This window comes from Macaca fascicularis, chromosome 2 (assembly GCF_037993035.2).
Source record: "Macaca fascicularis isolate 582-1 chromosome 2, T2T-MFA8v1.1".
NCBI classification, from domain to species: Eukaryota; Metazoa; Chordata; class Mammalia; order Primates; family Cercopithecidae; genus Macaca; species Macaca fascicularis.
The window spans coordinates 124,499,791-124,643,969 of record NC_088376.1 but is presented as its reverse complement, the minus strand read 5'-3'; the positions used below and the strand labels follow the sequence as shown (position 1 = coordinate 124,643,969).

The following is a 144,179-nucleotide window of genomic DNA, read 5'->3' as shown; positions in this document are numbered from 1 at the left end:
GAAGAATGGCATGAACCCAGGAGGTGGAGCTTGCAGTGAGCCGATATCACATCACTGCACTCCAGCCTGGGCAACAGCAAGACTCCATCTCAAAAAAAAAAAAAAGTACAATTCAGTGGCTTTTAGTATATTCACAGAATTGTGCATCCCTCAGCAGTATTTAATTTCAGAAGATTTTCATCACCCTCAGAAGAAACTCTACCCATTAATCATTCACTCCTCTTTGTCCCCTTCCCTAACCCTGGGCGACCCTCATTCTGCTTTCTGTCCTATAGATTTGCCAATTCTGGATATTTTCTATAAATGAAATTATACAATATATGATATTTGTGTATTTGTGGGTTTCACATACTATATATGCAATCTCAAAAAACAAAACTCTTTCAATTTAACAAAACAATTTACTGTTGTGATGTAAGTCGAGGAATAAGTACTGGAACAATTAACAGGAACCTCTGTGATAATATAATTATGTAATTTATATTTTTACTACTTGTGAAATAAAAGAGATCTTACATATTTATTCTGTGCAATCTTCCCTCATTATAACACTGAGAAATTACTGTACTTTCTTCTAAACTGTCACACTACTTGCTTGGACCTATAAATACTAGTTAGTATTCTTACAGTCTTAAGTGACAGAAATACAACTCAAATTGGCTTAAACAGGAAATGGGACTTTAAAATCATCAACAAAGCATGGGCAAATTGAGTCCATGATATATAACAAGAGCAGTACACCATGACAAAGTATGGTTGACCCCAGCAATATAAAATAAATCAGTCAATATATTCCATCATAATAACAGACTAAAGAAAACTACATGATCATATCAATTAAAGCAGAAAAGGTATGTGACAAAATTCAACATTCATTCTGATAAAAACTCTCAGTTAACTAGGAAGAGAGGAGGTTCCTTAACATAGTAAATGACATCTATTAAAAAAAAAACTCATAGCTAAACTCATACAAGTCTGAACTGTTTGCTTTCAAAACTGGAAACAAGACAAGGATATTCATTTTCACCACTGTTTTCTTTTTGTGCCCCTCACTCAAGGTAAATAATACATTCTCAGCACTCTTATTCAACATTATTCTGGAAATCCTAGCCAGTACAGTAAGACAACAAAACAAACAAAAAAACTATATATATTAGAAAGCAAGAAATAAAACTGCCCCTATACAGATGACATGATTGTCTACATGGTTCCCAGTGAGTTTGGCAAGGTTATAGAATGCAAGGTCAACTTACAAAAATTACTTTTGTGTCTATAAATGAGCAGCAAAATATTGAAAACTGAAATTCAGGGCTGGGCACGGTGGCTCAAGCCTGTAATCCGAGCACTTTGGGAGGCCGAGACGGGCAGATCACGAGGTCAGGAGATCCAGACCAGCCTGGCTAACACAGTGAAACCCCGTCTCTACTAAAAAAATACAAAAAACTAGCCAGGCGAGGTGGCGGGTGCCTGTAGTCCCAGCTACTTGGGAGGCTGAGGCAGGAGAATGGCGTAAACCCAGGAGGTGGAGCTTGCAGTGAGCTGAGATCCGGCCACCGCACTCCAGCCTGGGCGACAGAGCGAGACTCTGTCTCAAAAAAAAAGAAAAGAAAAGAAAACTGAAATTCAAAGAAACTCCCCAAAACTGAAATACTTTAGTATAAACCTAGCACCATATGTGTAGGATTAGTATATAGAAAACTATAAGCTGCTCATGAAATAAGTCAAATAAAAACTAATTAAATGAGAGATATACCATATTCATGGATTGGATGACATTATAGTCAAATATACATTTTCAGTAAATCTATACATTTGTGCATTTCCAATCAAAATTTCATCAGGACTTTTTGTAGATATAGACAAGCTGATACTAAATTTATATAGAAAAGCAAAGGAACTAGACTAGCCAAGCAATTATGAAAAAGAAGAAAGAAGCCTCACATTACTTGATTGTAAGACTTACTATAAAGCTTCATTAATCAAGCCAATATGGCATTGGTGGAGTTATAGATACGTGAAATAATGAAATAAAATAGAGAACCCACAAATAGGCCCACATAATATTGCCAATTGATTTTTACAAAGATGCAAAGGCAATTTAATATAGTAAGGATAGTTTTTTTTCAACAACACATATCAGAACAATTGGACATCCATATGCAAAAAAAAAAAAAAAAAATCCTCAGCCTATACCTCACATATTATGGCAAAATTAACAAAAATAGAATATAAGTTTAAATGTAAAACCTAAAACTACAAAAAATTTATAAGTCATAGGAGAAAATCTTTATGTCCTTGAGTTAGCAAAGAGTTCTCCAATAAGACACCAAAAGCACAATCCATAAAAGAAAAAATATGATAAATATGACTTCGTCAAAATAGGCTGAGTGTGGGGGCTCACACCTGTAATCCCAGCACTTTGGGAGGCTGAGGCAGATGGACCACTTGAGCTCAGAAGTTCGAGACCAGCCTGACCAACATGGTGGAATCCTGCCGTCTCTACTAAAAATACAAACTTCAGCTGGATGTGGTGGCATACACCTGTAATCTCAGCTACTCAAGAGGTTAAGGCACAAGAATCACTTGAACCTGGGAGGCAAAGGTTGCAGTGAGCTGAGATGGTGTCACTGACCTCCAGCCTGGGTAACAGAGTGAGACTTCGTCTCAAAAAGAGAGAGAGAAAAAAAAAAAACAAAAAACTCTAAAAGAGCACAAATTGACAAACAAATGTCACAACTCAAGGAACTAGAGAAAAAAGAACAAACCAAATCCAAAGCCAGCAGAAAAGAAATAACAAACATCAGAGCAGAACTAAATGAAATTGAAGCAAACAAAAATACAAAAGATAAATAAAAAGCTGGTTCTTTGAAAAGATAAACAAAAATGATAGACCATTAGCAAGATTAACTTAAAAAACAAGAGAGAAGATCCAAATAAGCTCAATTAGAAATGAAACTGGCCTGGGCATGGTGGCTCACGCCTGTAATTCCAGCACTTTGGGAAGCCGAGGCGGGTGGACCACCTGAGGTCAGCAGTTCAAGACTAGCTTGGCCAATATGGTGAAACACCGTCTCTATTAAAAATGCAAAAATTAGCCGTACTCACTGCAACCTCTGCCTCCCAGGTTCAAGTGGTGGCTCATGGCTGTAATCCTAGCTAGTTGGGAGGCTGAGAGAGGAGAATCGCGTGAACCTGGGAGGCAGAAGTGGCAGTGAGCCAAGATTGCGCCATTGCACTCCAGCCTGGGCAACAAGAGCAAAACTCCATCTTAAATAAATAAGTAAATAAATGAAACTGGAGATATTGCCAACAATACCACAGAAATACAAAAGATCATTCAAGGATACTATGTCCACCTTTACATGCACAAACTAGAAAATCTAAAGAAGGATAAATTCCTGGTAACATACAACCCTCCTAGATTAAATCAAGAGGAAATAGAAACTTTGTACAGAGCAATAACAAGCAATGAAATTGAATCAGTAATAAACAAATTGCCAACAAAAAAAGTCCAGGAACAGATGGATTCACAGCTGAATTCCTTCAGATATTCAAAGAAGAATTGGTACCAATCATACTGAAACTATTTCAAAAGGTAGAGAAAGAGGAAATTCTCCCTAAATCATGAAGTCTATGAAGGCTCCCGAAATCTATGAAGCCACTCATCACCCTAATACCAAGATGAGGAAAGGACATTTAAAAAAAAAAAAGAAAAGAAAACTTCTGACCCATGTCCCTGATGAACATACATGCAAAAATCCTCAACAAAAGTCTAGCTAACTGAATCCAACAGTACATCAGAAAAATAATACATTATGATTGAGCAGGTTTCATCCCAGAGATGCAGGGGTTGTTTAATGTATGCAAATCAACAAACATGATATATCACATAAACAGAATTAAAAGCAAAAACCATATGATCATCTCAATAGACAACAGAAAAAGCATTTGATAAAATCCAGCATCCCTTTATGATAAAAAACCCTCAACAAAATAGGCACAGAAGGGACTTACCTCAAAGTAATAAAAGCCATATTTGACAAACCCATAGCCAACATACTGAATGAGGAAAAGTTGAAAGCATTCCCCATGAGAACTGGGACAAGACAAGGATGCCGACTTTCACCACTTCTATTCAACATAGTACTGGAAGTCTTAGCCAGAGCAATCAGGCCAAAGAAAGAAATAAAGGGAATCCAAATTGGAAAAGAGGAAGTCAAACTGTCACTGTTCACTGATGATATGATCACATACCTAGAAAACTCTAAAGACTCATCCTAAAGGTTCCTAAAGTCAAGTCTCAGGGTACAAAATCAATGTACATACATCAGTAGCACTGCTACACACCAACAATGACCAAGTTGAGAATCAACTTAAGAACTCAATCCCTTTTGTAACAGCTGCAGAAAAGTAAAAATAAAATACCTAGGAATATATTTAACCAAGGAGGTGAAAGTTCTCTAGAAGGGAAACTACAAAACACTGCTGAAAGAAATTACAGATGACACAAACAAATGGAAATAGAGTCCATGCTCATGGATGGGAAGAATCAATATTGTGAAAATGACCATACTGCTCAAAGCAGTCTACAGATTCAATGCAATTCCCATGAAAATACCATCATCATTTTTCACAGAACTAGAAAAAAAAATCCTAAAATTAATACGAAACCAAAAAAGAGCCCACATAGCCAAAGCAATACTAAGCAAAAAGAACAAATCTGGAGGTATGACATTATTGGACTTCAAATTATACTACAAGGCTATAGTTACCAAAACAGCATAGTACTGGTATAAAAATAGGCACACCAATCAAACAGAATAGGGAATGCAGAAATAAAACCCAATACTTAGAGCCAACTGATCTTCCACAAAGCATACAAAAACATAAATTGGTGAAAGGATGCCCTATTCAATAAATGATACTAAGAAAACTGGTAAGCCACATGTAGAAGAATGAAACCGGATCCTCATCTCTCACCTTATACAAAAATCAACTTAAGATGGATTAAATACTTGAATCTAAGACCTGAAACCATAAAAATTCTAGAATATAACACTGGAAAAACTCTTCTGGACACTGACTTAGGCAAAGACTTTATGACTAAGAACCCAAAAAACAGGCCGGGCACAGTGGCTCACACCTGTAATCCCAACACTTTGGAACCGAGGCAGGCGGATCAGGAGGTCAGGAGTTCGAGACCAGCCTAGCCAACATGGTGAAACCCCGTCTCTACGAAAAATACAAAAATTAGCTGGGCATAATGGCACGCGTCTGTAATCTCAGCTACTCGGGAGGCTGAGGCAGGAGAATCGCTTGAACCCAGAAGGCAGAGGTTGCAGTCAGCCAACATCACGCCATTGCACTCCAGCCTGGGCAACAAAGCAAGACTCTACCTCAAAAAAAAAAAACAAAAAAAACAAAAAAAAAACAAATGCAACACAACCAAAAATAAATGAATAAGACCTAATTAAACTAACTAAAAAGTTTCTGTACAACAAAATAAAGAATCAGCAGAATAAACAGACAACCCATAGAGTGGAAGAAAATATTGGCAAACTATGCTTCTGACAAAGGACTAGTGTCCAGAATCACAAGGAACCTAAACAAATCAGCAAGAAAAGTAAATAAATAAATAATCCCATCAAAAAGTGGGCAAAGGACATGAAAAGACATTTCGCAAAAGATATACAAACAGCCAACAAATGTGAAAAAATGATCAACTAATCATCAGGGTAAAACCACAATGAGATACCACCCTACTCTTGCAAGAATGGCCATCATTATTAATTTTAAAAAGTTTACTTTTTATTTGGAGACAGAGTCTCACTCTATCCCCCAGGCTGGAGTGCAGTGCAGTGGCGCGATCTCAGCTCACTGCAACCTCTGCCCCCCAGGTTCAAGCAATTCTTCTCTCTGAGCCTCCCAAGTAGCTGGGACTACAGGTACATGCCCCCATGTCCGGCTAATTTTTTGTATTTTTAGTACAGACGGGGTTTCGCCATGTTGGCCAGGCTGGTCTCACACTCAACCCGCCCACCTTGGCCTCCCAAAGTGCTAGAATTACAGGCATAAGCCACCGCGCCCGACTAAGAATAGCCTTAATTAAAAAGTCAAAAAACCATAAATGATGGCATGGATATGGTGAAAAGGGAACACATTTACACTGCTGGTGGGAATGTAAATTAGCACAACCACTATGGAAAACACTATGGAGATTCCTTTAAAAACTAAAGGTAAATCTATCATTTGATCCAGCAATCCCGTTACTGGGTATCTACCCAAAGGAAAATAAGTCAGTATATGAAAAAGACACATGCACACGCATGTTTGTAGCAGCACAATTTGCAATTGCAAGGATATGGAACCAATCTAAGTGCCCACTGACCAACACGTAGAAAAAGAACATATGGTATATATACGCCATAGAATACTACCCAGCCATAAAAATGAATGAAGTAACATCTTTTGCAGCAACTTAGATGGAACTGGAGGCCGTTATTCCAAGTGAAGTAACTCGGAAATGGAAAACCAAATATCGTATGTTCCCACTTATAAGTGGGAGCTAAGCTATGAGGACACAAAAACATACAAAGCAATATAATGAAATGTGGGGACTCAGAGGGAAGTTAGGAGGTAGGTGAGGGATAAAAGAAAATGTATGGCGTGCAGTGTACACTGCCCAGGTGATAGCTGCACTAAAATCTCAGAATTCACCATTAAAGAACTCATCCTTGTAACAAAAAAACACCTGTACCTCAAAAACTATTGGAATAAAAAAATAATTGGCCAGAAGTTTTTTTTAAAAAAAAAAAAAAAGGAAAAAGAAAATATCGGCCATGCACAGTGGCTCACATTTGTAATTGCCTCATTTTGTGAGGCCAAGGTGGGAGGGTTGCTTGAAGCTAGGAGTTCAGGACCAGCCTGGTCAACAGAGCAAGACCCTGTCTCTACAAAATAAAAAATAAAAAAAATTAGCCACGCATGGTGGCATGTGGCTATAGTCCTAGCTACTCAGGAGGCTGAGATGAGAGGATCACTTGAGCTCAGTAGTTCGAGGATGTGGTGAGCTGTGAGCTGTGATCACTCACTACACTCCAACCTGGGTGAAAAAGTGAGACCCCACCTCTAAAAATAATAATAAAGAACTCTCAGAAATCCACAGTAAGGAAACAATCAAAAATGGGCAAAATATAGGAACAGATACTTTACCAAAGAGAATATACGGATGACAAATATGCACATAAAAAGTTGCTCAATATTGGCCGGGCACGATGGCTCACACCTGTAATCCCAGCACTTTGGGAGGCCGAGGCGGGCAGATCACGTGGTCAGGAGATGGAGACCATCCTGGCTAACACGGCGAAACCCTGTCTCTACTAAAAATACAAAAAATTAGCCGGGCGTGGTGGTGAGCGTCTGTAGTCCCAGCTACTTGGGAGGCTGAGGCAGGAGAATGGCATGAGTAAACCCGGGAGGCCCAGCTTGCAGTGAGCCGAGATCACGCCACTACACTCCAGCCTGGGCAACAGAGTGAGACTCCGTCTCAAAAAAAAAAAAAAAAGTTGCTCAGTATCATAATCCATTATGGAAATGCAAGTTAAAATCAGTAAGATATCACTACACAGCCATTAAAATAGATTAAGAAAAGAATGGCAATACCAAGTATTGGCTGGAATGCACAGCAAAGAGAAATCTTATTAATTGCTGGTGGGAATATAATATGGTATAGCCATTCTAGTAAACATTTTGGCAGGTTCCTATGAAGTCAAACATATACTTACCATATGATTTAGCAATCCCGTTTTTAGGTATTTACCCAAGAGAAATGAAAATCTATGTTCACACAAAAGCCTATGCAAATATTTACAGCAGCTCTCTTTGTAATCACCTCAAACTGGAAACAACCCAAATGCCCTTCAAAGAGAGAATGGATAAACTGTGGTACATTTAAACAATGAACTATTAATCACCAATACAAAGGTACAAACGGGACGGGTGCGGTGGCTCATGCATGTAATCCTAGCACTTTGGGAGGCCAAGGCGAGTGGATTGCTTGAGCTCAGAAGTTCAAGACCAGCCTGTGCAACATTATGATACCCCGACTCTACAAAAAATACAAAAATTATCAAGGCATGGTGGTGGGCACCTGTAGCCCCAGCTACTCAGGAGGCTGAAATGGGAAGATCACCTGAGCCAGGGAGGTCAAGGCTGCAGTGAGCCACGACCTCCCATGCAGCCTTGACCTCTCAGGCTCAGGAGGTCTTATTCTGTCACTCCAGCCTGGGTGACACAGTGAGACCTTGTCTCAGTAAAAAGGTAAAAAAAAAAAAAAAAAAAAAAAGGTATAAATGACTCATACATGCAACAACTTGGATGAATTTCAAAGGTATTATCCTAAGTGAAAGAAGCCAGTCTCAAAAAATTACATTCATATGCTTCCATTTGTGTAACATTCTGGAAAAGATAAAATTATAGAGATAGAGAACAGATCAGTAGTTGCTAGTGGTTAGGGGTATAGAAAGGGTTTGATCATAGAGTCATCATGATGAAGGGCGTTTTTTTGTTTCTGTTTTTTAAGAGACAGGATCTTGCTCTGTCATCTAGGCTGGAGTGCAGTGGCACGATCATAACTCATTGCAACCCCAAGTTCGAGGGCTCAAGCAATCATCCTGCCTCAGTCTCCCAAGTAGCTAGGATTAAAGGCGTGCAACACCATGCCCAACTTGTATGTGGTATGTGATGTGTGTGTGTGTGTGTGTGTGTGTGTGTGTGTGTGCAGAAGACAAAGGTCTCACTATGTTGCCTAGTCTGGTCTTGAAGTCCTGGGCTCAAGGAATCCTCCTATCTAGACCTCCCAAAGCACTGGGATTACAAGAGTGAGCAACTGCCCCTGATAGGAGGGAGATTTTTGAGGCGATAGGATTGTTCTTTATCTTAGTTATAGTGGTAAGTACACCACTATAATCAAATATATGTATGTACTACAACTCATGGAATTGTGCACCAAGAAATGTCAGTTTTACTGTATGTAAACTTAAAAATAATTTTTTTTTCAATAGGACACTGCCGTCAGGAATGGTTAAATCCAGGGCTTAAACAATGTCAGCAAGAGTTATTCTCTCTGCAATTCTTGTCTCTCTTACTCTAGGCTGGATTTATTCTCAGATAGGCCTTCTTTCTCTTTGATGGGGCTGACTCTTCTTGGATCCACATGGGTCATGTGTCCATCCTGGAATCCTGAAATACACCAGCCTGTGGCCAGAGGAATGGAATAAGTTGGTTGGCTGGGCCTGGATATGTGCCCGGTCCTAGTGGCATGAGGATAAGTGAGGGTCAAACTGATCCAATCCACCTAGACTGATGAAGGAGAGTGGTTCCCACAAAAAAAATCAAGTTGCTGTTACTACAATAAAGAGAAGACATACTAGACAGGCAGAAACTATAGATGTCTCTGGCTTCCACTTGGTATTTCTTTAATTCTGGATTATATTATACTCTGTTGACTGTGTGACATCTTACCTATAAACTACAAACTCTATGAAACTGAGGATTCTGCCTTCTTTTTCCTTTTGGTTTCCAATACCATACACGTTTCCTTCTACAAAGTAGGTGCACAAGAGTACCATGCATGATAGATAACTAAATATTTACTGGTATGTTTATAAAACTGTACATTTGTAGTACATCAAAAGCCTCTGAAGCTACATTATTTCATGTTTCTCCACAATCACATTAATAGCCACGTTTCCGTTCAATCTTGCTTCTCTCTACTGAGGTTTTAACATGTACAGCTCCATTTTCCAACAATGGCAAATCAATCATTACATCATCATCCATCATGTCTGAGTTCTTAGTAATGAAGGTGTCTTTCTTTCCACATTAGCAATTTGGGTGGGCGAAAGAGCCATAAAGATGTATGACAGAAGGCTGAAGAATTGGATTAAACAAGGTTAAATAAGATTCCATTTCCTGGGTCCCTCTTGGCTGCAGGAATTTTTGTTGATCCATAGGATGAAGGGGGCAATTGTATAGAAGTTCTTTCCTTCAAGATCTCCAAAGAAAATTGTACTGAAATCATTTTTTGGTCTGCTATTGGAATTGCAGAGAGAACTGGGAATAGCAACCATAAATGGATTTATTTTAAAGTCTTCAAAGGAAATAACTTATCCATCTAAAATTATAAATTGTAGCAGCTATAGGAGCCAGGTTAATAGCTCTAAAGTAACACAATTAGGTGGACTCATTGCCACAGCCAACATGGCCTCAAGTGATTCAGTTGGCACCTCTAACGCCCTCATCACCTTCTACTCCTCCCAGAACTCAGAATGTTCCCTCCACATCAGCCTGCCTGCTGTTTTTCAGACTTAACAACTATCATAACTCCCATTTCAGGGTCTCTGCAGTTGTCCATTTCCCTTGCTCAGGGTTTCTTACGTTTGGCACTATTGACATTTGGGACCAGATAATTTTTTGTTGTGGAGGGGCTGGCCTGTGCACTGTAATACCTTGAGCAGCATCACTGGCCTCTACCCACTAGATGCCAGTAGCAACCCCTCCCCTAAGATGTGACAACCCAAAATATCTTCTACACATTGCCAAATTCCCAGCTGCGACCACTATTTTAGCTGGAGTTATTTTCCTTAACGTTTGGCTGTGCCATTTTCCTCATTTCTCAGCTTGACTTCACAGAGGCTGTCCCTGACCACCCTATCCAACTGGTCATTTTTTAAAAATTAATTTATTTATTTGTTGAGATGTGGTCTCACTCTTTCGCCCAGACTGGAGTGCAGTGGCACAATGTCCACAGTCTCCGCTCACTGCAACCTCCGCCTCTCCCGTTCAAGCGATTCTCCTGCCTCAGCCTCCTGAGTAGCTGGGTTTACAGGCGCAAGCCACCATGCCCAGCTAAATTTTGTATATTTTAGTAGAGACAGTGTTTTGCCATGTTGGCCAGGCTGGTCTCAAATTCTTGACCTCAAGTGATCCGCCCGCCTCCCAAAGTGCTGGGATTACAGTGGGCACCATGCCCAGCCTTTTTCATTTCTTTCTTTCTTTCTCTTTCTTTCTTTCTTTCTCTTTCTTTCTTTCTTTCTTTCTTTCTTTCTTTCTTTCTTTCTTTCTTTCTTTCTTTCTTTCTTTCTTTCTTTCTTTCTTTCTTTTTCTTTCCTTCCTTCCTTCCTTCCTTCCTTCCTTCCTTCTTTTCTTTCTCTCTCTCTCTCTCTCTCTCTCTCTTTTCTTGAAATGGAGTTTAATTCTGTCACCCAGGCTGGAGTGCTGTGGCACGATATCGTCTCACTGCAACCTCCACCTTGACTCCTGGGTTCAAGTGGTTCTCCCACCTCAGCCTCCCAGGTAGCTGGGATTACAGGCGCCCACCACCACAACTGGCTAATTTATTGTATTTTTAGTAGAGATGAGGGTTTCACTCTATTGGCCAAGCTGGTCTCAAACTCCTGACCTCAAGTGATCCATCCGCCTCGGCCTCTCAAAGTACTAAGATTACAGATGTGAGCCACCACACCCGGCCCCAGCTGGTCACTTTTTGTTTGTTTGTTTGTTTTTTGAGACGGAGTCTCGCTCTGTTACAGCCCAGGCTGGAGTGCAGTGGTGCTATCTCGGCTCACTGCAAGCTCCACCTCCTGGGTTCTCCTGCCTCAGCCTCCCGAGTAGCTGGAACTACAGGCGCCCGCCACCATGCCCAGCTAATTTTTTGTATTTTTAGTAGAGACGGGGTTTCACCGTGTTAGCCAGATGGTCTCAATCTCCTGACCTCGTGATCCGCCCACCTCAGCCTCCCAAAGTGCTGGGATTACAGGCGTGAGCCACTGCGCCAGGCCGAGATTGAGTCTTTTTTTTTTTAAGGTGGTGTCTCGCTCTGTCACCCAGGCTGGAGTGCAGGGGCGCGATTTCAGCTCGCTGCAATATCTGCCTCTTGAGTTCAAGCGATTCTCCTGCCTCAGCCTCCGGAGTAGCTGGGATTACAGGCACACACACCACCACACCTGGATTACAGGCACACACCACCACGCCTTGTACTTTTAGTAGAGATGGGGTTTCACCACGTTGGTCAGTCTGGTCTTGAACTCCTGACGTCAAGTGATCCGTCCACCTCAGCCTCCCAAAGTGCTGGGATCGCAGGCGTGAGCCACCCCCCTCTACTCTCCCCGCCCCCCACCCCCCTCCCTGCCCGGCTCAACTGGTCACTTTCTATCACAGCACGCTCTTCCCTTCCCAATCAATTATCACATCGGGTGTGTGGATGATCTTCCTGGTTTACTTAATTATTGCCTTTCCCCAGGGGAGTAGGCGCCTCATACAGACAGGAGGCTCATATATCCTCATTCTTCTGGCCCTCAGAACCTGGAACAGAGCCTCCACAAAATTAGGGCCCAGTACATACAATTAAATATGTTGACTTAGTGAACAAGAGAAGATGGCTTTGCCACCAGGACTTTCACCAGCTTAGTTACTGGCATTTCTACTGCAGAGTGTTTCTGCTTCTTAAGCTGTCTCTCAAAATTTTTCAGTGTTTCTATCCTGGACTAGGTAGGAGCTGCAAATACACGAATTATTTCTCAGATTAGTCCTGCCATACCTGCCTCCACTCTGCTCCTCATAGCATCTCTTGAGCCTTCGTTTTTACTCGACAGAAGTCTTACCAGGTTTGAAGACTTAAATTTCACTTCCCTCAACAGGCTCTGAATGCCTGGAGCACAGGCACCATTTTTTTTTTTTACTTCTTCTTATTTTTTTGTAGAGATAGGGGTCTCGCTTTATGCCCAGGCTGGTCTCAAGCTCCTGGCCTCAAGCAATCCTCCTGCCTTGACCTCCCAAAGTGCTGAGATTACTAGTGTCAGCTACCAGGCCCCGCCTATTTTGTAGCTCTAAGGTCAACTCACTCCCAAGTTAGCCTCTCTTTCTCTCTCTCTTTCTCCTCCCTCCCTTCCTTTCATTTATTCATCAAACACCTTCGTATACCAGGCTCTGCTTAGACCATAGAGATATGAGAAAACGTTTCTGACCTCAGAGTTGTTATAGCCCTCCCAAAGAGACAAACAGTAGGCAACTAATGATAACACAATGGAAAGTGTTTGCATTTTGAACAGAGTGTACAAGGACAATTGGACCTGGGAAGGCTTTGAGAAACATCATTTTTTCTTTTTTTTGAGATGGGGTCTTGCTCTGCTGCCCAGGCTGGAGTGCAGTGGTGCAACCAAGGCTCACTGCAGTCTCAACCTCCCAGGCTCAAGTGATCCTCCCACCTCAGCCTCTCAAATAGCTGGGACCACAGGTGCATCCCTCCACACTTGGCTAATTTTTGTACTTTTTGTAGAGATGGGGGTCTCACTATGTTGCCAGGGCTGGTTGTAAACTCCTGGGCTCAAGTGATCTGTCAAGTGCTGGTATTACAGGCGTGAGCCACAGCGCCCAGCTAGACATTTTCACATGTGCTTACATTATAGGTGCTCATATATGTAGATTTGTCTCTCTTTCTAGGTTTTCAGGTCTTTGGAGACAAAGATTTTATATTCTCATTACTTTCATCTCTGTTGGTTCCTTCCCTAACACTCAGCATGGCGTTTTTCACAAACCAAACACCCAATAATTGCTTATTGAATCAGTTAATACATAGCTCACTTTAAAAATACTGATATGGAGAAGCTGTATCTTTTTTCCTTCTCTAATTTGAATAGAAAACACATTTTCAGTCACTTTACTTAGCATAAAGGCATCTCTACAGGGAAACAAATAAAAAGTCTTTTAATTTATTTGATCCCTCGAAAGACACAATGGGAACTTGAAATTGAGAGGGAGTCAGGTGCCTGAATGAGGAGTGCATGGAAGAAACAAATATTAAAAGTAATTCAGAGAGGAGAGGGCTGTTGAACTGGAAAACTATTAATGGTGTTAATCAGTTTCCACTGTGAACTGTTAACACTCAGAATAATGCTGAAAGCACCCGGAAGGCACATCTGTGAAGTCAAGAAGCCACGGCAAACTTTTTTGTCTGTCAACCTTAGAAAACAGAATAAAATATAAAGTTCTTTTTAATGTGAAAAGGAGGTAGTTTTGGTTTGGTTTACACAGTCATGTGATTTATAGCCTTCCAAATTATTCCATATGGCTAAAAATAGAGGATCTGAACTTGTAGTTCATAAGTTACGTTAACAGGAGAGTTTCTTTTCTCAACCTCACAATAGATGAACTCCTCTTGGTGTTTGTTCCGAGCACTGAAAGGGCATCAAAAACCTGCTGAGATTCAGACATGAGGGTAAGCTAGGCAGATGGTGAGAAAAGAGGGGTTTTATTTCAACATAGTCATAGAAACACGCGGTGCTGGCTGTGATTTACGACATAAAGACAATTAATCCAGAGCACCAGGAGAAGCAAAGTGGGTGGGAAAGGGATCAGAGGTAATGAGGACGAGAGGCGAGGAGACAGAGCACATCATGAATCACCTCAAATTCTGCTTTGCCAACCAAAAAATCTGGCACCATGCAGAGGAGTAGTGACGCTGGCCTCAGAATACGTATTTAAATCCTTTGAGCTGGCTGGGCACGGTGGCTCATGCCTGTAATCTCAGCACTTTGGGAGGCTGAGGCGGGCGTTTCACTTGAAGTCAGAAGTTTGAGACCAGCCTGGCCAACATGGTGAAACCCTGTTTCTACAAAAATACAAAAATTAGCCAGGTGTGGTGGCGGGTGCCTGTAATCCCAGTTACTAGGGAGGCTGAGGCAGGAGAATTGTTTGAACCCGGGAGGCGGAGGTTGCAGTGAGCCATGATTACGCCATTGCACTTCAGCCTGGGCAACAAGAGCAAGAGTTCATCTCAAAAAACAAACAAACAAACAAACTCTTGATCTGTCCTTTTTAACAAAGCGTCTGCTAGAAAGCCAAACAAACTTCTTGGAAATGATCTAGCATCGATGGGTGAAGGTCTTAGAGAAACTCCACATCCAACTAGTCTCCCTATGCTATTCACATCAGGCAATGATAGGGCGGTGGGATGGGGTAAAGGTAGGCATTCTTTTTTTTTTTTTTTGAGATGGAGTATCGCTCTGCCGCCCAGCCTGGAGTGCAGAGGTGCAATCTCAGCTCACTGCAAGCTCCGCTTCCCGGATTCACTCCATTCTCCTGCCTCAGCCTCCTGAGTAGCTGGGACTACAGGCGCCCACCACCATGCCCAGCTAATTTTTTTTATTTTTAGTAGAGATGGGGTTTTGCCGTGTTAGCCAGGATGGTCTCGATCTCCCGACTTTGTGATCTGCCCGCCTCAGCCTCCCAAAGTGCTGGGATTACAGGCGTGAGCCACCGCACCCGGCCAAGGTAAGGTAGGCATTCTTATTTTGACTAGTTTGTGGGTAAGGAAAAAGACTCCAAGGAGTGAAGTGACTTGCTGAAAGCCGTACAAGCCAGTAAATTGCAAAAGCAGAATTAAAAGGCAGTTCTTTCTAGCGCTGTAGTGCATATTATCCCTCAACACCCTTGATGCTCAAATTGTTGTCCCAGCAACACCAGTGTTACCTGGAAGTGCAACAAAATGATGAACCTGGGACTTAACCCAGACCTGCAGAATCAGAATCTGCATTTTAACAAGATGCCCAGATGATTTATGTAAATTCAAGAAGTACTGTCCTAGATGTCAATCCCTGCTATAACTGAAAATCACCAGGGAGCCTTTAAAACCAAACACACTGGGGCCCACTCCAGAACAATTCTATCAGATTCTCTGGGGAAAACTGTGGGTGTCGGTATTTTTTTAAGCTCCCCAGGTGACTCTTCATTCTTAGCATGACACTGTCTCTGAGGCTCCTTTGCAAAGTTAATTCTAAAATGAAAAATATATTTTTTTTCTACAAGTAAGACTTGCAAGTGTGTTCTAGGCTTTGCTCTGGGAGCATTTCAGTGACTTCTCTTCCTGTTGGAATAAGTGGGAGGAGGAGAACAAGACAGGAGATGGAATAGTCAGAGTGATAAGAAGGTGGAGAAGACCTGCTTTGAAGCCTTTAGGGAAAACGTACCTTGTTTCAAGCCACAGTTTGTCTAATTCAGTGGTTCTCCACCCTCGCTGCACACCAGAACCACCCAGAAGATTTTAAAAATCCTGTTGTGCACAACATACCCCATACCAATTACATCAGAAGCTCTAGGGGAGGAACCCAGGCATCTGTAATTTCTTTTCTTTCTTTCTTTCTTTCTTTCTTTCTTTCTTTCTTTCTTTCTTTCTTTCTTTCTTTCTTTTCTTTTTTTCTTTCTTTTTTTTTTTTTTTAACACGAAGCCTTGCTCTGTTGCCCAAGTTGTGGTGCAGTGGCACAATCATGGCTCACCATGGCCTTGGCTTCCCGGGTCAAGCAATCCTCTCACTTCAGCCTCCCGAGTAGCTGGGACTCAGGTGTGTGCCACCATGCTTGGCTATTTTTATTTATCTATAGAGATGGAAGGCTCCTTATGTTTCCCAGGCTGCTCTCAAACTCCTGGCCTTAAGCCATCCTCCTGCCTCGGTCTCCCAGAGGGCCAAGATTATAGGAATGAGCCACAATGCATGGCCCATCAATAATTTTTAAAGCTCCCAAGTGTTTCCCATGGGGATCCAGGGTTTAAACCCCTACTTTAATCAGGATCTCTGTGACTCTGAATCTCATCAATTCTCCAGCAATAAATGCCAATTTGCAGGAAATATGGGGAATATAAGAACAAGTGAAACAGCACCATAGGGAAGCAATCAGCTAAATCAAGAAGAAGGGACAATTCACCCAAAATAATTGTTTCTTTAACAACCACATCAATGGCATGAAAGGAAGGGAAGAGGTCTCATATTCTATTTTCTCTTCTCTGTGTACAGATATTCGCATTTTTAATAATAAAAAGTTTTGGGGCAGGTGCATTGGCTCACACCTGTAATCCCCATACTTTGGGATACCAAGGCAGGCAGATCACTTGAGGCCAAGAGTTTGAGACCAGCCTGGCCAACATGGCAAAACCCCATCTCTGCTAAAAATACAAAAAAATTAGCTGAGGATGGTGGCGGGCAACTGTAATCTCAGCTACTTGGGAGGCTGAGGCACAACAATCGCTTGAACCAGGAGATTGAGGTTGCAGCAAGCTGAGATTGTGCCACTGGACTCCAGCCTGGATGAGGCTCTGTCTCAAAAAACAAACAAACAAAACAAAACAAACCAACAAACAAAAAACAAGGCTGGGTGAGGTGGCTCATGCCTGTAATCCCAGCACTTTGAGAGGCCAAGGCTGGTGGATCAAGAGATCAGGAGTTCAAGACCACCCTGGCCAAAATGGTGAAACCCCGTGTCTACTGAAAAAAATACAGAAATTAGCCGGGCATGGTGGCGGGCACCTGTAATTCCAGCTACTCGGGAGGCTGAGGCAGAGAATTGCTTGAACCCGGGAGGTGGAGGTTGCAGTGAGCCGAGATCACGCCACTGCACTCCAGCCTGAGCAACAGAGCGAGAAAAAGTTTGGGATTAAAAAATATGTATCTGGGGGTAAAGCCCAGGAATCTACAATTTAACCCTGTCCTCAGGGGATCCTGTTGAAGAATTAAACATTGAGGACTCTGGCTCAGTGGCACAGAATTCATTACGGCCCTGGGTTTTCTTGGATCTCACCCAAGTGGATTTTGGTCCTAAAAGCACAGTTATTCTTAGCTTGCCAATGGCATTTGGACGATGCTAAATTTTTGTAAAGGTTGTCTAGACCAGCACATCCAGTGTGGAAGCCACCATCAACATGTGGCTATTGAAATGTGTCTAGTTCAAATTGAGATCTTTTGTGAGTGTAAAATACACACGTACACACTGGATTTTAAGACTTAGTATGGAAAAAAGACTTAGTATGGAAAATATTTTTTTATTGATTATATGGTAAATATATAGCATTTTGGATTTTAATATAATATTTTAGATATAGTGCATTACATAAAATATATTTACTTTTCCTCGTTTCTTTTTTGTGAGGTAGTTGCTAGAAAATTTTTCATTATATATGTGGCTCACACAATATTTCTATTTAACAGCATAGTTCTGAGCCTTGCTAATCAAAATGTGGTTCACTGACCAGCACCAACACCATCCTGTAGGACCTTGTTAGAAATGCAGATTCCTGCCCCCTTGTTAGAACTGGAATCTGCTTTTTACCAAGATCTCTGTGCTTCTGCCCACTTCTCAGGCTCTAAATCTAAAATCCAGAGACTCACGAGGCCCAACAGACTCATTGAGTCCTTTCTCCTGCCCTAGGCAGCATTGCATTCAAACTTTCTAAGCACATCATCATCATCATCATCATCATCATCAAGTTAACCACGTTTCTGCTCAGAGCCAGGAAATGGAAAACTTCCTCCTCTTTTAACCTCTTTCCTACAATTTAAATCTTTGGTTTTCAGCTCTGTTCTCACTACGGCAGCGCCAATGACTATTTTTCCTTTCCTTAATATTTCCTTTTCCAGGCCATCTTTAGATTTTGTTTTTCCTTTTCTAAGTTAATTCTAACTCATTGCATAGGTCTCATTTCCCATCCCATCTAATCATGGTTTATCCCTTTTCAAAGGCATGCTGTCCCACTCAAACAAATTCACTAAACGCTGGGGTGTCACCAGCCTGTTCTTTATGTAAAATCTGAAAATGGCTCGTGCTTGGGCAGAGCACTTAGAGGACTTTGATAAATATTCCTGTCTTTGGAAGGTCAGACCAAAGAAAAAGGAATAGGGAGGAGCTGAACTCCCTCGGAGAGCAAACAGGAAATGGTAAAGTGAAGGGCTTCTGCTTGGAATGAACTGGGTTCAGTGGAGCAAGGAGAGTGGGAGGAACTTAGGGATTCTAATTTTGGCTCGTTCAGTAGCTTCCATTACAAACTCAGGAAAAGTCAGTCACCAAGCCCGACTGTCCTGATTTCCTTCAGTGAATGGAGATGATGTCACTCTTCTACCCCATGGGAGATTTTTTAAAGTTATGATAAAGAAATAAATAAAAATTAACACTTAACAAATAAAGACAAGCAAGTATCCTTATTACTTCAACATGAGCCATGACAGTTTATCCCCCATTGGGAATTTCTCTTCTTTTTTTTTTTTTCAGACAGAGTCTCGCTCTGTCGCCAAGACTGGAGTGCAATGGAGAGATAATAGCTCACTGTAGCCTCGACCTCCCGGGCTTAAGTGATCCTTCCACCTCCTGAATACCTGGGATTACAGGCACACCACCACACCCAGCTAATTTTTGTATTGTTTGTAGAGATGGGGTTTTGCCATGTTGCCCAGGCTAGTCTTGAACCCCTGAGCTCAAGTGATCCTCCCTCGTCAGCCTCCCAAAGTGTGGGGATTATAGGTGTCAGCCACCATGCCCAGCTACTGCTGGGGATTTCTATGTGAACTTTCCTGGTTAAATGGATAATACTTCCATTTTGAAAAGTCAAATAGTTCTTTAAGCAAGTCATTATTCTAGAACACCTCACTGATATAAACCAGCTCATAACATTTATTACATTGATTTGGTGACTTAGGGACCCTCACTTCCACAAGTGAAATGAGCAATTTAACACTCAACAGAGAGCCCCTTAGTGACAAAGAGAAAACTTGAGTGCTATTATGACCATATTTAAAGTAGAGATATTCAATAGTCGAAATGTTGGGGAACTGGAAACAAATTCATTTTACTAAAGGGATTTCAGAGAAAAAGCAGTCTTATAAAAGTCCTGCGTGTGTGTGTGTGTGTGTGTGTGTGTGTGTGTGTGTGTACTCCAATTTTTAAAAACTTGCCTCCTCTCCCAAGGCTCTTCTTAGATCTACTCAAAATGAACCCAGGTCTCTGAAAGATAATCATCACCACTACCGTCTAATGTTTTCCTGCAAAAAAGGATTAAAACAGTTACATTCCCTCTACAATGAACTTAACATTTATGTTTTACCCTTTAAAAAGTAACCATATTCTGCATTTCCAAAACACTCTACTTCCACTAATTAATATCACAGTTGGGAAAGTGACTATTTATTCTTTTCTCTAGGCAAACAAGCTGAGAGTGTAAGTGATTTACCCTTCCTGAAAGAGGAGGTCATGAACAGAATTCCAGGATTTGGACCCGTACAAATGCCATTAAGGCAATTTTTCAGGGACTTAACAAATATCCACCTGGTGATGTTAAACTACCTTTGAAGAAAGCAGCTGTTGGCCCAAATTGTGGCCTACAAAGAACCCCTTGGATTTTAAGGGTAAGAAAGATCTGTATGAGGTGGACTGACTTCTCTCCCTCCCAGGAGGCAGCCATATGGAAGGCATGTGGCCCAGTGACAACAATAATTGACATTTACTGAGCGTTGACAATGAATGTGCACAGGACTTGCATAATCTCATTATCTCTCCAATACTTAGGTGCATGTCTAATTATCACCATTTTGCAAATTAAAAAAGAAAAAGCCTAGAGAGATGTAATAACTTGTCTAAGGTCAAAGACTAAAATTTGAACCAAGAATCTGAAGCTAAAAACCCATGTTCCAACCAATACCCTCTCGGTGTAAATCCTGTGTTTATAACTGCAGAAGTCATTCACCTTCTTAAACCAAATTGCCACACCACTCACTCGGCCTCAATTACAGAAAGTCAGTCGAATGGTTTATTTATTTATATTTTTAGAGACAGGGTCTCACTCTGTCACCTACGCTGGAGTGCAGTGCCACAGTCATACCCACTGCAGCCACAAACTTCTGTGCTCAAACCTCCTGAGTAGCTGGGACTACAGGTGTATATCACTACACCTTATTTCAAAAAATTGTTTTGAGGAGATGGGGTCTTGCTATGTTGCCCAGGTTACCATATGATTTCTAATTTAAATCTGAAAGCCTGGTAGATTAAATCTTACTGACTTCAACCTTTATTTATTTTTTTTTTTTTGAGATGGAGACTTGCTCTGTCACCCAGGCTGGAGTGCAGTGGTGTGATCTCGGCTCATTGCAGCCTCTTCCTCCCAGGTTCAAGTGATTGAACTTGTGCCTCAGCCTCCCGAGTAGCTGGGACTACAGGCCTGTACCACCACGCCTGGCTATTTTTTTTTTTTTTTTTTTATTTTTAGTAGAGACAGGGTTTCACCATGATGGCCACGCTGGTCTCAGACTTCTGACTTCAGCTGATCCATCTGCCTTGGCCTCCCAAGGTGCTGGGATTATAGGCGTGAGCCACCATGCCCGGCCTAACATTTACATTTTTAAAGAAAGAGATGTGGCATCACCATTTCTTTTTTTCTTTTCTTTTTTTTTTTTGAGACGGAGTCTCGCTCTGCCGCCCAGGCTGGAGTGCAGTGGCCGGATCTCAGCTCACTGCAAGCTCCGCCTCCCGGGTTCCCGCCATTCTCCTGCCTCAGCCTCCCGAGTAGCTGGGACTACAGGCGCCCGCCACCGCGCCCGGCTAGTTTTTTGTATTTTTTAGTAGAGACGGGGTTTCACGGTGTTAGCCAGGATGGTCTCGATCTCCTGACCTCGTGATCCGCCCGTCTCGGCCTCCCAAAGTGCTGGGATTACAGGCTTGAGCCACTGCGCCCGGCCTGGCATCACCATTTCTAGTTCTTAATTGTAAACTGCAGAACTTATAACACAATAAATAATTTGGGAGAAAAACAAATGATCAATTAAGAATATTACTAGCTCTTGCCTGGATGCCGTGGCTCATGCCTGTAATCTTAGCACTTTAGGAAGCTGAGGCAGGTGGATTGCCTGAACTCAGGAGTTCAAGACCAGCCTGGGCAACATGGTGAAACCCTGTCGCTACTAAATTAAAAAAAAATTAGCCGGGTGTGGTGGTGCACACCTGTAGTCCCAGCTATCTGGGTGGCTAAGGCACAAGAATTGCTTGAACCTGGGAAGTGGATGTTGCAGTGAGCTGAGATCGTGCCACTACACTCCAGCCGGGGTGACACAATGAGACTCTGTCTCAAAAAAAAAAAAAAAAGAAAGAAAAAAAAATTACAAGCTCTTATTTTTAAGTCACCAAATGCAACAAGTGGGGTCTGTTTCTACCTGTCTACATTTTACATACCATAAATATTTTATTTTCTGTGAGGGGAAAGGGCAGAAAATTATCTAGGGTATTGCATACTTGATTGTAAATTCATTTTATTTAAATGCAGACTGTCCCATTTCTTCCACAACATCATTTTGTCCTACTCTTATTTTCCAGAGATTTTTGTTTAATCTTTAAAAAAAATCATCAACCTCATTTTAAGATAGAAAAATTAATCAGTATCACTAAGATAACAGCAGAGCTTTTATCTAAACTTTTATCTAAGCTTTAATTATTTTATGTGAATATTTTTGTCTATTGCTTGAATTAGGCCCACCAAATTTTTTCCTCATAGTGTTTTATAAACATTTGAAGTAGTTGCTAACATTAAAATCCTGGAAATTTTACATACATGCATATATTTCCACCTTCTCTTGAAAAATCAGAAAGTCTGGAAATACTGAGCAGCCCATATTCCTACACAGAACTTGACAGTGAATGCCTTTCTTAGGAAGGTACTCACCGTTTCACCATGGTCCTCACTATTCCATATCTTGACACTTGGTAACTCCTTTCAGTTGCACTTGAATTTGTTGTTAATTAGCTGTCTCCTCCATCCTGCTCAATCCTAACTTCCCCTGCTTTGCTCAGAGCTGTATTGCTAACACCTGCAGCAAGGTCTAGCACATAGTAAGTGCTTGACAAATATTTACTGTAAGAATATGGAAAGGAGAGAATAAATTCCATTTGATATGCAAAAATGAGCATCAAGTAAGTGCCTTGTGGAGGTCTTAAAATATGTCCACAAATTATTTGGCATTTCACCCTATAAAAGGTGGAGACTAATTTCCCTCCCCTTGAGTGTGGGACAAACTTAATCACTCACTGTAAATGAATGTGGCCATGATGATATGTGTGATTCTTGAGATTGTATTGTAAGACTTTTTTTTTTTTTTTTTTGAGACGGAGTCTTGCTCTGTCACCCAGGCTGGAGTGCAGCGGCATGATCTCAGCTTACTGCAACCTCCACCTCCTGGGCTCAAGTGATTCTCCTGCCTCAGGCTCCCAAGTAGTTGGGATTACAGGTGTGCGCCACCATGTCCAGCTAATTTTTGTATTTTTAGTAGAGATGTAGAGACAGGGTTTCACTATGTTGGCCAGGCTGGTCTTGAACTCCTGACCTCAAGTGATCTGCCCACCTCAGCCTCCCAAAGTGCTAGGATTATAGGCATGAGCCACTGCGCCCAACTGTATTGTAAGACATATTGACACCTTCACCTAACCATGTTTGGATCAGTCACTCTGGGAGAAAGCCAGTTTCAATATCCTGAAGATACTCAACCAGTCCTACGGAGAGATTCGTGGCAAGGAACTAAAGCTCCTGTCACTAGCCAGCACCATCTTGCAGAGCACATAAGTGATGCACCTGGGGAGCTGATCCACCGGCCCCAGTCAAGCCTTCAGACGGCTGCACCCCTGACCCACATCTTGACTACAACCTCATGAAAGACCCTGAGCCAGACCAGCCATGGATCATGTCTGAATTCCTGATCCATGGAAACCGTGAGATAATAAATGCTTATTGTTTCAAGCCATTAAGTTTTGGGGTTATTACAAAGCAATAGATAACTAATACACGCCTCAAATTAACCTAAGTAAATTTGGTTGTTCCTAATTCATGTGTTCTTTTTGATGGATATTAGTACCCTCTAAGAGTTAGGGTAGGTGAGGGCTCTAGTTCTTCTTCCTGACAATATCACTGAATGAAAACAATGAGGCAAGTTTCAGATTTAATTCTGGTAAGCAAACAAGCAGACACAAAGTGATCACAGATCTTGTCTTGTAAATTCCCAAAAGTCACTATTCTCTGTCATTTTAGGCACTTTGATAACACTTTGCATGAGTGGTTTGTCCTGAGACAAATGCGATCATGTGGTGATGGCAGGATCCCCCACTTTCGAGTCACCTTGACTACACCTTCAGGTGAAGGTAACTTCACCTGAAGTGACTTCGCCTTCAGGTGAAGGATTCTTCAGTAAGTAAGTTGAGATGACACATAAGTGAACTGAGTTATAAACTTTAGGCACCACCCAGGAGGCATTAGGCTTCTGGGCTCACCAGATAATTAGACCTTATCCATGTCAGAGTGAGCATGCCTGTACAAATTTTCCTGCCAGCTTCACATTTCATACATGAAAACTTATTTTTAACATCTCTTATGCTAATTATTAAAACTTCTCATGCTGATTCAATAGGGATATTTGAAGCTCTTGGGGGAGGGGGCTTCTCTGGTGTATGGATTCCTGATTAGGATCCTTCAGATGCTGACCAAGTGTGGATTCTTGATCAGGGCACTTTGAAAGTTAATTCACTACACTTAGGATGCTAGAGAAATGTTAACTTGCACATCTATTACATGTATCTACTTATATATTTTAGAACATGTTATAGACAAGAATAAGAGATATTGTATGGCAAATTTCCCTGGTGGAATGATAGCTCCAAACACACTACCAGGCAAGATAACTAAGAGGTCAGTTAACTGAAAGTCTCACAAACCAAATTAAGATGTTCAAATTGTATGGTTCATTGAAGCAATTTAAAACTCCCAGTGTGAAGCAACAGGGGAGAGATGGGATAGGTTAACACACTGAATATAGGATGTCAATGGGGTGAAAAGTTCACACTGAGTTCAGGGGATGTTTACATTCCCTCTCTCCCTCCTCCCCTCTCTTCCCCTCTTTTCCTCCTCCCCTTCTCCTCCCTCCTCAATATCTCTTTTCTGGCATCAGTCTTCACAGTGATGGTCTGGTATCTTTAGGAGGACCAGAAGTGAGGTTTGAGCAAGGCACCCAACAAACAAAAGGTACCTGGGACCATAATACATAAGTGCTCTATCAGAAACACACTTGCAAGTATTCCTGGCTGACATCTGCAGCCTGCCCAAAAGCTGTTAAGAAGCCATAGGTGTTTCTTGGGCAGATACTTTGGGTATCAGGATGGATGTCATCATTAGGAGACAATTTAAGACCTCATAGATTGAATATTAAATGCTTCACGCACTTGCAGGCAACCATTGCCTTAAAGTGATTTTCTGCACAACCTGACTTTAAAAAATCTTGTCTCTAACTTGTGCAGCATGGCTATTTGGAGTTTCTCGGTCCTTCCATCTCTTTCTATGTTTAGTACATGCATTGCTCTGCTTACCTTACCTATGTCTAATGTGTCTCATAAGCTACTTACTTCTTCTATGTTAGTTTCATCTCTTTTCCTTATTTGCTTCTCTTATTTTCCATTGCAGAATTGAACAATCTTAAATAATACAGCAAACACATATTACAAGAGATTATCCCAGAATTAAGAGATTAAAAAAATTTTTTTTTTAGAAATGATGATGGAACCTATTACACAAAATTCATTTAGCTTATCTATCTTTGGAAATAGCCAAGGGAAAAGTCCTTTTGTTGGTGGTTTGTTTATCTAGGGATTTTACCTGTAAAAAGACAGGGCTGTGAGGAAAGCAGACACTGCAGAATTAAACTCTAAGTTGGTTTGTGCAAATGAAAATTGGAGACGGGCTAATTCAATTAATTTCTATTCATGACATCAGTAAGACAGGAATTCAGAACATCAGTTCAGATGCAGGAAATAGAGTGTAGTAGGATGCATGAAACCAAATGTCTTTCCCAGAATTTCAGCTCCAACAACCACAAGAATACTCTTGGTTGACTGTGTTGATCAGCTCAGTACCGAGACCTGTGTGGTTCATTTAAGAGGCCCATACCTGCCATAGAAGACATTCCACAAGGGGGAGCCGATTTGCCTAAATGAATGAGTTATTTCACTTCACGTATCACTTTGCTGGAGATTTACCTGTTTTTCTGGAAATTCAGACCTCTTCCAGCTTTTTGTGACAATTCTGTATTGAATATAAAAACAGGCTCTCTTGGTGTGGAAGATACAGTAAAAGGAAAAAGCAGTTACATATAAGTTTTATTAGTGCAGAGTCTGATAAATGAGTCCCCATTAGGAGATGCAACTGAGCTGTTTTTTATTAGGTTGGTGCCAAAGTAATTGCGGATTTGTCATTAAAAGTAGTGGCAAAAGCTGCCATTACTTTTGCATCAACCTAATAAAATGCACATTTCTGGGCCTCACCTCAGACCTAATCTCACGTCCAGGAATCTGCATTTTAAACAAGCTGTCAGGAGAGTTCTTCTGCATACTGAAGTTTAATCAACAGATCTAAGGAATTATTTTACTAACATAAAGCTGGAGTAATTTTGTTTGGATTTGTGTAGAAGGTAAAGGCCTTTCTTGTACAGTTGACCCTTTACACTTGGCACCACAAATGGGTGCAGCTGAAACACAATGAATATTTTTCTATCTTTATTAATAAGACATTGGACCAATTAAAAAAACCTCATCAGATGACAGCTGTGATATGTTTGGGTTCTGGTAACTCTTTTTGGTTAAGTTTAAATGACAGAAGAAAGGCCAGGTGTGGTGGCTCACCCTTGTAATCTCAGCACTTTGGGAGGCCAAGGCGGGGCAGATCGCTTCAGGTCAGGAGTTCGAGACCAACCTGGCCAACATGGTGAAACCCAATCTCTAGTAAAACTACAAAAATTAGCTGGGTGTGGTGATGCATGCCTGTAATCCCAGTTACTTGAGAGGCTGAGGCAGGAGAATTACTTGAACCCGGGAGGCAGAGGTTGCAGTGAGCTGAGATCACACCACTGCACTCCAGCCTGGGTGACAGAGCGAGACTCCGTCTCAAAATTAAATAAATAAATAATAAATAAATAAATAAATAAAATTACAGAAGAAGCTGGAACGTAAACAGGCACCACCATGCTTGGCTATTTACTTTTTGTAGAGAGGGAGTCTCCCTATGCTACCCAGGCTGGTCTTGGACTCCTGAGCTCAAGCAGTTCTCCTGCTTTGGCTTCCCTAAGTGCTGAGATTACAGGCTAAGCCACCACTGGGCCAGATTTTTTTTTTTTTTTAAGATAAAATAATAAATAAGAACAAGGACCCTTTCAATTATCCATTTGTTTCAAGAAGTTAATTTGCACTCAAGCAATTTGCCCATCCAGGTGACAACTACTTTAGAGGCTCTCCATTAAAACAAGAACTGTGGCCGGGGGCAGTGGCTCACACCTGTAATCCCAGCACTGTGGGAGGCCGAGGTGGGCAGATCACGAGGTCAAGAGATCAAGACCATCCTGGCCAACATGGTGAAACCACGACTCTACTAAAAATACAACAATTGGCTGGGTGTGGTGGCTCACGCTTGTAATCCTAGCACTTTGGGAGGCTGAGGTGGGTGGATCACAAGGTCAGGAGTTCGAGACCAGTCTGGCCAACACAGTGAAACTCCGTCTCTACTAAAAATACAAAAAGTAGCTGGATGTGGTGGTGGGCACCTATAATCCCATACTACTCGGTAAGCTGAGGCAGGAGAATCACTTGAACCTGGGAGGTGGAGGTGGCAGTGAGCCAAGATCGTGCCACTACACTCCAGCCTGGGTGACAGAACTAGACTCCACCTCAAAACAAACAAACAAACAAAAAACAACAATTAGCTGAGCATGGTGGCGCGCACCTGTAGTTCCAGCTACTCGGGAGGCTGAGGCAGGAGAATCACTTGAACCCAGGAGATGGAGGTTGCAGTGAGCCAAGATTGCACCACTGCACTCCAGCCTGGCAACAGAGTGAGACTCTGTCTCAAAAAAAACAAAAAACAAACAAACAAAAAAAACAGGAACTGCTTGCAGGGTAGGGTTTTCCAAACTTCCTGGATTCGATGATTTGGGTATGGAGGAAGAGGGTGCAGGTATCCATATTTTTAATGCAATTCCTCAGGTGAGTCCTAAGACATGTCCATTGAGAGTGTTGCCAGAGGACATTGCTGTCCCTTACTAATCAAAAATTATTTTTCCTCGTAAAAACATCCAGCTGTTTTCTTCTGAGACAAACTGGCTTGGATGGAACGGGGCAGCCAGGGGACTGACTTTTTTATTTGACTGTGACCCTTTCTTATGACTTCCTGCTGGGGTCCATTTCCTGAGCGTAGGCATTTAATGATAGAAGTGCATATGATTATAACAAGTGTTTTTTGAGCATTCATTGGAGGTTTCTCAGAGAAGGTGCTCAAGAAGTGCTCTTCTGGTTCAGATTTGACCAGCCAGCCTTGACCTGTGGATTCTCCTAGATCCCAGAATTACGGCACATTCTGTAAAGTTGGGGTTGGCTGAGGGAGTCGTCTCCACCCACTGTGCTTGCTGTCACCTCCAGTATCTCAGCTCACTGCTTGATGTTAATAATGGCCTGTTGGTAAACCACATGCCAGAGCTTGTCTGGAATTTTTCTCATGTTCTTTGATATTAGATGACCTTGGTGAAACTATTCACGGAGCCAGACATGTCTTCTGCGCCACGTCCCAGGTTTGTTTGGCAGGTGGCAGCACTGGGCAGCCTTCCCACCGACGCTCCCTCTCCGACTCAGCCTCAGTGACTCCACATTGCCCACTGGGCATTCCAAAGAACACACTGACCTCTCCCAAACCTATGTTGGGGGGACGGGGGGGAGACAGAGAGAGCACTTGGGCGTGGATGGTCAGATCTGGATTCCAGGAACACTTCCGTGATCTTGCGTGTCTGGCGCAGATGTTTCTAGGCCTCTGTGTCCTCATTTGTGAAAGAGAGAGAGTCATGTCTCCCTCACAAGTTCTTAAGATTGAATAAGATAAGGTGTACAAAGCACCTGGAAGACTGTCCAGTAGATAGCAGACAATAACATTTTAGTTGTTCTTACTATTACCAGTTTTATCAATTTCGACACACCTATCTTTTCATGTGTTAGTCTCTTCCAAAATGAGAGTGCATCTTACAAATGGTGGCATGGCACCGTTTAATTGGCAGCACTTTTTCTTAGGAGTACATTAAAAGTGGCATGTTTCACAAATGATGTTGTCTTAGGTTGGGTGAGAAATGGCAGCAGCCATAACTGTCATAATAGAACTGAGATTTGTGTCCTGTGGGTTCATATGTATTTTCTGATGGAACCATTTAGCTCTGAGTAGGTAATTTTTTCATTTTCTGGAATGCTGACTTACCAAGGAACTTGGTGTCTCTTTGACTTACCTGATCAATCTGCAGAATGACTCGGGATTCCAAATTCTGGGTGCCTTTTTCCAGAGAATGCCATCCACATACTGGAGTTCTTCTGTTCCTCTCCAAAGGAAGCAGACTGCTCTCTCTGGCTGCAGGGACCTTTCTTCTGGCTCAGGACTGAAGTATGACACCTGATCCCTTGTTGTTCCCTCCAGCCAGAGGCATAAAATCAGTGAATAAAACAGGAGTGGTTACGGACCCCTGTGGCAGAAGGAGGAAACAGGTAATGGTTGCGGCACGCACTGCCCGCTGTTGTGCTCACCTGGAAAACCAACGTGCCCCTGAGGCCTATGAGCTGCTCATGTCAATCCTGCCGAGGAGCCTCCTTGGAGCTGAGTTACACATCTTGACATTCTTAGTCCTGCAGTTAGTAAGAGTCTACCTTTATTATGTACCTGCTTATCTCATCTACATCTACAGGCTCACATTAAGCATCTACATTTTCTCACTTATTTGTTCAAAAGGAGTTCATCTGGTTCTGATTTGGACAGCCAGCCTTGTCTCCCTACAGCCATGAAAGGCAGGCGGCTGTAACATGTAATGAGCATTATATAGAACAGTCATAACGACTTGGGTTCAAATCCCAGCTTCCACCCTTACTAGCTGTGTAACTTTGGGTAAATTACTTCACCTTTCTAGGTCTCAGATTGCTATCTTTACAACAGAGGTAGGCTGGGCTTGTTGGCTCACACCTGTAATCTCAGTGCTTTGGAAGGGTGAGGTGGGAGGATCTCTTGAGCCCAGGACTTTGAGACCAGCCTGACAACACAGTGAGACCCCATCTCTACAAAAAATTAAAAAATTAGCCAGGCGTTTTGGCACAGCCTGTAGTCCCAGGTACTCAAGAGGCAGAGGCAGAGGCAGAGGCAGAGGCAGAAGGATTGCTCGAGCCCAGGAGTTGGAGGCTGCAGTGAGCTGTGATAGTACCACTGCACTTCAGCCTCGGTCACAGAGCAAGACCATGTCTCTGAAACAAAACAAACAAAAAAACAGATGTAAAAGATAATACTTGTCTCTGAGACTTGATGCAAGGGTTGAACATCGTTATCCCTGTGGGCTACTAGGCATAGTCTGGGTGCATTGTCAACACTCAATAGCGGTTTCCCAAAAATGATTACTGCTTTTTCCACCCCTCATGCTGCTTGGCACACAGTAGGTATTCAATAAAAATCTCTTTAGAGAGAGACAGAGAACTAAGAACTAAGCTCAGTAGTTGATCAGTAAGAAGTATCTTCTCTAAGCTTAATCCTGTCCTGGGAACGGCAGAGGTCCAGATGAACAACAATAATAAGTTGTACTTATGTAGATTCAACAGTTTACAAAGCACTTTAATGTTTTTCACTTAAAACTCCCAACAAATATGAGACAGAAAGGGTATTCTTCTTAGTATCTCTTGATGTATCTGAGGCCCAGAGAGGTTAGGGAGCAGTAGGGCCCTGTATGTGCCTGTGACAAATGGAGGAGAATGAGGACAGAGCAGAGGTCAAGGGGTTTAGCAATAAAGAGACCCTTGGTGACCTTCCAGAACACATGTTTGTTAGAGTGCTGGGGACAGACGCCAGAACTCAGGGAAATGAGGAAGGTGTGGGCGGGGAGGAAATAAGAATCAACCTCTTGGCAGCAAAGCAAACGATAGAAATGGGACTGGAGCAGAACCAAATGATAGCTTTTTCAAAATCAGGATGACCTGTGCATGGTTATCCACTGGAAATTATGTTTTGGCTGATTCGTGATAACCCAAACTTAGAAAGGGATAAATCATGGCAGCTGAAGGATCACGTTGAAAAATGACTCTCTGCTTTGCAAAAGAATTCTCAATAGAACCCAAGTGGCCAGTAAACAGGAAAATATACCCAGCCTCCACAAAAAATAAATACCAGTTAAAATAAGAATGAGATGCATTTTCCCTTTTTTTTCTTTTTTTCTTTTTTTTTTGAGACAGGGTCTCACTCTGTCACCTAGGATGGAGTGCAGTGGTGTAATCACGGCCCACTGCAGCCTCGACTCCCTGGGCTCGAGCAATCCTCCCACCTCAGCCTCCCAAGTGGCTTGGACCACAGGCATGCACCACCACACCTGACTAATATTTTTAAAATTTTTATAGAAACAGGAGTCTTGCCGGGCGCGGTGGCTCACGCCTGTAATCCCAGCACTTTGGGAGGTTGAGGCAGGCGGATCACCTGAGGTTGGGAGTTCGAGACCAGCCTGACCAACATGGAGAAACCCTGTCTCTACTAAAAATACAAAATTAGCCGGGCGTGGTGGCGCATGCCTGTAATACCAGCTATTCGGGAGGATGAGGCAGGAGACTCGCTTGAACCCGGGAGATGGAGGCTGCGGTGAGCCAAGATTGCGCCACTGCACTCCAGCCTGGGTGACAAGAGTAAAACTCTGTCTCAAAACAAACAAACAAACAAACAAACAGGAGTCTCCCTGTGTTGCCCAGGCTGGTCTCAAAATCCTGGCCTGAAGTGATCCTCCCACCTTGGCCTCCCAAAGTACTGGGATTGCAGGCGTGAGCCACCATGCTCAGCTGAGATACCATTTTCATTGATAAGACTGACCAAGGTGAAGCATGTGATGATATAGAGAGGGGATGAAGAAGTGAGAATATAGGGAATGTCATACACTGTTGCTGGGATTGGAAGTTGGTATACTTTTTTGGAGAATATCCTTTGAGAATGCCTGCCAAATTTGACATGCACATACTCTTACCCAGCAATTTTACTCCTGGGAAATTATTCTATAGGCATTCTATATATTATCCTATGGACATATACATTTACATATATATTTATTTATATATGTTATTGTATATTATTTATATATGATATATACATATAATAACACAATTATATAAATGTATATTTCTAAGGATATATATTTACCAGGATGGGGTGTGTGTGTCTGTGTGTGTGTGGGTGACAGAGAGAGAGAAAGAGACAGAGAAGAAGTCACCTAAATTTCTGTAAGTAGAGGAATAGTTACATAGACCATAGATATTATGTATCATGGTACATCCATTCTGCAATTGCAAGAATGAGGGGGCTCTCTATTTCCTAATGGGTGGTGTCTATAATGCTTTGATAGGGAAAAAAATAACAAACAGGTTTTATAAAATCATCAAGGAATGTGCAATGAAAATGGCTGGGAAACAAGTAAGGGTTAAGTTGATTACGTGGGAGGAGTTGGAAGGAGGAGAAGTGACAATTACATCTTATTGCTTTTTTCTCTATTATGTGTGAATTATTTTTTTAACCCCAAGCATGTATTACATTTAAAATAAAGCACTGGTTAGAAAAATGCCCCTCAAGAACCCTTTAAATCTCTAAGGCTGTTCGTATACTTAAAAAAATTCCATTTATAAAAATTTGATTTATTCACTCTTTTTTCTGGAACGCATCTACTGCATTAAGGTACACCAATATGGTTAAATGACCCATCACCAATGGGTTTCTATAAGGACTTTCTTCTCCACTGGCCATTTCCTCTGTTATGGAGACTAACAAATTGCCAGGGAGTTAAAGAGTCTTACAACCTATCATTAGAAACCTTTCAACAGTCTCCATGCAGTCAGGCTCATTTGATATGAGTTTTATGATTACAAAAGATTGTTTGAGGACTCTGTCCCATTCTGGATGAGCAGATGAAATCTCCCAGATCTGTTTGATCAGTATAAATAATCCCAGAGGATTTTTTTTTTTTTTTAAGATGACTCCTTTATCATCAATCCCTGGTTTTGACTTGGTAAGTCAAGGTCAGAATCTTTTTTTTTTTTTTCTCTTTTAAGTTCTCAAGGCGATTCTAATACAGAGCGAGGTAAGGGAACTCCTGTCTTGCACCGATTGAAATTTCTCTCTTTTATTTCTTAGAAATTACTATGCAATGGTGCAAGTCATTCTCTCTAGAGAAGGAGTTTCTATTTACTGGCTCAGCAACAGAAACATGTTTACAGTTGCCAGAAATCCATTGACATGGAGAGGGAATGCACTAGTGAGGACAGTGTTTCTTAAGGTTCTCCCGTAGTGTTTCAGCCATAGAGAAAGCCTTCTAAAAGCTCACAGCTATGACATCCGCTGCACTATGATTGCAGGAGGCAGGGCTGATGAGTGTTTTAAAAAGCAGCACTTTCCAGTGATCTAATGACCTTCAGAGCTTGTCAAGGCAGTTTAGGGGGAAGTAGGCATTCTTGCTAAAATAATTTCCCCTAATATCTACCTTTGTCAGAGCCTTGCTTATGGTTCACTTGATAGAGATGGACATCAGTCTTGGAGAATATTCAGTTTGGTCTTCGATGTGGATACCTTCCCCCTCCTCCACAGTGTGTCATTAACACATTAGCCAGCAGTTGGACCAAACTAGGCTTGGCAACAAGAGAACTGCCTTTTATTGTTTTTGGTTTGTTTGTTTTTGTTTTTTTTATTTTGGGGCTCCTGGTAGAGACTTAATCTGCTTTTCTTTGCTTCACACTAATTTAAGACGAAACTTGTGCTTTCATACTGAAAGAAAGCATATTTGCTGGCCCTGCCTGTCTCTCCACATTAATCTCCCACCGTCCCCACTGTTTTTGTCCCCTAAGCTCTGACCCTTCTGAACTGCTTACAGTTCGCTGAACGCTCCAAGCTGCCTCTAACCTGTGCCTTTGTTCTTTCTGGTCTTTCTAGCTTGGCTAACACCTACCCTTCAACTCTACAGTCAGCCCACAGGGGAGGCCTTTTCTAGCTGTCACACCAAGGTAGGTCTCCTCCTCCGACTTCATCTCAGTAATTATCATTTTACTCTGTAAAAATTCCATTTATTTACTTATATTTGCATAGAATACTTCTGGACAGAAATATTAGAAATAACAACTGTCTGTGTGGTTGGCTAGAAAATGTGGGAGACGTTTTGTTGTACATATACTTTTTGCTTCTTTTGAACTTTTGTACTTCATATACTTATTCCAATAAATATAATTCAAATATAAAAACAATAACAAATCTCAGCTGTAGAAGCAATTCTATTTTATACTATTCGCAGATTAACATATGTTAGGCAGATTTCCATATATACTTTAAAAAAAATCTTTACTTTTAATTTCACAATATGTAAATTTTCTCTATTATAAATGCCAGTGCAAATTAGTCTTTCTGCTACCAGACTTTTCTGACATAATACTCATGTAATTTCCATTCTGGTCTTAAATGTGTTTTAAATTGAGCATATTAAAAAAGTTTTTTCTGGAGTGTATTACAAATCTGAAGAGAGACAACTATTTACAAAATGTGGACTTATGGTGTTTTTAAACTAGTAAACGTAGAGTTTTGTTGGAAGAGGTAATTGTCTCACTTTTCCTGGAACTAAAAGGGGAGGCTAGACTTTCAGTGCTAAAACTGGGGAAGTCCCATGCAAACAGGGATACGGTTGTCAGCCCAGACATTCAGCCAATCAGAACAAGGGGCCTGACCAGTCAGAATGAACCCTGGCCCAAAGAGAAGAGATGTTTGATATAAAACCCCACACTGGGTACTGATGCATAGCAACTGATTACAAGTCCTGGTTTCACAGCTCTTTCTTCATCTTTCTAGAGTTGATTGCTCATCAACTCTATGACATTTAAAAAAAAAAACCACCTTAATTCTACGTTAAACTTCATTATAAAATACGTGGCATAAAAAAGGAATTTCCCTGACATTTGATGCTGTTATGTTCTTAACTGAAGCTCGAAGATTTATCACCTTTAATGGTGCATGCAAAGTAAATCTTATTTTTAACTTTAGACTCCTCTAAAAAAAAAAAAAAAAAAAAAAAAAAAAAAAAAACCATTCCGACAGTTTTTTTTTTCTTTCTGAAATAGTCCAAGGTTTACTAAGAACCACTGAATACTATTGGGGCAGTATGGCAGAGATAAATAATTAAAAAGTAAATTAGCAGCTGAAAATAATGAGTTTGTGAGTGGGAGGAGCAGAAAGGCCCATAAAAAGTATTCAAGCTGAGAAGAAAGTGAAGATGATTAATTTGTTAGAAGTTGATCGAGAAAATTTATTGCATTTTCAGCCGAATACTGAAATGCACACTGAATATGGCTGTTCTAGACTTCATTAACCAGTAATCCATGTACATAAGAGTGACACTAAGCAAATAAATGTGGCAGACCAAAATAAATAAGTTTTCCAAAATGAATGTCTTTTAACAGTGGTTGGCTAATTAGTTAAAACAACGGAAGTCCAAAAAGCAGCTCTATGAAGAATTTTTCTTCTTTGATGTTTTCTTCTCTGTTCACAATTTGATTTCCTCATTTCAGGAACCTACCAAGAAAGGGAGCAATTTTATATATTCTATGGTTCTTTTCAAAAAGATGAAAGCTAGAGACTTTGTCTACACACGGGTTAATCAGATCCCATGGAACATTTTAAACCTGTTTACTCTGGCCATTTCTACTAGTTTTGGGGGACACAGAATAGGAATTCTTTACCTGGAAACCTTTCTGGAGGCACAAAATCATTAGAAATTATCTGCAACATTTTGCGTTTATGTATCTATGTGTTTTCCTGCAGAAGACGTCTTCAGCTTTCTTTAAACTCTCAAAGGGTTCTGTTCCCCCAAAATATTTAGTAAAAATTGAAGTGCTAGCTGGGCATAGATATGGGGTTTCACCATGTTGGCCAGACTGGTCTTAATTGCAGTGGTGCAATCATGACTCACTGCAGCCCTGACCTCCCAATCCTCTCACCTTAGCCTCCTGAAGCTCATGATTGTGAGGAAGGCTCACGCCTGTAATCCCAGCACTTTGGGAGGCTGAGGTGGGCGGATCACAAGGTCAGGAGATCGAGACCATCCCGGCTAACATGGTGAAACCCTGTCTCTACGAAAAATACAAAAAAAATTAGCCGGGTGTGGTGGCACAGGCCTGTAATTACAGCTACTCAGGAAGCTGAAGCAGGAGAATTGCTTCAACCTGTGAGGCAGAAGTTGCAGTCAGCTGAGATCGTACCATTGCACTACAGCCTGGGAGACAGAGCAAGACTGGGTTGCAAAAGAGAAAAAAAAAAAAAAATGAAGTGCTACACAAAAGTGTTCCAGGGTCTGCATGCTCTCGTGAGTTCTCCATCTCTCTCCTTGCTTTTTGTGTGTGTGTGTGTGACAGTCTTACTCTGTCGCCCAGGCTGGAGTGCAGTGGCATGATCTCGGCTCACTGCAACCTCTACCTCCTGGGTTCAAGTGATTCTCCTGCCTCAGCCTCCCGAGTAGCTGGGATTAAGGGTGGGCACCACTACATCTGGTCAATTTTTGTATTTTTAGTAGAGACAGGGTTTCACCATGTTGGCCAGGCTGGTCTTGAACTCCTGACCTCAGGTAATCCACCCGCCTTGGCTTCCCAAAGTGCTGGGATTACAGGCATGAGCCATTGCGCCCGGCCTCTCTCTTTCTTTATACCCTCCTTCCCCAATCTTTTGGTGAAATCGTTTCGTAGGACTTTCTATTTGCTTTACTTGTGAAGGGCTGAGAATCCAGCTCTGCAGGCAGAGTGAATGATACTTCTTTCTTACCCATTGTTGCATACAAAAATACATGCTTGATATGGTTTGGCTCTGTGCCCCCACCCAAATCTCATCTTGTAGCTCCCATAATTCCTACATGTGGCAGGGACCCGGTAGGAGATAACTGAATCTTGGGGGTGGGTCTTTCCCGTGCTGTTCTCATATTGGTGAATAAGTCTCACGAGATCTGATGGTTTTAAAAAAATGGGAGTTTCCCTGTATAAGCTCTCTCTCTTTGCCTGCCGCCATCCGCCCAAGATGTGACTTGCTCCTCATTGGCTTCCAGTATGATTGTGAGACTTCCCCGGCCACGTGGAACTGTAAGTCCATTAAACCCTTTTTCCTGTATAAATTACCCAATCTCAGGTATGTCTTTATCAGCAATGTGAGAACAGACTAAAACAATGCTATAGATAAGTAGATAGATCCACACACAGAAGGCTTGTTGATTGCCGGGAAAAGGTGGGAAAATTTGTATATAGTCCCAGAAATCTTCAGGGAATAAAGAAATCTAGATCCCAATACTTTCCCTTTCTAGTTTAAGTACATTTCTAATGGACTGGGATAGCCCTGAATAAGACCAACTGACTTTAAAAACAAAAACAAAAGGGAGCCCACTTCCGTGGTGAAAGTAACGCTCAGTAAGAGTGAAATCTGAACTGGTAATTTGGACTCTATATGATGTTGGAAAAAGTACCTAAAACTTGGAAACAGGGAAGAGATTACTGGGTGTTCTTTCAGTACAGTGCTGGGTTAACTTTTTTTTGTCAGGGCTATTTCACAACTCATAGGGGCAAAGGTAAACTTGTAGATTTTTTGTCTGATAGGGTTTAGCCAGATGAAATTAGTTTCCATCAGGTGGAACAGATAACCCTAAGGGTTACAATTTATGGCCTCGCTGGACATTAACCAGTTCTTTTTAAAAAATGGAGTAAAATTAATATAACATAAATTAATCATTAACTATTTCATTTGAAAATTTAATTTATTAATTAATTGAGAGACAGGGTCTTGCTCTGTCCCCCAGGCTGGGGTGCAGTGGTGCAATCATGACTCACTGCAGCCCTGACCTCCCAATCTTCTCACCTTAGCCTCCTACTGGGACCACAGGTGCTCACCACCATGCCTGGTTAATTAAAAAGTTTTTTTTTTGGCCGGGTGCAATGGCTGACGCCTGTAATCCCAGCACTTTGGGAGGCCGAGGCGGGCGGATCATGAGATCAGGAGATCAATACCATCCTGACTAACACGGTGAAACCCCATCTCTACTAAAAATACAAAAAAATTAGCCAGCCGTGGTGGCAGGCACCTGTAGTCCCAGCTACTTGGGAGGCTGAGGCAGGAGAATGGTGTGAACCTGGGAAGTGGAGCTTGCAGTGAGCCAAGAGATCTCGCTATTGCATTCTAACCTGGGCAACAGAGTGAGACCCCATCTGGAAAAAAAATTTTTTTGTTTTGTAGATTCAGGGGCTTCCTATGTTGTGCAGGTGGGTCTCGAACTCCTGGGCCCAAGCAATCCTCCCACCTCTGCCTCTCAAAGTGCTAGGATTATAGGTGTGACCCACCGTGTCTGGCCTCATGAACGATTTTAAAGTATGCAATTTAGTGGCATTTCATATTTTCGTGATGTTGTTTGACCACCACCTGTATCTGGTTCTAAAACATTTTCATCATTTTTGCGATGTTGTTTGACCACCACCTGTATCTAGTTCTAAAACATTTTCATCACTCCAAAAGGAAATCCTGAAATCCTGTACCCATTAAGCAGTCACTCCCCATCCCACCATCCACTTAATCCTTGGAAAAAACTAATCTGATTTCTGTCTCTATGGATTTGCTTATTCTAGATGGTTTATATAAATAGAATCATGTAATATGTGACCTTTTGTATTTGGCTTCTTTCATCTAGCATAATGTTTTCAAGGCTCCTCTGTGTTGGCTGTAGTATGTATCAGTACTTTATTCATTTTTCGGGCTGAATAATATTCCACTGTATGTGTATACTACATTGCGTTTATGCATTCATCTGTTGATGGACATTTAGGTTATTTCTACCTTTTGGCTATTGTCAACAGTGATACTATGAACATTCAAGTATGTGTTTGAATACCTGTTTCCAGTTCTTTTGGGTATTTACCTAGGAGTGGAATTGCTGGGTCATGTAGTTAATGCTTAATTTTGTGAAGATGCACCAAACAGTTTTCCATAGCAACTATACCATTGTACATTCCAACCAGCAATGTACGTATGGAGATTTCAATTTCTTTACATCTTTGTCAATACTTACTCTCTCACCCCCCTTTTTTTTGGTTATGACCAACTTTGTGGGTGTGCAGTATTATCTCATTGTGGTTGTAATTTGCTTTTCTCTAATGACTAACGACATTGAACATCTTTTTATGTGCTTGTTGGCCATTTGTATGTCTTTGTTGGAGAAATGTTTAAGTCTTCTGTCATTTTAAAATTGGGTTTTTTGTCTTTCTGTTTTTGAATTGTAGGAATTCTTTTTATATTCTAGATATTAAACCATTATCAGATATATGATCCACAAATATTTTCTCCCATTCTGTTGGTTGTCTTCTCACACTTGATTAAGTCAAATTTATCTATTTTTTATTTTGTTGCTTTTGCTTTTGGTGTTATATCTAAGAAACCACTGCCAAATCCAAAATCATGAAGTTTTACTCCTATAATTTCTAAGTTTTATAGTTTTAGCTTTTACATTTAGGTCTTTGATCCATGTTGAGGTGTTTTTATATGGCATGTGGTAAGAAGGGTTCAACTTCATTCTTTTGCATGTGGATAATCAATTGTCCCAGCACCATTTGTTGAAAAGACTGTTCTTACCTTATTAAACGGCCTTGGCACACTTGTAAAAAAATCAATTGATTATGGATGAATGGGTTTATTTCTGGACTCTCTATTCAATTATCTTGATATATATGTCTACACTTATGCCAGTCCCATACTGTTCTGATTACTATAGCTTTATAGTAAGAGTTTAAATCAGCAAGTTTGAGTCCTGCAACTTTGTTCTGCTTTTAAAGATTATTTAGCCTATTCAGAGCCCCTTGTAATTCCATATGAATCACAGTTCAGGATCCACTGCAATCCCATTGACCTTTTTCATTTCTTCAAAAACTACCAGTGGGATTTTGATAGGAATTGCACTGAATCTGTGGCTTGCTTTGGAGAGTGACATTAACTAGTTTTATATCTAAAACAACCACCTTAAGCTAACATTGCATATATATATATATGTGTGTGTGTATATATATATATTGCGCATATATATATATTGCATTTATGCATTCATCTGTTGATGGACATTTAGGTTATTTCTACCTTTTGGCTGTTGTGAACAGTGATACTATGAACATTCAAGTATGTGTTTGAATACCTGTTTCCAATTATTTTGGGTATTTACCTAGGAGTGGAATTGCTGGGTTGTGTAGTTAATGCTTAATTTTTTGAGGATGCACCAAACAGTTTTCCATAGCAACTATACCATTGTACATTCCAACCAGCATATATATATATATATATATATATATTTTTTTTTTTTTTTTTTTTTTTGAGATGGAGTCTCGTTCTGTTGCCCAGGCTGGAGTGCAGTGGCGCGATCTTGGCTCATTGCAAGCTCCGCCTCCCAGGTTCACGCCATTCTCCTGCCTCAATCTCCCAAGTAGCTGGGACTACAGGCGCCTGTCACCACGCCCAGCTAAGTTTTTGTATTTTTAGTAGAGATGGGTTTTCACCATGTTAGCCAGGATGGTCTTGATCTCCTGACCTTGTGATCCGCCCGCTTCGGCTCTCAAAGTACTGGGATTACAGGCATGAGCCACCACACCCGGCCCATTGCTTATAAATATTTGCCATACCACTGGCTCACTTATTGTGAGCTGAATAAATTTGGCATATATATTTTATATTTGCATAAGAGTCATGATTTTACTTTTTGAAAGTGATATTTTAACAATTAGGTCACACATTATTTAGGAAAGTGGTTCTCTACCAATTTAGAATCAGTAGGAGAGCTTTAAACCACACTATTGCTTAGGTTGCAAATCCAGAAATTCTGCTACAATTGGTCAGGGGCATAATGTGGGCTTTGGGTTTTTTTCTTAAAGCTCCCCAGGTGATTCTAATTGCACCTAGAGGTGAGAATTGCTGTCTTAGAGGAAGTTCTAATGAAGCTGCTTCTGATCCAGTCTCATGGGGGCTATGGGATTCTCACTGGGAAAAGTGGCTTTGAGTACGTGTCACTGAAGAGATGTAATGTTGGGAGCCCAGTCTAATATTGGCTGTAAGCATTCATAGGCGAGTGGAACACTAGGAACAGGGGATATTTGTCTTATGTGTATCTTACCAACCCTGTGACTCTTTTCTGTTTAAGAAAGCTGAAACTGAGTCCTTTCTTCAAAAGGGTAACAGTCTTTTGTCAGTCTTTTGGTCTTTTGTCTTCAAGACATTGGTAAGAAAAATAGCAACTTAAAGCTCAAGTCTAGCAGGGGGAAAATATATTATTAAACAAACAAACCAAAAGTAATGAAGGAATGGATAGAGCAAAAGTAGATGCCTTGGAAGAAAAGGTTAGTAACTGTATTAGTCTGTTCGCACACTACTATGAAGAAATACCTGGGACTGGGTAATTTAAAAAGAGAAGAGGTTTAATTGGCTCACATTTCTATAGGCTGTACAGGAAGCGTAGTGGCCTCTGCTTCTGGGGAGGCCTCAGGAAACTTACAATCATGGCTGAAGCCAAAGAAGGAAAGCCGGCATGCCACATGACTGGAGAAGGAGCAAGAGGGTGGTGGGTGGTGGGAGGTTTTACACACTTTTAAACAAGCAGATCTCATGAGACCCTCTATCACAAAACAGCACCAAGGGGATAGTGTTAAATCATCCATGAAGGATCCACCCCCATGATCCAGTCACCTCCTACCAGGCCCCATCTCCAACACTGGGGATTACAATTGAACAAGAGATTTGGGTGGGGACATAGATCCAAACCTTATCAGTAACCTTGGCAAGTTCGTGGAGATAGCTTGACTACAGTGATGCCTTCTCTACTTTTGCAGAAAGAAGAAAGAAATACAGGGGATTAGACTTGGAATGACTTGGTGACACAGGGAAAGTCACTCAGTCATATTGGAATCATTTGTCCACTGGTGGTCTCCCTCTTTCCCTGCATTGTTCCTCCACAAATCTGTTCTTCAGGTTAATTCCTTTCTTCTGGGTCTCCCCTTAGATTCTAATGGAAGCTTATTTCTAAGAAGTTTTGTGTAGAAGCTGGGCACACAGTCTTTGAAGCCAAGCTGCCAGGGATTGTAGCCCAGCTCTGCTACCTACTAGATGCGAGATGCTGAGTAAATTACTTTATGCCTTAGTGTTCTCATCTGTAAAATGAGAGGGATCGAGAGTGTCTTCTTTATAGAATTATTGTGAATTAGTTCATGAAAACATTTAAACTAGTACATGGCAAAGAATGAGAGCTGAATAAATGTTAGGTATTTCATAGTTATGTTATTGTTATTATTGCCCAGGAGTTACAGCCCTCAGCCGGAGTATTATTATTATTAATTTTCTTTTTAAGACATGGTCTCACTCTGTCACCCAGGCTGGAGTGCAGTGGCGCGATCTCAGTTCACTGCAACCTCTGCCTCCTGGGTTCAAGCAATTCTCCTGCCTCAGCCTCCCGAGGAGTTCGGATTACACTTGCACGCCACCACACCCGGATAATTTTTTGTATTTTTAGTAGAGACAGGGTTTCACTGTGTTAGCCAGGATGGTCTCGAACTCCTGACTTTGTGATCCACCCGTCTCGGCCTCCCAAAGTGCTGGGATTACAGGCATGAGCCACCACGCCTGGCCTAGAGTATTATTTAGGTACAGAAGTTTTCAGGGGCTCTGAGGACAAAGTGTCTGAAGAAGGGTTATCCATAGAGGACACGCGGCCTTGATGCTAGCAATGAGCAATTCTGCATAAAAAGTGACTTGCACAGGAAGTAGATTGGATGGATTCAGTAACTGCTTTGAAAAGCCTGGTAGTTTCTGTCACTGCTGATTGGCCTAGAAGTTGCAGGTTCTTTGTGGGAAATGAGGCTCTGTCTAGGGGAGGGGCAAGAGGCCTCCCAAGGGGGATTTTACCCTCTATTTCCTGCTGCAGTGGCTCAGAACCTTCCTAGACCACAGAGAGTAACTCAAAACCTTTCATAGTTTTTTGTTTGTTTTTCTTTGAGATGGAGTCTCACTGTCACCCAGACTGGAGTGCAGTGGCACAATCTCGGCTCACTGCATCCTCTACTTCCAAGGTTCAAGCAATTCTTGTACCTCAGCCTCCTGAGTAGCTGGGACTACAGGCATGTGCCACCAAGCTCGGCTAATTTTTGTATTTTTAGTAGATATGGGGTTTCACCATGTTGGCCAGGCTGGTCTCAAACTCCTGACCTTAAGTGATCTGCCCACCTCGGCCTCCCAAAGCACTGGAATTACAGGCATGAGCCGCCATGCCCAGCCAAAACCTTTCATTGTTCACATGTCTAATACTTCTGCTATAACACTGTGGTTGTCCTCTTAACTATGACGAGAATATGGACAACACTTGACCCTTCCTCTTTGCTCACAATTTCTGCTCTACCCATGAGCAGACCAAAGACTCCTCCTCATCCCAGGGCAGAGCAAATAGAAGTATAGAGGTAGATGAATCCAAAGTACGGTTCCCAGCTAACTGATGAGTCCAGATTGTTTCTTGCTGCTCTGTCATCTTCAGTGTATCAGTGACCTGTGTTTCTTCATAGCTGCAAGATGCAGCTGCAAAAAAAAAAAAAAAAAGAAAAGAAAAAGAAAAAATCTCCAGTAATGTCCAAAAGTAGGAAGGGTGTGAGAGACTATTTCCGTTGTTTATTTCTCTCTTTATTTCACAAAATGTTATCTTGCAGTACCATTGGACAGTACTTCATCACATGTCTAAGCACTGACTCAAAGAGGTGCAGAAATTGAGTATCTGGATTTTCAGCTTCTTGGAATATGAGGAGAGCTCTACTGGCAAAAAAAAAAAAAAAAAAAAAAAAAAAAGCAGGGTAGGAAAATGGCTGCTAGAAGCTGGGTGCATGGCATATGTTTGTAGTCCTAGCTACTTGGGAGGCTGAGGCAGGAGGATCACTCGCGTCCAGGAGTTCGAGTCTAGACTGGGAAACATAGTGAGACCCCTGTCTCTTAAAAAAAGAAAGACAAGAAAATGACTGTTAGGTTGGCAATTGAAAGTGTCTGCCACACATTGATAATATCACTTTCTGTTATATGATTGTTTTACATTCTAAATGACTACCCTTCAGCAGGCTAACAAATCTTGTTGGGACTAAATAGATCTGCTTAAAGATGTTACTGTCTGCAAGCAAATCCTTCTGTCTTTCCATTGACCACCCCATCAAACCGCGTCCTGATTCAATATTGTGGTGGCTAGGGAGCCCTGTGTGTCTTTTTCCTTTAGGCTTCTGTAGAATTTGTGATCCCCTAAGAACCAATTTAATTTAATTAATCTAATAAAGGACAGCACGGGAGAAGGCTGCTATTGTGCTGCAATGCTCAGGAGGTAGCTTTGTGTTTGCTTATTTTTTTAAAGTTTGATTAAAAATCCAATAGCACAAACAGGTTACAATGCATAATTATCATTAATCTCAGCACAGATTATCTTCATGAATTTATAAAAAAAACACTCCAGTAATCTTATCTAGTCTTGCATTATAGAGGTAAATTTGCTGGGGAGTTCTCTTTTATCTTTCTCCCAGGTTCTGTTCGGTCCTAATGTTAGAAACTTTAATTATTTTTCGGTGCATATTTTCTATTGTATTATTATTGTTATTATTTTTAAAATGATTTACTTATCATTTTTCAAATCCAGTCAGATTTAGCAGTGGAGAGTTATTTCCCACCCTTTTTGCTTAAACTTAAAAAAAAAAAAAGCTCTTGTTTAACAATGCATGTTGGTTATAAAAGAAAATACAAATAATATAAAACAATAGTAAAAAGTAAAATTCCCTCCACTCTCCATCCATGCCTCCCTCTCCATCCCACCTCCCCAAGGGTCCTGTCATCTAATTCCTTATCCTGAAGTCCCCCTCCCAGAGCTGTCCACAGTTAACAGTTTCATTCTTGATCTAGGCCTGTACAAATATGCATATATACATATGCAGTTAGAGAGTTGTATGCTTTTTAAAAAACCACATTATACATTATTCTGTAATTTTATTTTTAATTTAATAATGTATCTTGCTCAACTTTTCCTATGTATGTGATATATTAAATATATCTATTAAGTATAGATATATTTAATCCTTTTCATCATGATATTATATTTCATATAATGTATCCTTTGCACTTTTCAAAATATTTTTATCTCCTGCTCTCCTCTTTTTTTCATAGAAAACAGCTCCCCTTTATTATAGTTACTTTAAGGAGTTTTAAAAACAGCTCTAATGAACTTTATTAGTACTAAAATCTTGATAAAACACAATCTTGGAACTGGGTAGAAGAAGACTCTAGTTCTGATACCTCCTACTTGTGTTTATACATTTTAAGACAATTTTCTATAAATGATCTCATTTAAACTCCATCTAATAATATTTTATTCTGGAAGTACCTGCAGATTATCCTGATAACTGTTTTTATTATAATAAAGTCTTACCATATAAACCTTGAACAGCAAGACAATATTATTATTACACAATCATTATTTAATAAAGATGAAAATTAGTAGCTCTAACATTACTGCATGCCCAGCATTACCCAAATTTGAATGTACGTTTCCTGAGTACATCTTTTTGTTTCTTACTTTGAAGCTTCAAATTACATGAAAAACAAAATCAACAGAATTAAAGGGAAGAAGACAATTCCACAACGGTAGTACTGAATTTTAATACTCTATCACAACAATTTATAGAAAAGCTAGACCAAAAAAATCAGTAAAGACTTGGAAAATTTGAATAACACTATCAACCGTCTTGATGTGATTGATATTTATACACCAGGAGCTGCTGAACATACCTTTTCAAGGGCTTAGGATACACTGACAAAAATAGACCATAAGCTAGGCCATAAAACAAGCCTCAATAAATTCAAAGAAATTAAATTATATAAGCTATTTTTCTGACTGCAGAGCAATTAAATTAGAAATTAATAACAATACAATATTCAGAAAACTCTTAAATATTTTGAAATAAACATTTTTCTAAATAACTCATGGGTCAAAGAAGAAATCATAGAAGAAATCAGAAGATATTTGGAACTATATGATAAAGAATTTATAACTTGGTGAAATTTGTGGGATAAAGCTAGAACAGTATTTAGAATGAAAGATAAAAGTTTACATTTTTATATCAATGACTAAAGGTTGTACATTTACAAGAAGATAGAATAAGAGGAACAGAGTAAACCCAAATAAGGAGGAGGAAGAAAATAACAAAGAGCAGATCAATGAAAAAAATCTCACATGAACAATAAGGAAAATTAACCAGTCAAAAAGTTGATTCTTTGAAACAATCAACAAAATTGACAAACCCCTAGCTAGAATGATCAAGGGAAAAATTAAATACAAATCACCAATACCAAGGATTAGATGTTCTTGTTACAGATCTTATAGGCTTTAAAGAATAATATACTATTATGAACAATTTTATGCCAATAGATTCAACAAGCTAGATGAAACCAACACATTTTCTGAAAAACACAACTTCTTTAAACTGAGCAGGATGAAACAGAAAATCTCAATAGCCATATAGCTATTAGAGAAATTAAATACATTATCGAAAACCTTTCTACAAATAAAACATCCTCCAGGTCCAGGTGGTTTTACTGGTGAATTCTATCAAACATCCAAGGAAGATGTAAAACCTCTATTACACAATCTTTAACAGGAAAAAGAGGAGAGAATACTTCCCCACTCATTTTATGAGGCAAGCATAACCTTAACCCTCAAACCCAGGAAAGACATTACAAAAGAGAAGGTCACAGATAAGTATCACTCAGGAACATTGATGCCAAATCCTTAGCATAAAATTAGCAAATCACATCCAGCTTCTATGAATACAAGATTGATTTAAGATTCAAAACTCAATTTGTGAGGTGAGCAGATCACCTGAGGTCAGGAGTTCAAGACCAGTCTGGCCAACATGGTGAAACCCTGTCTATATTAAAAACACAAAAATTAGCTGGGAATGGTGGTGGGCGCCTGTAGTTGAAGCTACTTGGGAGGCTGAGGCAAGAGAATTGCTTGAACCTGGGAGGTGGAGGTTGCAGTGAGCCAAGATCATACCACTGCACTCCAGCCTGGGCAACAAGTGCGAAACTCCATCAAAAACAAAACGAAACAAACAAACGAACCCCCACAAACTCAATCTGGATGTCTCTTTTTTCCTGCCAGGCCTGAGACTATTTATTTCTGCCAAGAGATACCAAGGTAGGCATATGGAACTTACAAGAGAGCCCCAACTATAACACATTGCCTGGTCTAGGAAACTTCTTCATTCCCACGAGCGCAAAACTCTCCTTCCTCATCCAGAGACGCCACGGCAGCTGGGGACAACAGTAGGTAAATTGCACCTCATCCCTGTCTCACCAAGAGACATCTGGTGGCCTGGTCTGAATAAAACTAATCTGTCCCTTCAGCAGCACCAGAGGCATCAGATAAACCAAATACATCAAAATAACACCCCAAACTCTCTGAAAATTATACTCCCATTGAAACCACACTCCACAAAAGTGGGCCAAGACTTACATACTAAACCTAAACACGGTGACTCCCAAAATAAAAGATTAACATAGGACCCAGAGTTTCCTAATTAAATAGAAAAATGTACAGAATACAGTTAAAAATCACTCTAGGATAGGCCGCCATCATGAACGACACCGTAACTATCCGCACTAGAAAGTTCATGACCAACCGACTACTTCAGAGGAAACAAATGGTCATTGATGTCCTTCACCCCGGGAAGGCAACAGTGCCTAAGACAGAAATTCGGGAAAAACTAGCCAAAATGTACAAGACCACACCGGATGTCATCTTTGTATTTGGATTCAGAACTCATTTTGGTGGTGGCAAGACAACTGGCTTTGGCGTGATTTATGACTCCCTGGATTATGCAAAGAAAAATGAACCCAAACATAGACGTGCAAGACATGGCCTGTATGAGAAGAAAAAGACCTCAAGAAAGCAACGAAAGGAACGCAAGAACAGAATGAAGAATGTCAGGGGGACTGCAAAGGCCAATGTTGGTGCTGGCAAAAAGTGAGCTGGAGATTGGATCACAGCCAAAAGAGTAAAGGTGCTGCAGTAAAGGCTACCTGTGTCCATTTTGGATTTTTCACGAGCAGATTAATAAACTAAAAACTTTCATGTGAAAAAAAAAAATCACTCTAAGAACCAAGAAAATCACAATTTAATAAGAAACAATCAACTGACACGAACATTGAGATAAATAAGATTCTAAAGCATCCATCATAAAAATTTTTCAACAATCAATTACAAATTCTCTTGAAACAAATGATAGTGAAAAAATAGAAAATGTCAAAAAGAAGTAGATTAAAAAAGAAGAAAATGGGAATCATAGAACTGAAAAATAAATAAAAATTTTAAAAACTTGCTTGATGGGGTCTATAGTAGTATGGAGATGAGAGAAGATAGAATCAGTGAACTTGAGGTCAGGTGTGGTGGCTCACACCTGCAATCCCAGTGCTTTGGGAGGTTTAGATAGGAGGATCACTTGAGGCCAGGAGTTCAAGACCAGCGTGGGCAACATAGTGAGACCTTGTGTCTATGGAAAAAAAAAAAAAAATGAATCAGTGAACTTGAGAACAGAACAACAGAATTCACTCAATCTGAACAACAGAGAGCACATAGAAGAAAAAGGCACTTCAGGGACCTGAAGAAAGTAATATGACAATCCAGCATTTGTATCATCAGAGTCCCAGAAGTAGAGAAGAAAGAGAGTGGGGCTGAAAGAATATTTGAAGAGATTTGATTGCAAACTCCCCAAATATGGCAGAAGACACAATCTTACACATTCAAGAAGCTGAGCAAATCCCACGCATGAGAAACCCAAGGAAATTCATGCCAAGACACATTATAATTAAATTTCTAACTAAAGATACAGAAGAAAAATCTTGAAAACAGCCAGAGACAGCCGGGCACGGTGGCTCACGCCTGTAATCCCAGCACTTTGGGAGGCCAAGACAGGTGGATCATGAGGTCAGGAGATTGAGACCATCCTGGCTAGCACAGTGAAATCCCGTCTCTACTAAAAAATACAAAAAACTAGCCAGACGAAGTGGCGGGCGCCTGTAGTCCCAGCTACTTGGGAGGCTGAGGCAGGAGAATGGTGTAAACCCGGGAGGCAGAGCTTGCAGTGAGCTGAGATCTGGCCACTGCACTCCAGCCTGGGTGGCAGAGCGAGACTCCGTCTCAAAAAAAAAAAAAAAAAAAAAGAAAGCAGCCAGAGAGACACAGTGCATTATTTATAGGGGACACCAATTCGAACAACAGCAGATTTTTCATCTGAAACCAAGGGGGCCAAAGGAAGTATCACATTATTTCTAAAGTGTTGAAAGAAAACAGCTGTCAATCATACAAATTCTATATCTGGTGGAACTATTGTTCAGGAATAAAGAGAAAAAAGAAAACAGTGGCAGACAAGAAAAAATAAAAAACTTTGTGGCTGGTAGAGCTACTATTAAAGATTGGCTAAAGGAATTTCTTAAAACAGAAAGGAAATAATAAAAAATAAATCTTGGAGCATCAGGAATGAAAAGGAAAGAACAGAAAAAGCAGAAACATAAATATATACTGTAGGCTTTTTCCTCAGCAGTTTAATAAATCATATTCAATGATTGAAATACAATTATAACACCATTTGATGCTGCAGGCAATGATATTTAAAAGCAAGGAAAGTAAAGGGACCTAAATGGAATTGGGATTCTATACTTAAAAAGGTAAAATGGGCCAGGCACGGTGGCTCATGCCTGTAATTCCAGCACTTTGGGAGGCCGAGGCGGGTGGATTACCTGAGGTCAGGAGTTTGAGACCAGCCTGGCCAACATGGTGAAACCCGTCTCTACTAAAAATAACAAAAATTAGCTGGGCGTGGTGGCAGGCACCAGTAATCCTAGCGACTCAGGAGGCCGAGGCAGGAGAATCGCTTGAACCCAGGAGGTGGAGGTTGCAGTGAGCCCATATTGCGCTATTGCGCTACAGCTTGGGCAACAAGGGCAAAACTCCATCTCAAAAAATAAATAAATAAATAAATAAAGTAAAATGATACTGGTAGGTGTTATGACACATGTGTGTGTTAAACTACCCAGAGTAACACTATACAAAGATATGTATACAACATGGGGTTAGAGGCAGTCAAAAATCCATGTAAAACTTTGACTTGCCCAGAACTTAACTACTAATAGCCTCCTGTTGACTGGAAGCATTACTGATAACATAAACAGTTGATTAACATATATTTTGTATATTATATGTATTGTATACTGTATTCTTATAATCAAGCTAGAAAAATGAAAATGTTATTAAAAATCATAAGGAAGATAAAACATACTATTTATTAAGTGAAAGTGAATCATCATAAAGGTCTTCATCCTTATCATCTTCACATTAAGCAGGTTGAGGAGGAAGAAGAGTTAGTCTTGCTGTCTCAGGGATGGCAGAGGCAGAAGAAAATCTACTGTCTTGGTCTCTTTATTGTTGCTGTAAAGGAATACCTGAGGCTGGGTAACTTATATAGAAAAAAAAGGTTTATTGGGCTCACCATTCTGATGGCTGTAATGTTTAAGATTGTTCATCTGCATCTGGTGAGGGCTTCAGGCTACTTCCACTCATGATAGAAGGTGAAAGGGAATTGGCTGTGCAGAGCTCACATAGTGAGGTAGGAAGCAAGAAAGAGTGGAGAGGTGCCAGGCTCTTTTAAACAACCAGCTCTCAGAGGAAGTAACAGAGTGAGAACTCATTACCCCTAAAGGAGGGCATTAATCTATTCATGAGGGACCTGTCCCCACTACCCAAACAGCTCCCACTAGTCCCACCTCCAACACTGGAAATCAAATTTCAACATGAGGTTTAGAATAGACAAACATCACAACCATAGCATCTGCATATAAGTAGACCCACACGGTTCAAACCTGTGTTTAATATAGTTGTTTGACACAGGTTTAAATTTTTGAATTTTTTTTGAAAAATGCTATAAATAAGTCAGGATGGAATTCTAAAAAATGTTCAAGTAATGCACAGGAAGTCAAAACAGAGAAACAGTGAAGTGAGATCTAGAAGAAAAAAATAAAAAAACAACTCAAGATGGCCAACTAGAGGCAGTTACAGTGTGTGGCTCTCAGGAAGAGGAACAAAAGGGGTTAGGAAACACAGCACCTTCAACTGAAACATCCAGGTACTCTCACTGGGACTAATCAAGGAAACAGCTCAACCCAGGAGAATGAAGAAAAGCAAGACAGGACAATGGCTCACCTACGAGCAGCAACACGGAGCCAGGGGAACCTCCCCAACCCAGGGAAGCGGTGAGTGAACATGCGACCCTGGGAAATCATGCTTCTCCCAGGGATCTTTGCAACCCTCATCAGGAGATCCCCTCATGAACCCACTCCACTAGGGCCTTCAGTGTGACACCTACAGCTGCATGGAGTCTTAGCCGAGCAGCCGCTCAGGCACATGTGGAGGCGCAGGAGCTTTACATACTCTGGCTCCGGGCTTCCCAGCAAAAGTGACTGCAACTCCAGCAAGGTGGGAGGTTGTACCTCTGTACATACTCCTAGGAAGGGGGCTGAATCCAGGGGCCAAGCGGCAATGGTCTGTGGGCACCACTTCCATGGTGCCTCACAGGATAAGACCCAATGGCTTGGAATTCCAGCCAACCACCAGCGACAGTGTTGTCCCTACCTGGAATGGAGTTCCCGTGGGGAAGGGTGGGCTGCCATCTTTGTTGTTTGGACGACTCAGCTGTTCCAGCCTGAGGGCTTTGGAGAGTCTAAACTGACTGGGGGCATAGAGAATGCCCCAGCACAGCATAGCTGCCCTACCAAAACATAGTCAGACTGCTTCTTTAAGCTGGTTCCTGATCCATTCCTCCTCACTGGGCGGGGCTTCCCAACCAGGCCCTCTGGCTCCCCCTGCTGGTGTTCTCCAGCAGACCGCGATTTGAATTCTCTCTGGGACAGAATTCTTGGTGGGAGGGGCGGGCTGCCATTTTGCTGTTTGGGTGATTTAGCCGTTCCAGCTTCCATGCTTTCTTTGGAGAGCCTAGGCTAACCAGGGGCAGAGGCGGTACCACAGCACAGCACACAACACACAGCACACAGCATAGCACACAGCACAGCACAGCACACAGCATAGCACAGCACAGCACACAGCACAGCACAGCACACAGCACAGCACACAACACACAGCACACAGCACAGCACACAGCACAGCACACAGCACAGCACACAGCGCAGCGCAGCACAGCACAGCACAGCACAGCACAGCACAGCACAGCATAGCACAGCACAGCCGCTCTACACAAGCATGGCCAGACTGCTTCTATAAGCAGGTCTCCTGTCTCATATCTCCTGACTGGTTGAGACCTCCCAAATGGGGCCCTTCAGCACCTCCTACAGCTGCGTTTTTGCTGGCAATGGGTCCATACCTCCCTGGGACAGAGCTCCCAGAGGAAGGGGGCAAGTTGCCGTCTTTGCTGTATTGCGGTTTTCACTGGTGATGTGTCTAGGTACTGGAAAATCTGAGATGATTGGGGACTGGAACAGAACCCCACCAAACCGCAGCAGCCCTACAGAAAAGTGGCCAGACTATTAAAAGGAAAAAGAAAACACCCATTCAGAGGTCAGCAACTTCAAAGATTGAAAGTAGGTACGTCCACAAAGATGAGAAAGAATCAGAGTAAGAATGCTGAACACTAAAAAAGCCAGAGTGCCCTCTTTCCTCCAAATGACTGCATCACCTCTCCAGCGAGGGATTGGAGTAGGGCTGAGGCTGAGATGGCTGAAATGGCAGAAATAGAATTCAGAATATGGATAAAAATGAACTTCACTGAGCTAGAAGAATATGTTGTAACCAATGCAAGGAAGCTAAAAATCACAATAAAACATTGCAGGAGCTGACAGACAAAATAGCCAGTATAGAGAAGAACATAATGAACCCAATAGAGTTGAAAAACACAATACAAGAATTTCACAATGCAATCACAAGTATTAATCGAAGAACAAACCAAACAGAGGAAAGAATATCAGAGCTTAAAGACTTTTTCTTGGCTAGGTGTGGTGGCTCATGCCTGTAATCCCAGCACTTTGGGAGGCCAAGGTGGGCAGATCACTTGAGGTCAGGAGTTTGCGACCAGCCTGGCCAACATGGTGAAACCTCGTCTCTACAAAAAAATACAAAAACTAGCCAAACATAATGGTGGGTGCCTGTAATCCCAGCTACCTGGGAGGCTGAAGAAGGAGAATCGCTTGAACCTGGGAGACGGAGGTTTCAGTGAGCTGAGATTGCGCCACTGTACTCCAGCCTGGGCGACAGAGTGAGGCTCAGTCTCAGGAAAAAAAAAAAAAAAAAAGGTAGTTTTTCTGAAATAAGACAGGCAAACAAGAATAGAGAAAAAAAGAATGAAAAGGAATGAATAAAACCTCCAAGAAATATGGGATTATGTAAAGAGACCAAATCCATGACTAACTGGTATACCTGAAAGAGATGGGGAGAATGGAACTAATTTGGCAAATGTATTTCAGGATATCATTCATGAGAACATCCCCAACCTCACTAGAAAGGCCAACATTCAAGTTCAGGAAATGCAGAAAACCCCAGTAAGGTATTCTGTGAGAAGATAGCCGTGAGACACATAATCATCAGGTTCTCCAAGGTTGAAATGAAAGAAAAAACGTCAAGAGCAGCAAGAGAGAAAGGCCTGGTCACCTACAAAGGAAAGCCCAACAGACTAACAGTGGGCTTCTCAGTGGAATCCCTATGAGTCAAAAGAGATTGAGGGCCAGTATTAAACATTCTTTATTTTATTTTTTATTTATTCATTTTTTTATTATACATTAAGTTCTAGAGTACATGTGCACAGCGTGCAGTTTTGTTACCTATGTATACATGTGCCATGTTGGTGTGCTCACCCGTTAACTCGTCATTTACATTAGGTATATCTCCTAATGCTATTCCTCCTCCCTCTTCCCTCCCCCCACCCCACGACAGGCCCCGGTGTGTGATGTTCCACACCCTGTGTCCAAGTGTTCACATTGTTCAATTCCCACCTATGAGTGAGAACATGCGGCGTTTGGTTTTCTGTCCTTGCAATAGTTTGCTCAGAATGATGGTTTTCATCTTCATTCATGTCCCTAAAAGGGGCATGAACTCATCCTTTTTTATGGTTGCATAGTATTCCATGGTGTATATGTGCCACATTTTCTTAATCCAGTCTATCATTGATGGACATTTGGGTTGGTTCCAAGTCTTTGCTATTGTGAATAGTGCCGCAATAAACATACGTGTGCATGAGTCTTTATGGCAGCATGATTTATAATCCTTTGGGTATGTACCCAGTAATGGGATGACTGGGTCAAATGATATTTCTAGTTCTAGATCCTTGAGGAATCCCCACACTGTCTTCCACAATGGTTGAACTAGTTTACAGTCCCACCAACAGTGTAAAAGCATTCCTATTTCTCTAGATCCTCTCCAGCACCTATTGTTTCCTGACTTTTTAATGATCACTATTCTAACTGGTGTGAGATGGTATCTCACTGTGGTTTTGATTTGCATTTATCTGATGGCCAGTAATCATGAGCATTTTTTCATGTGTCTGTTGGCTGTATGAATGTCTTCTTTTGAGAAGTGTCTGTTCATATCCTTTGCCCACTTTTTGATGGGGTTGTTTGATTTTTTCTTGTAAATTGGTTTAAGTTCTTTGTAGATTCTGGATATTAACCCTTTGTTAGATGGCTTGCAAAAAATTTCTCCCATTCTGTAGGTTGCCTGTTCACTCTGATGGTAGTTTCTTTTGCTGTGCAGAAGCTCTTTAGTTTAATTAGATCCCATTTGTCAATTTTGGCTTTTGTTGCCATTGCTATTGGTGCTTTAGTCATGAAGTCCTTGCCCATGCCTAAGGCCTGAATGGTATTGCTTAGGTTTTCTTCTAGGGTTTTTATGGTTTTAGGTCTAACATTTAAGTCTTTAATCCATCTTGAATTAATTTTGTATAAGCTATAACGAAGGGATCCAGTTTCAGCTTTCTACTTATGGCTAGCCAGTTTTCCCAGCATCATTTATTAAATAGAGAATCCTTTCCCCATTTCTTGTTTTTGTCAGGTTTGTCAAAGATCAGATGGTTGTAGATGTGTGGTATTATTTCCAGGGGCTCTATTCTGTTCCATTGGTCTATATCTCTGTTTTGGCACCAGTACCATGCTGTTTTGGTTACTGTAGCCTTGTAGTATAGTTTGAAGTCAGGTAGCATGATACCCCCAGCTTTGTTCTTTTGGCTTAGGATTGTCTTGGCAATGCGAGCTCTTTTTTGGTTCCATATGAACTGTAAAGTAGTTTTTTCCAATTCTGTGGAATAAGTCATTGGTAGCTTGATGGGGATGGCATTGAATCTATAAATTACCTTGGGCAGTATGGCCTTTTTATGATATTGATTCTTCCTAGCCATGAGCATGGAATGTTCTTCCATTTGTTTGTGTCCTCTTTCATTTCACTGAGCAGTGGTTTGTAGTTCTCCTTGAAGAGGTCCTTCACATCCCTTGTTAGTTGGATTCCTAGGTATTTTATTCTCTTTGAAGCAATTGTGAATGGGAGTTCACTCATGATTTGGCTCTCTGTTTCTCTGTTATTGGTGTATAGGAATGCTTGAGATTTTTGCACATTGATTTTGTATCCTGATACTTTACTGAAGTTGCTTATCAGTTTAAGGAGATTTTGGACTGAGATGATGGGGTTTGCTAAATATACAATCATGTCATCTGCAAACAGGGACTATTGGACTTCCTCTTTTCCTAATTGAATACCCTTTATTTCTTTCTCTTGCCTGATTGCCTTGGCCAGAACTTCCAACACTACGTTGAATATGAGTGGTGAGAGAGAGCACCCCTGTCTTGTGCCAGTTTTCAAAGGGAATGCTTCCAGTTTTTGCCCATTCAGTATGATATCGGCTGTGGGTTTGTCATAAATAGCTCTTCATATTTTGAGATGCGTCCCATCAATACCTAGTTTATGGAGAGTTTTTAGCATGAAGGGCTGTTGAATTTTGTCAAAGGCTTTTTCTACTTCTATTGAGATAATCATATGGTTTTTGTCTTTTGTTCTGTTTATATGCTGGATTGCGTTTATTGATTTGCATATGTTGAACCAGCCTTGTATCCCAGGGATGAAGCCAACTTGATCGTGGCAGGTAAACTTTTTGATGTACTGCTGGATTCGGTATGTCAGTTTTTTAATGAGGATTTTAGCATTGATGTTCATCAGGGATATTGGTCTAAAATTCTCTTTTTTTGTTGTTGTGTCTCTGCCAGGCTTTGGTATCAGGATGATGCTGGCCTCATAAAATGAGTTAGGGAGGATTCCCTCTTTTTCTATTGATTGGAATAGTTTCAGAAGGAATGGTACCAGCTCCTCTTTGTACCTCTGGTAGAATTCGGCTGTTAATCCGTCTGGTCCTGGACTTTTTTTGGCTGGTAGGCTGTTAATTATTGCCTCAATTTCAGAGCCTGTTATTGGTCTATTCAGGGATTCAACTTCCTCCTGGTTTAGTCTTGGGAGAGTGTAAGTGTCCAGGAAATTATCCATCTCCTCTAGATTTTCTAGTTTATTTGCGTAGAGGTGTTTATAGTATTCTCTGATGGTAGTTTGTATTTCTGTGGGGTCAGTGGTGATATCCCCTTTATCATTTTTTATTGCATCTATTTGATTCTTCTCCCTTTTCTTCTTTATTAGTCTTGCTAGCGGTCTATCAATTTTGTTGATCTTTTCAAAAAACCAGCTCCTGGATTCATTAATTTTTTTGGAGGGTTTTTTGTGTCTCTGTCTCCTTCAGTTCTGCTCTGATCTTAGTTATTTCTTGCCTTCTGCTAGCTTTTGAATGTGTTTGCTCTTGCTTCTCTAGTTCTTTTAATTGTGATGTTAGGGTGTCAATTTTAGATCTTTCCTGCTTTCTCTTGTGGGAATTTAGTGCTATAAATTTCCCTCTACACACTGCTTTAAATGTGTCCCAGAGATTCTGATATGTTGTATCTTTGTTCTCATTGGTTTCAGAGAGCATCTTTATATCTGCCTTCATTTTGTTATGTACCCAGTAGTCATTCAGGAGCAGATTGTTCAGTTTCCATGTAGTTGTGCAGTTTTGAGTGAGTTTCTTAATCCTGAGTTCTAGTTTGATTGCACAGTGGTCTGAGAGACAGTTTGTTATAATTTCTATTCTCTTACATTTGCTAAGGAGTGCTTTACTTCCAATTATGTCATCAATGTTGGAATAAGTGTGATGTGGTGCTGAGAAGAATGCATATTCTGTTGCTTTGGGGTGGAGAGTTCTGTAGATGTCTATTAGGTCTGCTTGGTGCGGTGCTGAGTTCAATTCCTGGAAATCCTTGTTAACTTTCTGTCTCATTGTTCTGTCTAATGTTGACAGTGGGATGTTAAAGTCTCCCATTATTATTGTGTGGGAGTCTAAGTCTATTTGTAGGTCTCTAAGGACTTGCTTTATGAATCTGGCTGCTCCTGTATTGGGTGCATATATATTTAGGATAATTAGCTCTTCTTGTTGAATTGATCCCTTTACCATTATGTAATGGCCTTCTTTGTCTCTTTTGATCTTTGATGGTTTAAAGTCTGTTTTATCAGAGACTAGGATTGCAACCCTTGCTTTTTTTTTTTTTTTTGTTTTCCATTTGCTTGGTAGATCTTCCTCCATCCCTTTATTTTGAGCCTATGTGTGTCTCTGCACATGAGATGGATCTTCTGAATACAGCACATTGATGGGTCTTGACTCTATCCAATTTGCCAGTCTGTGTCTTTTAATTGGAGTATTTAGCCCATTTACATTTAAGGTTAATATTGTTATGTATGAATTTGATCCTGTCATTATGATATTAGCTGGTTATTTTGCTCATTGGTTGATGCAATTTCTTCCTAGCATTGATGGTCTTCACAATTTTGCTTGTTTTTACAGTGACTGGTACCAGTTGGTCCTTTCCATGTTTAGTGCTTCCTTCAGTAGCTCCTGTAAGGCAGGCCTGGTGGTGACAAAATCTGTCAGCATTTGTTTGTCTGTAAAGGATTTTATTTCTCCTTCACTTATGAAGCTTAGTTTGGCTGGATATGAAATTCTGAGTTGAAAATTCTTTTCTTTAAGAATGTTGAATATTGGCCCCCACTCTCTTCTGGCTTGTAGAGTTTCTGCCGAGAGATCTGCTGTTAGTCTGATGGGCTTTCCTTTGTGGGTAACCCGACCTTTCTCTCTGGCTGCCCTTAACATTCTTCCTTCATTTCAACTTTGGTGAATCTGACAATTTTGTGTCTTGGAGTTGCTCTTCTCAAGGATTATCTTTGTGGCATTCTCTGTATTTCCTGAATTTGAATGTTGGCCTGCCTCCCTAGGTTGGGGAAGTTCTCCTGGATAATATTCTGAAGAGTGTTTTCCAACTTGGTACCATTCTTCCTGTCACTTTCAGTTACACCAATCAGACATAGTTTGGTCTTTTCAGATAGTTGCATATTTCTTGGAGGCTTTGTTCATTTCTTTTTACTCTTCTTTCTCTACACTTCTCTTCTCACTTCATTTCATTCATTGGATCTTTAATCACTGATACCCTTTCTTCCACTTGATTGAATCAGCTACTGAAGCTTGTGCATGTGTCACATAGTTCTCGTGCCATGGTTTTCAGCTCCATCAGGTCATTTAAAGACTTCTGTACACTGTTTATTCTAGTTAGCCATTCATCTACTCTTTTTTCAAGGTTTTTAGCTTCTTTGCGATGGGTTCAAACATCCTCCTTTAGCTTGGAGAAGTTTGTTATTACCGATCATCCGAAGCCTTCTTCTGTCAACTTGTCAAAGTCATTCTCCGTCCAGCTTTGTTCTGTTGCTGGTGAAGAGCTCCGTTCCTTTGGAGGAGAAGAGGTCTGCTGAGTTTTAGAATTTTCAGCTTTTCTGCTCTGTTTTCTCCCCAACTTTGTGGTTTTATCTACCTTTGGTCTTTGATGATGGTGATGTACAGATGGGATTTTGGTGTGGATGTTCTTTCTGTTTGTTAGTTTTCCTTCTAACAGTCAGGACCCTCAGCTGCAGGTCTATTGGAGTTTGGTGGATATCCACTCCACACCCTGTTTGCCTGGGTATCACCAGCAGAGGCTGCAGAACAGCAAATATTGCAGAATGGCAAATGTTGCTGTCTGATCCTTCTTCTGGAAGCTTTGTCTTAGAAGGGCACCCAGCTGTATGAGGTGTCAGTCGGCCCCTACTGGGAGGTATCTCCCAGTTAGTCTACTCGGGGGTCAGGGACCAACTTGAGGAGGCAGTCTGTCCGTTCTCAGATCTCAAACTCCGTGCTGGGAGAAGCACTATTCTCTTCAAAGGTGTCAGACGGGGACGTTTAAGTCTGCAGAAGTTTCTGCTGCCTTTTGTTCAGCTATGCCCTGCCCCCAGAGATGGTGTCTACAGAGGCAGGCAGGCCTCATTGAGCTGCAGTGGGCTCCACCCAGTTCGAGCTTCCCGGCTGCTTTGTTTACCTACTCACGCTCAGCAATGGTGGACGCCCCTCTCCCAGCCTCGCTGCCACCATGCAGTTCGATCTCAGATTGCTGTGCTAGCAGTGAGCAAGGCTCCATGGGCATGGGACCCTCCAAGCCAGGTGCAGGATATAATCTCCTGGTGTGCCATTTGCTAAGGCCATTGGAAAAGCTCAGTATTAGAGTGGGAGTGTCCCGATTTTCCAGGGATCATCTGTCACAGCTTCCCTTTGTTAGGAAAGGGAATTTCCCAACCCCTTGTGTTTCCCAGGTGAGGCGATGCTCCACCCTGCTCCATGGGCTGCACCCTCTGTCTGACAAGCCCCAGTGAAATGAACCTGGTACCTCAGTTGGAAATGCAGAAATCACCCCTCTTTTGCATCACTCACACTGGGAGCTGCAGACTGGAGGTGTTCCTATTTGGCCATCTTGGAACCTCCCCTCAACATTCTTAAAGAAAGGAAATTCCAACCCAGAATTTAATATCTGGTCAAATTAAGCTTCATAGACAAAGGAGAAATAAGGTCCTATTTGACAAGTAAATGTTGAGAACATTCAGTACCACCAGACCTGACTTACAAGACTTCTGAAGGCAGCACTAATTATGGTAGGAAAGATTGTTACCATCCACTACAAAAACACATTGAGTACACAGAGCAGTGACACTATAAAGCAACCACATAAACAAGTCTGCAAAATAACCAGCTAACATCATGATGGCAGGATAAAATCCACAAATATCAATACTAACCTTAAATGTAAATGGGCCTAATGCCCCAATTAAATGACACAGAATGGGGAGCTGGATAAAGAACCAGGACCTGGCTAGGCACAGTGGTTCACGCCTATAATCCCAGCATTTTGAGAGGTTGAGGCATGCTGATCACCTGAGGTCAGGAATTTGAGACCAGCCTGGCCAACAGGGTGAAATCCTGTCTCTACTAAAAATACAAAAAATTAGCTGGCCATGGTGGCATATGTCTGTAGTCCCAACTACTCAGGAGGCTGAGGCAAGAGAATTGCTTAAAGCTTGGAGGCAGAGGTTGCAGTGAGCTGAGATTGCACCACTGCACTCCAGCCTGGGGGATAGAGCGAGACTCCATCTAAAAAAAAAAAAAAAAAAAAAAAAAAAAAGGACCCATTGGTATGCTGACTTCAAGAGACCCATGTCACATGCAATGACACACATAGGCTCAAAATAAAGGGATGGAGGAAAATTTACCAGGCAAATGGAAAACAGAGAAAAGCAGAGGTTGCAATCTTAGTTTCTGTTGGACCACTGTGCAGTCAAATTAGAAATCAAGATAAAGAAATTCATCCAAAGCCATACAATTACATGGAAATTGCATAACCTGCTCCTGAATGACTTTTGGACAAATAACAAAATTAAGGCAGAAACTGAAAGGCTCTTTGAAACTAACGAGAACAAAGATACAGCATACCAGAATCTCTGGGACACAGCTAAGGCAGTGTTAATAGGAAAATTTATAGCATTAAATGCCCACATCAAAATGTTAGAAAGATCTCAAGTTAATAATCTAACATGACAACTAAAAGAACTAGAGAAACAAGAGCAAAGAAATCCCAAAGCTAGCAGAAGACAAGAAATAACCAAAATCAGAGCTGAACTGAAGTGGGTTGAGACATTAAAAAAAGCCATTCAAAAGATGAATGAATCCAGGAGCTCATTTTTTGAAAAAATTAATAAAATAGATAGACCACTAGCTAGTCTAATAAAGAAGAAAAGGGAGAAGATTCAAATAAACACAATCAGAAATGATAAGGGGTATATTACCACTGATGCCACAGAAATATAAACCCATCAGAGAATATTATAAACACCTCTATGCACATGAACTAGAAAATCTAGGGAAATTGATAAATTGTGGACAAGTACACCTGCCCAAGAATGAACCAGGAAGAAATTAAATCCCTGAACAGACCCAAAATGAGTTCTGACATTGAGGCAGTAATAAATACCCTACCAACCAAAAAAGCCCAGGACTAGGTGGATTTACAGCTGAATTCTACCAGATGTACAAAAATAAGCTAGTACCATTCCTACTGAAACTATTCCAAAAAATTGAAAAGGAGAGACTTGTCCCTAACTCATTCTATGATGCTAGCATTATCCTGATACCAAAACCTGGCAGAGCTACCAAAAAAAAAAAAAAAAAGAAGGCCGGGCGCAGTGGCTCACGCCTGTAATCCCAGCACTTTGGGAGGCCGAGGTGGGTGGATCACGAGGTCAGGAGATCGAGACCACTGAAACCCCGTCTCTACTAAAAATACAAAAAATTAGCCGGGCATGGTGGCGGCGCCTGTAGTCCCAGCTACTTGGGAGGCTGAGGCAGGAGAATGGCGTGAACCCGGGAGGCGGTGCTTGCAGTGAGCCGAGATCGCGCCACTGCACTCCAGCCTAGGCGACAGAGCGAGACTCCATCTCAAAAAAAAAAAAAAAAAGAAAAGAAAAGAAAACTTCAGGCCAACATCCTTGATGAATATCAATGCAAAAATCCTCAACAAAATACTGGCAAACCAAATCCAACAGCACAACCAAAAGCTTATCCACCAAGTAAGCTTCATCCCTGGGATGAAAAGTTGGTTCAACATATGCAAACCAATAAATGTGATTCATCACGTAAACAGAACTAAAGACAAAAACCATATGATTATCTCAATAGATGGAGAAAAGGACTTCAATAAAATTCAACATTGCTTCATGTTAAAAACTCTCAATCAACTAGGTATTGAAGTACTATACCTCAAAATAGTAACATCCATCTATGACAGACTCACAACCAGCATCATACTGAATGGGTAAAACCTGGACGCATTCCCCCTTGAAAACCAGCACAAGATAAGGATGCCCTCTTTCACACTCCTATTCAACATATTATTGGAAGTTCTGGCCAGGGCAATCAGACAAGAGAAAGAAAGAAATGGTATTCAAAGAGGAAGAGAGGAAGTCAAACTATCCCTGTTTGCAGACGACATGATCCTATACCTAGAAAACCCATCGTCTCAACCCAAAAATCTCTTAAGCTGATGAGCAACTTCAGCAAAATCTTAGGATACAAAATAAATGTGCAAAAATCGCTGGCATTCCTATATACCAACAACAGTCACGCTGAAAGCAAAATCATGAATGAACTCCCATTCACAATTGCCACAAAACAAATAAAATAACTAGAAGTACACCCAACCAGGGAGGTGAAAGGTTTCTACAGGGAGAACTACAAACCACTGCTCAAAGAAATCAGAGATGATACCAACAAATGGAAAAACATTCCATGTTCATGAATAGGAAAACTCAATATTGTTAAAATGGCCATACTGCCCAAAGCAATTTATAGGTCCCATTAATTGTATTCCCATTAAACTACCCTTGACATTCTTCACAGAACTAGAAATAAACTATTTTAAAATTCATATGGAACCAAAAAAGAGCCTGAATAGCCAAGAAAATCTTAAGCAAAAAGAACAAAGCTGGAGGCATCATACTACCTGACTTCAAACTATACTACAAGGCTACTGTAACCAAAACACATGGTACTGGTACAAGAATAGACACATAGACCAATGGAACAGAATAGAGAACCCAGAAATAAGATCACACACCTACAACTATCTGATCTTCAACAATCCTGAGGAAAACAAGCAATGGGGAAAGTATTCCCTTTTCAATAAATGGTACTGGGATAACTGACTAGCCACATGCAGGGGATTGAAATTGGACTCCTTCCTTACACCATATATAAAAATCTATTTGAGATGGATTAAAGAGATAAATATAAGACCCTGAACTATAAAAATAAACAACCTAGGCAATTCCATTCAAGACATAGGCATAGGCAAAGGTTTCATGATGAAGATGCCAAAAGCAATTGCAACAAAAGCAAAAATTGACAAATGGGATTTAATTAAACTAAAGAGCTTCTGCACCGCAAAATAAACTACAAAGAGAATAAACAGACAATCTACAGAATGGGAGAAAATTTTTGCAAACTATGCATCTGACAAAGGTCTAATCTCCAGCATCTAAAGGAACTTTAATTTATAAGAAGCAAATTACCCCATTAAAAAGTGGGCAAAGAACATGAAGAGACACTTCCCAAAAGAAGACATATATGCAGCTAAGAAGCATGTGAAAAAAAGCTTAACATTACTGATCATTAGAGAAATGCAAATCAAAACCACAGTGAGAGATTATCTAACACTGGTCAGAATGGGTACTATTAAAAAGTCAAAAAAAAAAAAAAAAACAAAACCCAAAACAAACAAACAAACAAAAAATACCAGATGCTGGCAAAGTTAGGGAGAAAAAGAAACGCTTATACACTGTTGGTGGGAATGTAAATTGCTTCAGCCATTGTGGAAGACAGTGTGGTGATTCCTCCAAGACCTAAACACAGAAATGCCATTCAACCCAGCAATTCCATTACTGGGTATATACCCAAAGGAGCAGAAATCATTTTAATATAAAGACACATGCATGTGTACATTCACTGCAGCAGTATTTACAATAGCACAGATATGGAATCAACCTAAGTGCCCATCAATAACAGGCTGGATAAAGAAAATGTGGTACATATACCATGGAATACTATGTAGTCTTAAAAAAGAATAAGATCATGTATTTTGCAGGGACATGGATGCGGCTGGAGGCCACTATCCTTAGCAAACTAACACAGGAACAGAAAACCAAATACTGCATGTTCTCACTTATTAGATGAGAACACATGGATACATAGGGGGGAATAACACACATTGGGGTCTTTAGAGGGTGGAGGGTGGGAGGACAGAGAGGATCAGGAAAAGTAACTAATGGATACTAGGCTTAATTCCTGGGTGATGAAATAATCTGCACAGGCCGGGCGCGGTGGCTCAAGCCTGTAATCCCAGCACTTTGGGAGGCCGAGACGGGCGGATCATGAGGTCAGGAGATCGAGACCATCCTGGCTAACACGGTGAAACCCCGTCTCTACAAAAAAATACAAAAAACTAGCCGGGCGAGGTGGCGGGCGCCTGTAGTCCCGGCTACTCGGGAGGCTGAGGCAGGAGAATGGCGTAAAAACCCGGGAGGCAGAGCTTGCAGTGAGCTGAGATCCGGCCACTGCACTCCAGCCTGGGCGACACAGCGAGACTCCGTCTCAAAAAAAAAAAAAAAAAAGAAATAATCTGCACAATACTCCCCCATGACATACGTTTACCTATATAACAAACCTGCACATGTATCCCTGAACTTAAAATTGACTTTAAATAATTAAAAAAATAAAATGACAGATATATGCAAGAACATAACAATTGCCTTAAATACAAATGGTCTAAATACACTAATAAAAAGACAGATTGGTAGAGTGTATAAGAAAATGTGACCCAACTGTATGCTGCATATAAGGAACTCAGTTTAGTCTAGGTGTGGTGGCTTGGGCTTGTAATCACAGCACTTTGGGATGCCAAGGTCGGAGGATTGCTTGAACCCAGGAGGTCAAGATCAGCCTGAGCAACATAGCAAGACCCAGCCTCAAAAAAAGTTAATTAAATTAAAAAAAAACCAACTCAGTTCAAATCAACAACATAGGTAGACTGAAAGTAAAAGGATGGGAAAAGCTATACCATGCAAACAATCAGTAATAGTAGAAGTGTCTATATTAATATCTGATAAAGTAGGTTTCAGAAAAGGAAAATTACTAGAGACAGAGACATTATAGTGTGAAAACAGAATGAATTAATCAGGAACACATAATGGTCCTAAATGTGTATGAATCTAACAACAGAGCCTCAAAACACATGAAATAAAAATTGATGGAGCTGAAAGGAGAAATAGACGAATCCATGATTATGTCCCCTCCTGGCACATACTATACATGCTATTTAAACAACACAATCACCAACAAGGCCTAATTGACATACATAGAAAACAACAACCATACATGGGACATTGATCAAGATAGGCCACATCCTGGCTATAAAGCAAACCTCAACAAATGTAAAATAACTGAAATTATACAAAGTGTATCCTCTGATCTTAACGGAATCAAACTAGAAATCAATTATAGTAAAACAATAGGAAAATCTCTAAAATGTGGGAATTAACAGTCTTCTAAATAATCCATCAATCAAAAAGAAAGTCTCAAAGGAAATTTAAAACTAAACTCAATGAAAATGAAATCACAACTTATCAAAATTTGTGGAATGCAGCTTAAAGCAGGGCTGAGAGGGAAATTTATAGCACTAATGCTTATATTATAAATGAGGAAAGATCAAAACAGAGAAAAAGTGAAGTGAAATCTAGAGGAAACACATTTTAAAAACCCAATAAAATGGCCGATTTATGTGACCACAAATATCTTAAATGTAAGTGGTCTGAATACACTAATAAAAAGACAGACTGGTAGAGTGTATAAGAAAATGTGACCCAATTGTACGCCGCATATAAGAAACTCAGTTCAAGATGGGTGCGTTTAAAATCAATGAACTACAGGCCAGGTGTGTGGTGGCTTACGCCTTGTAATCCGAGCACTCTGGGAGACGGAGGCAGGCAGATCACTTGAGGTTGGGAGTTGGAGACCAGCCTGGCCAACATAGTGAAACCCCGCCTCTATTAAAAATTCAAAAATTAACTGGACATGGTGGTGGGTGCCTGTAATCTCAGCTACTTGGGAGGCTGAGGCAGGAAAATCACTTTAACCTGAGAGGTACAGATTACAGTGAGCTGAGATCGCGCTACTGCGCTCTAACCTGGGCAACAGAGCGATACTCCATCTCAAAAAAAAAAAAAAAAAGAAGAAAAAGAAAAAGAAAATTAATAAACTACATTCCTACTTCAAGAAATTAGAAAAACAGGAGCAAAATAAACTCAAAGCAAGCAGAAGAAATAAAATAACAAAGAAAAGAGCAGACATCAATGAAATAGAAAATAATAGAGAAAAATCAGTGAAAAGAAAACCTAATCCTTAAGAAAAAAAATCAACAAAATGGACAAACCTCTGGTAAAACTTACCAAAATAAAAACAGATGAGAAAGCAATCTCCAATGTCAGAAATGGAAAAGCTATCACTATAGATCTTGTAGCCATTAAAAACATAGTAAGAGAATACTATTAACAACTTTATCATCATACATTCAACAACTCAGAGGAAATAAACCAAATCCTCAGAAGCCACAAACTACCAAAACTCAACCAATATGAAACAGACAATCTGAATAACCCTATAATTATTAAAGAAATTGAGTTCATAATTGAAAATGTCTTGTAAAATAAATCTTCAGGCCAAGATGGCTTCATTGGAGAATTCTGTGAAACACTTGAAGAAAAGTTAACCCCAATTTTATATAATGTATCCCAGAAAACAGAAAAGGAAATACTTCTCAACCTATTTTCTGAGGTTAATATTACCCTGATACCAAACTAGATGAAGATAATACAAAAAGAGACAACTGCACATCAATGTCTTGAACCCGGGAGGCAGAGCTTGCAGTGAGCCGAGATTGTGCCACTGCACTCCAGCCTGGATGACAGAATGAGACTCCATCTCAAAAAAACAACAAAAAAAATTAAATTAAAAATGTTGAGTTTTTATTGACAAAACAGTTTCTTTTAAGTCCAGGAGTACATGTGCTGGTTTGTTACATAGGTAAACTTGTGTCATGGGGGTTTGTTGTACAGATTATTTCATCACCCAAGAATTAAGCCTAGTATCCATTAGTTATTCTCCCTGATCCTCTCCTTCCTCCCACCCTCCGCTCTCTGAGAGGCCCCAGTGTGTGTTGTTCCTCTTTGTGTGTCCATGTGTTCTCATCATTTAGTTCCCACTTATAAGTGAGAACATGCGGTGTTTGATTTTCTGTTCCTGTGTTAGTTTGCTAAGGATAGTGGCCTCCAGCTGCATCCATGTCCCTGCAAAAGAGATGATCTCATTCTTCTTTATGGCATGGTGCATATGTACCATATTTTCTTTATCTAGTCTGTCGTTGATGGGCACTTAGGTTGATTCCATGTCTTTGCTATTGTGAATAGTGCTGCAATAAACACACATGTGCATGTGTCTTTTTAATAAAATGATTTATATTCCTTTGGCTATATACCCTGAAATGGGATTGCTGGGTTGAATGGCATTCTGTCTTTAGGTCTTGGAGGAATCACCACATTGTCTTCCACAATGGCTGAAGTAATTTACATTCCCACCAACAGTGTATAAGCATTTCTTTCTCCACAACCGTGCCAGCATCTGTTATGTTTTGACTTTTTAATAGTAACCATTCTGACTGGTTTTAGATGATCTCTCATTGTGGTTTTGATTTGCATTTCTCTAATGATCAGTGGTGATGTTGAGCTTTTTTTTTTTTCATATGCTTGTTGGCTGCATGTATTTCTTCTTTTGAAATGTGCCAAGAAAACAGATTTTAAAATTACATGTAGATGCAAATAAACTAGAATTGCCAAAACAAAGAAGAATGAAGTTGGAGGCCTCAGTGTACATTGGATTGGAGCACATCTATTCTCTTTCTATTATTGTATTCATCATGCTTTACTGTAATTATTACTAAAGTAAGGGACCTCTCTTAAAACCATCTCTGTGTCCCTTAACACAATCACAAATGTTTTCAGTAAAACGTGTTGCATTAGTTTAAAAGTAAATACAATTTTCTATTCATATGATTTTTATTTGAGAAAAAAGGAAAGACTGGGCATCTCAATCACTGAGCAAGTGGGCAGTACTCTCTGGCAATCACTTCAGAAATATAGCCATCTTTTTCTTTTTCCAAGATCAAGATCCAGAATCTTGGGACTGTGGTTTCCATTTAACACATGGGGAACATCCCTTGAGGTTATTCAGCGAGTTTGGTTTTACATCAGGGAATTACTTGGAGTCTGGCTTCAGCCAATCCTGGATTTAATTATTCATGGCAATTATTGCTTACCTATTAACATCTTTGTTTATATTGACTCTGATGATTCTAGTCTTTGATTGCATGTGGCTTCTCTACCTTTAACATCATGCATCACTCAGTTCTCCAAGGTGAGCCGAGGGCTTTCCCCTTTCAACATTTAAAGTAAGCTCCTTAGTTCCAGACAACACCAGTGCATGGATTTTACATCTTGCCAATTCTTTAATACTTTATTCTTAATCCATAGCCTTGTGAACTTTAAAATATAGCTCTGATAATTCCAAAAGACCATCCACTTTATCTTAACAGAAGTTGCAAATTGGTATCGGTCCATGTTTGTGTATTTCCAACCATTATTCCTACCCAAAGTTGTTTATTTGTGATGAGATTTGGTCCAGTTTAGTGCCCGTTGAGATTATCCATCATGACTTTTGAAATCATCTATTTTTTGACCGTTTATCTCCTGGAAACTTCACAGCAAGCTACTGAAGTCATTCCAGCTGAAGCTGTTTTTCCCTTCCATTAGGTCATTAAGGACAGCATCAAATCAAGTATACAAAGAAGCTTGTTCCATACAGAAAAAATTAAAGTGCTCCAATTCCGTTTTCTGGGTTTCTCATTCTCACATTTTCTGACCAAGAAGGTTTAGATAGTGTCAAGGTGAGGCAAAAGAAATAATCTGCTTAGATAAATATACTCAACACTGTCTTCTCTGAGGGTTGGTGTGGGTGACACAAACAAGGCATATGCATTGAATTATCAGACTTAATCTCAAAGGTGTCATCTACAGGTAGATGCTGGAGTCTACATCCAACCAATCAGTGTTTGTTGGGCATCTAGAGCATGCCACATTAACACTCTGAGGATTCCAAACATGAAAGAGATAAGGTTTCTAGACCTAGGTATGCAAATCAGGCAAAGAAGTATATAATAAAGATCAATGAAGAAGCATAAAGTAATGCTGTTGGAACTGAAGAGGGAGAAACCTTCCAATTGGCCAGACCCTAGGAGATTTCATGGCAGAACATGGTATTTGAGCTGAGCCTTGAAGTATGGATAACATTTCCATCAGGAAGGGAGGATATGCCACATGGATAAAACGGCACATGCAAAAACCTAGAAGTTGCAAAGTCATAGGCTATGTGCATGGTCTTCTGGTCAGCAAAACTTCAGTATTCCAGCTCCTTCCTTCCTAAGAGTGAAGATATAGAAAGCAGTTGATAGGTTTGATCAAGAGCTAACTCTGAGCCAGGTGCAGTGGCTCACGCCTATAATCCCAATAATTTGGGAGGCCAGGGCAGGCAGATCATTTTAGGGTCAGGAGTGCAAGGCCAGCCTGGCCAACATGGTGAAACCCTATCTCTACTAAAAATAGAAAAATTAGCCAGGCGTGGTGGCACATGCCTGTAATCTCAGCTACTCAGAGGCTGAGGCACGAGAATCACTTGAACCCAACAGGCAGAGGTTGCACTGAGCCAAGATCCTGCCACCGCACTCCAGCCTGGGTGACAGAGTGGGACTCTGTCCGGGAAGTGGGAGGATTAAAAAAAAGAAAGAGAGTTAACCCTGGACAGAAGCCTTCTAGGGATTACTCATTTGCTGGAGTAGATACTCTTTCTCAAATAGTAGCATACTCACTCAGGAGACTCCAATCCATATGTAAAGATATGAGTCCTATGCCCTTGCTCTGTTCTGGAGAAAAATGAGCCTCAGAGTAGCAATGTGACTTGTCCAAGCCAACCTGCAAGGTTGATGAAGACCTTGATCTCAAACTGAAGTCCCTAAAATTTCAGTTCAGTCATTATCTATACTAGGAAAAATAACTGGATGGTAACATCAAATCATTTTACTCGAACTTGGAATGTGATTTTTATGTAGCCATTATACTATTTTTATATAATTCAGAAAGTTAAGGTGACTTAATACATTTTGTTTGGTTTAAGCTGATAATAACATTAGTTTGCAAATTCTGATTTTTCTCTTCAGATATGACTATTAGGGATGGGGAAGAAATGCATCAGGATTGCACTGAGTGAAAAGTAGATGCAAACATCCACATGCAATATTTATGAATACTAAGTACATGTGAGGTCCTAAGAGTTCACATACATCATCTCACTTAATGCTTGTAACAGCACTCAGAAGTTGATACTATCATTTTTATTTTACACTTGAGGAAATTAATACACAGTTAATTAACTTGACTAAGGTCCCATAGCTATTAAGTGGAAGAGCTAGGCAATCTGGCTCAACTACCTACCCTCAACTGCTAGGCTAAGGACAATGAGGATGAAAATGGTATGTCTCTCATAGAGTTGCTATGAGCATTTCACGAGTTAATACATATGAAGTGCCTACTTCCACATCTGGTGCATCGTACGTACTCATAAATAATAAAAACTATGGTTGGAAGATGAAGTTCCTTGCCTAGAGTTGTACGTTGCTAGGCTGACTAAAGAGCACCATGCTGTTAACCCATATAGTAATAATTATCATAATAATGTAATTTGTTGTTGTTTAATTTTGTTTCAGAAATCTTGTATATTTTCATAGGCCAGTAAAAGTAAAATTTGAGTTCCATGTTATGCATGTACAAAACTAAAGTAAATATGGACGAGTTCATATTTTGACATTGTGACTTGAGCATTTAAAAATGATACATGCTCTACCCATGTTCATAGCAGCAGCATTATTCACAATAGCCAAAAGGTAGAAGCAACCCAAATGTCCATTGACAAGGGAAAAACAAAATGTGCTATATCCATACAATAGAATGTTATTCAGTGTTGAAAAGGAAATAAATCCTGACGCAGGCTACAAAACGAGTGAACCCTGAAGACATCATGAAATCTGCCAGTCACAAAAGGACAAATGGTTTATAATTCCCTTTATATTAGATACCTAGAGTAGTCAAATTTACAGAAACAGAAAGTAGAATGGTGGCTACCAGGGACTGGGGAAAGGGAGAAATGGGGAATTATCGTGGTTGGCGGGTATAGAGTTCCAGATTTGCAAGATGAAAAAGGTTCTGGAGATTGACAATGGTGACAGTTGTACAACAACGTGAATGTATTTAATGCCACCAAATTGTACACCTAAAAATGGTCAAAATGGTAAATGTTGTTACTTATATTATACTACAATTGAAAAGACATATGTGCTGAGAAATTGAAATTTTATATATTCAACCAAAATGCAAAGGGCCTCACAATCATCACAGTAAAAATGAGGCATTTTTGAAAACAGGTAGAAGTCATTTCCTTGCTTACTCATTGTGAATGCTACTTGACAAAAGGTTTGCTTGGTTTGAGTATCAAAACATATTAATTGAGGCCTTTGGTATTCAGCAGTCAAACGCTGGGTTTCGATAATCCTCTTTGCCATTTCTGTGATGTTCTTATTTCCAGAATCTAATTCTCCTGGGGAATGTACTACTCCCTTACAGCAGGTGAACAGTTTTTATGATTTAAATATTCAAAACTTTGAGGCAGCTATGGGGTGGGAGGTGACATTAGGGAGAGATGTGATTATCTTAGGGACACTGTATTAAGATTAAATTGGATTCTTCATTCCCTTCTAGAAAAAGGAATGAGAGCTAGTATTTTTTGAGCACGCTTTAGCACCCATGGTTTGAGCAACCATGCTGGGCACTTTGTGTATGTTATTGTATTTAATTCTGATGGCACAGGAGTAAAAGAAAATTTGTCAAATCATAAGAGATTGCAAGTGTTTTCCCTCCTCTCATTTTTTTTTTTTTTTTTTTTTTGAGATGGAGTCTCGCTCTGTCGCCCAGGCTGGAGTGCAGTGGCGCCATCTCAGCTCGTTGCAAGCTCTGCCTCCCGGGTTCACGCCATTCTCCTGCCTCAGTTTCCCAAGTAGCTGGGACTACAGGCGCCTGCCACCATGCCCAGCTAATTTTTTGTATTTTTAGTAGAGACGGGGTTTCACCATGTTAGCCAGGATGGTCTCGATCTGCTGACCTTGTGATCCGCCCGCGTCAGCCCCCCCAAAATGCTGGGATTACAGGCGTGAGCCACCGCACCCAGCCCCCTCCTCTCATTTTTAAGGGTGGAGTCTTGTTGACTCCTTACTCAGGGAACTACCTTTGTTGTAAACAAAATCAAGAGACAGAGAACTTCAGTTGAGCCACATTTCAATATTTTGACATTTTGTACAAACAGTACGTTGGCTTGGGGCTGGCCTGTGTATTGTTGGATGTTTAGCAGCATTCCCGGCCCTTACTTGGGAATCGTGTATCTATATGTTAAAGGATTGAGGCTTGGAGGGGACAGGGAGTGAGACTGGAGAGGTGATAGAGCTGGATGTTTAGGACCATTTTTGGGAGAGAAAGAAAGGGGAATTTTGGGGGGAGCTGCTGCAACAATTCAGAAAGACAGAAGTCCCAAAATACTTTTCAAGAAGTTATCTATCAACAGTGAATATTCCCCCTCACAATTTTCCTGAATATTTACATCAAGATTTGAGTTGTTCTCAACTGTGCTTTTCTATTGGTTTGCTGTTTCTTTGAACGTGATGTTGTGTCCAAACTGGACCACATGGTAGAGTTGTGTGTAGATTTTTTGTGGGTTATACTTACAACAGTTCTTTGTAAAATCTTTAGGCTTAAATGACGTTTAATTTTCCTATTAGAAAAGTGGTAAGAATTAATGAAATGATAATCACTGATGGAGTAGTGATACAGTTTTTAGTGAAAGCTCAAGTTCCTCTTTAACCGCATTCCTTAGTATTATCCACATTTTCTAGAAGTTATCCTGACCTTTTAGAAGGGTCAAATTGCATATTGTACCATTCTGTCATTGCTTTTTAAAAAAATATACTTTCACAAGAGCCAAACTATGTTTAGCTTTCTTTTCTTTCTTTTTTTTTTTCTTTTTGAGACAGGGTCTCACTCCGTTGCCCAGGCTAGAGTGCAGTGTTATAGTCACAGATCACTGCAGCCTCAACTTCCTGGGCTCAAGCAATTCTCTCACCTCAGCCTCCTGAGTAGCTGGGTCTACAGGCATGAGCTTCCACAGCCAGCTAATTTTTAATTTTTGTGTAGGGACAGGGTCTCTGTATATTGCCCAGGCTGGTCTCAAATTCTTGAACTCAAGTGATCCTCCTGCACTGGCTTCCCAAAGTGTTGGGATTGCAGGTGTGAACCACGGCACCAGGCCAGTTTAGCTTTCTTGAGCTTGTAAAAAGACTAGCAAGAAAAGATGCCCCTGGCCCCACCCCCGACCCCTGACCCCAACCCCCTCATTGTTAAAATGATTAAGTTCAAAGGAAATTTAACCTCTGACCATCAGGTCTGTCTGTACATTTCTTATTGCTGTGGTAATAAATTATCACAAATTTAATGGCTTAAAAAACATAAACATTATCTCACAGTTCTGGAGGTCCAAACCAGTCTTAGTGAGCTAGAATCAAGGTGTGGTGAGGCTGCACTCCTTCTGGAGGCTTTAGAGAGGAGGTTGTATTTCCTTACTTTTTCTAGCTTCTAGAGGCTGCCTGCATTCCTTAGCTTATGGCTTTGCATCACTTCAACGTCTGTTTCTCTCATCACATCTCCCTCTCCCTTTCACCTGCCTGCCTCTTTCTTAATAAGGACACTTGTGATTACATTGGGCCTACCTGGATAATCCAGGATCATCTCTCATCTTAAGATCTTAAGATCCTTAATCACATCTGCAAAGTCCCTTTTGCCATGTAAGGTAACATGTTCATATGTTCCAGGGATTAGGATTTTGATATCTTTGGGGGCCATTATTCTAACTACCACAGTAAGGGTGTAAGAATGTGCAGTGTGACAGACATGCACAGTAGCTCATGCCTGTAATCCCAGCACTTTGGGAGGCCAAGGCGGGCAGAACACCTGAGGTCAGGAGTTCAAAACCAGCCTGGCCAACATGGTGAAACGCTGTCTGTAATTAAAAAAAAAAAAAGTTAGCCAGATGTGGTGGCAGGTGCCTGTAATCCCAGCTACCTGGGAGGCTGAGGCAGGAAAATCGCTTGAGCCCAGGGGGCAGAGGTTGCAGTGAGCTGAGACAGCACCACTGCACTCCAGCCTGGGCAACAGAGTGACACTCCATAAAAAAAAAAAGGAATGTGCACTGTGTGTGGTCTCATTCTCATAATATGCTTGAATTGTTCCATGGACTTGATTTTTTTTTAATATGTAAGCTTAAATAACATTTAATTTTTACATTAGAAAAGTGACAAGAATTTATCAAATGATAATAATATTCATGGAGTACTGATAGACTTTTTAATAAAAACTCAAGCTCCTCTTTAACCTCATTCCTAGAGCCTAATTACCAGGTCCATCCAGAAGAGTAGAGTGATGTCTACAGCAAGTTCAGCGGTTCTCCTGAAACATATGACACATCTGACAGTTATATCTATGGAATAAATCCTCTTCCAACAAATTCAAAAGGATCACACCCCAAGCACAGTGCGTGGCACACGGTAGTGGCCCATGATTATTGGTTAAATAAGTAAAAGACTCTACAGTCACACCAGGTTTTATTAATGTTGAAATACATTGACAGGAGATGGGCCCAAAAGCTGTTAAGTCATTTGCTATATATTTAGGGATAATGTGATTTGATCAGCACCACATAACTTCTGGTGATGCTCATGATTTCAGTGTACTAGAGTTTATGGCATTTCATTTCACCTCTTCCTTATGAAGCTTATGCTGAAGTTGTTTTCTCTGAAACTTCTCCTCTTTACTCAGTTTTGTATCGTGCTTGATGAGGCAAAATCCTGAATGCTTCAAAACAGCTCCTTCTGGAAGTTCAGTTGTGGGCTGAAGAGAGTATAGTATAGGAGTTAAGAGCATGGACTCAGCAGTCAGGCAGACGGTGGGCTCAAATTCCATCTCGGCCTTGGCCTCTTGCAAGAAGCCATAGGGCCAACTCTCACCCTCAGTTTTCTCACAGGAAATGGAGGAGAATAGTGTATCTCGACTCAGGGTTGTGGTGAGGATTCAAGGAGAACCAGGTGAAATGTAATCAGTGCCTGCCATTCAGTGCCCACTTAGTACATGGGAACTAATATTTGTACAGTGGCATTATTACCTATCAATCCACTGGGTTGTAAAACAGACCTCCTAGCATTTTTTCTGCGCCCATGACTATTTTGAGGAGGCTTTTTTTGGGAAAAGCCTATCTAGACAAGAGGATATTTATGTCTCATCAACTTTTTGGAAAGTGGCGGGTGTAAATAGATAAGAAAATGAATATGTCATATGCACAAAATACTAACAAATACAAGAAAAGAAGAGGCTCTGCCTGGTTCTCACCCTTTGCCCAAGGCTTATGGGTAAGTGTGGAATGAACACAGCAATCTGCTGATATTGTCTGAGCTCCTGTTCAGACACTATCTGAATATGTTCAGTGTTTGTCAATGATGCATGAGATATACAAGAGATGTGAAAATGCAGACTGTGTTGCTCTGCATCTTTGCAATTAACCAGTGACCTCCTATGAGCTTTGTAGGTTTCATCTCTCATGATCATAACCTGCAATGTCGGAATTTTCCCCCATGTCATAGAAGAGGAATGGAGACAGCCCTGGGAGGCAAGGCAGCTGGGCTGTCTCATGGCTAAATGGAGTATGAACTCAGGCCTGCATCTGACTCATATGGCCCAGCTCCTGCTCACTCTGCCCTCCTGCCTCCCACTCACTAAACTCAAGAAGAATATGAGTTGTGGAAAGAATATCTATATTGCAGGAACAAAACGTATCACACTAAGAGATAGGAAATGGGCACAAACTATGGGGTAGAGACAATATGGTGGCTCTGGGGGTTCCTATTAAGAGGACTGGAGTACCCATGAAAATGGTGAAGTCTGATCTGGGTCTTAAAGGCAACAGCCATCAGAAACTCCAAGGAAATGGATAGGGTTGTCCAAGTAAGCAGGGTGAGCTGAACAAAACGGGGATGAGAGGAGGTGCACGCAAGGAGGACAAAAGATTCAATTTTTTTTTTTTGAGATGGAGTTTCATTCTTGTCACCCAGGCTGGAGTGCAGTGGCGCGATCTCCGCTTGCTGCAACCTCTGCCTCCCGGGTTCAAGCCATTCTCCTGACTCAGCCTCCCGAGTAGCTGTGATTACAGGCACCCGCCACCACGCCTGGGAATTTTTTCTGTATTTTTAGTAGAGACGGGGTTTTGCCATATTGACCAGGCTGGTCTCAAATGCTTGACCTCAGGCGATCCGCCCTCCCCGGCCTCCCAAAGTGCTGAGATTAAGGCGTGAGCCACCACGCCCGGCCCAAAGGTTCATTTTTTATGTTTGCTCTTGGATTGATTGGTAGTGTACTAAGTTGGAAGTTGTGAAGCTGTTTCTGGGTTAGAGAGAAGGCTGATCAATTGGCAGTGTGTGCCTCAGGCAGGCTGTTAAGTAGAGAGTCATGTGTTTGATTAAGAATTGCCTACATGACTATGACTACACCCATTTAAGTAAAATACAGAGCAATGGGCAGAATATGGTTATAAGGGTAATAAAATTGACTTAGGGTTTTAACCTCTTTCAGAAGAAAGCCCTTGACTGTGTAGAATGAGTAATGAAAATCAGAACAAGGTATAAAATGGTGCAGCTGCTACAGAAAACAAGTTAAACACAGAATTACCATAATACCTAGCAATTCCACTCTGAGGGATATACATGCATACCTTGGGTTTTTTTTTTTGCCCTTCCCTTTATCATTCCTCACAGATACTCTGTTTTTTGCAGATTGAGAGTTTGTGGCAACCCTATGTTGAGCAAGTCTGTTAGCACCATTTTTTTCAACAGCCTGTGCTCACTTTGTGTCTCTGTGTCACATTTTGGTAATTCTACCATTATTTTGAACTTTTTCATTATTATTATATCTGTTATGGTGCTCAGTGACAATTCATCTTTGATGTTACTATTGTAATTGTTTTGGGGTTCCACAAGCTGTGCACATCAGGCAGCAAACTTAATAAATGTGTGTGTTCTGACTACTCCACTAACAGGCCATTCCTCCATCTCTCTCTCTCCCTCTCTCTCTCTTTGAATATCCCTATTCCCTGAGACATAACAATATTGAAATTAGGCCAGTTAATAATCTGATAATGGCCTCTAAGTGTCGAAGTGAAAGGGAGAGTTGTGTGTCTCCTACTTTGAATTAAAAGCTAGAAATGATTAAGCTTAGTGAAGAAGATATGTCAAAAGCTGAGACAAGCCAAGCACAGTGGCTCATGTCTGTAATCCTAGTGCTTTGGAAAGCCGAGGTGGGGGGGATCACTTGTGGCCAAGAGTTTGAGACCAGCCTGGGCAACATAGTGACATCCCAACTCTACAAAAAATTTAAAAATTAACTGGATATGGTGGCATGTGTCTGCAGTCCTAGCTACTAGAGTCCAAGGCAGGAGGGTCACTTGAGCCTATGAGTTCAGGACAGCAGTGAACTATGATCGTACCTCTGCACTCTAGGCTGGGTGACAGAGTGAGACCCTGTCTCAAGGAAAAAAAAAAAACAAAACAAAGAAAAAGCTGAGATAGGTTAAAAGCTAGGCCTCTTGTGCCAAACAGTTTGCCAAGGTGAGACTGCAAAGGAAAAATTCTTGAAGGAAATTAAAAGTGCTACTGCAGTGAACAGTGCCAGTGCTGACAGGGAGATAGTTTGGTCTGGATAGAAGATCAAAAAGTCATGACATTCCCTTAAGATAAAGCCTAATCCAGAGCAAGGCCCCAGTCGTCTTCTTTCTTCTTCTTCTTTTCCTTCCCCTTCTCCTTCTCCTTCTCCTTCTCCTTCTCCTTCTCTTCTCCTTCTCCTCCTCCTTCTCCTCCTCCTTCTCCTCCTCCTTCTCCTCCTCCTTCTCCTCCTCCTTCTCCTCCTCCTCCTCCTCCTTCTTCTTCTTCTCTTTCTCCTTCTTCTTCTTCTCCTTCTTCTTCTCCTCCTCCTTCTCCTCCTTCTCCTCCTCCTCCTTCTTCTTCTTCCTCTTCCTCTTTTTGTTTTCATTTTGAGGCACAGTTCTACTCTTTTGCCCCAGACTAGAGTGCAGTGGCACAATCTTGGCTCACTGCAACCTCTACCTCCTGGGTTTAAGCAATTCTCGTGCCTCAGCCACTTGAGTGGCTGGGATTACAGGCATATGCCCCCATGCCTGCCTAATTTTTTGTGTCTTTTAGTAGATACGGGGTTCCGCTATGTTAGCCAGGCTGGTCTCAAATTCCTGGCTTCAAGTGATCCACCCGCCTTGGCCTCCCAAAGTGCTGGGATTACATGTGTGAGCCACTGCACTGGGTCCAATTATCTTCAATTCTATGAAGGCTAAGATAGGTGAGGAAGGTGCAGAAGAAAAGTATGAAGCAAGCAGTGGTTGATTCATAAGGTTTAAGGACAGCAGATGTCTCCATAACATAAAAGTGCAAGGTGAAGCAGAAAGTGCTGATAGAGAAGCTGCAGCTAGTTATCCAGAAGGTCTAGCTAAGATCATTGATGAAGGTGGCTACACTAAACCTCAGATTTTCAATGTAGTTGAAACAGCCTTCTACTGGAAGAAGATCCCAGCTAGGACTTTTCTACTTAGAGAGGGGAAGTCAAAGGCTGGTTTCCAACTTTAAAGGACAGGCTGTCTCTCTTGTTAGCAACTAATGCAGCTGATGACTTAAGTGGAAGCCAGTGCTTATTGCCCATTCCCCAAACCCTAGGTCCTTCAGAATGATGTGTAATCAACTGCTTGTGCTCTAGAAATGGAACATCAAAGCCTGGATGATACACATCTGTTTACAGCATGATTTACTGAACATTTTAAGCCCACTGTTGAGACCTAAGAAAAAAAGATTTCTTACAAAATATTATTGCCCATTGACAATGAACCTGGAGCTCTGATGGAGATGTACAAGGAGATGAATGTTGTTCTCATGTCTGCTAACACAACATTCATTCTGCAGCCCATGGATCAAGAAATAATTTCAAATTTCAAGTCTTATTATTTAAGAAATACATTTGTAAGACTATAGCTTCCATAGATACTGATTCCTTTGATGCATCTAGACAGAGTAAATTGAAACCCTTCTGGAAAAGAGTAACCATACTAGATGCCATTAAGAACATTTCTGATTCGGGGGAGGAGGTCAAAATATCAACATGAACAGGAGTTTGGGAGAAGTTGATACCAACTCTCATGAACGATTTGGAGGGGATAAAGACTTCAGTGGAGGAAGTAATTGCAGATACGGTGGAAATAGCAAGAGAATTAGAATTGGAAGTGGAGCCTCAGGATGTGATTGAATTGCTGCCATCTGATGATAAAATTTGAACGGACAAGGAGTTGCTTCTTGGGTGAGCAAAGAAAGTGGTTTCTTCAGATGGAATCGACTCCTGGTAAAGATACTGTGAACACCATTGAAATGACAACAAAGGATTTTGAGTATTACATAAACATGGTTGATGAAAGTGACAGGATTTGAGAGGATTTCCTCCACATTTGAAAGAAGTTCTGCTGTGGGTAAAATGCTATCAAACAGTGTTACATGCTACAGAGAAATCTTTCATGAGGAGTCCACTTCACTGTTGTTTTATTTTAAGACATTACCATAACCATGACAACCTTCAGCAACCACCAGCCTTATCAGTCAGCAGCCATCAGCACTGAGGCAAGACACTCCACCAACAAAAAGATTACAGCTTCCTGAAGGCTCAGATTTTTGTTAGCGTCTTTTAGAAATAATTTTTTTTTTCTTTTTTGAGATGCAGTTTCGCTCTTGTCGCCCAGGCTGAAGTGCAATGGCACGATCTCGGCTCACTGCAACCTCCGCCTCCCGGGTTCAAGCGATTCTTCTGCCTCAGCCTCCCGAGTAGCTGGGATTACAGACATATGCCACCACACTTGGCTAATTTTTATAAATTTAGTAGAGAAAGGGTTTCATCATGTTGGCCAGGCTGGTCTTGAACTCCTGACCTCAGGTGATCTGCCTGCTTCAACCTCCCAAAGTGTTGGGATTACAGGCATGAGCCACCATGCCTGGCCTTTTTTTTTTTTTTTTTCCTTTGAGACAGTGTCTCACTTTGTCATCCAGGCTGGAATGCAGTGGTGTGATCTCAGCTCACTGCAGCCTTGACCTCTGGGGTCTCCTCACTCCTCAGTAGCTGGGACCACAGGTGTGTGCCACCATGCCTAGCTCTTTTTTGTAGAGACGGGGTTTTGCCATGTTGCCCATGCTGGTCTCGAACTCTTGAGTTCAGGTAATCTGTCCACTTTGGCCTCCCAAAGTGCTGGGATTACAGGTGTGAGCCACCGGGCCCGGCCAAAGTATTTTTAAATTAAGGTGTGTGTATTGTTATTTTAGACACAGTGCTGTTGCACACTTAATAGAATACAGGTTAGTATAAATATAACTTTTATATATATTGGGAAACAAAAAAATGTGTGTGATTCACTTTATTATGATATTCTCTTTACTTTGGTGGTCTGGAATCAAATCTGCAATATCTCTGAGATATGCCTACAGCAAAAGAATTGAAAACAGGTCTTTCAACAAAATTCACAGCAACAAAATTCATTCATAGCTGCATTATTCACAATAACTAAAAGGTGGAAACAACGCAAATGTCCGTCAACTGACGGATGGATCAACAAAATATGGTGTATCCATGCAATGGAATATTATGTAGCCAAAAAAGGAATGACATATGATACATGCTACCACATGGATGAACCTTAAAAGCATGCTAAGCAAAAGAAGCTAGACAAAAAAGGTTACATATTGTAGAATTCCATTGATATGAGATGCCCATAATAGGCAAATCTGTAGAGACTGAAGGCAGATCAGTGGTTGCCAGGGACTGGAGGGAGGAGGAAGGGGGGATGTATGCTTAATGGGTATAGGATTTCCCTTTGAGGCCACGAAATGTTTTGGACCTAGATAGAGGTGGTTGCACAACATTTTGAGTGTACTAAATGCTACTAAATTGTACACTTTAAAATGGTTAAAATGATGAATTTTATGTTATGTATATTTTACCACAACCACCACCACAACAAAATATGGGATGATCTGAAGGGTCTCGCTTCTTCTGAAGTATAGGAGACACCGATGTTGGGTGAGTATATGGGAATATTTGCATAAGCATCAGCTAGGACTTAAGTGAAGAAAATTAGGAGTTAAACATTTCAGAAATAATGCCCTTAGTGTCTCTTCAGCTTAATTTTTAAAAATTAAAGTCAAGTAGAATTAAATTCAATATTTTTTAAAATGATCTAAAATAGATCTGATTTTAGTAAAATATTTCTATTCATCTATCTAATCTATGTATCAAAAAATTAGTTTATGTAGCCAACTACCTGTATGTATATAGAAACTTTCCATATTAATGTTCACCTAATACAAATATTAGTAATTTCTGGGTGGTGGAATTTGGGTCATTAAAATAAGCTTTCCTCTTGCTTTTCTGAATTGGTTCGATTTTTTAAAAATAATAAATGTGTGTCATTTTTATGAACATCATTGTGTGATTTTAAAAGATATGAACCAACTAGCCTAACAAGCAAACAAGCCAAGATGGTATGATAATTAATTCAAGATGGTATGCAAAACATAGTTAATTGATATTTCTTTCTTTGTACTTTCTTTCTGTTTTGTTTTTTTTCCTAGTCAAGCTCTCACTCTATCACCCAGGCTGGAGTACAGTGGCACAATCATAGCCTTGAACTTCTGGGCTCAAGTGGTCCTTCCACCTCAGCCTCTGGGAGTAGCTGGCACTACAGGTGTGCACCATTATGCCTGACTAATTAAAAAAAAAAATCTGTAGAGATGAGGGTTTCACTATGTTGCCCAGGCAGGTCTTGAACTCCCGGCTTCAAGTGATTCTTCCCCTGAGGCCTCACAAAGTGTTGGGATTACAGGTGTGAGTCCCTGCACCCATCCCTTCTTTGTACTTTCTTGAGGTGCTTTAAAAATTCCCAAACTAGTATCCTATTTTATTATTATTTTTTTCGAGACAGAGTCTCGCTTTGTCACCCAGGCTGGAGTGCAGTGGCATGATCTTGGCTCACTGCAATCTCTGCCTCCCGGGTTCAAGCAATTCTCCGACCTCAGCCTCCCCAGTAGCTGGGATTACAGACGTGCACCACCACGCCCGGCTAATTTTTGTGTTTTTAGTAGAGATGGGGTTTCACCATGTTGGCCAGGATGGTCTCGGTCTCCCGACTTCATGATCTGCCCACCTTGGCCTCCCAAAGTGCTGGGATTACAGGTGTGAGCCATCACGCCTGGCCTTTATTTTATTTTATTTTTAATTTTCATGGATACATAATAGTTTTACATATTTATGGGTCTATGTGATATTTTGATACAAACATACAATATATAATAATCAAATCTGGGGAATTGGGGTATACATCACTTCAAATATTTATCATTTATTTCTTTGTGTTGAGAACATTACAAATCTACTTCCTTATTTCAAAATATACATTTGTTCGCTATAGTGTTAGCTGTTGTGCTACTGAACATTATATCTTATTCTTTCTATTTCACTCTATTTTTTGTACCCAATTACCAACTCCTCTTTATAATTCCTTCCCCACTACCCTTCACAGCCTCTGGTAACAACCATTCTAGTGGTGGAGGTGGCTAGTGTTCAAATTCAGATTTGGTTGACTTCGAAATGACGATTCTCAGCCTTGAGTTAATCTTTCCATAAGCAATATAGCTTTGTTTTTCAAAAATTCAATCTCAATGCAATTTTCCCCTGGATTCTAATTACTGACTGAGTCCTACATCTGTCCTTCAAAATGCCAAGACTGCAGAGGAGGGCATTGTTTGCTCTTCCTCTCAAGAACATGTTCTAGTTCCAGGAAATTATCCACCTACTACAAAAATGCCCGGGAACGGAGCATCTGCTGCATACAGGGCACAAATAAGATGCATTGCTCAGCGACTCTGAGTCTGAGGTTGTTGTGAATTAAGATGCCCAGTAGCCCACTGTAGAGGGGACTTGGTGGTGTTCATTTATCTATTTACTCACTGTTTATGGAGTTCCTGGGATCTATAAATGTTGATTCCTAGTTGTCAGTAATGTGCTCCTTAAGACAATTTGCTTGCAAGAAACAGAAACCAACTTATATAAAGCTAAAAGGGAAATTTTATTATAGAAATACTGGATGGTTTTATAGGATCGAAGAGAGAGATACATCTGAATCTTGGGCACAGAATGGCAACAGGGATGAGGGTTGGTGGTTTAGAGCAAATGGGCTGAAGTCAGATAGTCTAGATTTGAATCTTTGCTGTCACACTTACTAGTCCTCTGACATTGGATAAGTTGCTTAACCACTCAGTATACTCAATGCTAAAACGAGTATAATAACAGTGCTTCCTCATAGGTGGTTCTGAGCATTAAGCAGTTACTGCATATGAAGGACTTATCCCAGTCCTTACTGAGCCTGCTATTCAGTAAGCCCTCAATAACCTCCATAATTAAGAAATAAGAAGACTTTCTTTCTTAAATTTCCAACCTACACGGTTAAGAATGACCACTAAATCCTACTGATTTTTAATGTCCTTGGTCCAGTCACAGGGGACAAATGAACTTGGCACTCTCTTGGTTCCAAATCCAGATTTCTAGAAAAGAGATTGTTTGCCTTAATGGAATAGGCATTCATTCATGGTCCAATAAACTGAAGCCAGTAAGCAGGGACCTATTAACTAGCTGCCAAGAACCCAGTGTTATAATCACATGGATGGAGGAAAGGAGGACAGGTAGTAGATTCATCGGCTAGACACACTGAGAACCGAACCATACACAAAAAAGCCTCTTTTCCTTTTCTTTTTCTTTCTTTTTTTTTTTAGACTGGGTCTTGCTCTGTAGCACAGGCTGGAGTGCAGTGGTGCAATCATGGCTTACCTTGAACTCCTGGGCTCAAGTGATCCTCCCACCTCACCCTTCTGAGTAGCGGGGATTACAGGTGTGTGCCACCATGCCCAGCTGATTTTAAAATTTTTTTTTTTTTAGAGATAGGGTCTCGCTATGTTGCCCAGGCTGGTCTTGAACTCCTGGCCTCAAGCCATCCTCCCACCTTGGCCTCCCAATGCACAGGTAAGCCACCATACCTGGCCACAAAGCCTGTTAATATATATATATATATATATATATTTTGTGGCATTCAGCAGGAAAACGGATAACTGAAAAAAAGTTATTTATTTTATCTTGGATGTCCAAAGATTGTCTCTGTGATTTCCCATCTGTTTCCTTAAAACAAACAAGCAAACAAACAAGGTTCTTGGATTAAACATTTCATGATGGAGACTAAAAATTGCCATGGAGATGATGGAGGAAATTATACACTTGTTCTTTTTTGCTTTTTCTTCACAGCCTATGCATAAGAATGAACTGAGGTATTAGCCTTAGCTCTCTTTTCAAAGTGTTTTAAAATTTGCCACTGTGCTAGCAATAATAGATTTTTCTACATGTTAGTGTTAAAAATCTTTTTATTGTAACAGATTCAACTTTACTAAATAGTCAGGCCACAGTTGCTTATTGAGTAAGATACCTTACACTGTGTAAGCTGAGAATCTCTGAGAAATCTGGATACTTTTAATCAAGTCTTTTAAAAAAAGGATGCCTATCTTTTTACATGGTTCCAGCCCCAATTATTAATTAACTAGTAGCAGAAAAATCAACTTAGGCTAGCTTAAACAATAAGAGGGACTTTCTGCTTACTTAACTGAAAAGTTAAGTGGTAGGGCCGACTTCAGGTATAGATTGATCTAGTGGCTCAACCACATCACTAGAGGCCCAGTTTCTTTTTGTTGCTCCATATTGTTTTTCCCATTATCAATTTCATTTAAAGATTGGCATCCATCATGGTCACACAAAGCTGGTGGCAGGAACAGGGGCCCCACTTTTGTTTTAGCTGAGAGGAGAAAGTATTCTCTTGGTAGCTTCTGTGGTCCAAAGAGAACACTCCTTTCCCAGAATTCCTCCAAAAAGCCATTCACTCTGGTTGGGAGAAAGATATACTGGTTGACATTAGCCAGTTAGGGCCTACCCTTAAATTTTTGGGAGGGTTCAATTTCAGCCAAACCTCATGACTAAGAACTTTGATGTCCTATTAAGAAGGCAGAAAGCTAAAAGGCTAGAAGTCAGACAAATGTTCTTTCCAAATGCTTCTTTTTCTATTCCGAGGAACACTCTTTTTATGTTCTTCTCTAAATTTCAGTGAAGTATAATCTTTTTGCCAATTTTTGGTGAGTGTGGCTAGGTGTCTGATTTTAGTTAGAGAACAATCATCCTGCTTTTTATAGACTGCCTTAGAAATAAATTAAAACAGTGGGCTCTACCTTTTCCTATTGAAGACATTCATCAGAAAAATGAGATTAGTTTTGGTTTGCCAAATAAGAGCCTTTATGTTTAATGAAATACTATGCAGACCTGTTATAGTTTTAAGGGAATCATGCTGAGACATCTTGATTTTGGATTTATGATAGTTCCAGCCTGACTCCCAAGCCCTGTTCCCATCATACAGCCACTAATTATTTAGGTTTTGGTGAGCATTGCCCTCATCTCCTCTGTCAATAGCTTCATTTGTGGTGATGCATGAATTACTTGATATTATGTGTAGGAAGATCATCCACAGAAAAGGAATGTTGAAAAGCAGGCGAATAGTGGAATAGAGGAAAAAGATCAATTTGGATGAAATTTGGAGCCCAGCTATTTAAATGATGTGCTGTGTGGCTTTCACTGGTTCTCTTTGAACAAATAAAGCAAATTTGAACATCTGGAAGACTGAGGTTGATTGCCAGAGGGAAACATGGATATGTCAAGATAATCATTCCCTTTATACTATTTTTCCCTGGTGACCTAAATACTTAACAGGATCTAACTTCTTTTTCTTTTGCCTATTGGCATTTATCTTTTTTTTTTCTTCTGAAACAGAGTCTCACTCTGTCATCCAGGCTGGAGTGCAGTGGTGTGATCATGGCTCACTGCTGCAGCCTCGATCTCCCAGGATCAAGAGATCCTTCCACCTCAGCCTCCTGAGTAGCTGGGACCACAGGTGCATACACGTGGCTAATTTTTAAATCTTTTTGTTGTTGTTGTTGTTTTGTAGAGACAGGGTCTCTCTATATTGCCAGGTTGGTCTCAAAGTCCTGGGTTGAAGCAATCCTCCCACCTTGACTTCTCAAAGTGCTGGAATTACAGGTGTTAACCACTGCATCTGGACTTGCCTATTTATTTTGTAAAGGCTTTTGAGACCTTCTCAGTGTTAAATACTTGATTTAGCCCCATGGCATCCAGGGGAAGTCTAATATCATTCCTGACCAGTTTCCATATTAATATTAATATAGAAAGTCACTGATTGCCATTAACTTAGCAAATTAACAAGCAACATCATATCACCTTGTTCCAACATAGCCCTAAAAGCTTTATCTCATTTTTCTTACGTGAAAGCCAAACTGAAGTAAAAGAGTTAAGCAAATAGTCAAAACAAGCCATTTTTAATATTTTCCTGCCTTTAACATTTTGCTATCATAGCTATCCTTGGTTGGCTGTCCTTGAAACTGTGTATGATTTCTTATTAATTCAGATGGATATGTAGAATTCATTGATAATTGTCCATATGTCTTGTCTTTTATATATATATTTTCATATATGATAGCTAAGTGTACCTGTGTAATACAGAAATAAATGGTTTTTAAAAATTGTAGTATTATGTATGAAAAAACACTGTAAATTATCCTGATCTACTTTATATTAAATTTTATTCTGGAAGTATTTTGGGATCATGCAAGTAAAATTCAGACTGCAAACCCAGGCAGGTGAAGTCTAGTTTGTGGTTACAAATTCTCCAGGGAGTTTTTTATTTTTTTTCTCCTGCCTTTGTCTGGAGCTGTTTTCTTCTGGTTCCTATCAGTACATTAGATTTATTTCTTCTTGCTCCTTGCATGGAGGATATAGCCTGTTTGAGTTTCAATGTTACGTGGGAATATGAAATTAGCAACCCTCTGCACCCCCGACCCTCTGGCGTGCACTCTGAGCAGCTGTGTGTGCCAAGGTTCAAGGTCTCTAGTCTCGGAAAAATGTTTCCCAGGAACCTTGATTTTCTATTCTTGGCCTCTGGAGAGTCCTTCTTTCTACTGTAACCCAGCAAAGCACTTAAACAGACATTTTTATGTTTTTAATCCAGCTTTTTCCTTGTTTCATTCAGCAGTGTTGTTTATCTAGTGTCTGCTCTGCTGACATGAAAGTTCTGAATTTCTTTCTAAAATGGTCTTTCAAAGTTTTGTTTACAAATAATCTGACTCTTGGATTTGTGAGGTTATACACCCAGTAATAGTTTCTAAATCTGTCTTAAATCTTTTTCACTTTTTATTTTTTAAAAAAATAGGTGACCCTTGTAATTATCCTAAACCAGCATTGTTGAAGTTAGTCTGGTTCAGCAATTCACTCTTCAAATTAAAAAATTTGAGTGCATGTCCTGTGATGAGAGACTTGGTAAGAACTAAAATATAAGGCAAATCCCTTATTTCTGTATTAATTTTTGAGAAAATATAAACTTACCTTATATTCATGCATATATAGTATTCTTACATGATCACTCTTAGAATACTCTTTATTATTATTACTATATTTTTTTAGAGATGGAGTCTCACTCCGTTACTGAGGCTGGAGTGGAGTGGAATCTCCTGGGCTCAAGTGATCCTCTTGCCTCAGTCTCCCAAGCAGTTGGGACTACAGGTGTATGCCACCATGTCTGGCTAATTTTTGCATATTTTTTATAGAGATGAAGTCTTGCTATATTGCCTGGGCTCAAGCAATCCTCCCACTTTGGTCTCCGAAAGTACTGGGATTACAGGCATGAGCCACGACACCCAGCCAGAATACTCTATGTTCTATATCACTAGTCTGCACAGGTCTTAGTCTTTGCTCACAGACCTTTAGTTGTTGAGGCTAAGGTCTGCTTTAATTATTTCTGTGTCTCTTACCCGCAGCCTCATAGCTGGGCTTTGCATCCAGCATGCTCAGGAAATTACTGAATAAAATAACTGGTGGCTTTAAAGTGTTTCTGTCTCTTCATTGTGTTTTGTATATTCTTGACTACTTCCATGTTGCTGCTCATTGGTTTTGGCCATAGTCGGAGTCTGAATTTCCATCCACTCAGCGAGCTATGCATTTCCATCATCATAAGCATGAGAGAAAACTGATAGAAATAGTAAAAGATGCACCTTCTGGGCTGACTGTAACTTTTCCCTTTCTGCCAATAAAATAAGAAAATGCTCTGTCTCATCCTTTCCATTCCCTACCAGGACCCCTGTTTCAGGGATAAACAGCTACATATTGACAATATCACCTGGTGGGCAGGGCAGTAAATCTCACCCTCACTTTTGTGTTCAGTTCACAACAGTTAAAATGCTCTTGCAAGGCCAGGTGTATTCTCATTCCTAGCATTTAGCTCAGAGCCTGGCTCATAGTTGTTGCTCACAACATAAAATTAATGCAAGAATCCACATTCGCCCCTAGAGAAAACCAGAGAGAAGATTAGGTTTAAAAGTCCTGGAAACTCCATTGAAAAGTAACAATCTCAACACAGTTGCAGAAAACATATTGAAAACAGGCATGCAAGTTTTGCTCTTGTCATCAGGAGGCCCATTAATAATAATAATAATAGTAATACTGACTAATTTTTTTGAATGCTTAAGATCCATGTGCTGCTCTGAGCAGTTGGCATATGTTCCAGGTTGGATTCTTCAGAAGCAGATGGTGAAATGGAGTTTGGGGTGCAAGATGTTTATTAGGGATTAACGAAGTGAAAGGAAGGAGGAGGAAGCAGTAATGGGCAGAGGAAGAAAAACTGTGATTCAGGCTCGAAAAATTATCAGCCAGCTTGCTGGGGAGTTGTGAGCTGAGTATTGACTACCAGGAGGTCCTGTGTGAAACTGGAATAGCCACACCCTTGTATTCTGCCTCACTCAGCCGTGGGGTATAGGCTGCCCCAGGAAGGGCCTGACCTTAAGGGAGGCTCTCTACATCTAAGGCTAACTCAGAGAGAATTATCAGCTATGGCAGCTGCTGCTTGCCCTCCTGCAGCTGGTCAGCCAGTTCTTCCTTGAAGGTGATGTGGTGTATTCATATTCACCATAGTGTAGACTTAATTGGCACCACAGCTCTGTGAGCTGGATGTTGTTAATCTCTCCATTTTTCAGATGAAGAAATTGTGGCTTAGAAGGGTTAGGTAAATTGTCCAAGTAATGGAGACAGAATACACACACACACACACACACAGCCATTGATTGTCATATATGTATATATTTGTCTGACTGACTTCCCAGACTTGGGGACTCATTATACTAGATTAAGTCAAAGGACTGATTATCTGTCAGATTCTTAAAACCTCATATTGGAAGGGTATCGTATTTGTCCTTACTGAAGTCAAATTCCAAGACAAACTTCTCCATGAAGGCCTCTTCTTATCCCGACACCATCCATCTTTTATAGCCTTTGCCCATAGAGGCACAAGATGGCACCTTCAAGGTGAGAAAAAGATGTTAAAAATAAATATGCAAAAATGAACTTTTAAGAGAGGGAATATGTGTCCAAAATTCCAACCAGAATGGCCCAAATCCTAAAAGACTTATTTCTCCTTGTTCTCCATCATTCTCAAAACTCTGAGCACCAATCCTGTGCCATTTGCTATTCTGGGTGTTGACAATAACCTGGAGAACAAAAGGAAATAAGCCCATGCAAAAACCACAATTACTTTTGCACCAACCTAATATTAATAATTAGGAGGTCAGAGAAATACTGGATAATGTCATATGTACATCACTTTTTTCTTCAAGTAGAATATAAACTGAAGGAGAGGAAGCTTCCTTTACATTTCTCTGAATCCTCTTCTGCCAGCCCATAACACTTGTGTTTTCAATACTGAAGGTGCTCACTAAACTAAAGCAACTCAGCATTCAGAACCTGAAACAGAGGCTCTGTGGCTTTTGGGCCCTTCTATGGTTGAGCTTGGCATACTTAATCTCAATTTTTAGTTGCATATCTATGTCCTCCCTTTGTCAGTGAACTTTTCAGAATCTTATTCTGGTGTGTATCCCAGAGCCTAGCCGAGTGAATGAAGAAACGAATGCTTTCTACTACATTTTCCCAGCTTTTCTTTGCCAAGGAAGTCAGTCATCATTGTACCAACTACATAGTGTACAGCTCCTAGGAGATGCTTAATAAATAGTTATTGAAAGAATGAACTCTGCAGCCTGGTGCAGCCTGGGGAACAAGTATGATGCATCTACAATGCATGGCTCACACCACTGTGTTTTTGAGACACATGAGGAATCCTGAGTTTCTGGTTTGGTTCTGTTCCCAAGTTGTTAGGTGACTGTGCATACCCTCTTAACTGTCTGCATCTCTATTTCCTCATCTGTAAAATTATGTGCGTAAACTGAGGGCTGATATGTCAGGGCATCTGGAATCTGACCTTATTCCACCATTACTGGCACCTGTAAACTGTGGGCAAATGCAACTATTCTGACCCTCTGTTTCTTTATCTCAAAAGGGAGAAAAATAATAGTCCCAACCGCCTGAGGCTGTTACTTGAAATAGGGCACAAAATTGAGGGAGGTGCCGAGAAAACCAGGAATTTAGATAAATCATATTTTAATACCACATTTTAAAAATACCCAAATTAATGCAAAAAAAAACTCATGACGAAAAAACTATCAACATTTTCAATAAACACACGATCAGTAACAGTGCTGTGCCAAGCCATATTGGAAGCTAAGGCAAAAAGAATAAAGGATTAAATGAGATCATGCTTGTAAGGTACTTAGCACAAAGCCTTGCACATACTAAGTATATGAACATTTTAACCATATTATTAAACAATCTCTGAGGTTTCTTGTAGTTATAAAATTACTTAGCTGCCAATTTTTCCCATAATCGAGAGTCTTTTTTAAAAAATGGCAACTACTAACTTTATTTTATGCAAAAATTCTGTAGAGTTGGTGCAATACCCACCATCCTTCTGTAAAAAAGTAGAATCTGTACTAGAGAAAAATAAAATAAACCACACTCTAAACTTCTTTTATGGGCATTCAGGACACAATAAACAGAAGCATACCTCATTTTATTGTACTTTACAGATTTGTTTTTTACAAATTGAAGATTCATGACAACCCTGAGTTGAGCAAGTCTGTCAACACCATTTTTTTTTCCAACAGCATTTAACAACAATTCATTTCATTTCTCTATGTTACATTTTGGTAATTCTTGCAATATTTTAAACTTTTTCATTATTATTTCTATGATGGTGATCTATAATCAGTGATCCTCGATATTACTATTGTAATTGTTTTGGGGTGCCACAAATGATGCCCATATAAGGTAGCAAACTTAATCAGTAAATAGTGTATGTGTTTTGAAGTCTCCACTGACTGGCCATTCTCATCTTTCTCCTTCTCCTCCGCTCTATCTATTTCTTGAGACACAACAATATTGAAATCAGGCCAATGATTAACCCTACAATGACCTCTGTTTAAGTAAAAGGAAATGTGGCATTTCTCTCACTTTAAATCAAAAGCTAGAAATGGTTAATTTAGTGAGGAAGGCAAATTAAAAGCGTAGATAGGCCAAAAGTTAGATCCCTTGTGCAAAACAGTTTTCCAAGTTGGGAATGCAAAGGAAAAGTTCTTGAAGGAAATTAAAAGTGCTACTGCAGTGAACACACAAAGGATAAGAAAGCAAAGCAGCCTTATCGCTGATAAGAAGATTTGAATGGCCTGGATAAAAGATAAAACCAGCCACAACACTCCCTTAAGCCAAAGCCTAATTCAGGGCAAGGCCCTAACTCTCTTTAATACTCTGAAGGCTGAGAGAGGTAAGGAAGCTGCAGAAGAAAAGTTGGAAGCTAGCAGAGGTTGGTTCATGATGTTTAAGGACAAAAGCTGTTTCCATAGCATAAAAATGTAAGGTGAAGTAGCAAGTGCTGATAGAGAAGCTGCAACAAATTATTCAGAAGATCTGGCTAAGATCATTGATGAAGGTAGGTACACTAAACCCCAGATTTTCAATGTAGATGAAACAGCCTTCTATTGGAAGAAGATGTCATCTAGGACTTTTCAAACTAGAGAGAAGTCAAGGCCTGTTTCAAAACTTGAAAGGACAGGCTAACTCTCTTATTAGGGGCTAATGTGACTTTCACGTTGACATCAATGCTCATCGACCATTCCAACAACCCTAGGCCCTTAAAAATTATGCTTAATTGACCGTGCCTTTGCTCTAGAAATGGAACAACAAAACCTGCATGACAGCACATCTGTTATGCTGTCTGTAAAGCATGATTTACTGAATATTTTAAGCCCACTGTTGAGACCTACTGCTCAGAAAAAAAGATTTCTTTCAAAATATTACTGCTCGTTGACCATGCACCTGGTTGCCAAAGAGCTCTGACAAAGATGTACATGGAGATGAATGTTGTTTTCATACCTGCTAACACAACATCATTCTGCAGCCCACAGATCTAAGAGCAATTTCTACTTTCTTTTTTTGGGGTGGGGGACAGGTTCTCACTCTATCGCCCAGGCTGGAGTGCACTGGCACAATCTCAGCTCATTGTAACCTCCATCTCCCAGGTTCAGGCAATTCTCCCACCTCAGCCTCCTGAGTAGCTGGGACTACAGGTGCCCACCACCGTGTCCAGCTAATTTTTGTATTTTTAGTGTAGACTGGGTTTTACCATGTTGGCCAGGCTGGTATCAAACTCCTGACCTCAGGTGATCTGCCTGCCTTGGTCTTCCAAAGTGTTGGGATTACAGGCATGAGCCACTGCATCCGACCATAATTTCAGTTTTCAAGCCTTATTATTTAATACATTTCAGACCGGACACAGTGGCTTACGCCTGTAATCCCAGCAGTTTGGGAGGGCGAGGCGGTGGATCACCTTGAGGTCAGGAGTTCAAGACCCAGCCTGGCCAACATGGTGACACCCCATCTCTACTAAAATCAAAAAATTAGCCGGGCTTGGTGGTGTGCACCTGTAATCCCAGCTACTGAGGAGGCTGAGGTGGGAGAATTGCTTGAACCTGGGGGGCAGAGGTTGCAGTGAGCCAGGATTACACCAGTGCACTCCAGCCTGGGTGACAGAGCGAGACACCATCTAAAAAAAAAAAAAAAAGACAGAAAGAAAGAAAGAAAGAAAGAAGTACATTTCATAAAACTATAGCCACCATAGGTAGTGATGGATATGGGCAAAGTAAATTGAACATCTTCTGGAAACGATTAGCCATACTAGAGGCCATGAAGAACATTTGTGATTCATAGGAGAGGGTCAAAATATCAACATGAAGAGTAATTTGAAAGAAGTTGATTTCAAATCTCATGGATGACTTTAAGGGGTTCAGTACTTCAGTGGAGTAGGTAACTGTAGCTGTGATAGAAATAAAAAGAGAATTTGAAGTGAAGCCTAAAGATGTGATAAAACTTTACATTTGAGGGGTTGCTTCTTATGAATGAGCAAAGTAGTTCCTCTTTCTAAAGATCTTTTTATAACAGAGATGGTATCTCACTGTGTTACCCAAACTGGTCTCAAACTTCTGGGCTCAAGCAATCCTCCTGCCTCGGCCTCCAGAGTTGCTGGGATTACAGGTGTGAGCCACCACACCCACCTAGATATAAGTTTTACATGCAATGGGAAACAAAAAATTTTGTATGACTCACTTTATTGCAGTAGTCCAGAACCTAACCCACAATTTCTCCAAGGTATTGCCTGTACACTGAAATGTTAACATAATTTCATAAGAAAGACAAATCTAAATATGGTGAGAATCACAGTCAAACGAAGCACAAATAGCTGTCAGTTACCTGTGACACCTACTCAATATATACATTTTAAAGTCCTATTACGTTCCATTGCACTGAGCTAGATGCTGGACTTGCAGACATTGAAGAGGCGCAGACCTGTGTTTGGACTCTCCAGGAGGGAGATAGGATATGCTTGTACATATATCTTACACAGGGTCCATATTGCATGTCAAGACTATATCTCAGGAAAAATGCAACTTACATTTCAAAGACTTATAATGGGAATTTTTTTCCATGAGAATTATTTTTAAAAATATAGCTACATATTCAGAGCCATACCATTCAACACTTTTGATCCATTAACACTGACCCAAAACACATTTCAAAAACACTTAAATGCATTATGTAAATGCCAAAGAAATAATAAAAGGCCATATGCAATCATTTGTACCTTCAAATGTTGACCCTTGGCTTGGTAGAGGGATTATGGGGACACAGTAAGATGTTGTACAAAATACCATGACCATAAAAAGTCTATTCTTCAGTGAGAGGAGTGATAATGAAGAGGAGGTGGGGAGAGTAAGGATTGTCCAGAACCACCTCTTTCAACTCGGCATCTATATCAACTCCACGTGGGTACTGAGGGGGTGAGAGGCAGATTGGGTGTGAGAAGGAGAAATTTAATGAGGCTCTATGAGAAAGTTTGTCTTTCTTTATATCCATCTTAAGACAAAAGAAGGAACACAGTATGTGAGCCTGAAAAGGCCATATACTGTATGATTCCAACTACATGACATTCTTGAAAAGGTGACTATGGAAACAGTAACAAGGTCAGTGGTTGCTAGGGGATGGGGGAAGGGAGAGATAAACAGGCAGAACACAGAGGATTTCTAGGGCAGTGAAACTACTCCGTGTGATACTATAATGATGGACACGTGTCACTATAAATTTGTCTAAACCCATAGAACATACAACACCAAGAATAAACCCTAATGTAGACTACGGGCTTTGGAGGATAACGATGTGTCCATGTAGGTTCATCAGTTGCAACAGATGTAGCGCTCTGGTGCAGGATGTTGATAATAGGGGAGACATACAACACCAAGAGTAAACCCTAATGTAAACTATGGGCTCTGGAGGATAATGGTATGTCCATGTATGTTCATCAATTGCAACAGATGTACCACTCTAGTGCAGGATGTTGATAATTGGGGAGGCTGTGCCTGTGTGAGGGCAGGGGATATTGGGACATCACGGTACATGCTACTCAATTTTGCTGTGAACCTAAAACTGCTCTAAAAAATAAAGTCTTAAAAAAAGAAGGAATAAAGCATCTACTATTTCTTTTTCCAATCTTAGAGTTGTGTGTTAGATGTCTTCCAAAGCTTGTGCTGAGGTGTTGGGTAGAGGTGGCGGGTGAGGCATGTGGAGTAGTCTCCCTGACACATTTGGAGAGTGAGGGTCACCTGGCAACTGCTCCCACTCTACACAGGCAGTTTACCAGAAGAAATGTCCCTTTGGTGAATCAAATTCTCCTTTTTATTCCACTGTCACAAAAGTTAATGTGACTGGAGATACACAGAGAGGTGCCTACTGCACCTATAGTTCACCACCACCCCAGATTTCCAGAGCTGGGTTAAACCCCCTAATTTTTGTTCTTTAGAATCTTACATGAGTGACCCCTTGTGTTTTGATGTCTGTAATTGATTTTAAATTATGCCAGCAGAGAGAGCGTGATCTAAATAAGTGGTTGATTAGTTTTAAGCTACACCCTAGGAACCAACAATCTCTCTGATTGGAAATATCCTCCGGAGATGGTCAGTTTGCATTTATTCATAAGGCCATACTCTAGATAAATTTAACCACGATTGTTTCAACTACTTTATATTTATCTGTGACTAGTACCAAAAGTTTTGTTAGTTAGCATGATAAATATTAGAAGTGAGATTTCATGCTAAAATGACTAGTGTTCAAGATATGTAGATTGGCTAAAATATTTTACAGATACTTCCCAATATTGCATGAATAGCAAATAAAACTCCAGTGAGCTTTTCACCCTTCGACTTTCAAAGTGGTGCCTCAGGCTCGATTCTAATATGGTCCTACCTCCATCTACTAACTTAGATGATTCTGATTGCCTGATTCTGGCTAAGATGTTAACTGAATTCTGCTTCAAGAATGTCTTTGTGTCTGTCTCAAGAGAATGTTTCATGCAAAGAATGGTTGGAGCACATAGAGGGATAGAGCGCTGGGATTTCATTGGGCTTGGAGGTTATATGACTGTTTCTGTGCCTGCTTGCTGATAAATGCTTATTTAATAAATTTTTGTGTGACAGAATTTGGTACTAGACTCACTTTTATTGCAGCAAGTTTAGGGGAAGTAGTTTACAGTGACCTACCTCTAACTATGTATTAAACAATTATTTAGCAACTACTTTGTGCCTTCTTGCAATCTATATTCTATAAGAGAAGCAACCTAGTAGTTGTACTTAACCAAACTGGCCTGAGTCAGTCAGTTCACATTGTTCCACTACAACTTTCCAAGCTGGAGACAAACAAATACATCCCAGTGGAGAGTTTGTACATCTACCAGTGGTTATCATCAAATATGTGCTGTTTCCCTTCTTCCTGGATTTCATCAGTAGAAGAATCATTAGGCTTGTAAGAAAAAAATACAGGAATGCACTTGGGGTTTGAAGAGTTTGAACATTCATATTTTAAGGGTTTTGGGTTTTTCCCAAATCTTCATGGGAAGGTCTTGTTTTCACACTGGTGCTCTGATCACATGCCTTCCCGAGCTCTCAGTGAGAGCTGCTACCTCATGATATAACTTCATAACGCAGTGATAGCAGAATATGCTCTATATAAATGAACAATGTTGACTACAAAGGGAACACAGGAAGCATGAGTTCACAAAGTAGGCCCCTTGAACTGCAATTCAACAAAGCAAGTGTTGTGAAAAAGGTATAGAAAAGCACATGGGAATTTAGACAATTACCTTAAGCAGAGGGTGATGAGGTGACATTTGAGATGCTCCTTAAAGAGTGGCTAGAGTTTGGATGCACATCTACACTTATTTTCCTTTGTACTTACAAATAAAGGTAAGAGATATGCAGAAGTATTAATGTGAGGTTTTCAAAAGGGCCATTCAATATAGTAACATATAAAATACAATGACTGCTCATTTCTGTATGAGGGGGAAGATCTTTTGTGAATACCAAGATGGTGAAGAGAGACATGGATGGGATTACAGTATACTTGTTAAGGCTCTTGGACATAAAATGAGGGAGCAAAAAGGGAATTAGGTAATGCTAAGGAAAAAGCAATTAAAGAGCATGAGAAGGCCTTTTACTTGCATATTAGCACAGTAACACATATTTGAGAAAATGGGATTTGCTAATAAATAAGAAGGTGTGTGAAATTAATAAAGCCTTGGTAAGTGGCTGAGGCATTACACACTTTTTTTTCTGATCATGTCTAATAAGACTAATGGAAAGGAGAAATCTATAAAATGAGGAAACACGGTAGAAGGGCTGTAGTAAAACAGCTCTTTCACTTACTTTTGGTAGGATTGTGATTCATAGAAACTTTTTTGGAGAGCAGTTTCACAGTGTATCAATCAGGTTATGCCATAGTAACCAGCAAACCCCAAATGACAGTGGCTTAAAACAACAAATGTTTATTGCTCATTCATGCTTTGTGGTTGTGGCGGGTCAGCTGAAGTTCTCTTTCACAAGGAACTCACTACAGAACTCAGGCTGGTGGAGCAGCCACTGTCTGAAATATAGCTGATTACCATGGCAGAAGATAAAGAAGCTCCTGGAAGGTTTCAAATTGGCAGTAAAATGGTGATGACATATGTACCCTGCACTCAACAACTTATTGGCCAGGTCTCATGGCCTTTCTGCTGGCAAGACGACTAGGGGGTTGCAGCCCCGTGAGACTCTGGAAGGCAAAGAGCTGGAAGTATTCTGGGAGCTATTAAAAATTTTTTTAAAAGTCTATATCCATTGACACAGCAATTCCATTTTGGAGAATTCGTCCCAAGAAAATACTGGCATAAATACTCAAATATGTATATTCAAGGATCTTCCCTCCAGCATTGAATGTCTGAATTGAGGCTGGACATTATGGCTCACGTCTATATTCCCAGCACTTTGGGAGGCTGAGTTGGGAGGATCTTGTGAGGCCAGAAGTTTGAGACCGCTGGGAAACATAGTGAGACCCCATCTCTACAAAAAAGACTTAAAAAAAGTAGCTGGGTGTGGTGGTGCTTGCCTGTAGTCCTAGCTACTTTGGAGGCTGAGGTAGGAGGATTGCTTGAGACCAGAAGGTTGAGGCTGCTATGAATGAACCACTGCACTCCAGCACGGGCAACAGAGGGAGACCCTGTTTCTAAAAAAAAGAAAAAAAAAAGAAAGATAATTTGAATTGAAAACCTAAATAACCATCAACAGTGGAATGATTAAACAAATAATGGGACACCAATGCATTGAGATTCTATAAAGTCATTAAAAGGATCAAGATAGTTATTCCAGATAAACTGAAAATTATCAAAGCTTAGGCATAAAATGAAACCATTTATGTTAAAAATTATACATTATGTTAAAAAATTATGACTACACTTGCACAGAGGAAGGATAATACAAATCTCTTAATATTTCTAACGCAGCTATTATTCATTGAGTGGTTAGTATGGTCAGGCACTGTAGTAAGTGTTAAGTGCTTCATAAGCATAATTTCCATCTGAAAGTAATAAGAATGATCATTCTCCTTTTACAGATGAAGAACCTAAGGCTCCAGTTAAGTGACTTGTCCAGTGCCACACAGATCCACAGTTCTGCATCTGAAGTCCCAGTCTGCCTGAGAATAATGGCAACATCTAGGGTGGGGTAGGATTACTGGTGGGTCAGAGAAGGGAGGACCTTCACAGTCTATTTTATGGTGTTTAGTGAGCTTGTATTTGTTTTTCTTGCAGTAAGTATTGCTTTTGCAAAAATAATTTTAAAATAAACCTATTTCAAATTTCTCAGCGATGCAAACAGAAAAAATAGAAATTGTGTAGACAGGATGGAGATAGCTGTGTATAAATAGAAGTTGAGGATCCTTGGGAAAAATTCTACAAATGTACGAAACACCCATCCAAGTATGTGAGTTACAGCGGCGGTAGGAAGGAAATCTTATATCAAACTGACTGAGTATCTAAAACAAAGATAGGGCAGGGAGCCTGGTGAGAAACGCTGGGAGAGGGCGGCCTGGCAAATGGTTGTAGAGTGTTTCTAACAGCCTCCTGGTGAAAACCATGAAGGCCATCTTGAGAACCTTTCAGTAAACATTGAGAACAATGAATCACTGAAAACAAGCAGCAGGGTTCATAAGGAATAACTCATGTCAGGCAATTTGACAGCCTTTTAAAAATAGAATTGTTAAGTTGGTGAGTAAAAGAGCCATCGTGATCCTCTGCATTTGCAGTTCAGTGGGACTGTCCCCATAACCCCTCCCATATCATTGTTTTCAAAAGAGCTGGTGCTGGTGACATCAGTGTGGATTCAGAGAGAGGTGGAAGGTACTCATTTACATACTCAGGATGCAAAGATGCACACACAAGGATGCTCATCACAGCATTGTGTGGAATAGGAAGAAGCTGGAAACAATCTAAATATCACCAGTGGGGGATTATTTAAAAGTATTTTGGAATATCCACGAAATGGGCTATTATGTAGCTGTTTAAATCAGGGGTTGGCAATCTATGACCCACCGGCCAAACCCATCCCAAGAGTTAAGAATGATTTTTATAGTTTTAAATGGTTTAAAAAATTCAAAGAGGAATACTTTACAACCTGTGAAAATTATAGGAAATTCAAAATCCTGCCTTCATAAATACAGGTTTGTTTTTGTTTTTGTTTTTGTTTTTTAACACAGCCTGGCTATTAATCAGCATCTTATCTCAGGCTGCTTTTATGCTGCAATGGCAGAGTTGAATAGCTGTGATGAAGACCCAATGGCTTGCAAAGCCTAATATATTTACTATTGGACCTTTTCAGAAAAAGTTTGCTGACCCCTGTTAGTCCTTGCCACTAGAATGGAAACTTGCCGAGGGCAGGGACCTTATTTTCATTGTATCTCCTGGCATTTAGCATAGGACCTGGCATATAGTGGGCCCTCAAGGAAATCTTTATATTGGATGTGTGATTATATTGGATGTGTGATGAGAGAGTGTTTTCCTTCTTTCTTGGCAACTGGAAACACATCCCTCTGCATAGTAGCCAAGGCCCTTCTAGTAACTTGCCTTCTGTACGGCTCATCTGTGGCCTTAGGCCAGCAGAGTGGATCACAGTAGGGAAACATTTTGTTAATCCGTTTTGGGGGCAACACATAGGCAGGGACACTGAAAACTGGCGTGGAGCATTCCCTTCTTACTTAAGAGGGTAATTGTGTTTTTGTGCCAAGAGCACAAACCTCTCTCTCCTCCCTGCCACCCTCCCTTCTTGTCTCTTTTTTGCTTTTTGAGATGGAATCTCACTCTGTCACCCAGGCTGGAGTGCAGTGGTGTGATCTTGGCTCACTGCAAGCTCCGCCTCCCGGGTTCAAGGGATTCTCCTGCCTCAGCCTCCCGAGTAGCTGGGACTACAGGTACCCGCCATCACGCCCGGCTACTTTTTTTTTTCTTTTGTATTTTTAGTAGAGATGGAGTTTCACCATGTTAGCCAGGATGGTCTGGATCTCCTGACCTTGTGATCCGCCCGCCTTGGCCTCCCAAATTGCTGGGATTACAGGCGTGAGCCACCACACCCGGCCTCTTGTCTCTGTGTTTTGTTTTGCTGCTCTGCCCTCCCTTTCTATCCCATGCCTTTTCCAAAGATGCTGTGCATACAGGAGTGTCAATAACACTATGCTCCAAGTGAATAAGTGAATGGCACTGTGCCTCATGTCTTTACTTTTCTTTTTGTCTGTAGAGATGGGGTCTCACTATGTTGCTCACAGTTATCTTGAATTCCTGGCCTTCAGCGATCCTGCTGCCTTGGACTGCCAAAATGCTGGGATTATATGTGTTAGTTATGGTGCATGGCCCATGGTATCTTTTGAACTACTGATTTATGGATTATGCTGATTAAATTTGATGACCCCTATTTTACAAGTAAGAAAAATTGGGGCACACAGAAGTTAAATAATTTGCCCAAGGTGGAGGTCCGGCCCTGGAAGCATTGCTCTAAAGCACTTTACAAGGTTGGTTGCCACTAGCATGCATACCTCCTGCCCCCTACTCCAGTGCTATTCTTCTCTTCTAGATCAACAGGGCCTTAGTGGCCTCTGTATCCTCAGAGGCCAAGAGCCTACACCCGGGAGGGAACACTCTGCCTGGCTGTTGAAAAGGTGTATTAGAAACATAATTTATGATGCTTCCCCAGTGTTTCACGTGTAGCTATTTTCTAAGTCCTTTCATACAATGGGTGGGGGTGGGATAAAGTGTTCCTGGTTACAATTTTCCTGGAGGGAAATTTGGCAACACGCAGCACAATATCCTTAGCATTGGGGAACAGCAATTTTACCTCTAGTAATTTGTCTTCAGGAAATAATCACCGATATGTGTGCAAGAATATATAATGATGCTCATCACACTGTTATTTATAATAATGAAACATTTGAAACAGTCCAATTGCCCAAAAATAAGGAATTGGTTAAATAGATTATGCTACATTTCTATAATGGAACATTATGCAACCAGGAAAAGTCATTTTTAGTGAGCAAATGGTTACTGCTGGGGAAAGAGGAATGCTACTACAGAAGGCTATACATAAAGCTTCAACTGTGTTTGTAATGATTTATTTTTCAAACTGGGTGTTCATTATATTATTCTTTATACCTGTATGTATGTCTGAAATATTGAACAATGAACTGAAAAAATAAATTTGAAAAAGTCATTTAGAATTTTTAGTAATGTGGAAGAATGATCATAAAGTATTCCATTTAAATGAATAGGTTAAACTTAATTGTGTTTATACTTGGGCAGTGTGATTTTGGGTAATTTCTATCTTTACAATGAATCAGTATTATTTGTGTTAAAAAAAGCAATACTTTTAAAATTTATCAGCTCTTATCCATGGCTATTGTATTTTCTACTTTATGTCTAACTTCCTAAGCCAGAAACTCCAGCATGATTTCCAACTTGATTTTCCTTTGGAGTCACATGACCAGTGGTTTTACTATTTTTTCCTTTACATTTTCTCAATCTTCTTTGTCTACAGCCATTCTCCTCAAGATTTTGGACTTTATTTTTCTATTATAGATCTAAAGCAGATGATCTTGGAGTTATCCACACCCGGGGCCAATGGTGTTGAAAACCCCTGTGTGTTTTCTTTTAACCAATCTGAATTTCATTTTTAAGCTCCTTGAGGACAGAGATCACAGCATTTGGCAACATGTTGCTCAGGATAGTGATAAGCCGCAAATTGACTTTATAATATGATACTAGTGAGGCTCGTTGAGATGCTCAGTAGCTCTATCCCATCACTTGGGAAAGGCTATTCAATATTAACAGACTAGAGTTCTTAACAGACTAGAGCGTGAATGCAGTAAGGAGCAGAGTGGGAACACCAGGATGAGTTTGAGGAGGCAACCCTGACCTGCCTTCTCTCTGATCCATTCTGATGGAGAACTTGCTTAAGGTATTACATGGTGGTGCTAAAGCTAATGACCTTGGCATGATAGGATTTCTTGAAGAAATCACAACTGGAGAAAGGCATCAAGATGAGAGGGGAGGCCAACCAGACCACAAAAACTGAGGTGGTTTCCCAAAGAAAGAGAAGCAACAGAAGTCAAGTTCATTTGGAGTGTTTCAGCATATGTTCCGAATTTGAAAACATTGTGCAGAAGGAAGGCAAGAAAACAAGATTTTACCACATAGCTTGGGAAATGTGTGGGAAAGTGTTTGTAGCAGGAGGAATCAATTATAAAAGCTTCCTGTCCTTTTCTTCTGCCTGTATCACTTTTCCCTCATAGATCAGAAAGAGTAGTTCAGGAAGTTCCAGATTAATGGATTAACGATCTCATCAAATAACCTTTGTAGAAGTCAATCTATTGCTTCCTATGTGTATTAGTCAAATGTTTTGTGGTTGCAAGTGACAGAAACCCAATTCAAAAACAATGGAAGCAAAACCAAAAAGGACTTTATTGGCTGATGTAATTGAAAAGCCCAGTAGGTAGTGCTACCTCAGTCATGGCGGCATTCAAGGGCTTGCACAGTGACATCAGGAATCTGTCTTCCTCAGTCTCGTGGCTTGACTTTCCTCTGAGTTGACTTGATTATTAAATGGACTCTCATTCAATGGTGGTAAACACGGCCTGGCTTGAACTAACTCAACAAACTCAGCAGAAAGCAGCTTCTTCTCAATGTAGCAAAAGACCAGCTGAGTCTCACTGATTTGGCTTGTGTCATATGTTCATCTTGACTCCATCATTGTGGCCAGGGAAGCTGCATGCCCTAACTAGGCCTAAATTCTGTGGCCACCCCTCGAGCTAAGGAGGTGGTATCAACCCCACCTAAATTACACAGAATACAATGGGGGAATGGAGGTCTCCCAGGGGCATATTGAGATGCCATCCTCTGAGAAAGAAATAATGAATGCTGGCCTCTGAAGTCCACTGACCACTGGACGTCCATTCACCCCAAGATCAACCAAACTGCTGCATCTAGAACTAGCTTGTTAACAACACTATATAATACCAAAGCACATAAGATTGCTTTATCTGGGAAAAGAGGGTTACAGTCCTTATTCTGTTCTGCTATAATTTGTTCTGCAATGACTAACTCTTTAGCCAGAAATCTGTGACCAAGGGCTTATTACCATAGAAACTTCCTTTGAGGGGACAATTAGCATCTATTGTTATCATTGGAATGTCATCATTTCATCAGGAGTTGCTAAAAATGGTGCTCTTTTGGTTTTCTATGCTTTCCTAGGGATCTTCACATTGTAATCAGTTCCCTGAGGTCATGGCCCACATCAACACACTACCAGGCAGCTAATTAGTGGTTTGTCAGATGTCCACTTGGTTCTACCAACTCTTCCTCTACTTTTAGACTAACGGAGGCTCCTGATGTGCACAATAAAGAAAAGTTAGTGAGGGTAATTCTGGGTTTGCCTGCACAAGAACAGCATTTTGGAGCTCTAACTTAATAGTGAACAAGACAAAAAAAAAAAATCCGTATTATATGCAGAGATTGTAAGCATTAAAAATATTATACAAATGGGATCTCCCCATGCTTTTGAAAATACTTAACAAGTTTACTTATGTGAAAATGATGGCTAGAGATAACTAGTCAAGAGGAATAACATGTTTTTTCTCCAAATGATCAAGTAGGGAAGCACTGCAAATTAAGGGTAGTGTTTCTCAGAAACTGCCTCTGCATCACTCGCAAGGGAATCATCTGAGGTATCCTGGAGTATTGCTTTGGTTGCAAGCATCAAAAAGCAACCAGGGTAACTTCAGCAAAAAGTCACTTATTGAAAAGATATTTGGACAAGTAGGATAGAGGTTCATAGAACTGAGGGGAGTCTGAGATACCAGGGAGGTGCTAAGGAAACTCAAGAAACAGAAAACACCAAATTGTGTCATGATTGGAACAGGACACCACTGCTGAGCTGCTGCATCATCTCTGCTTGTTCCTCTATTCCAAATTCAAAGTCTTGAGAGAGGGAATATGATTGGCTAGTGAAAGTCACATGCCAAATCCTTGGTTAAAACAACGCATTGAAAAGGGGATTTGGCTTCTATGGAGGTGAATGCCTGGAATATCCCTCCCACCAGGACCAAGCCAAGACAGGGAGAAGCAATTTCTCCAAATAAAATTGGGTTGATTTTAGATCAGGGAATGAATGATGGGCAACTATATAACTATATAACAATTGTATGCTTTATCTATCATGCATGTTGAAGATACAGCTGCTGGGCTGAAAACCAATGTTACTGCATCAGAATCTCAGAATGTGGGGCCTTGGCATTTTTGCTTTTATTTATTTATTTGTTTGTTTATTGAGACGGAATCTTGCTCTGTTGCCCAGGCTAGAGTGCAGTGGCACAATCTTGGCTCACTGCAACCTCCGCCTTCGGGTACAAGTGATTCTCGTGCCTCAGCCTCCTGAGTAGCTGGGATTACAGGTGCCTACCACCACCCCCAGCTAATTTTTGTGTTTTTAGTAGAGACGGCGTTTCGCCATGTTGGCCAGGCTGGTTTTGAACTCCTGACCTCAGATGATTCAACCGCCTCGGCCTCCCAAAGTGCTGGGATTACAGGTGTGAGCCACTGTGCTCAGCAGTATTTCTGCTTTTAATAAGCTCTCCGAGTAAGACTTATGCACACCAAAGGTGGGGAATCGCTGCACATTGTGGGAGGAGTACATGCACATACATACATCTGAACAACTGTAGTACAGTCAGCCCTTTTGTATCTGTGGTTTCAACTAACTGTGAATCAAAAATATTTGGGAAAAAATATGGATGGCTGCATCTGTATTGAGCATGTATAGACTTTTTTCTTGTTATTTTCTAACAATACGGTATAATAACAATTTACATTATATATATTATAAGTATCTAGAGATGATTTAAAGTATACAGGAGGATGTGTTGTAGGTTATGTGAAAAACACAACCCCATTTTATATAAGGGACTTGAGCATCCGTGGATTTTGGTATTTGAGGGAGGTCCTGCAATCAATACCCAGCAAATATAGAGGGACAATTGTAATTGCTGAAACATGAGCTTGAACAAGTTGGCAAAAAATAAAAGACTGGTGCAATTAGTAACCAAAGTTCTAAATATGGATTATCTCTTCCCTCCAGAATTTGCTGGGGGGCATGGAGGATCTACTCTTGGCAAACATTTAAAGACTGCAGGAATTCCTTGAATAATTGGCATGCAATGCCTGTAATCAATCCATGATATTACAAAATAGACTCATTGAAGGGTTAGATTTGGAAGGAGTTTCATACAAATTTGCTATTCACACACATTCACAGCATTCATATTCAGTCATTTAAAAGGTAGTGGAGTTCAGTGGCTAATTACTTGGATTTTAAAATCAGACTGAACTGGGTTCAAATTGGGCTCTGCCAGTTAGTTTGGTGACCATGAACAAGTTACTTAACATCTCTATGTCTCACTTTCCTCATCTGTAAAATGGGACTAGTCATTTCAACCTCACATGGTTGTCCTGAGAAATAAAATAAAGTAATAGATGTAAAATTCTTAGCACAATTCCTGACACGTGGTCTGTGCTAATTAAATAGTATCTATTATGACAATATAACTAATAGCAGACACATATGGATTGCCCTACAGGCCCTCTAAGACCAATAGAAGGTGTCCAGTCTCAAACTCTGGGAAAGATAGGGAAAGTCACCTTGTGGCCCCTGAAAAGCCCCCAGAATAGATCACAGGACAGTTTTCTCATTGGTCTCCTTCCTTTTTCTCTGCCTTCATTGGTGCCCCTAGGGTCCTGGTATCGGGTCCTGGTATCAGGTCCTTCAGCTTCTGAGTGCTACTTCCAACCCTGGCTTGGTGGTAATAGCACATTCTTCTTGTGCTTTGAGTGAGGGAGCTTCCTCTTCCTTCCTACTCACCAAAGCGGAGCACCTCCAAGGAAGTCAGCCCTTTCTGTCATTCACGTTGACTTCTCCTCTAAAAATGCCTACTGTCTTTACTGTGTTTTCCCAAAGGTGATATTCCACCAAAGCGATTGAGTGGAGTAAATAAAAGCGTGGAGAGTAAGAAAGTCATGTTAGGCGGCCGGGCGCGGTGGCTCACGCCTGTAATCCCAGCACTTCGGGAGGCTGAGGCGGGCGGATCACGAAGTCAGGAGATGGAGAACACCCTGGCTAACACGGTGAAACGCCCTCTCTACTAAAAATACAAAAAAAAAAAAAACACTAGCCGGGCGAGGTGGCGGGCGCCTGCAGTTCCAGCTACTCGGCTGAGGCAGGAGAACGGCGTGAACCCGGGAGGCGGAGCTTGCATGAGTCGAGATGGCGCCACTGCACTCCAGCCCGGGCGACAGAGCAGACTCTCACTCCAAAAAAAAAAAAAAGAAAGTCATGTTAGGCCTAAGACACTTGATGGACATTCCTCTACCAGTGCAGCATTAAAGAATTTACTAGTTGCAATGAGGATTGTTACTAGCTAATACAAATAATAGTGAAACAAAAGTTGGTATTAAATGTTGAAGAGGATGTGGAGCAACTAGAACCCACATACACAGCTGATGGGAATATAAAATGGTACAACAACTTTGGAAAACAGTTTGGCAGTTTATTCTAAGGATAAACATACACCTACCACATATCCAGCTAGTCTACACCTAAATATTTACTCAAGAGAAATGGAAGCACACACCCACACAAACACTTGAACAGGAATGTTTATTATGGGCTTGTTTATAATAGCTCAAACCTGGAAACAATTCAAGTGTCCATTAACGGATGAATGGCAAAACAAATTGTGTTATATCTATACAATGGACTACTATTCAGCAATAAAAAGGAATGAACTATCGATACACCCACCACAAACGGATCTCAAGATAATTTATGTGAATGAAAGAAGCAAGGCAAAAAGAATACATACTATATTATTCTTTATATAAAATTGTCAAAATGCAAATTTAGAGTGATCAAAGCAGACCACTGGTTGCCAGGAATGGAAGCAGAAGGAGGAATAAAAAGGCATAAGGAAACTTTTTGAGGCTATGGAAATACCTATCTTTACGGTGATAGTTTCACAGGTGAATACACATGTCAAAACGGATCTGACTGTACACTTCAAACATATGCGATTTAATGTATTTTAATTTGCCTCGATAAAGGTGTTTTCTTTTACTTTATTTTATTTTATTCATTTATTTTTTTGAGACAAAGTTTCATTCTGTCACTCAGGCTGGAGTGCAGTGGCATGATCATAGCTCACTGCAGCCTCAAACTCCTGGGCTCAAGAGATCCTCCTGCCTCAGCTTCCTGAGCAGCTGGGACTACAGGCATGAGATATCACACCTGGCTAATTGTTTTACTATTTATAGAGACAGGGTCTCTCTGTGTTACCCAGGCTGGTCTCAAATTCCTGGGCTCAAGCCATCCTCCAACCTCAGACTCCTAAAGTGCTGGAATTACAGGCAAGTTGTTTTCTTAAATATTAATAAAAAGAACATTGGACTAGGAATTGGAAGATAAGGGTGCCAAGATAAGGGTGTACCCTTGGACAAGTCTTTTTACCTCTATGTACCTTCATTCTTTCATTTGTAAGTTGAAAGTGATAGATCAGTTTATGTCTAAGGTCTCATCCATTTGAAAAATTCTGATTGTATAAGGGCCTTTGGGCAAAAAAGTAAATTCGTCAAGGTATCCATTTCTTCAACTGATCTTTTAACTCTGTGGCAATTCACTCCTTGGGTTTAATTGATTTACTGAATTTTCAGATCTCAAACACAACAGACCAATAGAATAAACTTTATCAAGCTTTGAAGAGAGATCAATATAAGCCTAAGGTCTTCATGTTAAGTCTGTTATCAGTGCCTGCAGATGCATAAGCAACTCTCAGATGAGTGATGTAGGTTAACAATGATTCGTGAGGGTGAGACTCACAAAAGAAGTATGCTCACATTTCCTTAACACCAGCTGAGTAGATTGTACAGTAACTGGATGAGCTCACATACTGTCTCTACTCCAAAACCTTCCTGGCATCCCTCTGTGGGACTAACATCTCTCTCCTGGAATCCAGAAGCACTTGATCTCCATTGTTACTGTACTACTGCGATCTTGTGAATATATAACTTATTCATGGTCCTTATCTGTAAAATGGGTATAATAACAGAGTTCCTGCAAGGATTAGATAGAAGAGATATTCCACAAAAAGTATTGAGAACAGTCCCTGGCTTGATATCAGTCCTCAAATACATGTTAATTGCAATTGTTCTAATTAATAATATTACTGGGTAATATAGTTATTTAGATACATGTATTGTCCTTTGGGGAGCAGGGACTGCTTTGGATTCATCTTTGTGTCTGCTGGGGCTGAACACAGAGTAGGTATTTGGTGAATATTTTTTGTATAAAGGCATAAATGATGACTAATAGCAAATACGGGGACTCAGGATGTTAATTTCTTCATTGGACACACAGCCTCTGTATGAATCTTGCTGACTGCAAAGGAAATGTCACCAACTGTCAGAGATATAGCAACACATTGCTCAAACATATGTGCCAGGAAAGCCAGAAACTTGTTATTGTATGTGTGAGAAATCCATAACCAACACAGTCAAAGAAACTCTCTTGGATTCTTTGCTGGACTCCAGCAACATATTTATACCCATTTCATTCTCTTGTGGGTTTACAAGGAAAATTTATCACTGTGCTCCTTTGTGGGAAAGTCATAGGGCACAATGAGAACTCCAGCTGGATGGTGTCCCTCCCTCTGTGCTTTCTAACTTGTTCTCTTGAGGCCTCTTCTTCCCCCAAGATTGAGTCATTCACTTTGCAAGTGACAACAGAGACTTTAAACTCAGGGAAAGAGGCTTCTGGCCCAAAGATTTTAGATGTATGCTTGCAGTGTGAGTGATTCTACTCTCCAGAGCTAGATAAGCCTCTGGCTGGGGAAGAGGGGAGAAGAGATGGGGGGCATTATTCAAACTGGAAGCTGACTCAGTTCCGAGGTCCTCTGGGGGCACTACCCTGGGAAAACCATTAATTTCCAGTGGCCAGCTCATCTGCCACTATGTGTCCAGCTTGAACTGATAGTTGTAGGTGACCCAGAGACTGGCTGGTTCTGTGCACAAACTTCTACCAACCCTTGTAGCCAACTCTCATGTTTCTTCTTGGGGAAATCCTTTAAATAATGAGCGGGAAGCATGGACACGTTTTGGTCTGAGGGTGACATATTAGTAAAGCCTTGATCAAAGTGGGACAGCACAGAAACTGCTGGAATTCACCCTATGAACTATGGTACTCACGGGCATGTCACAACCTTTTTCAGCAGTGAGGAGAGCTCTAGAGTCAGACTGCATGGGTTCTAATCCTACTACCATTTTCTAGCTGTTCATGACCCTGTTTCTCAACCTGTCTTGTGATCTTTTCAGTGATTATTAGTTTTGAGTTGTAAGCAACAGAAATTGCCTTAGTAGCAAAAACAGCTTATTGGAAGGATATCCAGGACTCATAGATGTGAAGGCAGCATGGGATGTTGAGAAGGAAGTCTCAAATGGTTGCCTAGCCAGGGGAGTGTGGTCTGAATGCAGTCCCAAAGATGGAATGGAGCATCAACCATTTTCAGTCTCATTGGATCTCTGCCCAATAATATTTAATTGCTGAACTTATACTCTTAAGAGAAATTATTTGTATCAATCATTCATTCTTTCTTTCATTTATCCAAAAATGTTTATTGAGTGTCCACTTTGTGCCAGGCACAGTGCTAGGGGCCAAGGAGTCACATGGTGAATACGAGTAAACATAGCTCAGGTCCACATGAAACTAAGCATGCGGAGGTACAGACAGACATGTATCAAATACTCACAAATATATGTAAAACCATCGCTGATGAGTGTTAGGAAGAGGCACATGTTGTTTATAAAAGGAGGATCTTGCCTTGTCCAGATTTCAGGAATGTCTTCCCCCATCAAGTGATGCCTGAGCTGAGAGCTGAAGGATGAGTTGGCATGAACTACGCAAAGAACAAGAAAAAGAGTAAGAGTTCCAGGGAGCATGAGCTGAAAGTGCATGTGCTCTGAGGCCAGAAGGAACTTGGTGGACACCATGAGGACCAGAGGAAAGGCCAGTGTGGCTGGAGCAGGGAGTGTGGTCTGAGATGGGACTGGAGAGTTGGGTTGGATGTCAGATCATTCAGGGTCCTGTAGGCCATGTTAAGGAGTTTGGTCAGCAATGGATTTGGACATGACCCAACATCATTGGCATTTGAAAAGAGAATGAAGCAGTAGTTTGGAAATGTGTTGGAGGAGGCTACAGGGACAGCAACACCCAGTGTAATAATTGTGACTCAGGAGTCTGCAGAAACATGTCCTGTGTTGTTGCATGTAGCAGATGACACAGAGAACTGTTCCACCAGGTATGTTGTCTCCCATCTATTACCAACATTTGCTAACTGACAGCTCAAATACTGTCTTTAATGCTGCCCTCTACAGAGGTGTCATTAGCAATTAGAATTCTGTGGCATCTCTCGAATAGATCACAGAGATTTCCATAAAAAGAAATGTGAAAGAAAAAGACTGTACATTTGTCTACGCCCCAGCTAGATTTTACCCTTCCCATGCTAATTTAATAAAAATAGTTGTATCCTTCCTAGCAGTCCTCCATTGTTATTTTTAATTCACTTATTTATCCAACAATTGGATAACTGCTATATCCACTTTTGCTCTAGGTGTTGGTGAACCAAAGATGAATGAAAGAGTCCTTTCTCTCCTGAAAGAGCACATTCTAACAGGAGGGGAGATCAACATGTAAATAGTGAACTAATATGCTGCGATTGATTCTATAAGTGATAAATTTAAAAAAAAATATGAGTCTTAGAAAAGTAATGATTCATCAGGCACTGTGGCTCACGCCTGTAATCCCAGCACTTTTGGAGGCTGAAGTGGGCCAGTCACTTGAGGTCAGGAATTCGAGACCAGCCTGGGCAACATGGTGAAACCCCGTCTCTACTAAAAACACAAAAAATTACGCTGGTGTGGTGGTGAGTGTCTGTAACCCCAGCTACTCGAGAGGCTGAGGCAGGAGAATCACTTGAACCCAGGAAGCAGAGGTTGCAGTGAGACGAGATTGCACCACTGCACTCCAGCCTAGGTGAGAGAGTGAGATTGTGTCTCAAAAGAAAAAAAGAAAAAAAAAAAAAAAAAAGAAAAGAAATCATGACTGCTTCTGTAGAGATGACAGGGAAAGCTTTGCTGAGGGAGTAATTTTTGTCTTGGTTATAATAGCTGAGGCTATAGTTTAAGAAGAGGGAAATCTGCACTGGAGGAAGGAAAATATTTTAGGTTAAGTAGTAAGTATATAAGATGAATTTGGTTAGTGGGTATACAAATATATCATGTATGCTTGGAAAGTATGTTTGGAAATAATCTGTATGCTACACTGATTTAAATAGAATGTTCTAATTCTGTCATTATTTAGCATATAGCCACCAGCCCCATTAGGCAATATACATTTACATTTAAATTAAATAAAATTTCACTTCCTCAGTAACACTAACCACATTTTAAGGGCTCAATAGCCACAAGTGGCTAATGGATACCATATTGGACAGTGCAGATATACGATATTTCATTACTGCAGAAAGTTCTATTTGAAAGTGCTGTACTAGCCTAACTGGCTTTAGGAGAATATGAATTGATCTGTAGATATAGAAAGACCTTGGTAAGGGTCAGTAAGGGAAGAGACGGCAGGGTGTTTAGATTCTTGAGAACACAAGAGTGAGATGAGCCAGTTGGAAATAAACCAAGTGAACCAGAGGATTAGCTGAGGCACTTCTGACTGTCTTGGTTAGAGGGAATTTTCAATTCATACTAATGACATGATAATGAGAAAAGCCACGTGCAAATCAGATAAACGAGAATTCTGAGTGACCTGGCTAGTTTCATCGTGCAGGAAAGTTGGGGAGAAATTAAGGAAGATTGTGTGCCAGAGGAAAAATAATGGAATGCTAAGTGGCTGGTGGGCTGTCAACAGAAGGGTTGAACCAAGTCTCTGAGCTTGAGAACTTCCGGGTGTGACTATGCCAGTGAAAATCAAGTATGTGATTGTAAAACCATGCTGTCAGGCATGTTGAACCAGGTAGCCTCTCTGTCTAGAGGAAAACCAGACTGGGAGAGACAATAGTGCTCTTTCTCTGGCAATTAGCTTGGGTAACTAAATTTTGTCACTTTGATCCTCAATATTTCTCACCTTTTGCTACCTAAAAAGAGGGTTCCAGTCTACTCAAAGGTGTTAAGTTGGGTGGAATATAAAGTCAACTTGGGGAGAGAGAAGGTGGCTCGGAAGTGCATTGGAGCAGCAGGAGAAATGTGTTCAAAACCATGAAGGAGGAAAAAGCATGGCATGTTTGAGAACTAATCTTGTGATTGAAACAAAAAGAGTATGAGGTAAATGGTAAATGAGGCTGGTAATTTAGGGTGGGGCCAGACCATCAAGAGTGGGCTGGAATGTTGCTATAAGGAGAAGCAGAGTGGAAAGATCATGCTCTTTGAAGCCAGGGCTCCCCCACTTATTGTCTCTGTGACCTTGGGTGAGATAAGTTACTTTTCTGTGCTTCAGTTGTCTCATAATTACACTCTGTAAGTAGGGGTTTCCTACTGAAATGAGCACCAACACTTTAAACGCTATGATTTAGATGTGCAAAAAAGTATAGCTTCTTTGTTTCCCATAACTTACCTCAACCTCATGAGTGTCGATTCCCTTAACTTTGCTCACACATTTGAATAGACCTTTAGTTCTGCTTCTCTCAGGGGGTTGCCCTTCCTCCTCTTCCTCATAAGCTGGTGCCTGTGTACATGTATTATTAATATATGTTTTGTCACGGACTGGGGCCTGGCCCACTGGGCCACAAGGCTCATCTCTATCTTTGCTGACCTCGTGAAGATGTGCTTGGTCCCACTTGGCAACTGCTGCTGAATCTCAGAGACAGTAGAACTTTTATTTTTTTGGGTGTGTTTCCTTTCTTCCTGTGTTGATGTGGGCCCTGTAACTGCAGATCCCCTGAATCTCAGCTACATCTTCCCTCTGAACTCAAGGTGTGGTTGCCAACCCAGCCTCACTCTAGAGTCAACTCTCACTGGACTCCTGACCCTCAACCTAATCTTCTGTATTCCTCGCTGTGTACATGTAGAAACATCTGGACTCCTCCAGGCCATCTCCTTTCCAAAAATATTCCATGTTTCCTTTTCCTTCACTGATGCACATTTGTTGAAGACACTGAGAAAAGTGTCCTCCTTCCAGGAGTACAAATGGGAAGTTGGTCTGAAATTCCTGAGGCTTCCAGTTGCCCTGTCAAGTTCTCTGGCATCTTTACTGTCTCTCATGCAGCCCCACCCAGGCTTCTGTGCCTATAGAAGTCAGTATCTTTGGGCCTGACCTCCTTTCCTCTTCCTCCACATTGCCCCCAGACTCCCCACCATGCAAATACACCCCATTTCCTGTCTGGGCAGCTGAAAAATTTCCTTATGTCATATCCTGCTTTCCAGGTTATGAAAATTCAGGTTTTCCTCTGGCTTGTGGTTAAAAAAAAAAAAAAAATACATTCAGATCTTAAAGTTTTACTTTCAGTGTGTGAAAGGCAGATTTTAGAATTCCTTTTTCTTGCTCAGCTCACTCTGGCTCCCAAGATCATTGTTTCACTGGCGTGTCTTTGTCCTAAAGGGATGATGATTAATGGAAACACCAATGGATGAAGTTGGAGGATACAGGAATCTATACGGCTAAGGATATAGAAGCAGACTGTTAGCTCAAGCAGAATTTGAGCAAGGCTGCTCTCAGAAGGAGGGCTTCTCAGGTCCCCCAAGTTTTTCACAGGAACTTACAGCAATGAATGATGTTACCTGGGCTGACTGAGGAGTCTGTTAGGCATGACAAGCTCCTCTACCATTCTAATTTTTATTAACACCTCCTGACCCCTTTCTCTGCCTGACTGGCCTACCAGGTGTGCTATATATATATATATATATAGGCACAATATAGTTCCATCTCCTTTTTTAGTGTTCACTGTAATCCTAAACAAAGTGAAGTTCTCACAACCACCCATCTATCAGCCTTTGAGGGCCACTCCTGCAGTATAAGACTCTACACCCCAATTTCATGGTTATAGCTGAGCAATATTTTTTATTGTTTTATTGCTGGGTTTCTCAACCTTGCACTATTCACATTTTGGACTTTGTTGTGATATTTCCTTGTTGTGAGGGGCTGTCTTGTGCCACTGTAGGATGTTTAGTACCTCCCTGGCCTCCACCCACTAGATGCCAGTCATCTCTTCCCAGTGTGATCATCAGAAATATGTCCAGACATTGCCAAATATCTCCTAGAGGACAAATTGTCCCTGGTTGAAAACCACTGCTCTAATGTGTATCTACTCTACTCGGGAAAAATGGAAACTGTTTACTCAATAGAAGAAAACCCACAAGGTACATGATTTAAGGGAAATTTGAAAAACAACCTTGTTTAATAATTTAAAAATATCATAATTGTTATATTACTAAACAGAAGATTTACATAATGCCCAGCATATAATTTTTAAAAATATGGTTATTGTAAGGATTTTGGACTTAAACCAGGAGGAAGAGGTTTGCCACTGTTGATTTTTAAAACAGTATACTGGGCTGGGCATGGTGGCTCATGCCTGTAATCCCAGGACTTTGGGAGGCAAAGGTGGGCGGATCACGAGGTCAAGAGATAGAGACCATCCTGGCCAACATGATGAAACCCCGTCTCTACTAAAAATACAAAATTAGCTGTGCCTGGTGGCGCACACCTGTAATCCCAGTTGAGACAGGAGAATCGCTTGAACCTGGGACATGGAGGTTGCAGGGAGCTGACATGGCGCCATTGCACTCCAGCCTGGCAACAGAGTGAGACTCAGTCTCCCACCAAAAAAAAAAAAAAAAAAAAATTAATAATAAAAAAATTAAAAAAAGAAAAAAAGAGAAAAAAACAACTATATACTGGCAATATCAGATTTCTGTTTTAGAAAGGTATCTCTGATGGCACTGTGAAGGATTGATTGAAGGAGGTGAGGTTGATGACAGCAAGATCAGTCTGTGTTTAGCAAGACAATTCCAGCACTGATGAAAGAGTGTGGGTTAGATACGTATAAATATACTGGTGGGAATGGAGATAATTACCCGCAATCAAGATATCATTCAGATATTCTCTCTAGAATGACTAGAAGGCCAACGGTGGGATCTCCTGGCAAACAGCTAGGACACTGTAGCATAAAATATTGTAATGTACAGAAGCTGTCTCTTTTTAACCCTGCAGGTGGACTAGACTCCAATCACACCCATTTAATGTGTGTTAATATTATAACAACCCATTTCTTGAAGATGGCGTTCTGCAGATATAACAACATCATTTACAATGCCCAGAGGTCTCCTCTGTTAGCTTGGAGTAACTCATTGGCAAAATCATTTTGAAAGTTTCCAGAGAGAAATGATGGCTTGTTTGTGTTCAGTTTTAGCACTGGTATTCTTTTCTATTTCATAATTTACCTGCTTTAACAGAAGACCTGGCTCCTAAACATAACTCCTTTTTGCCACTTTGTACACTTTGTGTAGGTTGCTTTCTAGTGGATGAGAAATGGCTATTGTTGCTAAAATGAACATAGGACTTGGACAGCATGAGGATTAGTAATCTGTCTGAGAGAGAGAGAGAGCAGCAAGCAGCTGAGTTCTGGAAGCAGTATGCAGTCTTTCTGACCAATTACAGATGAAAACTTGTGCATGCTTTCGTTTCCATTTTGAACTGGTAACGTTTATAAGACTAGCTGCTTATCAACCATTGGTGGTTGACAGACACAGCAAGGCCATGCTCTCATTAACTTTTGTAGATGTGGTTTTCAACTAAGGACAGTTTTTGCATTCCCCCTTTCCTTTTGTGTTAGGAAATTGGAGATAATTTTTTTTTTTCTGGGCTCTGCCATGTCTCTTTCCAACTTGCAATTTTTAATTCTCCCCTCGATAATTAGAAAAATGAGCGTTTATGATGAATTTGTTCTTAAATTATCTCAGAGAATATTCCCATCCAGATTGCAATGTTAAATATCTTCCTAAAAATCAATTAAGTCCATGAAAAGCTTCAGTGCACTGAGAGAAATGGTAGAAAGAAAACCTCCCAGCATTTTTCTCCAGAGTCTGATGTTGACAGAACCCACTCTTCCTTTACACCGTACAAAACAAATCTCTTAGGTTTTTCTTATTCTGTACTGATTTGCCATTTTGATTTTTTAGTTAAGCTCAAACTAGCTACCGATGTCCTGCTGCTCAAACCATATAGTTCCTCTGATTCAATGCCAGACAGTCCCTCTCACTATAAAAGTCATGTCTATAATCCACTGGCAGGCCACCCAAAGTGATCTTTTGATATTTCAAAGTTGTTTTATTGTACAGTTCCAGCCTCTGGCTTCATAAAATACAAGTTTCATAACAACTGTAATTGCTAAGTCCATTTTTCTCATACACTAGGCCAAGTTTTTCTGGAACATCTTGCTTTTTCCAAATTAACAGGTTCCCTCTCTCCCTCAGCTCTCCCTCCCTGACCCCCTTCCACACGGTACCCTAGGGTGGGGAATATATTGGAAACTCAACTATAGTAAAATAATTTCCTCCTCAAGGAGAAAATAAGGCTCACGCCTGCTTAAAAAAGAGAACAAGCCAGATGGTATTTGCATTCAAGGATGATGATGATAATGATGATGATAATGCTGGTGGTAATGCTGCTGCTGCTGATGACAATGATGATGAGGATGGTGATGATTATGCTATTGTTAATGGTAATAGCTGATGTTTGTTGAGGGGTTATCAAATGCCATGCTTGGTGTTAGGTGCTTTCCATACACTACATTACTGAATCCTCACAATGATTCAGTAATGAGGCACTGAGTCAATCATGAGGCACTATTACTACTCCCATTTTACAGATAAGGGAACCAAGAGAAGTTATGAATCAGTGGAGATTATAAAGAGAAGTAAAAGTTGTCCTGGATGTTAACAGTAAAGGCAATACGTGGTGGTATTGATTCATTTATTTATTTATTAATAAAATTTTTATTATAACCTACATTCTAAGCCTTTAGTTGAGTGCTAAGCTATAACACTCTCCAAGGCAATATTTAATATGCCTAAAATGATGATTATTTTAGATATTCCTAGAAAATATCTACATGGAAAAAGTGATGACTATTTTAGGCATTCATAGAAAATATCTCTGCTGACACCTACATGAACATTTACCATGTTGGAAGCTTGGTACTGAAAAGTCTAAAAGACACAGTCCCTTGTAGATATCATAAAACCAAGTAGGGAAGAAATTTAGCCCTCTTATTGTTAGTAGTATTAATCTATTTTTTAAAATGAAAATTCCCTGACAGTTATAATAAAATATTTTAGATATATTTAACATAAAAATGAAAAAGGCTTAGTCCCATTTATTAATTTTTATTGAGTTTGGATTGAATCTTTGTTTCTAAAGGTAGTAAATTTTTTAAAAAAGAACAGTAGCAAACTCTGTTTTGCATACAAGTATATTCCTATTAGTTTGTAAGTATTATGTCTACTTTGAGTTGTTTAAGATGAATTTATCCTGAAATATTAAGATGAGGGGGACAGTTAGATATAAGTGAGATAAAGAGATAAGTCTATTTTTTTTCACATTGGTACCAAACTAATGGAATATTGTACAATCCCATATTCTGAAAGACGGTATAACACAAATATTTAAGATTCTTTAAAAAGGCTGTGTTGAGGTTTACAAATGACAACCAAGGAAAATTGCCATTTGAATCTGATGTCAGGGAGGCTACGCTTTCTTGGAGCTGTTAATAGCCATCATTTGTTGAGAATATTCTATGTCAGCACTATGTTATGCAACTGTTTGAAGTTATATATACACTTTTATCCGAGCTCCTTCACCAATAGTGTTATGGAAATAAGTTGTGTAATCACAGAGATTAAAGATTATTTATCTTAGCCTTTAATGTAAAATGAAAGAAAGAAATACAGATGTACATATCAATATAGCTATAAGGATGTTCATTTTAGTATTGTTTTGAATGACAGGAAATGAGAAACAACTCAAATGTCCACCAATAGGGAATTTTAAAAATAAATTATATAGCATGTAGTCATTAAAATGACAATGCAGAAAACTAATGAAGATGTGGGGAAATGCTCACAAGAAAACTCCTCACAATATTCAATAAGATTCCGTATTTTTAAGTTTTAGATGTGCACAGAAAATTGATTAGAAAAGATATATTCTAAATGTTAGCAATGACAAAACTTAATGTTAACCATGCTTATCACTGGGTGGTGAAACGATGGGTAATTTTATGTTCTTATTTTTCCCTACCTTTACTTAAAAAATAGCCTACACTAAAGATGGGTTACTTTAGTAATTTATAAAAATAGCAAAAGTCACAAAAAAAGAGAGGGAAAGAAAGCAGGGAAGGAAGGAAAGAAAGCAGGGTGGAGGGAGAGAAGAAGGGAAGGAGGGAGGGAAGAACAGAAGGGAGAAGGAAAGCCAGTTAAAGGGCTTTAAGGCAAATGAAGAGCCCAGGAAACATAAAAATCTAATATAACTTGAATAGGTTAACATTTCAAAAAATGGAGAACAATATTATCCCTGGTGATTAAACTTTTCCTCCTTCTTGCATTTCTTATATTCATTTTTTGCAGACTGAATTGTTTTGGACAGAGAGATTTAGATTTGACTAGGCAACTAGACCTTGTGGTTTGCCCTGTGTTATAAATTACTTGACCCAAACATTGCTGTGCTATGGGGATATCTAATGAGCACTTTATAAATGTTTTCATTTCAATTATCACCATAGCCAGATGCTTCAATAACAGGAACCATTTTTGAAATCCTGTTCACAATTTATGAATGTGTAGAATTACTGAATCCATTCCCTGTGCCACACCACTCCCAGAGTACAAGTGAAATACAAAATAAATACAGAACAATTATGGTGATGAGGATTATTAGACACATAAAAAATAAAATCATAGCTATTTCACTTGAATCTTGGAGAAATGTAGTTCTGTTATAAAGTGGGGAAAGTGTGTACTTTTGACTATAAATTATGTTGGAATTAAAACATAGAAGTTGCTATAATATCAATTTCTCTAATATTAATGTGCTAGGGTGGTTGGAAATTACAATGCTGAAGTAGAATGTGATTAGAAAAGGGTAAAGTTTGTAGAATTGGGGAGGCTGAGTGGGTGGTACCAAGACCAGCTACCTAACTGCAGAGTCCAGTGAAGAATGAAAATTCAGGCCCCCCTGTGCAAAACTTATTAAGAATCTCAAGATTGTGATAACTGAGCAGTAAACCAAGTGCAGAGCCTGTCTAAGTGTGGGGCCTTGTGTGGCTGCTCAGGTTGCACAGCCATGAAGCCAGGCTGTCTGGTGATGCCAGGGTTCTGGTCCCATGGTGTCATCAACTATGTGACCAAGCCAGTTGCGTATTTTCCCTAAACTTTATGTTCCTCATCCTTAAAGCCAAGAGGATATTTTTCAGGAAACACTTTGTTGTGACAGAGACCCAACTCCCACTAGTGCAAGCCATCAGAGGGAGATTTCTGGGCTCATGTAACAGTTCAGGCATGGTATTGGCTTTACTTTAGAGTAGAGATTGGTGAACTTTTTTTGTCCATAGCCAGATAGTAAATATATTCAACTTTGTGGGCCTTATGGTCTCTGTTGCAACTATTCAGCTCTGCTGTTGTAGCACAAAAACACCCACAAATAAGATGTAAATGAATGAGCATGATTATGCTCTAGTAAAACTTTCTTTACGGACACTATAGAGGAGTTTCATATTATTTTTACATGTCATGAAATGTTATTCTTCATTTGATTTTTTTTCCCCAACCATATAAAAATGTGAAAACCTATGTAGCTGTCTGGTCATACAAAAACAGGCAAAGGGCTGGATTGGACCTGTAGTTGTTGGTTTGATGACTCATATTCTAGAGACAGAAGCCATCCGTATTCATCTGTTTTCACACTGCTGATAAAGACATACCTGAGACTGGGAAGGAAAAGAGGTTTACTTGGACTTACAGTTCCACATGGCTGGGGAGGCCTCAGAGTCATGGCGGGAGGCGAAAGACACTTCTTACATGGTGGTGGCAAGAGAAAATGAGGAAGAAGCAAAAACAGAACCCCCTGATAAGCCCATCAGATCTCGTGAGACTTATTCACTACCATGAGAATAGCACGGGAAAGATCAGTCCTCCATGATTCAATTACCTCCTCCTGGTTCCCTCCCACAACACGTGGGAATTCTGGGAGATGCAATTCAAGTTGAGATTTGGGTAGAAACAGAGCCAAACCATATCAGCATCATTAGGTATTGTTGTCTCTCTCTGTGTTTCTTTCTCACATGGCTCTGTCCTCTTTTGTTGTTGATCTGATTCTTTTCCACTACAGATAAACTTCCTCCACATGACCAGATGAGTGGAGTGAGATGAGGAGCAAGATTGCCAGGGAGAACTCCTGCCTTGCCATTCCAGCCCAGTTACTTGGAGGAAAGAGTGCCTCTCCTGTCTTCCAGTGGCTGCAAATAAAATCCTCTATGACTGGATTGATTTGACTTATGTGCTTATGGCTTATGTGATGTCAACCACTGTGGGTAAAGGAACGGGACATTCTGATTGACCAGCCCAAACTCTTGTGGCCACCAACACCTGTGGCATCGTTGGAGAACAGAGTCCATACATTTTCCAGCCCCGTCAGAGCCAGATGTCTTAGAGAGGAGATCACTCTTCAAAGGTATGAGCCAAAGGATGTAGAGAAAAACAGTACAAGGTTGCCACAAGGAGGATGGAAAAAATATTCTTTAAGACCCTTTCAGGAGCATACTCAGAAAAGATTATTTTTATGGTATGTGAATTGTATCTCAAGAAAGCTGTTCTTTAAAAAGAGAGTCTTATGGGGATAACTTTATATCATTCAAAGTATGGAGTGATTTGCAATGATCCATCCATTACTGGGGGGAAAATCAACTTTCCCATAACCATCTTTCTTTTCCAAATTACCACATCCAAATATTTTGAAAATATTCTCTAGTTTTGTAAACCTGACTCCTTCCTCTCCCAGTCACTCTTCAACCGATGGCAATCTGGTCCCCATTCTTCCCCTGCCACTAAAGAGGTTTGCTGGGGTACCAAGGACCTTCAGATCATCACAGATCTGTCTTAACTTACATACTGTGCCAAATTGTAAAAAGCTGAACATGCTCTTCCAACTGATGTCTCTTTTATTGGCTTTCATAATTCTATAAGGATGGTGCCTTGCAGTTTATGACAATTACACGATCTCACCTAATTTTTACAGCAAATATGAATGTAGAAAGGACAGGTCCTGCTGCCTCTACTTTAAAGATGAGAAGACTGACATTCAGAAACATTAAATGACTTGTTCCAGACCCCATTCTTGGCACCTAGCAGAGCTGGGACTTGAATGCTAGTCTTTTGATACCAAATCAAGACTTTTTTTTTCTTTTTTTTTTTTCCTAATGTACTTACCGACATCTTACAGCAATCAATGGATTTTCCTTCCTTCTCTCTAACCCTGCTGGGTCCTGTTATTTGTCTCATAGGGAATTTACAGGTGGTCATCAAGGGTCTCTAACTTCTCCAGACTCTCTTATTTGGCAATAATTCCACATGAGATGACTCTTGGAAGATTTTTCAGGTCTCTGCTATTGATATGAACCATCACTTCTTCTGTCTCTTGCCCCTAGCACTTTTTATATGTTCCCCCATGGCTTTAATCATACAATGTCTCCTCTGTGCTTTACTCTCTAATGATGAGGATCTTTGTTATCGTCTTAACATCTTTTTGTAACCGAAGTGCTGTGTACACAGATGATAAACATTTTTCAATAAAATGCAATTGAACTTAAAAACTTTTATGCATGAAAAGATAACAATAGATTGAAAGGCAACCCACACAATGGCAGAAAATATTGGCAAATCATATTTCTAATATGGGATTAATACCTAGGATATATAAAGTACTCCTACAACTCGAGAACAAAACACAACCCAATTCAAAAGTGGGCAAACAACTCAAAATGACATTCCTCCAAAGAAGATACGTAGATGGCAAATAAGCACATGAGAAGATGCTCAACATCATGAATAATTATGGAAGTGCAAATCAAAACCACGATAAGATACTGCTTCACTCTCATTAGGATGAGTATTACTGAAAAACAAAAAATAAACAAGCAATAAAAACCCAAGACAGAAGATAGTAAGCGTTGGTGAGGATGTGGAAAAAATGGAACCCTTGTGCATTACGGATGGGAATGTAATATGCTGCAGCCACTGTGGAGAATAGTATGGTGGTCCTCAAAAAATTAAACATAGAATTACCAGATGATCTAGCAATTCTACTTCTGGGCGTGTGCCCAAAAGAATTGAAGGCATTTATCCAACAGATGAATGGATAAGCAAAATATAGTGTATGCATATAATGGAATATTATTCTGCCTTAAAAAGGAATTCTGATACGTGCTACAACATAGATAAACTTTGAAGATACTATGTTAGGTGAAATAAGCCAGACATAAAAGGACAAATATTATATGTTTGTACTTACATGATGAACCTACAGTATTCAAATTCATAGAGACAGAAAGTAGAATAGTGATTACCAGTGGCTGGGGGAAGGAAGGAATGTGGAGTTATTTTAAAATTTAATTTAATTTTTATTTTTTGTTGAGATGAGGCCTTGCTATGTTGTCCAGGCTGGTCTCAAACTCCTGGGGTCAAGCAGTCAGCCCACCTGAGCCTCCCAATGTGTTGGGGTTATAGGCATGAGCCATCTTCCCCAGCAGAATGGGAGAGTGATTGTTAAGGGTGTATAGAGTTTCAGTTTAGAGGAATGGAAAAGTTCTGGAATTGAGGGTGGTAACTGTTGCACAGCAATGCGAATGTACCTAATGCCATAGAGCTATACACTTGAAAATGAGATAATCGGCCGGGCGCGGTGGCACAAGCCTGTAATCCCAGCACTTTGGGAGGCCGAGACGGGCAGATCAAGAGGTCAGGAGATCGAGACCATCCTGGCTAACACGGTGAAACCCCGTCTCTACTAAAAAATACAAAAAATTAGCCGGGCGAGGTGGCGGGTGCCTGTAGTCCCAGCTACTCGGGAGGCTGAGCGGAGCTTGCAGTGAGCTGAGATCCGGCCACTGCACTCCAGCCGCGGCAAGAGAGCGAGACTCCGTCTCAAAAAAAAAAAAAAAAGAAAAGAAAAAAACAAAATGACAGAATCATAAATTTTATGTTATGCATATTTTACCACAAGACAAAAATGAAAAGAAATGCAATTGAACTTAACTGCATTCTAGAAGACATTTTTAGTGCTCTGGGTAGTCTCTAGAGTAGTGGTGTAACATAATGGGTTAAATACTCTCATTCCCAAGACAATCAGCCATAAAATTGAACCCAGACTTGTCACTTTTGAGTGTGTAACCTTGGGCAGGTCACTGACCTCACTGAGCCTCACTCTCCCTAGCTCTGGAATTGGTATAATAACAATTGCAACGACCCCATGGGGTTGGTATGAGGATAAGGATTGCAAAAAGACACTTAACAAAGTATCTGGACTAAAGCAAGCCTTTGGTGAGTTAAAGCTATTATGATTTAATGTATTTTACATATGCTAAATAATAAGGACAATTTATGGAGTTTCTCAATGAGTTCTTTGCCTCCTGGGCTATCATCTGGGATGGAATCTCTGTGCAATCATCCATTTTCATGGACGTGTGGAGTCTGAATGTCTTCAGTTTGCTTTAGCCTCACTCCCCCATCATCTGCCTAATGGACTCAGACCTGCAAAGGATGAGTGAACGAGACAGGTGAGGCTTGTCAGCCATTCTTGGCAGAGATCCATGATATGGATATAATTTAGCAGCCAATTTTATACTGTACATTCTTGCCAGCATGAGCACACTGCAGCCTTGGCCCTCATGTGTCTTTGTGTACACTGGGGTTCATGATATTTGGGGGGTGTTTTGTAAAATGATTAAGCCAGAGGCTGCACGGGGTATTATTTAATTAGGACAGATGTCTCTGCATTCCATTTAAGAGGCTGTTTCTGATCTTGCTACACAATTCCACAGAGCATATCTGAGGGTAGAGTTCCTTTTGAACTCTGCAGGAGGTTTGTTCTTAGATAAGCATCCCAGCTCTTGGAACATGAACAGAAACTGAGCCCTTTTGGGATCATTAACTAGTGTGGTTAAAAAAAAAAATCTAGTGTCATGATATAGTAGCAAAGTGGAAAAGCTTGTCTTAAATATGGAAAAGAATGTATTGATCAGACTTTACTTATTAGGAATTTGGGCAAATTTAATCATTCTGAAGTTTACCTTTGTGATATCTATGAAGTATGGGTTACTTTTATAAGTAAATGAATCAGATAAATAAGGTAGTCTAGGTAAATGTTTAACCCATGTTTGACAATTAGCTATATTTTAAAAAGATTTGACTGGGCCAGTTTCCAGGAATTCTCCAAAATCCTTTAGCCAAATCTGTCTTACTCTTCTTCCCTATCCCTATAATCCCCCACTCCCCAATTTATTTTCTTCATGCTATTTTATTATATACCTTTGTTCATTAGACAGGAAAGTCATTTCCTCTCTCTTCTAATGCCAACTAAGTCATATAACATTGACAGAGTATCTAGTATATGTCAGAGGCTTTGTAAAACACTTGGGTCACACGGAGAATGAGGCACAGGGAAAGATCATGGCGGGGGTTAAGAACATGGACTTTGGTGTTAGATGAACATGGGTTTGAATCCTGAATCTAACACATAATGACTGTGTCACTGTGTCACTGGGAAATATTTTTTTTTTTTTTTTTTTTTTTTTTTTGAGACGGAGTCTCGCTCTGTTGACCGGGCTGGAGTGCAGTGGCTGGATCTCAGCTCACTGCAAGCTCCGCCTCCCGGATTCACTCCATTCTCCTGCCTCAGCCTCCGGAGTAGCTGGGACTACAGGCGCCCGCCACCTCACCCGGCTAATTTTTTGTATTTTTAGTAGAGACGGGGGTTTCATCGTGTTAGCCAGGATGGTCTTGATCTCCTGACCTCGTGATCCGCCCGTCTCGGCCTCCCAAAGTGCTGGGATTACAGGCTTGAGCCACCGCGCCCGGCCTGGGAAACATTCTTAATCTCTTCAAGCCTCAGATTTCCAATGCATAAAAGGTAGAGAATTCCAATATCTTGTCCAGAGGATTGCTATAGAAATCAAATGAAGTGGAGTGTATTTATTAAGCAGGTATTTCTAGATGCAAGGGTCAGATGCAGAACTCAAAATGGCATAATAATAAAAAAAAAGGCTATAATGGCTAATATAATTTAACTCAAAATGGCATAATAAAAAAAAAAGGCTATAATGGCTAATATAATTTACAGGTCTAGGAGTAGATTTCAGGTATAGCTGAGTCCAGGGGACTTAACATTACCAAGATTCTGCCTCTTTTTCCATCTCCAAGTTTGCTTTCTTTATTGGTTTCATTCTCAAGCAGCTTCTCCAGGTTTACATGATTATCCTTATAGCTAGTAACCACAGCAGAAAGCGATCTTCTCCTTCCCAGTAGTTGCGGAAAAACTGGATAAGTATGTATTTTTTTGGATTTTGGATAAGTATGTGTCATCCCTGGCCAATGACTATGGTCAGGGAGACAGAATATTTCAAGAAGTCCAGCCTGGGTCACATGACAAGTTACCTAATCCATATGAACTATAAGTATGTGTGTTTTGAGGTAGGGGCATGTGGTAGTGAGAGTACAAGAAGTTCCTCAAAATAAAATTTGGATTCTATTTCCAAAAGAAGGGGAAATGGATGCCAGCAGATAAAAATCTGGTGTCCACCAAAGCACGTTATCATAAAAGCTGTCATATAAAAATGTTTGTTCAACCCTATTAAAAAGTGGGCAAAGGACATGAACAGACATTTTTCAAAAGAAGACATACATGCGGCCAACAAACATATGAAAAAAAGATCACTATCATTGATCATTAGAGAAATGCAAATCAAAACCACAATGAGCTACCACCTCACACCAGTCAGAATGGCTGTTATTAAAAAGTCAAAAAATAACAGATGCTGGTGAGGTTGTGGAGGGAATGCTGGTGGAGGTGTAAATTAGTTCAAACATTGTGGAAAGCAGTGTGGTAATTCCTCAAAGAGCTAAAAACAGAACTACCATTCAATCCAGCAATCCCATTACTGGATATATACCCAAAGGAATATAAATCATTCTACCATAAAGACACATGAATATGTATGTTCATTGCATCACTATTCACAATAGCAAAGACATGGAATTAATCAGAATGCCCATCAATGGCAGATTGGATAAAGAAAATGTGATACATATACACTGCAGAATGCTATGCAGCCATAAAAAACAATGAGATCATGTTCTTTGCAGAAACATGGATGGAGCTGGAGGCCATTATCCTTGGCAAACGAACACAAGAACAGAAAACCAAATACTGCATGTTCTCACTTATTAGTGGGAGCTAAATAATTAGAACACATGTACACACAGAGGGAAACAACAGACACTGAGGCCTACTTGAGGATGGAGGGTGGATCAGAAAAAATACTATTGGGTACTAGGCTTAGTACCTGGGTGATGAAATAATCTTTACGACAAACTCCCGTGACACAAATTTACCTATATAATAAACCTGCACACGTACCCTTGGAACTAAAATAAAAGTTAAAAAAAGAGTGTTTGTTATTATTACAATTATTACTTCAAAAGGATTAAAATGAAAATAATGGTCAGGTATCCCATTACAAAGGAGAGAATAAGTGGTACATTCGAAGAAATTGGGATTGTTACTGATGACATACCAACAGCAGTTGGAGTGGATGCTGAGTAAAAGTGACTGAAAATACTTCAAGGACTGTTTGTTCCTGAACAGTTCTTGAAGGTTATCATTGGATGATGGTTCAGGGCAACAACAAATGCCCATAATAATGGTTCTTCAGGAAATATGTTCTTTTGTAATGACGGAGGAGTCTCTGACCACTTTAGAAATATATGACCCTCTACTAGGATAGACTACTTAATACATTCATTGATTCCTTAAGAAAGCCAGATTTATGAAGTCCTCTTATGTTTCTCTAGTGTCCTTCCCAGTATTTTGCACATTGGTGGGCATGCAACAAGGAGCTCAGTGAATGTACACACTTGTTGATTAGGTGCAAAAAAAAACCAAAACAAAACCCAGTTAATGCACATTTACAAATGGATCTCCTTTATCAATTCACACCAGCTCTAACATCAGGTCCAGCACTTTGTTAGCCATTTGTTTTTCCATTTCAGACACATGTACTAGAAAAATAACATTTGTTTTCTTTGGAAATATTTTCCTGTTCATATTTTACTAAGTTAGACTGGCATTATCTTTACTGATCCAAATTAGTGCAATATTACAGCATACACACTCTTGAATACTTATTCTTTTGTTCTCACACTATTCAAAAGCTATTTTCTTAGTTTAGTTTTCCAAAATGTGATTATTTCCAGCTCTTCCATTTTAGGCTCAAGTATCTTTTAAATGAATCATGATAAAGATAAATACCTTACATATCAACTCATAAAAACAAACACCTCAATTTCAGACTTTATTCTGTTTATAGCCAAAAAATTTGGTATCAAATATTCTTATTAGTTACAATCCCATTATGTCCCCAAGACATTGAGTCATGTAATGTTTGGGGCCAATTTTTTTTTCTCCCTTTTCCTTTATTTTTCTATTAGTGCAGGAAAATCAGTATCTTAGCCTTTGAAAAATGTGTTTCAAGATCTATTTCATTTAAGAAGATCATACGATAAGCAGGAAATATAAACAGTTTTTTAAATCAAAATCTTTTTATGTTTGCAGTGAACTTTTAATAAGTTCAATCCATTGTTTTCCATCCATCATGCCTTAAGGAATATATTCTGCTTGATTTATGATGCACAAGTTTATTATTTTCCTAAGTTATTAACAGTTCCTACAAGGTGCTCTGGTTAATTAGGAAACATTTTATCATTTGATTTTCTATTTAGGAATCCTTAACTCATTTTTTGCTGTGCATTTCCAGAGACCATGGCTAGTATTTGGCAGGGTTTTCACCCTCTTTTGGTGCTTATTCTTTTGTCTTCTATCTGATGCTAAGCCTCGCTCTATCACCTTAAAAACATCTCCTTAACTAGCTTCCTATCACTATCACCATCCTTCGTCCCACAACTACATTTTATAGTGCTAGGGGTTCTCCAAAGGGACTAATCAAACATTTATTGGCTAAGTTTGAGAAAAAAAATCTTTAGAGTGTATCACAATACCTAAAACAGTGGTGTAAAGAAACATTTACACACACACACACACATTAAAATATTTATTTTTTAGCTAACTGTTCAGCTTGTCTAGAAAATCCATAGGATTTTTTTTGAAAGACATTAGTTTTCTTTAAATCATACCTGGCATAATTTATGATCCATTCAGGAGATTGGGAAAAAACTTACAAAAATTTTTTTTAGAGCAGAAGTCTGTTTGGAAAAGGGTAGAAAGGGAGAGTAGTTGGGTGATTCCTTACTTCAAGACATGTTTTCAAGCACCATGTGAGTGGCAAGGATGGAGTTAGGGCCACTTGAATGTGTAAGAGTAATTTTTTTTATTGAATTAGAAAAATGTCAATAAAATATAAAGATCTGACCCTGATATGGTTATTTTTTAAAATGGTTATTTCTTCAACATCATCCTCTCTTTACCACTCAGGAAAAAGGATATTGGTAGCTGAGAAATATTTTGACCATATCTGTTTTTTATCTTTATGTCATCTTTAGCCTTAACCACATGGAAATAATATTTATGTTAAAGAGATTGTAAAAGCATCACAATGTGTATTGGTGAAGAATGTGTAACATTAAGCACTCCCATGCATTGATAATATATCCTGTATTGGGCAATGACATTATAGTTTTTATGGATGCCTAAAGTGACCAGCAGGCTCTATTTTCTTGGGCAAGCAAATGGCCCATATAATAACAGTACATAATACCTCCACAGACAAATAAGTTATGTTTATTGTGGGAAATCATCTTATTGGTCATCTAGGCCATGAAGATAAAGAAGAGGCTAACACAATCAGTACTATCTTAGCTACAGCTGGTGATAATTGGACACAATTTACTTGCTTTTTATCAACCAAAATGAATAGGTTGACCACTGATTTTGCTAGGATCATTTTGGCACAAACTAGATTGCATGGAGAATGTGAAACTAACAGTGGATTGGGTATACTCAGAAAACAGTGGGAAAGTAAATTTAAAGATTGGCTAAGGGTTTTTTGTTTGTTTGTTTTGAGACAGAGTATCAGTTCGTCTCCCAGGCTGGAGTGCAGTGATGCAATCTCAGCTCACTGCAAAACCTCCGCCTCCCAGCTTTAAGTGACTGCCTCAGACTCCCGAGTAGCTGGGATTACAGGCATGTGCCACCACGCCTAGCTAATTTTTTGTATTTTTAGTAGAGACAGGGTTTCACCATGTTGCCCAGGCTGGTCTCAAACTCCTGGGCTCTAGAAATCCACTTGCCTCGGCCTCCCAAAGTGCTGGGATTACCAGGCATGAGCCACTGTGCCCTGCCAATCCCATAGATTTTTTTTTAAAAGAAGTTTTATTGAGGTGTACTTTGCAAATCATAAAATTCACTTATTTTAAGTGTATAATTTAATGATTTTTAGTAATGTACTGTTGTGTGACCATTACAACACTCTAAGTTTTGAATATTTTTATTACCCCCAAAGGAGATGCCAATTTGCAGTTACTCCTTGTTTCCACACTCATCCTCAGGCAGCCATTAGTCTACTTTCTGATTCTGTAGATTTGCCTTTTATGAACATTTTATATAAATTGAATCACAAAATCTGTGATCTTTGTATGTGGCTTCTTTCACTTAACATAGTATTTTTGGAGTCCACACACATTTTAGCATTTGTCAATACTTAGTTCTTTTTTATAGTATTCCATTGTACAACTATGTCACATTTTGTTTATCCATTCACCAACTGATGGATGTTTGAGTTGCTTCCGCTTTTCAACTGTCATGAATAATGCTTGCATGAACATTTGTGTGCAAGCCATCATGTATACGTATGTTTTCAGTTCTCTTGGTGAGATACCTAGGAGTGATTTTTACTGTCATATGGTAAATTTATGTTTAACATTTTAAGAAACTTCCACACTGTTTTCCAAAGAGGCTGCACTATTTTATCTACTTGCTAGCAATGTATGAGGGTTCTAGTTTCTCCACATCCTTGTCAACACTTGTTATTTGCGTCTTTTTGTTTATAATTATTCTTACATGTGTATGTGACATGGTATGTCATAAGTGTTTGGTGGGTGTTCATTCTCAGTTGTGCATCATTCTAGTGTTCTTCAGATAAGTGCTGAATATCTATTATGTACCAGCCCCTATACTAGGCACCACGTATAACAAAGAAGAATGAGACAACATCTTTAACACCAAGGAGTTCATAGACTACCAGCAGTACAAAAGTACTTGAGGTATTTCATTGTCGGCCATACCCTTGAAGTTTTCTAAATAATATGTTCACCTCCTTCCATAACCACAGCCACTGGAGGTTGGTCTGGAGATGGACACCCGACTCAAAGGTGACCACTGCATTCATTGGCCACCTACCTATGACTTCTAAGGTGCTTCCCAAAGTCAAATAAGTTTACTTAGATGCTCACGCAGAGAGGTTATCATCGAAGATGGGCACTAGAGTAGACAAGTCATGTAATCTAGGATCTGAAGATATCACTGCTGCTCTATGTTGTGTAAGATGAGTAGGTAGAGGAAGCCAGGTGAGAGAAAGATGAAGGACCTGACCCTGAGATGCATAAATGAGAAAAGTCACATAGAGAAATCTTGGTTATTCTGCTCAGAGAAATCTTGGTTATTCTGCTCACCATGCTCTGGTTTGCATAATGTCCAACTAAATTTCATTTCTTCTTTTTGGAGTCTGTGAGGTTGCTGTAGCATTACAACTAACTCTCACTTTCCATTTTCGCTTGAGCTACTTTGAGTAGGGTGTGCTGCTGATAATCAAAAGAGCCTTTAGTGTGAGCCAAGAGCTCACGCCTGGAATCCCAGCACTTTGGGAGGTGTAGACGGATGGATCCCTTGAGACCAGGAGTTTGCAACCAGCCTGGCCAACAGGGTGAAACCCCGTCTCCACTAAAAGTACAAAAATTAGCTGGGCGTGGTGTCGCTTGCCTGTAGTCCCAGCTACTACGGAGGCTGAGGCACGAGAATTGCTTGAACCGGGAGCCTCAGGTTGCAGTGAGCTGAGATGGTGCCACTACACTACAGCATGGGCAACAGTGCAAAACTGTGTGTGTGTGTGTATGTGTGTGTGTGTGTGTGTGTGCTTTAAAAGAGCTTTGAGAGAAACATTATAATGCTAGTTCATAAGTCTTTCCAACCTGCCCTTATTTATCATTTTTTTCTTTCTGACTGTGGACCTACAGATAGCATTTTATTTTCCATCTTAGTAAAGGTAAGTGGTGAAATGTGTAAGCCAAATCACCAGCCCACCTACTCCTCTTCTCAAATTTCATACTCCATATGATTTAAAAATAATTAGTAATGTAACCCGAATACTTCACTATTATTAATTCGACAAACTTGTGAACTGCCCACACATTGCAGGCACTGTACATACTGTTGGGAAAAAGTGGCAAATAAGAGGAGGTCCCCAGTGAGCCCCCAGTGAGCTTACATTTCCTTAGGTGGTAGCTTGAGTCACAGTGAGTTACATAAAAGGATTAAAAATGTTGTGGATAGTTCACAAAATGGATACAAGAGATGATATTATTGTATTTTATCAGGCACATGATGATGTTATTTCTCTTGTGAATGATGCTGTGATGAAAATGGCTGCCTGGAGCTGATCCTTTCCCCAGGGTCTGAGGAGTAAATTACTGTAAAAATGAGCAAAAGTAATTCACCTACAACAAGCAGAGAGACTTAATTGAAGGCAATAAACTCCCAGAATGGTGGCCCCAGGGAAAAAAAAGGAAAATCCAAAAGCAAAAAATCTCTCCAAGTTTCTAGATTAATTGCAAAGATCCAGGGCGAGGGTTACCCCTAACCCTGACTGCACAGAAACTGACTGGAGAGTCCACAGAACCCCGAGATTTTTTCACAGACACCCCAACCTGGAGACGCAGGCATACCAAGAGGTCTCAGTGTCTTTGTTCTCCTTACCAAAGCGCGTTTGAAACGGTGCTGCGAAAGCGGTGAACTGGAAGTAACGGACCTGGATGCCTCTAGGAGGAAGACACGAATCCCGTGACCGGATTTGAAGAAACAAACGGAAGTCTAAGTGCATCCACTTCTGGAGTGGGCACCGCTCCTCAGGTAATTTAACCGCAGCTCAGGGAGTCTAATGGCAGCCTTGCATGGCTTCCGCTAGCCTCTGTGGGAAAACGGAGGTGTGGACAATCTTCCCCTGGCACACTTGGGCCATAGCCTTGAAGGGAAAGCTTTGAAAGCTATAAGGTGGGAGAAAAAAAATAAAAATAAAAACAAACCTCACACCAACTCTAGGAGTATGAAAAACGGCAGGGTTTCCACCAAGAGAAATGTGAATACCAAGTGAGAACGTGAACAGAAGCTTACCTGTCAAGGCCGACTGTGCCCATCCCTCCTGGGCCACCTCATTACAGATCAGGTTATGCCATGCCTCTGTCTTGGGAGAAAATGGTAAGAGCGGTAGGCAAATAGTCAGCCGAACTAACTGTCCTCTCAGCTAGCTGACGTCGTTTGTGACATAGGGCACACGAATGCAATCATGATCCTAAGCTCCCTTAAGCTCTAAAAAATAATATAGTGCAGTGATTCTGTCTAAAAAACGCTGACAAAGAATCCATCTACTTCCTAGTAAATTCTACAGCTGGAAGGCAAGGTTCTTCTAGAGGCACCTCAGCACTGACTTCAGGACCCATCACTCTACAACTCAAAGATGGAAACCTTGAACGTCTGAATTTGCTTACCTGTTTGAGATGAAGTGAGAGAAAAGGCTTTTTTTTTTTTTGAGACGGAGCCTTGCTCTGTGGCTCAGGCTGGAGTGCAGTGGCGCAATCTCAGCTCACTGCAACCTCTGCCTCCCAGGTTCAAGCGATTCTGCTGCCTCAGCCTCCCGAGTAGGGGGATTACAGGTACTCACCCACCAGGCCCAGTTAATTTTTGTATTTTTAGTAGAGATGGAGTTTCACCATGTTGGCCAGGCTGGTCTTGAACTCCTGACCTCAAGTGGTCCACACACCTCAGCCTCCCAAAGTGCTGAGATAACAGGCGTGAGCCACTGTGCCCAGCTGCAAAGGGCTTTTAATAAATGATGCTCCTTAATCTTTGGTACGTTACTCAAATAACCACCAGTGAATGGAATTATAATCTTTGGGCAGTTTAGCAAGATTCTTTGCAGCAAGCTTGGCTCCTACCAGCGGACTATTACTCTAAAAACACTCTGGGAGCAATTACACACTCAGTAACCCCTTATTAAGCAGCAATTTTATCTAACCTTACCCATTTCCTTTTGAGTGTGAGAGTGAAGGGAGAAACGAATTAAAGCACATCAAGAAGCTCCGTATGCTCTTGGCTTGGACGGTATGGTGAGCAGCAGGGGGGCATAATATATGCAGTAGCGCCATGCAGGAGTTGGGGGAGGAGAGATTTTGGTTAACACTTCCCACTCTCCCACCGCCCACACTTCAAATCAGTCCGAATTCCTGTGCTGTCAGAGAAAAGGGGAGGTGTGGGAGGGAAATAAGGGCTTGCTGGCGCCGGTCCCATTTCAAATGGTAAATGCATGTAGTATTAATCCTGTTTCTGAGTTGGGGGTCTTAACTCGAGGCTAGAAACAACTGAGAAACAGCATGAGGCAGAATCCCAAGAGAAAGGGGTGATCAGCTATTTCTCTCTTCTCATTTCATCTTAATTCTTGATGGTAAAATTTTTTTAAAAATTTCCTGAACAGGCCTACATTAATTTATAAACGAATTATACCCATGTAATAGGTGCTGAAACAAATGCATACAAGATAGGGAGATGAAATAGATCCAGAAGTAGAAGACCTCAGAATAATACATTAAACTATATTTTACAGATATCTTTTCTCCTGTATGATTCCAAATTACCTAATGACAAATTTGTTTTCCTTTTTTTCTCCTGTTTTATTTTCGCTGTTTGCTGTCTTTATTTCTGGCCACTGAAAACATGAATAATGTTAATAAAGAATATTCCTAGGGTCCTTCCCCTCTCCCCCTTAATTCTGGAATCTGCTTCCATTCTCCTTGCCCGTAGTACTGGAATGTTTGTTATCAATAATCATGAGATATAATAAGCGACTTTCTTTTCTTTTCTTTCCTTTTCTTTTTTTCTCTTCTCTTCTCTTCTCTCCTCTTTTCTTTTCTTTTTTTGAGACAGAGTTTTGCTCTTGTCCCCCAGGCTGGAGTGCGGTGGCGCGATCTTGGCTCACTGTAACCTGGGTCTCCTGGGTTCAAGTGATTCTCCTGCCTCAGCCTCCCAAGTAGCTGGGATTACAGGCACCCACCACCAGGCGTGGCTAATCTTTGTATTTTTAGTGGAGAAGGGGTTTTCACTACGTTGGACAGGCAGCATTTTTTTCTTAATGGTGTGTGGGTAAGGTCTTGGTAAGGAAAAAACTAAATTTAAGTTTTATGACATTTTTTCTGATCACTTGTTTTTAGAGTCATCTAGTATGAGAGGCTATACAGTGCATGCAGCCAGGCTGCCTGTCCCTTCCTGTCCCAGCACTACCACTTACTGGGCAAGTTTCTTAACCACTCTGCCCCTGTTTTCACCTTTTCAAAACAGAGATGAGACTAGTTGCTATCTCCTATAGATTTACCTATAGAAAGAACCTAAAATCATGCCTAGCACAAATGTCTTCACTGAAAATGAACTGTAGAATTCACTTATCCAACCAACATTCTTGAGGCTCTGTTGGCACAGGAATTGTTACAGACATGTTTAAAGATACAGATAACTAGAACCTTGCTTTTAAGAAGCTTTTTTTTAAAGTAAAAATAAATCTCAGGAATATTCATTCATTTCATCAAACATGGGTGTGGTGGCTCATGCCTGTAACCCCAGCACTTTTCGTAGCCCAGGTGGAAGGATAACCTGAGCTCAGGAATTCAAGATCAGCCTAGATAACATAGTGAGAGCCCATCTCTAAAAAAAAAAAAAAAAAAAAAAAAAAAAAAAATCAGCCAGGGAGGTGTGGGGGTGCATACCTGTAGTTCCAGCTACTCGAGAGGCTGAGATGAGAGGATGCTTGAGCCTGGGAGGTAGAGGCTGTAGTGAGCTCTGATCATGCCACTGCTCTCCAACCTGGGTGACAGAGTGAGACCCCATCTTAAGAGCAAACAAAACAAAACAAAACCAGACAAATCAGATTGCATAGTATTCTGCAATTCAGTTAATCTGTTGTTTAATTAGATTGTTGGTTGTTCTCTTTTCACCTGTGGATGTAGCTGTTGTGAACATTATTGGAGTGGTTATTATTCTATGTTACTTACATGTTTGCATACTGTTCTGTTTTTGAAAAATATTTCCAGGGATGTTTTGATAACTGTTGCCAGATTAGGGGTGCATGCCTAATTTGATTTCTTAGTGAATACAAACTATTTCAGGATATCATCCATGATCCCTTCTACTTTCTCTCAATTTTCTTTTAGATATCTGTTGTGGACTCTTCTTTTTTGCCCTTTGCTGGATGGTAGGTGGAGGGTAGTTATTAGAGCTGCAGAGAAGGAAATAACCTGTCTGGCATCAGACACTGATCCTGTCACCATCTAATCCACACAGGTGAGATCATAGCCCCGTCCACTCTAGATACTGAGAACATTCTGGATTCTCTAGTTGAGAGAAACACTATAGCCAAAGATTCACAACTGAATGTCAAGTCACACTTCTTGTTCGTCTTCAAACTTCACTTCTTGATTATTGTCATGTGACTCTGTCACCTGATTTGAGTTGCTAGCTTCCTGACTGCCCGCTGTGTGTGAGTCATGGCTTTGGGTCTCAGTTGAGCAACTCTGTTTCGATGGTGGTTCTATCTTGTCCCCTAGGCTTTGTAGGGTCTGGTCCTGTGCTCTCCCCTTAACTAGTTACCTAGATCCTGCCCCTGCCCTTTGGTTTACCCTGACCACCCGGGTCAGGCTCATCTCTGTCTGACGTGAAATGAGAAAAATGAAATAACCAAGTTATTCTTCTCTCCTCGTGCTGGTTATCTATTGCTGTGTGACATAATACCCTGAAACCTAGTAACTTAAAGCAACAATAATTATTTTGTCTTTCATATTTTCTATGGGTCAGTACTTTGGGAAGGGCTCAGGTAAGAAGTTCTGGATTGGGGTCTGTCATGCATTTGAAGTCAAAAGATGGCTAAGTCAAAAGATGGAGCAGCTGGGGACTCACCCCGCATTTCTCTCTCTGTAGTCTCATGGCTTTCCTGTGCAGTCTATGGGCTAGGTTAGGCTTCCTCACAACTTGGTATCCTCAAAGCAGTGGAAGTGCTTACATGGGGGCCCAGGGCTCCCACATCAGTGTTCTGGTAAAAAAGGCGGAAACGGAATTTTATGACCTAACCTTGCAAGTAGTGTTTTGTTTGCCGTACTCAATAGGTTGAAAACAGTCACAAAACCTAGCCCGTATTTAAGAGGAGGTAGATTTCATTTCTTGATGGGGGATGTGGCCATCTGTGGAAAATATAATCTGTAACAGCCCTCTACTAGATACTCGTCTCCAGTTTCCCTCCAACATGACAGCTAAGCTCTTTGGAAAAGTGGATGGGCAATAGAGACTCTGTGTCTTCTCACCTCAAAGGAATGCCTGTTCATCTGTAAAGCCAGATCAAATGCCCCTCCATCCTCTCTGAGGCCTGCCTTAACTCTCCATAGTGTTGTTTCTTCTTCTGAGCTATAAAATATAAAAAAATTGCTGGGCGCGGTGGCTCAGGCCTGTAATCCCAGCACTTTGGGAGGCCAAGGCGGGCGGATCACGAGGTCAGGAGATCCAGACCATCCTGGCTAACACGGCGAAACCCCGTCTCTACTAAAAATACACATATTAGCCGGGCGTGGTGGCAGGTGCCTGTAGTCCCAGCTACTTGGGAGGCTGAGGCAGGAGAATGGCATGAATCCGGGAGGTGGAGCTTGCAGCGAGCCGAGATCGCGCTACTGCATTCCAGCCTGGGCGACAGAGCATGAAAGAATAAAATAAAATAACAAAATTCCGGCCTAGTGCCTTATATTTTACAGATCACAGTGTAAAATATTTCACTTTGTATCTTTATTTGTTCTGTATTAGTGTGTGCTTCTTTTACCTACGAGCAGGAATCCTGTATTACAAACTTGGCATTCTTTCCCACCCCTACTGGCACCCTAGCATTGAGACCCGAAGTGGTTCTCATGGATATCTCTTGAATAAATGAATGAATGAATGAAAATAAAAGACAAGTCAAATAATAGGAAATTATGCTGACAAACATAATAATTAACCAGGTAAACTTGGCTTTTTTTTCTACTTTTATTTTAGGTTCAGGGGCACATGTGCAGGTTTGTTACATGAGTAAATTGTGTGTCTCTGAGGCTAGGTGTGCGAATGATCCTGTCACTGAGATAATGGGCATAGTACTGAACAGGTAGCCTTCCAACCCACAGCCCCCTCCCACCCTGCCCCCTCAAGCAGTCCCCAGTGTCTACTGTTCCCATCTTTGTGTCCCTGTGTATTCAATGTTTAGCTTCCACTTATAAGTGAGAACATGTGGCATTTGGATTAAACTTGGCTTTTAAATGCCTGTCTTTAAAATTGCTGTGGGCTTCAGATGTGCTTGCATTTTGCTAGGTGGTGGCCTAGTCAAAAAATTACAACTCTCCTCAAAGATAGGTGCTCACCAGAGATACCTGCTATTTACTCTGAGTGTCCTTTGGACTGTATGGCCTTCTATGCTCAGCAGACCAGTTAAAGCTGAGTTGTTAGACCAAAGTGTAAATTAAAGGACTGGGATACATCATTAGACATATGGTCTCCTAGGAATTGAGATTTTCCTGTAGTAGGTGGAATTTGTAACACCCTGGCCTCTAGGACCATATGGTTGTATTTAGAGATGCCAGCAGAAATAAATACTTGACTTTTAGTGCAAGATTCTTTTTTGCTGGTCCTCCCCCACAGCCACAGAGATGTTTCCTGCTGTAAAATCTAAAAGCTCAACATTAATAATTGGTTTAAATCCTTTTACCAATTTGTTAGTGATAATTTGACCCTGTGTATGGAACAGGTTAGTCAAGGGCTATCGCTACTGAGGGTCAGTGACCCTAGGCTGATCCTTGAGGCAGGCAAGTAGCATGATCTATGCCATGTAACTCTGGACTCAGCAACAGCTGATTAGATTGGGCTGATTCCTGACCTAGGACAACTACTCAAGCTAGCACTTTAAGAGCTAGCCTGGCTTTATAAAATCTACCCTTAAATAGAAATAAAACAAAGAAGCAAAAAGGAACTTTAACAAAATGACAAAAACAAGACTACAACAACATTAGAAAAATTAAATACGTAGTCATACATTTGACAAAAGAAGTTCAAAACTTGTATACTGAAATTCATAAAACACTGCTGGGAGAAATATAAGAATATGTAAATAAATGGAAAGCTGGATTCTTTCATGGATTGAAAGACAGTATTATTAAGATGACAATTCTCTCCAAATTAATCTATAGGTTCCATGCAATCCCAGCCAAAATCCCAACAAAATGTTTTGTTTAACAGCCTAAAATACTTTGAAAATGAGGAGCAGAGTTGGAGGACAAACAACACCCAATGTTACAAATTATTTTTAAACTACAGTAGTCAAAATAGTATGAAATTAGCACCAAGACAGACAGATAGGTCAATGGAACAGAATAGAGATTGCAAAAATAGACCTACACATATTTGGCTAACCGATTTTTGATAAAAGCAATTCAAAGGATAGTCTTTCCAACTAATGGTGCTGAAACAGTTGTATATTCATATATGACAAAATGGACTCCAATCCATAACTCATACCATACATAGAAATTAGCTCAAAATGAAACATAAGCCTAAATATGAAACCAAAAATTATAAAAATTGCATAAGAAAACGTCAAAAATCTAAGTGGCCTTGAGTTAAACAAACTTTCTTAGCTGTAACACCAAAAGCACATGCCATAATAAAACTGAAAAACTGGACTTTATCAAAACTAAAAACATCTGCTCTTTAAAACACATTGGTATGAGAATGAAAAGATAAACCACAGACTAGAAAAAATATTTGCAAATCACATCTCTGAGAAAGGATTTATATCCAAAATATGTAAAGAAATCTCAAAACACATTAATAAGAAAACAATCCAACATAAAAATGAACAAAAGATTTGAACAGGTATCTCCCCAAAGATATGTGGAACGCAGATAAGCACTTGAAAAGATGCTCATCATCATTATTCATTAGGAAAATGCAAATTAAGTTCACAAGTAAATACCATCACACCTATTAGCATGGCTAAAGCTAAAAGTATTCACATACCAAGTGTTGGTGGAGATGTGGAACAACTGGAACTCTCACACATGGCTGATGAGAATGTAAAATGGTACATCAGTTTGGCAGTTTCTACAAAATGTAAATATGCACTTACTAAATGATTTAGCTGCCTCACTTCAGGTATCTACGCACCAAAATGAAAGGATATGTCTACCTGGAGATTGTAAACAAATATTCATAGTGTTTTATTCATAATAGCCCCAAACTGAAAACAATCTAAATCGTCATAAACAGGTAAATGACTGAAAAAATTGTTGTTTATCCCCACAATCGAATACTACTCAGTTGTAAAAAGTAATGGACATATGAAACATCATAGATAAATCTCAAAATCAGTATGCTGAGTAAAGAAAACAAAAACAGTGAAAAGAGGTGACTTATGATTCCTTTTATAAGACATTCTAGGAAGTGCAACCTAATTTCTAGCAGCAAAAAACAGATCAGTGATTGCCTGGGTACAGGGAATGGGGGTGGGGAAGGGCAGAGGAGTGGGTTAAAAAGGGTTCAGGAAATTTTGGGGGTGACAGATACATTCATTCTTCTGATTGTGATGATAGATTTGTGGGTATATACATATGTCCAAACTATGAAACTGAATTTTATTTATTTATTTATTTAGAGACAGAGTCTTGCTCTGTTGCCCAGGTTGGAGTGCAGTGGCACTATTTTTGCTCACTTCAACCTCTGCCTCCCGGGTTCAAGCAATGCTCCTGTCTCGGTCTCCCAAGTAACTGGGATTACAGGTGTGTACCACCATGCCCCGCTAATTTTTGTGTTTTCAGTAGAGACAGAGTTTCGCCATGTTGGCTAGGCTGGTCTCAAACTCTTGACCTTAAGTGATCTGCCTGCCTCGGCCTCCCAAAGTGCTGGGATTACACTGTGCCCAACCTCAAACTGAATTTTAAATATGTCAGTTATACCTTAACAAAGTTAGGAAAGAAAGACAGAAAGGAAAAAGGGAGGGAGGGAGGTGGGAGGGAAGGGAAGGAACCCAAGAGAAGCAGAGACCAAGAGCACCTGGGTCACGCTAACAGCAGAGCTCTAGAAAAGTGATTCCCATTGAGGAGGCCACAGGATAACCAACCAGATAGCTAGATCCCCCTTGGATCCTGAATAAGCCACAGTTCAGTGCTGGTGAAGACTGACAACCAAGCTAACTAATCTTTACCTGAGATTTCTGTTGCCCTCACCGCCATGTGTATCCCCACACCTTCTCAAATTACGAGAAATAGCTTCAGTACAGTCCAGAGGGACTGATTTACCAGGTATTCCGTCTGCTTTATCGCTTTCACATGAATACATCTTTCATGGGCTTATTTGCCACCTAAACTGAAATTTAGCTTTTCCTTTCACCCCTCTCTTTTCAATTGCAATGTGTCTCTATCTTTCTAGCGTGTCTAGCCAGTATGTAGACTGAGACATTTGTGACTCCTCACTCTGAGTTTGCAGGTCAACCTGTAAACTTGGAGAGAAAAGGGAGAGACAGACAGACAGACAGACAGACAGACACACACACACACACACACACACACACACACACACACACACTACTCCCTGGTTTCCTTTGACATCTATACATCAAAGCTGGCTGTTCTGTCATGCACGTTTACTTGCTGTTGCATGAGACCAGTGGTACCAAACTGAGAGCTACTGGATGGCAGGGACTGTGTTCTGTTTATCTTTGTGCTTAGCGTAGTAACTACCAAAGGTGGGTGCTCAATACATGATTTTTGAGTGAATATTTGAAATTGGGGAAGACATTGCTTCATGTTAACTCTTCATCCAGAGCTACTGGATGGTAGGGACTGTGTTTTGTTTATCTTTGTGCTTAGCATAGTAACTACCAAAGATGGGTGCTCAATACATGATTATTGAGTAAATATTTGAAATTGGGGAAGACATTGCTTCATGTTCAGGATGAGTTTCTATTCTGACTTTTCTAGCCAGGCTCTTTCTACAATGGGCAAGAATTATTTTCATGTAAACCAAGTGAATTAGTCACAACTCTTTTGGTTGCAAGTTATCTCATTTACTCATTTTGTAAATATCTTGAGTACCTACTATGTTCCAGGCACCATTTCAGGTATTACTATGAACAAATAGACAACATATATCTGCCTTTATGGAGTTTACATTTTAGTTTGGTGAGACAGAAAGTAAGATAAATAAGAAAAATGTATAATGTGTTAGATGGGATAAGTGCTTTGAAAAAAAATTAATAAATGAGGGAAGGAGCTCAGGGAGTGCCAGGGTGTGGTGAGGGTTATAATTTTATAGAGGATTAATAAGAGAAGCTCTATACAGAATTTGGAGGCCTTGCTTTCAACTTGAGCTACTTAAAATACAAAGGGAATTTATGAGTTCACATAAATGTAAAGGATCCACCCCTAGCAGAGCTGGATGTAGTGCTTGAAGTGAAGTTTTCTGAAATCCATAATATCTCTTCTCATCTTTTGGCTTTGCTTTCTTTTCCTTGGCTTCAACCTCTAGCTGATTCTCTCCCAGTGACAAGATGGCTGCTAGATTTACAACAGCTCAACTGAGAAGCCCTAGGGAAAAGAGAGATTATCTTCTCCAGTGGTTCCAACAAATGTCCTGATGTTGAGTCTCATCGTCTCATTTGTCTGGCTTGGATTATATGGAACTGGGAATGCACTGATGATCCAGGCTCAGTTAGGTGTCTGCCCATGGGGGAGAGCTAGGAAAGTGGGGTCTGCTCACCCAAATTATAGAGAGTAAAGGGGGGTGGCGGAATCCCACAGATAGGAAATGTGCTATTATTAGCAAACGGAGGATAGGTGCGGGACAGGCAGTCACAACAAATGACCCCCAGTCCAGCCTTTGGTTGGAGAGGAGAGAGGCTGCTGACTGAGGCTCACCAAGCATCTGCCATGCATAAAGGGAAAGAGCAGCCATAGGTCAGAGCCACAGCGAAGCTCTGGCTTAGTCCAAACTTCTGCTCTACTGGGCATTAGCCTGAGACTGCTTGCAGATGACCCTTCCCCATGTGCAAGCATGCCATGTTAAGAATGTTTAATCCTCAGGACCTCAGAGAAATTTGTTTCCAGGTGATGCTGTTTAATTTTTTGTTTTTATTTGTTTATTTTTTTAAAGACAAGGTCTCCCTCTGTTGCCCAGGCTGGAGTGCAGTTGTGTGATATAGTTCACTGTAACCCTGAACTCCTGGGCTCAAGTGATCTTCCTTCCTCAGCCTCGCAAGTAGCTGACACTATAAGCATGCACTATCACACCTGGCTAAGGGTCATATTGTTGAAATGAAAACTTAGCTGTGTCTGAGGGAAGGGATATGTGCTGTATTTGTAGAGGATTGATGTCATGGACAGACTGTTCACAATGAATTCCCTAATGAATCAGTTCTGGGATGATTTCCAGGTGTAGAGGTAAGAATGTGAAGTGAGAGGGCTGAGGTTCCATAATCCTTGTATTTTTCTACTCTCAAAACACAGGAGATTGGCTGGGTGCAGTGGCTCATGCCTGTAATCGCAGCACTTTGGGAGGCAGAGGCAGGTGGGTCACCTAAGGTCAGGAGTGGAGACCAGCCTGGTCAACATGGTGAAATCCCATCTCTACTAAA

General features: G+C 40.5%; 1 long non-coding RNA gene and 1 pseudogene across 1 annotated transcript; both read left to right on the top strand.

Moving 5' to 3' along the window:
* Positions 1-36,924: 36,924 nt before the first annotated feature.
* LOC135969524 (uncharacterized) lies at positions 36,925-122,816 on the top strand. The gene is made up of 2 exons (XR_010584783.2): positions 36,925-37,020; positions 121,337-122,816. It is a non-coding gene; the product is annotated as an uncharacterized lncRNA (long non-coding RNA).
* On the top strand, positions 47,590-48,107 carry LOC102118798 (small ribosomal subunit protein eS24 pseudogene; annotated as a pseudogene).
* Positions 122,817-144,179: the final 21,363 nt, after the last annotated feature.